Consider the following 140,526-nt stretch of genomic DNA (forward strand, 5'->3'; position numbering starts at 1 on the left):
AAAACTTAGCACGTGCTTTAATGTTCTGGTTAATAAGAAAAACTGTGTTAGCTGCATGAGGTTACTTTGGTGTGTCTGTCTGTGAGCACAGCCTCCCTTGTTTGCCTGTGGAAGCGCCTGGCTTTGGTGCTGCTTTTTTGGGTGCAGCTAGAAAGAAATTTGGACCTCTGACTGCTGATGTCTCGAAGCTCAGAAGCGTGATTTGGATTTAAAGTTGGCCACGTGTCCCCATTCTCACAGGCATCATAGTTCTTGTCGGTGACTTCTGTGCTACAGTTCTGGTATTGCCCACTTTCATTCAGTGTCTGAAAAGGATCATTGTTTGAGGGAGAGGTCTTTTTCAGCTCCAGCCTCTGCAGGGTGCTGCTCTGGTATGCAAACAACCCGAGTTTGGTTAAAGAGCCTGGTCAGACTGAGCAGGCTGGGGGCTCGTGCCGCAGAGCCAGCGGGACATGACTTGAGTGGGTCCGTGGCTCTGGTCTGGCTGCTGCAGGTCCAGCAAAGCTGGACAGAGGTGGCCACTTCTTGTGTGCAAAGGAAGACTTTTGATTTGATTTTTGGACTGAATGTATTTGCAGATGCCAGGATGTGCCTCAGAAACGCTGCTTCTCTGTGGTGCTTGTAGGTGAAGGTGGTGAGTCCTTGTATGGCCATGGGAAAGGTATGAGAAACTGCCCTTCTCTGTCATCCTGTGTTCTGGTGTTGAACTATGGCAGCTGCCACCCACACCCAAGCCCAGAGAGGGCTCTTGACTTTCACACTCGGTCACAGGTTGACCCAGAGGGTCTGGAGGACAGCGTGCAGTGAATTCCCTCCGCGGTAACTTGAAGGATATAGAAAATAGCTGCAGCGGTGGCCCTATGTATGTGGTATGTGGGCACTCAGGGGCAGGGTCTTTGTGCTGGGGAGAAGACTGGAAACAGACCTCTGGATCTTAAATTCCCAGATGCTGGTAAAGCTTAGGAGGATTTCCAAAGATTAGGACTGGAGTACCCCTGTGAAGTGGCCTGGCTGACCCTCCAGAGCAGGTTGGAGAGGTTTTAACGTTGAAGGGTTTGTAAAGGCGATAAATTTCTAGGAAGAATAGTCACAGACTCACAGAATGGCAGGGGCTGGCAGGGCCCTCGGGAGCTCACCCCATCCCACCCCTGCTGGAGCAGGCACCCCCAGAGCAGGGGGCACAGGGCCGCGTCCAGGCGGGGGGTGAATGTCTCCAGGGAAGGGACCCCACAGCCTCCCTGGGCAGCCTGTGCCCCTGCTCTGGCACCCGCACAGGGAAGGGGTTTGTCCTCATGTTCAGGGGGAGCTTCCCGTGTTCCAGCTTGTGCCCATCACCCCTTGGCCTGGCGTTGGGCACCACTGAAAAGTCTGAGTCACAGGTATAAAATCAGCATCTTTGTAAAGCACGTACTGTATATACATGTCTTGAACCTAAGGCTGTCCTCAGATAAACTCCACTTGACATTAAGATGAAAGTCTGGCCAGGTATGAAGTTGGGAAACTGCAATCTGATCTGAAGCTGCATTTGCCTTGCAAGCCCTAACAGGTTAACCCTACCTGTTGTAGGGGGCGGCAGGGCTTTACTCGCCTGGAATAGATGGCGTGCTGCTTGGCCCCCATCCTACAGGCAGCTGGCTGCTCGGCACGGAGACCCTCGTGCTGCATAGCTGGTCGCAGGCTGCTGCCGCCTGCCAGGTGGGTGGGCGCTGCTGGAGGGTTGCCCATTGCTCAGGAGAGTTAAGTCAGTCTCCTGAATTATTCTGTTCGGATACTGTTCCGTTGATGACAGATTAAAAAAAAAATAATAATTTTGATCAATGCTGCTTTTGTGGATGGGGCTTTCAAAAATGCTCACTCCCACTGAAGTCAATGGGGGATTTCTGGGTTGGATGAGTTTTATTTCAGGAGGAAAAAGTTAAGCTAACACAGGGTATTTTTACAGTCCTGTTCTAGGTATTACATCCTTCAAGGCCCTCTTTTGAAAGCTGCCAGGTGGGAGATTTTTTCTTGATCTTATATTCCAGGGCTGGCACTTTCAGCAAAGGCGCATGAAGTTCAACAGTGCAAAACTGAATTTTTCAGAAATGTCCGTGTGCTGCGCGGGCCTGGCTCTCATTCCGGTGCTCTCAGCTCTCCCAAAGGAAAGGCAATACTAAGCTGGCTTTATAGTTGCAGCTGGGCAGGTGAGGTGCCCCGATGGCCTTGGTCTCATAATTGTTGTTTTTAGCCATTTTCTGATCTTGCTACTTCAGCCAGGTTCTGTCTTTGTATTTGGCTGCTTATCCTAGGGAAGGGAATAAGTGAGTTCAGGCACGTACCGAGTTTGAGACCCAAAAACAGCACAGGATGGGATGTGGATGGAGACCCTCACACACCTTGGTCGCTGCTTCTCACAGTGCACGTTCTGCCAAGGATGGACAGCAAGAGCAGATGGTGAGGAGCACGAGGCGGGAGCAGAGGTGGGAGTGTCTGGTTTTGGTGGGGGGCAGGCCTGGCACTCGTGGCTGCGGGGAGCAGCCGGGCTGGTGGCTGTACTTTCCATGAGGAACCGTGATTTCCAGTGGTTAGTCTGGAGGTGGCCATGCAGCTGGGCTGATGGCTTGTGACAACGGAGCGGGAAGACGCGTGCTTTGTCTCGGCCGCATCGGGTGGTGCGTGGCAGGCCAGACCTGACGCTGAGCTGGTCTCTGCTCTCGGGGTACGCTGTGTTAGGGACAGATTTGTTACTGGAAACCACAGTCTGGAGGGCATGTGAAAATCCCACTCTGGTGCTCCTTGATGCGTGCCGCTGAGATCCCGAGCTGGCGTCAGGGTGGGAGAGGAGTGGGTTGGAGGACTTGCTATTGGAGCCGTTTGTGAGCAGATATCGCTGTGTGGACGGCTTCAGATAAACCCTCGGCAGGGTTTGCAGAGGTAAGGGCAGGCAGTAATCCTGTCACGGCAGTGGGAGGGAAGTAGACCCCGTTCTGCTCTGGAAAGCCTTCACCAGGACGATCCTGGAGACAGGTTTCGCTAGCACGTGCTTATGAAGCAAGGGAGCCGATAAGGCTAGAGGATTCCCAGGGGGGTTGCAGAGCCTTTTCTCCCTGGGCTCTGAAATCACTCCCAGGCCAGTAGCCAAGCACAAGCTGTAAATAACAAATGGTGGCTGATGATGCCATCTCATTTTGCTCTGAGATGTTGTCAGCTCCAGGCTTTCCCTTGGCATCTTCTCTCCAGTGCTTTGCATTCCCATCTTCAGCTCCCGGTGCTGTCGTGGTGTCCGGCTGTCACGTTGTTGGTATGAACTTGGTGTGAAGGAATCACTTCTGTGGTGGCCTCCACAGGGACGTAATGCAGGAAAAGCTGACGGATCCAGGCTCTGTGGTCAGGGTGGTGTTTGTGTCTTCTCTCCCTGGGGCTTCCCTGGTCATTGCTGGTTTGGGAAGGGCTAGAGATAAGGTCAGAGGAGAAATGTCTGGGATTTGCATCAGCCTCTGTCTCAGTGCTCCAACATGGACAGCTTCAAAGGCAGCTCTTGTGGCCGTACCTGAGGTTTTTTGCACCCAAGCACCCAGAGCTACACAGGAAAATTCAGCTAGAGGGTATCCAAACTTTATCCTGTCAACAAACGTTCCCACCTCATCAAATATCCAAACTGGGGTTGCTGTCCATCACATGGCTTTTTTTTTTCCCCTCACCATTTAGGAAATTCTAACCCCTTTTATTACCCTGTGAGCTGATGCTGTAGCAATTAAGCAACACAGCTGAGCCCAAGGCCCTTCTGAAACCCCAGCCTACGTGAATATCACATAAGCAGCAGTATTTATCCAGGATCAAAATAATACTGTGCAAACACTGAAATATTAGGCGACACTCCTAGCGCATGCCTGTGTCCTCCTGCCCTGAACCCGCGAGCTTTAGCTAGCCTCTTCACACCAGAAATGCTTTGGGCTGGGACCATCTGGCTCGGTGCAGCAAAGGTAAATGTTCCAATGAAAACACCAGGCGTGCAAGGGAGAGGAGCGGGCTGGGGCCGTGTCTCAGCACAGTAACCCTTCTCCTTCCCGATTCCACCGCCTTGTTGTACTCGTTCCTTGCCTTCTCACTGCGCGTTGCAAATCAATTTGCACAATCAGTTGCGCAATTGTTTGGGCGAGGGACTCGCCTGGATCTTTTCGTTTACTCTGCAAAACATGCGGCACGTTTTCCGCATACAGGCATGAAACGAACGGCTCACCATCTCCCGGCGGCATGGTCCTCGCTCATGTTAAGCTCGCGTATGCTTTGCTGGGAGCTGGTGCTGCCGCTTTGGCCGCGGCCCTCGCTGTCACCTTCCCCGACCCCCCTGGCACCCATCTCGCAGTTGTTTGGGTCCGGCCTGGGAACGGACGGCGAGGTTTCGCTGCGCCTCTGGGGCGCATGCCGTTCTTTCCACGGGCTTTGTTACTGCTGGATTAAATCTACAGCTCAGCCCCGTGTGGTGGCTGGGTGCCCGGGTTTCACTCAGTGTGTTTATTCGTTTTACAAAGACCTGAGCTACAGCCTATGAAAGTGGGGAAAAGGGCTGCAGATCAGCTCTCTTTGTGCCTCATTAGTGTTTTTCGGTGCCTGATCTTGCTGTTTTATCCCCTGGGCCGCAGCCCTTTAGCCTGCACGTACGCGTGGTGGCTGTCGTGCCGCTGAGCCCCGCGCGGTCGCTGCTCAGAGCAGCTCCCGCCGAGCCGCTTCCTTCTGCTGAGGCCGGGGGTGCCACGCTGCCCACCCCGGCTGCTGGGGGACGGGCTCAGCCAGAATTCCCTAGTCATCAGGAACACTTGGAAAACAGTTGAATTGTCCTTTAACAGTTTGTTTTTTTTTTTAACCCTCTTGGAGTGGTTTTTGCTGCGCATTAGCCTGGCGAGCTAAATTGTAAAACAGTTCGGTAACAGGGGTTAAAAACTCCAAATCGTGAGTCAGAACAGGCGTTCGAAGAGACATGGACTATCTCAGCTTGTCAAAATAAACACTGTGTTTAAGCACAGAGCATGCCGCTGTCTGAAAGCTCGTGATTTAAAACAAGAAGCTTTTTCTTTTGGTTTGACTTTCCCGGGATCGTAAAGCCGAGCGGGTACGGCGTAGGTATGGAACGGCCTGACTCTACAGCAACGCGATCGCAGTGAAGCTTTTTTGGTATGGAAACTTTTTTTTTTTCCCCCCTCCTTTCTGAAAACATGTCGGGCTGTTTCTATTTATAAACTTCGGGAAGAGCCTGGGCTGGCTGTTGGCCGATCGTCCCCCTCCGCTGCTGCCCTGCCGCCAGGCCAGCGCTTCACGGGCTCGTCCTGGCTGCGCCTGCTGACGTCTCCCTCCCAGCGAGCACGGCCGGCTGTTTCTAGAGAGCACGGTTCACGCAGGGGAAGCGAGCAAAGCCCTGACGCCCGCCCTCGGGATGGGATGAAACCCAGTTATTGCGAGCGGGCGTTAGCCGGAGCGCCGAGGGGCCGGGCAGGGGGAGCGCGGGGAAGGCAGAGCTCCGCACCCGCCGCGCTCCTGCAGCGCGAGCAGCACCACGGCTTACGTAAAAGCAAATTCCTGATGCTTTGCATGCCCGGAGCCCGTCTGGCACCAGCCGCAGTGTGGACGGTGGCTGTGGGGCAGGTCCCTGGGCTTGAGAGCCTGTGGGATGCGGCTCGGTGCAGAAGCCGCTGCAAATACACTTTTCCTCCCCCCTCCTGTCCCTGCAACTTTAGGAGAAGATAATCTGAAGCAGCGTGTTTCTTTAAATGCTCTCATTTCTCTAAAACTCAAAGTCGGAGCTCTAAGCTTTTTGTTTTTAATTTCCACCAGGAGCTCGTGGTGGGACGTCGGGAGAAATACATGCGGCTCTGTCCCTGCACGTCCCCATCTCTGAACTCGCAGAGTTGGCACGCTTCTCTGATGAGGGCCCTGGGTATCGCAGCTGAATGGGAGAGCCCTAACAAACCCCGGCGTGTTTTTGTTCTGGGTGTTTCCCTGCTACGCATCAGAGCTTAGTCACAAAGAACTGACCCTCGGCAGGGCAGGGGAGGAGAAAAGAGGCAGAATTATTCCCAGTCTGAAAAAGAAAATAGTGCACAATGAGAGGTAAGGACTAGGCTTTCCACCTACACCTGGCTGATTTAGGAACAGGGAGGTGTTTGTGATGTGGGCAGGCTTGTAAATCCCACCTGAAGCAGCTTGGCTGAGCCTGGGGAGGGGTGACCAAGGGCTGCTGTGCCCTCCAGGGACATCTGGTGAACAGGGCTATGGAGGTGACAAGTATTTATTGGCATCTACTTTGTCACGTGTGAAATGGTTCATAAAGTATCTCAGGAATAAGATTTAGCATAATTTGATGGGACAGGCTTTCTACATCTGTAAACTAATTAGCCCTGCTCTTTAATAGGACCACGTTCCTTCTCTGCTGCCCTCCACAGCAGCCACTTCTTGTCCTTGTCCTGAGGGCAACTGCGTCACCCCACCTCCTCTCCTTAGGACTGCTGTGTCCACCATGCACAGGGGACTCTCAAACTCTAAATATGGATGCCTGGTTGCAGGATGGTTGCTCTGTCTCCGTTCTTCCTTCCCTTCTTGCCTGCAGGCTGCCATTCAGAGCTTGCTGCAGACCAGATTTAAATATGCCGCAGCATGAAAGTTTGTCCCTTTGACAGCGAAGGGCCTTTAGGGGGGAGCCTCCATCAGCAGGGCTGTCCTACCATCTTGTCCTAGCTGTTCATGCTAAGCAAGATTGTGTTTTACTACTTCGACTATCTAGTCATAGTTACGTTAACTGTTATACAAGGCAAAGGTAGTGAAAAGCAAAATGCCTGAGCCAGAAAACTCTGCTTTTATGCTAGATAACTCTTAAAGGACTAATGACATCTAAGTGAAAACCAGCTGTTTTTATTGAAAAGCCTTGTATCTAAACCTAACACTAATTCTTCCCACGATCTGTTTGAATGCATCTTCCTTTTCTGCATGACTTTTTTCTTGAAATTTCTGCCTTGAAGTTTCCCTTGGACAGACATCTTCCCAAGTAGGTTCAGTCTAACCCCTCCAGCCATTTCTACCAACCTTGTGGCTTTGTTTGAGGTGCAAGACAGACTTGAGCGAGGAATGGGTTTTGAGTGGAATGATGAGACTGGAAAGATCTTCAGTGCGAACTTGTCCTGCTGTGTGCTATCTTGGCCATTGGTCAGTGCTGCAGAAATGAGAAATGCTGATTTCAGCCCCTGGCCCTGTTCCCCCTCTCCATGTGATATGGACCTTCTGCAGCTCCTCCTTGGTCAGTGCAATCACATCCTGTGCTCAAGTATAGAAATAAAGGCACAAAGGCTAGAAATGATGGACATAATCTGTATTTCTTGCATGGGTTATTTGAATCTTGATGTGGAGTAGCTTCCTGGCATGGCACTGCTGTCCCTTAGTGCTGCCTGGCCCCCCATGGCCATAGCAAAGCCGTCACTGGTCCCAGCCATGGCCTTTGGCTCCAAAGAGCATCCTTGGTGTCTCCAACGGCATCCATCTTTCTTAACCCTTCCCAGAGAGGGAAGAAGCCAGGGGGTAACCGGCTGCCCTCTCATGGTGTCTGTTTCTTGGGTTCCAGAGCACGCCCTGCCCTCGGCCACCATTGGTCTGCCCGGCCACCTCACCGGGTGCCACCGCCCGCGGCCTGCCTACACCACTCACACGGCCCCCGTGGTCAAGATGCTCGTTGAGCAGGGTGAGCGGAGAAAGGCTGCATCCAACCGCCCAGCAGAGCCAGAGCCAGACAGCGAGCCTCAAGAAGCTGCTTTTGAGGAGGAAACCCAAGTGCTGTCAAAGCTGAGCAGAGGTAGCAGCACCCCCAGGACTGGGAAGGACTCTGAAGGAATGTCCGTGGCTGAGAGCAGCTCGCCATCGCCAAGTGTTTGCAATAGGGTTATTTTCGCAAGAAAACCTCCCTTACGTGTCCTACCATGTAGTTCCCTGGCACGTTCCAGCAAGAAGAAATGATCTGTCTGCAGCTAGAAGCAAAGCAAAGCAAAAGATGCTCTCAAGTGTTTTCCAGAGTGCATTAAACTACAAATGCTACAGCATTTAACTTGTTGACTCTTTTCCTAAAAGCCCCCTTTGAATGAAAGCAGACAAGCACAAAAGGTGTTCTGTTTTGTCCTTATCTGCTCTCAGGTCTGGGGAAAACCATAACCTCTTCCTAGTGAACGTGCTTCACAGGCATCGCTAGCTGTTTGCTGCTTTGCTTCTTGCGAATGCCCCACCGAGGGAGCAGCGCAGAGGCACGGTGTGGAGATGCGGGTGCCTGCACGCCCGCGCAGCCCGGCACACGCACCGGGCCCAGTCCTCGGCTCTCCTGCGTCTTGCGACCCCGCTGGCATCGGTGCTGAGCGCCAGCAGCCGTCGCAGGGATCTGGCTGAGGGCGATGGCCTCCGGGGACTCTCTGTGCCTCTGCGACTACTCGAGATGTTGGGTGACTGGAGGAAAAGTGCACCGAGAATCAGCGTCCCCTCTCCTTGAAGCCCCGTGTTGCTGAAGGAGCGTGGGCGGGCAGGGAAAGGAGTTCACAAGCAGATGCTCACTGTACTTTTATGCCTTTCCCCCCGGCCTGTCTGTCCGTAGGGTGTGAGGTCTGTTCAAGTGGCATTTACTGGACTCTGTGTACGGAGATATATATATAGAATCATAGAACCACAGAGTGGTTTGTGTTGTGAGGGACCTTTAGAGCCTGTCCAGTCCAACCCCCTGCAGCGAGCAGGGACATCCCCAACTCGATCAGGTCGCTCAGAGCCCCGTCCAGCCTGGCCCTGGATGTCTCTAGGGCTGGGGCATCGACCACCTCGCTGGGCAACCTGGGCCAGGGTTTCACCAACATCATCATAACAATTTTTTTCCTTATATCCAGTCTATACCCTTATATCCAGCATATATCTATGCATGTGACACTTCCATGCGCACAAGTCAACTGAAAGCAGTGCAGCACCAAAGCTGAACAGTCAGCTGGTGGATGAGCTGCTACTCCTTTCTCACTTTTACAGAAGCTAAGGTCACAATTGTTGAGGGAGATACAATTTTTTTTTTTCTTTTCTTCTTTGCAAGTCCTTATGTGACACTGGAAAGCATATACTTAGGGTCTCCAGCTGCTGGTGCATGCCAGCTCAGACCCTAGGTGCTGAGGAATATTGCCAGGTTTTATTAAAACCATTTGCAAAGGCATCACCTTGTTCTTTGGCTACAGAGGTAGAATCCAGCTTTCTAGGACCGCCTTCCTTCATCCAGACCTTCCAACTGGTGCAGTGGAGCCTGCAGGCGCCTCTGACAGCGTGTCCGTCTGTACAGAAGGTCCATCCTGTGCATTGAGCAAGGCAGCGTGCCAACTGGGCAAAATGCTGAGCGACTGCTCATTTAAGGGCTCCCCCAGCCTGCCTGCCTGAGAGGTGGCTCCTCCATCACGGGCGCTGGCATGGAGAGCATCTGCAAGGGAGCAGGAGGCTCTGGAGAGGTGGGTCGGAGGGTGCCCAGTTTAGCCGGGTGTGCTGGTACCGGCAGCATGCTCACCTGCCGGCAGGGCGCTGCTGGGGGCGACACGTTTCTCTGGGGTTTCTAACTCTGGCAAATACAGCTGGGAGGTTTTTCTTTTGTCATGAAGACGGGAGATCACCTTCCTGTGGGGGTCATCTCCTCTAAGTTCAGATTCTACTTCTGCAGGGACTGAACTGGTGTTAGATCATTTCAACATTTAATTCATTTGTATTACCCTGTGTTTACCTCATGATGGTGGGAAAAAAATAATTTTTTTTCCATCAAAATTAAATTTGCTTGAGGAAGCCATTTGCCCTGGGAGACTTTGCTGAAGTTATAAACAACTTATATCAGGAGTATTTGCTGCTGTGTCCAGTGCGCTGTTCCCAACTGCTGCTGTCAGCTCATGGGATTTTGGCCGAGACGGGGCCAGCGCCACTTGTCAGCTGAATGCTTTGGGAAACAGTATTGGGCCTCTGCAGGAAAAAAAAAAAAAACAAACACATGGAAAGAATTAGAAAATGCAACAAAAAAGAGGAATTAACGCTTTCTATGGATGTATAAATAAGTTTGTACCCTGCCCTATTTTGAGTCGCGGGTTACTCGCGTCCCTCGTGCCTGCGAACGCACAGCCGCGGCACGTCACGAGCCCCGTGTTTAGCAGCGTGTCTCGCCTGCCAACCCGCAGCTTTGGTCACGAGCCACGGAACTGGGAAGAAATAAATAAGCCTTAGTTTCCAGATCTTCCCTCGGACTTTTCTGTTTGTTGTTGAGGGATCCTGGAAAAGGGAGGCGGTGATGTCATGTCCTTGCTTCCCTCCCTTGCTGACGCAGTGACTACAGAAATAGTTGGGACCCCCACTGGGGCTGAGTGTTTCCTGACGGTGGCTGGGGGGGCACCGTCCTCCTGCACCCCCCTTGGCATCCAGCCTCCTGTGCGGGGGGCTGCGGGGGCCACCATCCATAGGGGGAGTTGATATTTAATAGCCTCGATGTAGGTGGTTGACATTAGGATGGCGTCGCGTGGAAGCAAGTGGAAGAGGTGTCAGATGTGCTGCGAACCACTGTTCAAAGCTTCTCGGGGCTACTGGTTTGCTCTGCAATCGCGTTCCCAGCGAAGGGGCAGGGTAAGGCACTGATTTCTCTCTAGGTCCGCTGTAGGCTAGCTCTGCCTGTGCCAGAGGATGCTGAAGCAGGCGTGAATTGTATGTGCTTGCACAGCCTGGGGATGGTGAGAAGGAAAACACCCACCTACTTCTGGCTGCGCAGGCCTTTACCAGGGCTGGGCTCTTGTTCATACCTCTGTGTTAAACCATTTTCGCTATTACACCTCCTCCCTTGGGGAATGGCCTTCTCTTTCTGCAAGTGAAAGACCGGAGTTATTTATAGGTGGTTCTGCGGTGAGAAATGCTATAGGAAAAGGTTGAAATCATCCCTAGAGGGCCAGAAACGGTAGCTGAGGTGACGGAGAGAACATTTTTGTTTTTCTTTTGTATGTGCAAGTATTTGCATGTGTGCTCAAACGCGTTAAAGCGTTCAGTGTGGGAAGGTGTCCCAGGGCATCCTTGCAACAGCGTCTTTCCAGGGGGGGAACCCTGTCCCACGGTCAGGTCGAGGACTGGCGGAGGCGTTGTGGGCTGCTCTTTGCTCTCCTGTTTTCCTCACTAGATACATGAGCTGTTCTGGCTTTTTTTTTGGTCTCAGTTTCTCTCTCTCTGCAGTGGGGACGGTAATATGTAGTGGGATTGAGTTGTGCATTGGAGTTCAGGTGAGTTAAAGGTGCCTTGAAAATGTTCTGGCAGTACAGCTTTCTGTGGCAAAATGGCCAGAGGTGTAAATATTTCAAGGAATTCAATGATTTTATTAAAAATGGTTGAAAGCACATCATGTGTTGAAGTGCTGCTTCTCCATAACGAATTAGCCTAAAATGGAAACAGGCAAAACCAAGTGCTGTAAAAAGCACTTATAGGAAAAAAAGAGGGGGGGATGACCCAAAAGAAAAGAAAACAAAAAAAAACCCCAGCCAAAGAACCCCCAAGCATGCTGGCATTTGGAATTCTTAAAATGTGTTTTTCAGTAACTCCATTTTATGGGAAATATTGACTTTTCTGTTGTTGTCACTGAGGACAAAAGGGACATCTCCAGAGCTGCAAATTCACAGAACGGTAATTCTATGGTTCAGCTTGTACTGCCCACTGGCATCAATAAAATACTTCAAGGGCCCTGTTGGGCTCCAGCTGCCATCCACCGCTACGACTGCGGAGCCCCAAGGCGCGGCGCCGGCGAGCCCAGGGCTGCCGTGGAGAGGGTGTAGGTGGCACTGGGGGTACCGCGAGGGCTCCTCGCGTTGGTGAGCTCTCTTCTCCAGACATGCATCTGGCGAGGCTGAAACCCAGAAAGCAGTGGTGTCCTGGGCCCTGCCCTTGGTCCGTGGCCTGGCGCCGGAGAGCCGGGTAGGAAGAAGCCTGCTGCGTGGCGCAGGCGCAGCGGCGGGGATCCCTGCCCACGTGCAGAGTGCTAGAGCAGGGCAGCGGCGTAACGTCGGATGTGGCACAGGGAACATCGGCGGTCTGAGGATGGGAGGAGACGTAGGGTGTCTCTTGCTGCGGTGGGGTGGAATTGACCCCCCTGCTTTTGTCAGCAGATGTAGCAGCACCTACTTCGTTATTATAACGTACGACTGGGGGCCTAGAGCTAATTGCAGCTCTAAATGACTTTTATTATGCTGTGGTTGCTCGTTGCCTGCTGCATTGAAACCAGATGGTCAGGTCATTAAATAGATATAAGCCAGGTGCTGACTGCCTTATTTAAGCAAAATATGAACTGATTTCCTGCAGGAGTGAGTGTGCTCATATATATGCCAGCACCCAAGAGCGGGACGAGAAGGCTGGCGAGAATGGTGGCCATTGTGGCCTGGGGACCCGTGGTGAGGCTTTTAGTGTTGCTTTGGGACTCAGCTGATGGATTGACTGGGTGCAAAGCTGCTGAGGGCCCGGGGGTAGCTGCTGTGCTCCAGAGCTGTTCCCCTGGCTGTGTGACAAGAGTGTTGCTATAGGTTTAGAAAAGCGTCTCTGGATGAGCCACCTGCCTTGCTGAAAGGCCAGCGTGGCACAAAGGTGACAAACCCTCAGCAGCATGTGATGCTGATTCTGGGAGGATACTGTGGTCTAGTCCCTAGATGAGGCCTGTGGGGTGTCTCTGTGCCTCTAGCCCAGTATTTTAACCTCAGAAGCAGAGCTTTTTGTTGGAGAATTTATCACCGGGAACCTTTCATCTGAGTGCTTTATCACTACCTGCTCTACCAGCAGGTAGAAATTAGAGTTGGCCATGAACAGAGCTGGGAGTTGCCCAGCTAACACCAAGGTGTTCCCGAAACAGTGTTTCTCAACAATTTTGTGTCTGCATTCACCACTTGACTCATCTGTCATCCCGCAGCAGCCTGTGCCAGCACAGCTCCAGGCGGGGAAGTGCTTGCTGCTGTTACCCTCCGCAAGTGCTCATGGTTGAGCCCTGGGGGGACTGAGCTGCTGCCAGCAACTGCACTTAGTAGTTCCTGGCTTGTGCCAAGCGCTGCCAGCAGTGCTCGACCTGTCTTCGCCATCCTGCGCAGGTCGAGGGGGGATGCTGCAGCCACCAAGGTGATGAAGCTGCCGGTGCCCGCTCCTCTCCAATCTTTTTGCAGCTCTTCGTGAAGCCTGTGGCAAGCGCCACGGGTGTCACAGCCTGCTCCAAACTGCCTTATTCTCTCAGAGATGTGGATTTTTTTTTCCCTTAGAGGCAGCTTGGGGTGGCTTTTGTGGGGTTATATGAAACTGAGGGGGAGATTGGAGAGAACTACTTGCTATTTGGCTGGCAACGTTGCACCTGGGTACCTGGAAGCCTCTTGCAGTAGTATCAGACCTCAGGTGAGCCTAGGGCAAAGCCGTGACAGCCTGGACTCGGGCTTTGCTCAGTCATGCTTATTGGAATCAAAGAGCAGTGGAAAACCTGCCATTTTCATGCAAGAATTCCCCCTCCCTAAGCGCTGCTCTGTCTGTTCTCCCAGGCTACAAAGATGCTTTTTTTTTTTCCTTTCCCCAGCATTTATGCTGGGTGCAGTTGTGCTGCTCGGGGTCTCGGGAATGACTCTGTCTCAGTAGGAGCTTGGTATGATGTCAATGTTTCAAGTGGGTGAAGCAGAGGAGGCAAAAATAGACATTTAGACATTTTTCCAGTTATGCGTTTTTGAAAAGGAATATTTATAGCTTGGTGCATAAACACAAGCTCTCTTTGTGAATCCACTACCAACTGCAACGCAGTGCTCAGCCAGCACATTACCCCCCGGACCCTCACGCTGTCAGGCTCAGGACTGATCTAGGCAGCTTTGGCCCCCTCGCAGCAGGCAGCCTCCGTCTCCCCATTCCACAACGCAGCGCTGGAACCGTTTTCCAGTCTAGGCATGAAGCACCTGCGAGGACCTCGGGGTGCCAGGGGCCTGGCTCCCTTGCAGCAAGCTGTCCTGGCTCATCTCCAGAGTGTGTGTGCCGCACACGGGAGTCTGAGCCGCAATTTGGTGATGAACTCTGAAAGCATAACGAGGCCTGTGATCGGGATCATTTCATCAGGTCATTCATGGGTGGGTGCCGAAGGTTCAAATCACTGCATTTCACTTTACCTCTGTTTCCCCTTCTATGGGATTTGGATAATGGCCTTTAACACACAGTTTAAAGTGCTTTCAGACTTTTTCACAGCAATGCTACCAGAACCACCTCTCAGGGTCTGATCTTCCTTGCAAGGAGTTTTGGGTCTCGGTTCACGTCACGTGGTGTTAAAGCTTGCTAAGTACTATTTTCTCCACTATTTCAGCAAGAATGGAAGGTCACATGTATGTGGCAGCTGGAGAGGTGTTCAGAGTCCGGTGCTGGCTCTTCAAAAACTGTATTTTTCAAGAAGGCTGTCCTGCTGCCACTCTGCAAGAAGTGCTGGCTATTTTTGGCAACGCTCCTCATTGCGCTCTGCAGTCTGAACCGCAGAGAGATGGTGCCCTGAAGGGCTTCATCGTGTGTTCCTCGCCAGAGTGGCTGGGGTTTACTTGTTGGCATCTGTGGACCTGTTGTGATACTTTGAGTAGCAGCTTGGTGGAAGATAACACTGACTTCTGTGGGAGTAAAACCCCCAGGTCTTTGTGATATGAAAAAGATGCGTGGGCAGAAAGGTGGGGTTCGTAATACCTAGATGCTCTGGGAGTCTCTGCAGGTGGATGGTATTCAGTGCCTTGCAGGATCAGGCTCCTACGGTCCGGGGGGAGGTTTAACTTTTCCACCTTAGAGCCTTAAAGGCAGGAAAAATAACCCTGATGAGCAACAGGCTGAAAGCTTGGCACGCTCTGTCGCGCTCTCCATGGCACACAGCTCCGAGGGTGTGCCTCCGAAACATTGCCAGAGATCTTGATCTCGCCTCAAACCTTTTCATCAGTCCTTGGTCCCATCTCTGGCCTGCTCGCCAAGCTGCTTGAGTGGAACAATAAACCCCATTCCTATGGCTTGTCTCACACTGCCTAGTTATGTGCCAGCTCATCAGGTTCCCCACGCGGTGCCCGCGGGCTTGTTGCAAGCTCTGCGGTGGGCGCTGCCTTCCTCGCTCGTGCATCCCTGCCCCAGCAGCGAGCGCCTCTGCTGCATCAGCAATGGCATTTTCATTCCTCCCCTGCAAGTCTGCAAAGGTTTAGTACACCAGCCCTCTTTGGATCTCCCAAACTGCTCAGGCCTGAGTCCTCCATCAAGCTGTAAGCTCTGCGTGCAGGGAGACTGTCTGGGTGGGTCACAGATGTTTATTTGCAGTCCGTGGGTGCCAAGGGGTAGCTTGGAAATGCAGTTCCGCTCCCAAAACCCGTCTGCTCTGGTGAAACCAACACTTCTATGGGGATTTTGCTGCATTCCTGCTTGTATTCAGGTTCAAAGCTCATCTGGATATTGTAGCTTGGATGGGGATCATGCGAAGGAGAGCCCAGACACTGTAATTCCAGTCTTTCCACGCTGATCATTCCTCCGTTTCTTCTCTCCCCCTGGTCTCCCTATCTCCATCTTTCAGCCAAGCTGCTTGTTAATGCAGCAAGGGCAGAAGCAAAGCTTAAAGGCTGGAGGAGATTTCCCTGGCTCAGATGTAAGGGTGAATCTCTACACCTCGTTCTCCCAAAACTCTGAGGGTAGCCACTTTAGTCCCTGTCTTCAGTGGGTGGCATCTGCTTCTTCGAGTCCAACCTTGCTCCTGCAATGGGAACTCTGGGTGTGTAATTTGGGTTGAACATGGGATTTTTCCACTTTTCTTGTAACGGAAATTTCTTACTAGTGAAATGAAACTGTTAGATGCTTTTTTTGAAGTTTTCTTAATGCACAGTAGATGCTTTCTTAGAGGTGTTACAGCTTCTTGTTAGAAATCTGAAAACCACAAACTGATTTTGGTTTGGTTTTGACCACAGATTTTCAGTTTTTAAATAGATAAATATTTTTTATCGGGGAAGAACTCTCCCCAAGGAGCCTGGGGGAGGAGAGCTAGACTTTCCTCTAGATCTTTAGCTGTCTGGTGTGAGACCCTGCATTACCCATTTAGGAAGAAAAGCATTGAAAGTAAGTAACGCTGCCTCTAGAAAATGCAGATCATCTGTTGAGCCGAAGGAGCACAGGCTGTGAGCCTGTTCCAGAACGGCAGTCCTTGCTCAGGGGAAAGCTCCCCCTCCAGTACTATTGCCTTTTTTTTTCTTTTTTAATTAAATAGTGATGATGAGGGTAATGTGTGAGCAGGTTCAGCTGAAGATTTGTGGCAAGCCTTGTTTGGAGGAGTGCACATATGGCTGTCCAGGGCAGAGCTGCAGAAGGGTCTGCCTGCCCCACAGCCCTCTCCTTTACAGCAGATGTAACACTTGCTCTGCTGGAGCAGGGGAGATGGGTTCTGCTCTCGTGGCAAAGCTAGGGATGAAGAGGCTGGTTTGGTACAACGCAGTAGCATCCTCCGAGATGGGGTGTGCTGGTGGGACCAGTCCCTTGCTCCCTGCAGTGTGCAGCAGTGGGGAGCTGCTGCAGTGGGGCCGGAGCTTAAACCACTGATGGGTTTTGGAGCTTAAAAACACCAGTGGGGAGAGGGAGGAGGCCATCAGGTCACTCAGTCCTTGTCTGCAGAGGTGGGACCAGCTGCCCTCCTTGGGAACTGCAGCCCCTCCTCTCCCCATCCACCTCTACGCTCTCTGCTTGACTGCACTGACTGCATGGCTGGGGCTAGTGGGGGCTGCACGTGCATGAAGAAGAGTGGTGGCAGATATATTTCAGCCCATGGTCCTCTCCATATATGACAGATTACTCTTTACCGTCATCAGGAGCCAGAATCAGTCCTGTTGCTCTCCAAACACATCTCCCTAAATGCCAGTGAGATACCAAAGCTGTGACAGAGGATGGCACAAAAGGCAGCAGCTGAGAAGTGTCTTTTGATTTGCAGTCAGGGTTGATAATTCTTGCAGGACTCCTACTCTGGGCAGGGGGAATGGTTGTGCCTGGACCTCACACGAGGACCCGCCAGCCTCTTGGTAGGGTGTATGGAAGGTCACTCTGCTGAAGCTCTTCTGTGGTCAAAAGATTCCCCCCTTGCCGCTGGCATCCTGGGCTCCCTTTGAGCAGCCTCAGTAAGTAGATGGCATTCCAGCCACGCACAGAAATTGTCGCTGAAGGCGGCCAGGAGACTAGGGACTTCGTCAAATAAGTCTGCCATTGCATCTTACACTTGGTGCTGCAGAGTCGAAAAGAGCTCATCATACATTACTTCTGTGCAAGATGCTTTGTCCCTTCGTGGCCTTCCCCTAAGGCTTCTCCTTGTTTGTTTGAATATGTCAAACATCCAAATGTTTATGAAATGCTTTTAAAAAGAGCAAATGGTGATCTTGCCTGCAAAATTCAACCGGGGTAGCAAGACATCCAGGTCCTTCTTAGAAGCTGCTGCCTGAAGGCGTGCCAGGGGGTTTAAAGGCAACAAACCCTGCCACTCTCAATCTACAGCCCTGTCCTGCGAGCTCAGTAAATTCATCAAAACATGGTATAAACTCTGCTGGGGAGCTGCCAGCCCCGTGTAGGTGGCTGCGGTAGCAGAGCTTCTGTGCACCGGGGTCTCTGCATCCGCACGCCAAGGCGAAGCGTGTGGGTCCGCGCTGCTGCCGGCACCCTCGGGCAGCAGCAACCGCTGCTAGCAATGACCCGGACTGAGACTTTCTTCCCTTAAAGGGGTCGTACCTGAATTTAGGGTGCTTTATAGCAGAGTGACAGCCAAGGCAAGCCCTGCTCTGATGCTCACCATGTCACTCTCTGTTTTCCTTCCAGCTATGCACAGATCCATCAGCATATTTCCTGGAAGATGCTGTAGCAATTAAATTGCCATTGATCTCTCTGAGCTGGAAGCAGGCTCTGCTATTAGCTGAGGCTGTTAGCAGGGCCATGGGGAGCTCAGCATGTTAGAGCTGAAAAATATGCTCGGGGAACAGAAACTCTCTGTGGCTGCCCCAGCCGGTCTGGGCTGCTGGCCAGACTCCTTCGGGTGGATTAATGGCAAAGTACAATGATGATAACGAGAGCTATCCTTTCCAATGGAGAGCTAATCCACAGTGAGCGGGGCTCTAGACTTGCTGATTCACTCTCTAATGGATAAACAGGGATGCTTTGCACACACTCCAGTGTCGAGATGGAGCAGGGTGCGTAGGGAAAGGTGCTGCTGCGAAAAGCCGGGCAGTGTGTGGTGGGGCTAGGTGGCCGTGTGTCAGCACTGCCACTAGAAGCTCTCCTCCCTGAAGGATCTGACAGTGTAACGATGCAGAAATGATAGGGTGAGCGTCATATACCTGGATGATGTAGGAGTTAGAGGAGGCTTGTTGTAATGCTGGCCTTGAAACCAGATAACAGCAGTTGTGGTGTTTTGCCTGCCTGCACAATGCTGTGATTGGAAATCATAGAATCACAGAATGCCCTGAGCTGGGAGGGACCCACAAGGACCATCGAGTCCAGCTCCCGTCCCTGCACAGCACACCCCACATTCACACCATGTCTCTGAGGGCCTCATCCAAGGGCTTCTGGAACATCGCCAGGCTGGTGCCGTGATGCCTCCCTGGGGAGCCTGTGCCAGGGCTCCACCACTCTCTGGGGGAAGGACCTTCTCCTAATGCCCAGCCTAACCCTCCCCTGGCACATCTCCCTGCCGTTCCCTCGGGCCCTGGCGTTGGTCACCAGAGAGCAGAGACCAGCCCTGCCCCTCCTCCTCCCCTCGGGAGGGAGCTGCAGAGCGCCATGAGGGCTGCCCTCGGCCCCCTCTGCTCCAGCTGAACAACCCAAGGGACTCCAGCCGCTCCTTGTACGGTTTCCCCTCTAAACCCTTCCCCAACTCCGGCCTCCTCGGGAGGGTGGCACTTCTCTCAAAGTGCCATCCACTTGGGAAGCGGGAGCGAGCAGGGGTCTCGGCGCTCCCTGGGGAGCAGAGGTTATTGCTTGCTTTGACCGTTATGGGAAAGGCTTGCTGAATCCAGTGTATGATGCTCCGTTTTGCAGAGGCCTTTGGCTGTAGCTTGGCACGGAGCAGCGCATCCTGCTTGCACAGGCTGGTCTGAGTGGACCCCTGAAGAGCCTCTAGTCACCGGGATAGGGAGGTTTTGTAGCGAGTTTGGTGCTTGCAGCCATGCAAACTCTGTTTTCCCCATAATGATGCAGTAGGGCAGATGAAGATCCATGCTTTCCCCTGTCTTTTAAAACTGATTTCCACCTCTGAAAGAGCTTTTGTGGGGAAGGCAGGCAGCTGAGGAATCTGAGTCTGTTCCTGCCCCTGCAACAGAGCCAGCTCTTGGATCTGGTGTGAGCGTAGCTGGGCTGAGATGAACCCACCCTTGTGGAGGTGGGTGGCATTTTGGCCTGTCCCTGGTGCAAGAGTCTTTGCTGGGCCGTGAGCAGACGCAGCGGTTTGGTGCCTCCTGGGAAAATGGTCAGGCCCGAACTGAGGGAAGGACCATTGCTCTGGGGCTCGGTGTGAAACCACAAGGTACCCCAAAGCCTGAGACACATCCTGGGTGTCGCTCCTAACTCCTCGTCTCTATGGTATTTGGAGTGATATTGGTACAGGAGCGTAACATCTAACAAAATGCAATTTTTAACCTAAATACCTGTTTTATGGGGCAAAACCAAACCAGTTGTAATTAAAGCTGAAGCTCAGTGGGACACTCCTCGCCGCAGATGGCCATTACTCCTCTAGTGACGTTCCTGGTGTGGTCGCGCTCGGCTTGGCCGTGCAGAACAGCTCTAGGTCTCGCTTGCCTTTGTGCTGACTTTACCCTTAAACAGCCCCTTCCACCCCGCTTGGCCTGCAGGCGGGCGGGCAGGGCTGGCAGGCAGACAGGGCAGCATTTTCTCCAGCCGGGGATTGAGAGGTAGGTTTTGAAGTAGGTGGAGGGTGAGTTTTGATGCAGAAGTGAACTTCGCTCCAAAATTTGGCCAGACTCTTTGCTTCCAGCACCGCAAACGAGGCAGATCAATTATTCTGAAACAGAAGGTAAAAATTATGGGTTTGATCCTTTCAGTATAGCTCCCCTGGCTTTGTTCCAGCCTCTCGGTTTGCACTGCAGCTGATGCACTCCATGCCGCGGACTCCCTCCGGGATTAAAAGCATCCTGCTGTAGAGCAAGGGGGTTGTGGCTGACGTGTCTGTTTTGGTGTCAGACCCCCTTGGGCCTGACCCTGCAGCCTGGCTCACGTGAAGGCTGAGCTCCCCCAGCTCCGTGGGTTGGGCTGGGGTCTGCTTGTTTGGCTCACATGGAGAACTAGGGATGTCCCAGGCTGGGGAAATCAAGGTTGCTGCATGTTAATGCTCTTAAGATGTTGGCTATAGAGTCAGTAAACCCTAGCTGTAGCCTTTTGAAACTGAGAAAAGAGCAGAGGTGGGTGGAGGAAGAACCAGAGCCTGTGGTTAAGGACAGGACAGAAGAGGAAAACCTGTGTTTAACCCTTCCTTGGCTGCATTTGTCTTGTGAAAGCAGCTCGGTTGCTCCCCGCTCTTACGCTGACATAAATGAACCTTGTTAAAGAAAGCAAAGGGATACTGAGGGCTGAGAATTATTTAATAAAAGATGAAAGCGCAAAGACAAACCGCATCTCCACAAGGGAAATGCCTCAATTTCTTGAGGCCGCCAGCACCTCTCGGGGCTCAGGGCAGCAGCAGGCGAGGGCTGGGGTGGAAGGTGAGCGAGGACGTGGAACTTGCCGTTTCCGAGCCTGAGACCTGCAGACGCAGGGACGGAAGGAGGCACTTGCAGCATTGGTCTTTCGTGGCCTCGAGTACTGGCGTGATCTGGGTCGTGACCCACGCGGTGGAGGTTGGTGTGGGGCTGAGCCCCAGGCCAGCTCAGCAGTCAGCCTCTGCCTGTGTACCTGGGATCAACAGGGGGCCAGGCAACAGGTAGAATTTAAGATATCTATATTTAATTTTTAATTTTCTTTTATTACTTCCCCCCGGCCCAGAGAAACTCCTTTACGTGGTGCGTCTTAGGCCAAGATGCGCAGACCGTGCTATCGAACAGACGCCTGGTGGGAGCTACGCAAAGTTTCCTTTCGATGCCCCAAGACACACCAAGTTAATGCATGTGGGAAATGCTCATTTCTGACGGTCACAGCAGCCCTTGGTGCCTCTCCTACCTGTTTTTCTGCCAGCATTTACACTGCATTTGTAGCTGTGGGGATTTCTTTTTTGAAGTTGTGGAAGTAGGCCCATGTCGTGCAGGGTGCAGCTCCCCAGCAGTGGGATGGGGCTCCGGGACTGCTGGATCCGGCCTTGCTGAGATGGGTGGTGTGAAGCAGGAGCTGTCATGCCTCTCTCTTCCCGCTCTTTCCTGTGGCCAACGCTGCTCAACAGCAGTGCCAGCACGAGAGTTGGGAAGTGAGGAGCATCTGGGAATCAAACCTTATATCCCTTCAGAGCAATACCTGTAAAGTTTGTGATTCATAAAGCTGATACTAAATTCATTGCAACAGCTCAGCTACTCCTACAAGCCTCAGTTGCTCCCACGTGTGCCCCTATTGCCACAGGCAGGAGTCCTGGGCTCTCCAGGAGAGCCCCTAACACTGCTGTCCCTCTCCGGCCTGGACGCGTCCCTGAGTTCTTTTCTCTCCTGCAGTTCCCTGCTGCTCTCCCAGACGGTCTTTCGCTCTTTCTCTTTTGTTTTCATACTGATCCCTCCATCCCAACGCCCTCAGCCTTGCCCCCAAGCCTGTGCTCGTGCTCCCACAGCTCTGCAGGTGCTGGTGGTGCTCCTGGGAGCAACTCGGTCACAGATCTGAGTGCTAAGGTGCCCGGTGCACTGTGGTCCCCAGGCTCTGCACCCCAGGACAGGGACTAGGGCTACGTAGGAAGAGATTTTTTCCCAACTACTGTATTTCCTGACAACTCAGTTTCTTTTCCTGCAGCAGGAAGGGCTGAGACTGGTCCAAGTTTTTCTGATGAAGAAGCAAAGCCAAGAAGTAGAGAGGGAGCCCTGGCTGGGAGGGACAGTCCTACAGTGAACTTCTGCCCCCGATTCCACTGCAGGGAGGAGAAACCTTTCTTCAAAGTTATGTCAGAAGAGGACGTGCTGAGAAGTTTCACTTCTTCAAACAGCCAGGTTTTGGATAACTTCCAAATGAGTTCTGGTGATGAATAAGCGCTTTTGCCCTGGAAAACTCTTCCTCCCCCTCCCTGTAGCAGCACAGTCCTCCAAGACTAATGGCCGCATTGCCGGGATTCCAGGCGAGCCACCTCGCCTTCCCTCCCCATCCCTTCCGTGCACCGTTGCCCGGGGCTGACGCAGCTTTTCTTTGGGACAGAGGTTTACCGGGGGCTATGGGTACCTCACCCCGGGCAGGAGGATGCTCTGCAAGCTCCCAGCCAAAAGCCGCTGCATGTTTTCTAACATCTCTCTTGGTGGGGCTGCACCTCTGGTCTTGTGGCTGGTGACCAGCTGGGGTCATGCTGAGTGCAGCTGCTTTTATAATTTGACTGAGGTCATCTTAGATGGGGTTGTGTTGCCTGATCCTTTCCTTTGTGGCAAACCAGGGGTTTCCCGTTGATGTTGGCGAGAGTGTGGGTATCCCAACAGCATCAAGACCGGTAATGCCTGCCCAGGGCTCTTCCATGACCCTCCAGGATGACTGAATGTCTCTCCCATAAGCAAACTCTGGCCATTAAGGAGGCATTTCAAAGGAGGCTCTCAGCCTCCCATTTGCAGCGTCCCGCTCTGCTGTTGCCCAGGCATGACACCAATGTACTTGCAGAAACTTTGCTAGTACTGGCTGATTTTTATGGTTGTTGGTGTTTCCTGGGCCTTTTGGGCTCCAGCTCTCTGCCTTTCCTCTCATCTCCTTCACTTTTGCCTCTTTATTTTTATATTTTTTTTGCATCTGAGGTCTAAAAGGGTGACTCCCAGCTGAAGGAAGTGTCCAAGGACATAATCCTGGCCTTTAGAAAAAGCAGTCTTTAAACGTCTACGTGCAACTTCCCCTAAAAGATGTAATGGGCATTGCATTAAGAGGCAGGGTAAAGCAGAATATCCATAGAGCAATATAGCTCTAATCATACAGAGGCTAAAAATGGGCAGGAAAACACTCCCAGGGAGTCGGTCCCGCCACAAGTCCCAGCAGATAATTGGTTTTTTGTGGCATGCCTTGAGCATTAATGTTAAGGGATATTTTGGACTGAGAACTGGGAACAGATCCCAGCGTGCCGTAGCCTTCATGAGAACTCCTGGCAAGCGCTCGCTGCTCTTGAACACAAAATATTTGCAAGTCCTGCTGAGCTGCCTTCCTGCGGGGAGGATGCCGGGCTGCGTGCGTGGATGTGTCCCTCTCTGCCGGGCTGGACGGGGCTCGACGAGCACCCAGCCCACGCGGTTCATTCACTGTAGGGTCGTGGAGCCGAATGCCGGAGGTTTTGTCTCTGAAATGCAATCTCCTTATGAAACAGGGTTTGTGTGGTGGGGGATCGGTTTTCCTGCTGCGACCTGCTAAATGGCGGGGTTTGATCTATGCGGTGGGCTGGGGAGCGGGCTGTGAGTGAGAAAAGGGGCACATGGCATGGACTTAGCAAGTGCCTCCTCTGTCCTCGCCCTGGTTGAGGTTCTGCTTTGGTGAAGAGATTTCTGCACTAAAGACACTGGACTCACGCTTTGTATGAATTTGAAAGAAAAATGTGTGTCTAAATCCTAAGAACAGGCTCCTTGGTGCCTAAACCCCTTCTGAAAGTGGGTCTGGGGTTCTTCTGTCATTGCTGAGGTGACTTCTTTCCCTTTCCTTTGGCTGTCCGCAAGTCTTTGGTGGCTCCGCAGAGAGGGAGAGCAGGTGCCTCTTCTCTGAGACAGGAAAAAATGACTCATCTTCAGGAGGGGTTGGAGCTGGGGAGGAATGCCCCACTTGGATGTTGGGAATTTTTTAAACCTGATCGGACACAAGGAACCCAGTTTTGGCCAGCGGTTGGATCCAAACAGAGGCTCTGTCTCAGGAACTGTCCCCGAGAGCATCCCTGGTTTTGCTCAGTGGAAAATTCATTAGAAACATGGTTGATGAATGAGGCTCTGTTACAACACAAACGTTCCAGAAAGCCCCAAAGCCCCGTTGGCTTATGTAGGTTATGCAGGATTTCATGATGCTACATGAACACCCAAGAGGGCGAGGGAGCAGGCTGGTGGGTGGTGCTGCCGGCGCGTAGCTGCCGAGTGCGGCTCTGTGCAGCCTTTGCTGTTTTTCCTGTTACCCTTTTAGACTTCCTGAAGCGCTCGTTGCTGTGGCAGCAAGGGCAGTTCGGGCTGCAGGGCTTGCGAATGGGCACTTGGGTAAGGAACGGGAGGGCGGGCGAGCCTGGGCGGGCTGCGCACACGTAGCGCAGGCAGGTGTTGTGCTGCCTCCACCGCGGCCTCCGGCCGTGGCCTCCCTGCTCTTCCCATCCCAGGCTGCTCCCAGCAGCTCCTCCGACGCGCGGGGTGGGGGATCCATCCACTTTGTTTCTCACTTTGGGCTTTGACCTTATGCCTCCACAGTTTTGCTTTCAGATTCCAACCAACTTGGATACATTTTTTTTTTCCAGGCTTTTTTTTCCCCCAAAGTTCCCTCATGTTAAGGGGAACAGAGTCTGGAGTATGAATTCTTTGCTTTCCCAAACTATTAGCTTCATATTGACTTAAGTGCAAATATGCTCTCTGCAATCCAATGTAAAGCTCTGCGGAGCCAACAGCTCCTTCAAAACACTTTGCGGTGTTAAAATGAAGGGCCGGACCCTCGACGCTCGTGAGCAGCTACTCAAGCGCACGATCCCGGAGCTGCTGAACGCAAGCCCCGTGTCGGAATAGGTCATCAGGGCTGCTTGTGTAGTTGCACTCACCAGCTGAGCGAGGCTGACGCATCAACTGGAACAGAGCATGAGACGTGAAGCCCCTTTTCCTCGAGGCGGTGGGCTCTGCGTCGCGCCGGGGGCTGCCTGGGGCCGTGTCAGCCTGGTTTGCTGATGGCAGGTTTGGGTTTCTGCGCTTGGCTGCTCTCGGCAGCGTCTGCCTCTGGCCCCGGCAGCGCTGAGCACGCTGGTCACATTACCCCAACCTTCTCACGTTACAGGGCTTTTTTTCACTGGAAGCTATAAAAAGCCTGTAGTGAAATTAAAACCACAACGTAGCTCCTGACTTTGCCGGAGGGATGTTTCTTTTCCTTTATAAATGGAGCGGAGGATGAGGAGAAGGGTTGTGTGCGGCGGTGCACAGAGTCCGTGTGTGTGCATAGGAAGGCTGCTGGGGCTGTGTCTGTCCATGTCTGACTCCCGCTTTCTCACCACCAACTCCCCAGGGAACCACATCTCCTTGCTTAGCAAAGTGCCAAAAGTTAGGCGAGACAAATCTGGACCACCGAGTCATTTAGGACCAAACTTCAAGTGGCACATAAACAGAGACCCTCAGAGGGACTCCTGGGTGGATATTCCCCAGCCGTGATTCCCTGGGCATGAGGCACTGCTGGTCCAGATTTGCCTGCATCTGCAGGATATTTATGGGCAGAAGGGACCCCTGCCTTTGTGGCACGGTTTGTCACAACTTCTGTAGCTTCTGATGCCTCCCTCTTTCCCCTCCCCTCTGCTCATGTTTGTCCATCGCAGAGGTAAGCGCAGATGCACGTGTTCGTGTGGAAGGCGACGCAGAGCCCTCGGGACTCCCCAGCCCCTGGCTGTGAGAGCCCCCTGCCATGGTGAGCTGGGCTGGGGACGGCAGGCACGCTATTAATAAGGCAGAGCATGTAAGGAAGAGGGAGGATGTGGAGTGAGGTTCGTTATTGGAAATAGCAATGGAGAATATAGGAATATACGTCACGTCTGCCAAAGAGTGGTGCGATGCCTTGCTGAGTCCCATGAATTCCCGCGTCTTTAAATTAGTGGCATCTCTTGGAAATGAGCCAAGAAAACCTGTGAAGTTGAATTGTTGGAAAAGTTTACTAGGATTTTTTTTTTTTACACCTTTGGAAAATGTCAATTTCTTGAAATCTCTGTGACGTGGAAACATTTTTGTCCAGGTTTCTGAGTTTGAGTAGACTGTCAGAGAGGGAGGCATGGACCCCCAGTCTGGCCCTGGGACAGGAGCTGCGCCCAGGCATACACAGCTCTGTGTCCTTTGAGCTGAGGTCTGCCCTGCCCATCCTCGCGAGGTGTCCACGCTGCCGTTAGCTGTTCCTGGGAGAAGGTGTGAAAAGGATGAAAGATGTCCCAGATTTCACCAAAAAAAGCCCTGGAACAAAACCAACCCTGGGAACCTCAATTTGTTCCCACAAATTACTGTTTCTTAAGCTGTAAGAGCTGCAACACCATGAGATGCCCAGGCTCTTTAGAGAAAGACTCCTGGTCTACACTGCTGGGGAAAGATGGGGATTGCCCAAGTAGGAGAGTCTCCTGGACCAGCCTGGCTGGCTCATGGGTAACGCCCTGCCCCAAGGGGTGCTGCAGCATCCTCTCATCTTCTCGTTGTCTTGGCTCCTGCGTCTCTGTGGGCTGGCAGGACATGGAGGGGCTATGGCGGCACGTTTTTCTCACTTCTCCTTTGCAGACCCTCTTCGGTACCTCCTTTGCCCAGCTGTGACCTGTCGGTGGTGGCATGTATCGCTCCGCTCACCCGCTGCCCGGAGCACGCTGTACTTTGCTCGCACCTGTTGTTCCAGCTGTGTCCTGCCAGCACCACCCAAGGCACAGCGTTGTGAATCACCACCCGGCCCGTTGCGTGGAATGAATTTAACCGTCGCCATCCATCGCGGGGAGAGGTGACCTTTGAGGAGGCTTTGTGGGTGCCCTGCGGGGAATGGCATGCCCTGCTGACACGCCGGCACGCGCTGTGCCTTCTGGCTTCAAACCCCTGGACACCTCCGGGAGCTCTTGCTGCCCCCGGCCTCTCCGTTCCCGTTGCTGCAAGCGTGGCAGAGGGAAATCTTGTGTCTGGTAGCGCAGAATTTATCTGTGCATCCTGCATGGGGCCAGGGCCAGCTGGGGCGAGAGATTATGGTGCAAGCTGTCTGCTGGGAAATGCAGAACGCTGTGCATCTTGTGCGTTTCTGCACAGGCTTTTCACTCAGAAACAATTCCCAGCCTTGCTAAGCCATGTGTCTCTTTTCCACAGAAAGCTAGAAGTCTGCAGCAGAGATCTTGTGACAGTAATTTGCCTCCAGCTTGGCCGTGGTTACATCTTCTGACCACCACCAGCTGTAGTGCCATTGCTTGCTCCTGCATGAACCTGCCTTCAGGCCTGTCTCCTCTGTTAGCAAACACCACCACAGGCTGGAGGCCATTGGTCTGAAACTGGTCCCTAAACCAGAGGGAATGTGGGAAATTCAGGTGACAATCAGATGGAAATGACAGCAACCAAATGTTGAAGAAATGTGGGTATCACTTGGTACAGCTGGGTTGTGCAGCAACGTGCTGCGTAGGACTGGCTGGGCTTTCCAGATGGAAAACCTGGGTAATGCATGGGATGCAATAATTTATTTAGACAATAAAAACTGGTTCTTCAAGATGGACACGGGGAATAGGGTAGGTGCTGCCCACCTTTTTCTCCTTTTCTCTTGAAGCCAAAGGCTTCAAAGGCTGCTTCCACACAAGCTGAGCCCCTGGTTTGCAATAATGGCAGTTACAGCTCTTATAAAATACGGTATACCTGCACTCACATTCACGTATTTGATTTTTCTACTTCTAAAGAGGGGACGAGAAGTGAATAACACGCACTATGAAAGCTCTTGTTTCTTGGTGAGTTTGGAGAGACTGGAAGACGTAACATGAATGCAAACGTGTGGCTTTTGATCGTAGGGCCAATCGGTGTGGATGCAGCCCTCGGAAGAGTCTGGGGTGGAAGTGTAAGGTACTCTCTTAATTTAAATACCAGTGCTTTTCAGTTGCAATTTAGAGTTTGGAAAGAGTCTCTATTTTCAGTAGTCTGAAGGTGAGGACATTGTTGTCTCCAGGGTTGTGGGACTTCCAGTGGGCAGGTTGTGCTTCTGGGGCCGTTCTTGGTGCTGGAGTGATCCAACCTTCTCTGAGTTGCGTTTTTTCTTTCCATCCCATCGCTTTCAGGCTCCGTTTTTTGCTTAGGACTTGGCTGATCTGGGGAAGGGGTGTAGAGATGGGCAGAGAGGAGCTGAAGGACAGGGTCAGAGCCTCAGAAGGTGAGACCCACCTTCTTATTAGTGTCTTTTCACTTGTGGCACCCAAGGGCTTGTTGTCCCACTACGTTCCACAAAACTTTTCCATCTGGTTTCTCTTTCTTTTTTCCTATAAAAAGTTTTGAGGAGGTTGGCTGGAAATATCCCAGCATGGTATGGGGGGTCTGGAGAAGCCCCCAGATGCTTCCGGGGAGCTCCAAGTTGCAGGTGTTTGGAGAGCCATTACTGAACCAGTTCCTCAGCATGGAGCTAGGGGGAGGTACCGGCTTTCAGATGAGATAATATCAAACTCCTTGTGACCCTTAAAAATTCTAAGATGCTTTTTGCAAGAATAGAGGTGTTAAGACCATTTTTATGGCTAAATGCTTGTACACCTTCCTAGTAATTTTGGTCCCAGCTATCGGCGTCCTGTTGCATTATAACGTTTGCCACTTCTTCCCCAGAGATGTCTGTGCTTTCTTTAGCATTGTGTGGTTGTTGCAGGAGAGATACTATATTCAGTACCTTTCAAGCAATTCAGGAGCCTTTGGGATGAGAGGCATTAATTATGTAAATGGCAGCGGTGGGGGATTTTCATGGACAGGAGCAAGTGATTCACTGAGGAGTTCCCTTCTGTATCTCCCACACGTGCTGCTCTGGTTCCTGCTCTGGCTTCCTTATGTCAAGTGAAAGGGTTGGTCTGACAGCAAAGAGGTTTGAAAAAAGAGCCGTCTTGGCGGGAACTCCCGCACTGGTGCAGGATGGAGGAGCCGTACCTGGCTCTGTGCTCTCTGCCCGGCCCGACTGGCAGGCAGGGAAGGCACGTCGTGGCAGCCAGAGATGCCTGTAGGCAACTCCTCCCAATCCTGTTGTGGCCCTCTGAGCAGATAAGGGCAAGCAGATGCAGAAGTGAGATGCTTTTCTTGCCCCAAAACATGCTGTAAGTCCAGGATTCCCTCTAGAAATGCAAAATCTTTTGCTTTTGCCCCAGTGCAGCTTTGTTTTCATCTCTGCAGGAGAACAAGTGTTTAAAACCATTAGCACAAAGCATTTAGAAGATATCGCCATGAACTATAGAACTGACGCTTAATACGTTAGTTCCATCATCCCTCTGTTGAAACGAAAGCATCTCCAAACTGGTGTTGTACTGCTGTTATAACATTTGAGCCCCAGCTGCTCTGACCACCTTGCTCCTGCAGACAGCTAGTTTTGATGAGTGAGTGTTTCTCTGCAAGCGCTGGGATGCGAGGAAGTCACTCGAGTGTGCTGGCAGCGCGAAATGGACCACGAGCTCCCACGGGGGCTGCGCGGGTGTGGGATGCGCCGGGCTGGAGCACCGATGCCGGGGGAGGAGCTGCTGTAAGCGGGTGCGATGGGAGAGGTGGCCACAGCACGCTTGGCTGAGCGGGGGGGGCAGCCCTGAAGACCACGACTCAATGTGCAGTCACCCTGGGACTCCCCCACCCTGGTATATTTTTGTTGTTATTTCCTCTTTCCCCTGGTAAAACTCATTTTCCTCCAGCAACTGGCATTTCACCACGCATGTGTTTCTAATCACATGCATGCGACGAAGAAGAAAACCAGAGGTGTTATGTGTGACTGCCTAATTCATGGGCCCTTTTTTTTTTTTTTCCTGTGGGGCTGCTGCTCCACACCTAAGGCTTCTTGGCTTTAATTTCTGTCTTTCATGAATCAGGTCTCAGGGGAGGAAACTGTTGGATAATACAACCATTTGTTTTGGCAGTAGCCTGCGGGTGCCGGCCCTCCAGCCTTCCTGAATATGTACTCAGATGTGCACTGCTCAGCCCAAAGGGTCGGCAAGGCCTTGATCTTTAACCTTAATAAAAAGCCGGTCAAAATAACAATAAGCAAAGGAACAAGCTCGCTGGTGTTCACTGCGCTCTGCCAGCTCTGAAAAGCAGACAGGGACCAGCACCCAACTGCCTCCCCCAAGGGAGACCTTGTCTCCAAAGTTGGGGTTCCTCATGCCTCGAGGTCTACCACTGCCTAACCCCACAGCCAGGACGTGGTGTTTGGCCTCTGCTCAGGAGGGACCCTGTGCCCACGGGCTGCCTGCACCGCCTTGCGATGCCCGGAGAGGTGGGGGAGTCACCATCCCTGGGGGGGTTCAAAGAACATGTAGACGTGGCACTTCAGGGCATGGTTTAGGAGGCCTGGGGGGGTTGGGTTGGTGGTTGGACTTGATGATCCCAGAGGGCTTTCCCAACCTTAATGATTCTGTGATTCTATGCTGATCATTTCTTGGTAGCAAACAGAAAACACTGTAATTTGTCATGACCCCCAGTTCATTACAAAGCTGGGTCCTGTCTGTGTGGATAGGATCAAATCCTTTTGTAAACAGTTGTTGCTGTTATTGATCTAAGTGCTGTTATCACAGTATCTGACAGCAGAAGCCTATAACAGGGTCCTTTCCCCAACCCCTGTCATTGTACGAGGCTGCCCCGTGACTTTGGGATGCCCAAGGACAACGAGCTGTAAGAGGAAAGTATTTCACCTACCCAACAATCTGAGAACGGAAATCTCCTCCAGAGAAACCCCACCTCCCCTAGCTTCCTCTGCCCTGCACACTGCAAAAATAACACACCGGAGCTTTATTAAAGACATTCAGGGTCCCCATCCTTAATCTTCTTGTAGCCCTTTGTGGGGTGGATGCGGCATCTCCCGCGCTCCTACCCTGCAGCACCAGCGGTGGGGGTCACAGGGACAACTCCCACTTGTTTCAAGAAGCAGAGCTCTGTCAGTACGAGCTGGGAGTCTCCCCGAGATGCTGCATGACTAGGGCTTTTATAACACTGCTCACACCTCAAGACAGTGTTTTAGGGCTAATGAACTAAAGGTAAAATATTTAGGCGCTTCCTTCCCAGGCAGGGTGCCTGCAGGGAGCGCCAAGGCCCTGCGCTGCCCTGGCGCACGGGCGGCTCTGCGTGGGCTCATCCTCGCCGGGAGCGGCGGGTTGTGGCACGGGTCATGGTGCAGGAGAGCTCCCCCGGGAGCGCCAGCGCCTTTGGTGCACGCCGTGCCCTCCCCTCGGCGTGCGCCGGCAGCGTCGCCGCGCTGGCTGCGCTGCGCTGGCGACGCGCGGGAGGGGCTGGCGTTGGTGCTCGGGCTCTGCCTCAGTGTCCCAGTAAATCAATTTACAAGGCTGTTACCCATAGATAAGGTTGCAATTATTTCCCCTCCCAAACCATTCGATCTGGGAGGTTTCCGTCGGGTTTGGGGTACCAAACCCATGGACGGCACGCGTGCTATTATTGCGCTGCTTTTGTACGGAGATGAAAATCGTTTGATTCAGCCCTTCCAAATAACGTTATTAGCTACAGAAAAGTCAGAGTTAGTTAAATGTAAATATTATTCCATTAGAAAACATTTTAATCAAAAATTATTTGGCGTGGATGGAGGGAAGCTGAAGAGATGTAAGGTTTAAGCCAGAAGGAAGCTCACAGTTTCTTTCTTCTTCCTTTGTGGTTTTTTTTTTCCTGGTTTATTTATCTGTGAAGTTTTTTTAAAGGTGTTTTCACTGTGTTGTTTAAGATGCCTCCAGAAAGCCCTGGTGCGGTGCAGTTAGCTGAAAAAGCCTAGTATTCACTCTGAAGGTGTAAGGTTAAGCCCAAGGCAACTCTTCCAATTCTTATTAGATCCTTTTCTCCTCCCTGAGACCCAGACTGATGCTCACTGACAACCTCGGAGCTGAACGCAATTTTGACAGAAACCATTGGTGCAAAATATGCAGAGTTCAGCAAGCTGCTTCTGAATCTGCGGCAGCTTTGGGACTGGGTTCCTCTTACTTCTGGACTTGTCTCTGCCCCCGTTTGCATTTTGGTCAGCTGGAAAGGGCTTGCACAAAAATCTACTTGCTGGCAGCGCAACGCCCACGGGCAGCTTCGGATAACATTGATTCAGATACTAATTGCAGGCGGCCTGCTGCAATTGCAGCCCTGTGATGGACGGCAAAGTAGGGTGTAAGTGAATTAGGGAAAGCAAGAACGTAATTAAATAAAGTCGATGGCACGACGAGATCCGATCTGCATGAGTGGAGTTCTGGATGCCAGCCTGCAGCCCGAGGCTGTGCTTTGGGTGCTGATCCCCGCCTTGTGAGCACACAAGAACCTACCTGAAAAACAAGGGTGCAAAAAGAAGCGTGCGTGTGTGTGCTATGGCCGTCACAGGCCATTTTCCTATAAGGGTAGTTTAATTCTTCCCCTAAACTGGGAAATCCCATTGCTGCATGACTGACTAGCTCCAGGCATGGATCGCCAGCCTTACCTTTAGATGCCACCCACCGTGTCAACACCTGCGACATGCCTACGGGGACGGAGTCATTCTTCTGCTTCCCGTACATCAGCAGTAGAAAAAATTCCCTCCTTGACAACCATTTTAAGGTCAATGAGCTGCTTATGCCACACATGGGATTCAGTCGTGAGCCATAGCCACGACCCCAGGCAGCAGTGGGTGCTCAGGACCTGTTAAGGTCCCAAAGCCTGGGAAGGTCCAAACCCCTTCAAAATAACCTTCAGGTTCCTGGTGGTGATGGTGTTTGTTAAGCTTTGGGGCAGCGAAGGCTTTAAAGGCAGGTTAGAGACCACGGTGCTAAAGTGATGGTCTTATGTAGCTGGTCGAAATGCAGGTGATGTCTCTACAACTCTCTGCAACTGCCTGAAAGGGGCTGGAGTGAGGGGGGCTTGGTCTCTTCTCCCAGGTAACAAGCGATAGGACAAGGGGAAAAGGTCTCAAGCTGCGACAGGGGAGGTTTAGGTTGGATATGAGGAAAAATGTCTTCACTGCCAGAGCGGTCAGGCTTTGGAACAGGCTGCCCAGAGAGAGGGGGGAGTCACCGTCCCTGGGGGTGTTCAAAAAATGCGTAGACATGGCACTTCAGGGCATGGTTTAGGAGACATGGTAGTGTTGGGTTGATGGTTGGACTTGATCCTAGAGGTCTTTTCCACCCTTAATGATTCTATGATTCTGTTTCAGTGCCGCAGCTGTGCCAGCAGGAGAAGGCTTTCCCTGCGTCAGAGGTGTGCTGGGCAGCATGCAGGGACTGCTTTCATTCTTCCAACCAAAGACCAGTGTTGGGGACTGCTTGACACAGCCCAGGTGATGCCCTCAGACATCCAGGTTGACCTCAGTGTCACCTTGCGTTGGCAGAGACCTTTCAGCCTATCTTTGTGCCATGAAGGGGCACATGAGTCACACAGGGACAGCCAGGGTGCGTGTCTGTGAGCATTCCTGAGGGCCCTGCCCTTGCCAACACCCTCCAGCTTTGTCTTACTTTGCCTGTGACACACTACAGTCATCCCTGGAAGAGGTCGTGGCTGGAAGCCAGGGTGACATCGGGCATTGCATGGGACGGCTGGGGAGGAGCTGTGAGCCCTGCACCCTGTGCTCTGGCCCTGCCGACATCGTACGTCTGAGCACCTTGAAGATGTGCCTTTCAATGCACAACATGTCTGTGTTTGCTCTGGAGAGAGAGATCTCTCTCTGGATAAAGCGGGACTCGTGCTGCTGATCTGCTGGAGGGCTGCTGCTGAGAAGGACGGGTGAAGAGCGACACTGAGCTTACCAGTGTCTGCATTTTCGGCTGGGTTGAGGGGGTGGATGCATACTTGTCTGTGTGTGCATCAGAGGGGAGAGCGGCACAGGGGTTGCACCTCATGGTGGAAAAAAACCCCTTTTTTAGTAATACTCCAGGTAACTAGAAGCCAAATATGTGTCTTTTTAACCAGAGCCTCTTTAGTTATATTAGGAGTTTGGGCTTTATATTATTTTCCACTCTGAAGTGCATTTCTATGTGCTTTCCACTGGGGATTCCTAAATGTGCTCCAGACGACCTCTCTCCAGCCTCCTGAGGCAGGGCACTGCATCAGCAGCTCAGAAACCCCCTGGTCCTTTGCCTCATCTCACCTCTGCGAGCAGCTCTGCTTACACCAGAGGCTGGTTCTGCTGGGCACAGTGGGAGTCCCGCTGTGTTTGTCATCGAGTAGTGCACGGCAGGACTGGGACGTGCTACACCCATCAGATACAGCAGCGCGCTCTGCCCGTGGGAAGATGCTGCCTTATATGATCGTAGGATCATAGAATCATTAAGGTTGGACAAGGCTTCTCAGATCATCAAGTCCAACCGCCAACCCAACACCCCCAGGCCTCCTAAACCATGTCCTGAAGTGCCATGTCTACATGTTCTTTGAACACCCCCAGGGACGGTGACCTTAAATGCATAGATAGAAGAATTATTTCTCATTTAGCCACCACAGAGATGGATGCCTCATCCACGTTACCCTTCTGGACTAACTTTATAGTCACTAGAAGGAGACTGGTACCTCTATCCATTTCTTAGACACCTACCAGGTGTCTCCTGGTGGACACTACCAGAGTGGGAGAGGCTGGGGACTGGGCCTCCAACTGACACATGAGGCTTCACTGCAGGTGGCCCAAGGTAGGAGAGAGGAGCTCCGGTCTCCCAGCAGGGCTGGCTAGGCAGGGCCCCATCCCTGTGGAGCTCCGTGCCATCCCTCCCTCCCCGCACGGCTGTGGATGCTCCCCCGTGCCTTGCCGCCACGTCCTCCTTGCATTCCCAGAGTTGTTTCTCTGGCAGAGGCAGCACCCCAAGCCTCCTTTCGGGATGCCATCCGTCACCCCGCCACTGGCCTGGGTGTCTCAGCAGGAGCGTGGGGCTGGAGGCTGGGACAAGGGATGCCTCTTCTTCTCTCGGGCCATGGGGCTCTGCAGGAATGCGCTAATTGCCGCTGGAACAAAAGCCGCTTCTGTGCGGCGCTGTGCACGGCTCTGCCGATCCTTCCCAGGCCCCGCGCGAACGCTCCCAGCGGTTTCTGCCCTGTGCTCTGCACACACTCCTAGCATATTTGAAAAGGACTCAGATTTATCTTTTCTTGTGCTGTTCTACTTAAAAAGCATATTTGAGGCATGCCAAGAGCTCGCCTGGAAAAAACATTTCCTCCTCCTCCTCTTCTTTTCAAATACAGAGAACTCAAATCACTCAAATCTACCGTGAATAATGCTACCTGAAATTTTTATGAGGTTTTCTTAATAAGTACACGATACTCCCCAGCTATTTACTGCTGTCATGTTTGCTAGGCTCCCTGGTGTCTGATGATTCCTTTGTGTTTTTTTTTTTAACCTGCATTTTATTGCTGAGGCGCAGTTATTTCCCTTATCTCTGTGCCAGCACGTTTGGGCGCGTCGCTGTGCCTCTCCTCCCTGCTCGTGGCCTGGTGGAGATCGGACGCAGCAGGTATGGCTGTGGGTGCCCTGAGTAATGGCACAAGCCCCCCACAGCCCTGTGCTGTGATTTCCCCAGGACCGTGGAGCACTTCAGCAGCCTCTTTTAATCCCCCAACACCACTGCTCAGGGATGCAGAGAGCACTTTAGTAGCAGCTTTCTGGAAATAAAGGATGCAAAAAGAGAGGTCAGGGCAATGCAAGGGCTTTTCCCAGGGAAAAAGAGCACAATTGTGTGTGGGCTGTGGCAAGGAGGACAGTTTAAGTCACCCTGGGAAGTTTGTGCCAAGCACGTTGGATGTGGGTCCCTTTGCAAACACTCGGATTTTTGCACTGTGGTTCAAAAAGTAGAAGGCTTTGGTTGTAGAAAGCCACATAAATGGAAATAAAGTGAGTGCGTGCAGGAACCGGAGAGCTGCCCGTGGGTACGTGGTCTGGGGGTTCGGCTGGTGCACCCAGGCCTGCAGGGCTGCTGAGAGGGGCCGTGGTGTGCAGGCAGGGGGGCCTCTGGGGAGGGGGCTGGGCTCAGGCAGCAGGGGAAATCTTCGTGATATGGGCGAGCCCTCTCTGTGCCCGACCCACCATCCTGGGGCTCTCAGAGTCCCTTAGGTGCTACTTCAGCTACTAAGAACCGCCTCTGCGCAGATATGGGCCGCTGAGGTTTGAATGCGGGAGTCTGGCGTAAATCTCTCACGGGGGTCCACGTCACCGGGATGTGTGTCCTTGCGGCAGGGAGGGGGGAGGGACCGGGTGATGCGCTCTTGTTTCTATGTTTAAAAATCCACCAAGGCAGGGGCCAGGCAGCTGCGGCGTGGGGAGAGCTCTGCTGGAAATGTTCGTGTGCCGTTCCTGCGGAGCAGGTGGGGAGCTCAGCTGGGGTGAAAATCCTCTCTGCACAAGAGGCAAAAGTGACATTGGCTCTGGCATTGCTGCCAAGCCCTCACGGTGTGTTCTGTGCGGACGCCGGCACTTTATGAGCCCTCAGAATAAGCTGTCTCCAGTCCCAAGATTAGGCTTTATTGCAGGTGGGGCTCATAGCAACGCCTCTGGCTGTGTTTGCCTAACAATGTCCATCATGTTTTTATTTGATTATAATCTTACCGAAGTGTGGCCATTAGCTTTTACATTTTTCATGCTCTGTGTCAGCTCCCTTTTCTCTTTATGGAAGCTTTCCAGGGAAGGGTTTCCCCGTTGGGAAGAGCAGGGCCAGGGCACTGCCCCTCGTACACCCGACCACATCGCCTTTCAGCAAGCTCCCTGGCACCACAGTGTGCGGCCCTGACTGTGTCCGGTTGAAGCTCTGTGCCAATGTTTCTGTTTTCATAGGTCGCTTACAAAAACCCCTGGGCATTGCTCCCCTCACCCGGCTAAGAGCCGTGCCTGAGTTTGCAGTGCCACCGCCTCGGCATTGCAGCCCCGCTGGGGCCGCGCTCCTGGTTGCGGTGGGGGACGCAGGCACCTTTCTGCGTGTGGAAAGGCAGAGGCTGCTTTTATCCTGCCTTTGCTGCAAAATGTGATTTTCCTAGAGGCAGTGCAGGATGGGGCCTTGCCTCGTACTCCATCCTTGTCTCCATTTTCGGGCTGGCTGGTCAGCAAGCTAACCTATGCGGGCAACGTGTCCCTTTGAGCTGGCACAGTGCTGCCGCATTTGGGCTAAACCCAAATTAACCCAACCTTGGAGAGCGGCTCCTGGTTCTCTTTTCCCTAGGATTAACACAGGAATGTCTGTCAGCAGCTGGAATAAGCTACAGAAAACCAAACTCATTCTTAGTTACTGAAAAAGCTGAAGATTTAGCTGCAGACTGAGAAGGAAAATCTCCCACGGCTGGGGAAGGGGCAGCGCAGCCACACCGGTGGGATGGATGACTGGGTTGTATGGCAGGGCTGTTCCTGGAAGGCACCAGCCTGGCCTGGCTTCACTCAACGTGACCCTGGCACATGCAGCCTGATGTAATATATTTTTTTCTTTTTAAAGTGGAATGTTGGATTTCGCTATCAGGGAGCTTTACAAACAGCCGAGGCTGACAGAGGGACACCAGGAGAGCGTGTAGCCTGTGGGCTGGTGAGAGGGTCCCAATGCGGTGTTTCTGCTGAGCTCTGCACTGCTGCTGTCTGGCTGGTTCGGTGATGCTCGGCACGGGGCTCAGGGGCCTGGCATCCTCCGGCAAAATGCCCCCGGCATAGCTCAGGGGAGGGTGCGGAGCTGCCTGTGGCTTTCCCCATCCCGCGCACCGGCTGTCGTACGGGTGCTTTTGGAAACGTCATCCTTGGTTTTTATGGGAAGTTGGTCTTCTCGTTGCGGATCAGTCCCATGTTGTGGTCATGGGCAATGGGCTGCCAGGGGTGACATACCCTTGAAAGGCAGCTTGTTTTGGAGGTGGTGAAAAAAGGTAGCTCTCTGAGTGCCAAATATCAATAGCTGTGGGAGGAAAAGAGCATTTTTGTTGTTGCAAAATGGCCTGAAATGCGTAGGTTGCTGCGGGGTGTTAGGGCCCTCATGGGGAGAGGGCAGGGGCAGAAAGACCCGCACTGCCCTGCAGAAACGAGCCCCAAGGGCCCACCTGAGCCCTGGAGAAAAACCAAGATACTAGTACCCCCGAAAGATTTGCCTTTCCCTCCATGGGAAACACCATGGGGTGTTTCCACCAAAACAGGGGTTGCTACTGGAAACACTTAGAAGATAGAGAGACCACCGAGCACCGGGTGCTGTAGAGCAAACAAAAGTGGCATTTTCAGTCACTGCAACTGATTAGTCACAGCCCTGCTCCGTTCAGAGGTGGCTTTCATCATCTTCTGTATCCTCAGGATCCCAACGTGCAGCACATCCCCTCACTGACCGCACGCTTTCTGCACTCCCTTGTTTTTTTCCCTTGTCTCCGTGTTAAATCAAAGTATTCAAAAGACCCTGTGGTGTGTATATCTGCCTGTATATCTACAGATCCATATTTCTCATCACATTCCAACACACTCAAGGCCTGTTGCCTGGTTTGTAGAGATTTTGCCCGTCAAACCTAGCAGAAATTAGTTATTCAATCCAAAGTAGCCCATGGAGAAGTGAACAGGGATGAAATTGCTCTGAGCCTCTCAGCAGTCTTTTTGTGCCAACTTTCAGGATTGGAGTATTGGGTTGGAAAAATGTGGTCTCAGCTTCTGTCTTTGTTGCTTATCTGTTGGCACAGCGTGTTAGCATCAGCAAATAAAAGGTGGGTGCGAGTGTTTTGGGGATGAGTAGGATGGGAGTATCTCAGTTATTAAAGCCACTGAAAAATTATTCTCAGTATAACTTTCCATATGAAAAAAGCAGGTTAATTGAACTTGAACCATGTAGTAGAAATGTGCTGATTCCAACAACATTTCCCAGCAGCAAAAAAGTTGTTGAAATGTTTTGTTTGGACAGCATCAGAAGTCCAGCAGAAGCAGAACGTGTCTGTTCTGTCACTTAATCTCATGCAATATAGGCTGTGAGTTTCAATATAATATTGTCTTCATAGATCGTGTAATTCTATGTGCATGTAGTGCATAATTTAAGAAACGCATAGGAATGCAAGGAATAATGAAAAGAGTCAGTGAAGTGAAACATTGTAATGGCCCTAAATTGATTGCTGGGAGGAAACGTTGTTTCTTGGCAAACACAAGAATTCTAGCTTTTTATGTGGAATCAGAATCAATCTCTCCCTTAATGTCAGGATTTCCCAGTAATGGAAATTGCAGCTCCCAGCCAGCTCTGCTCAGGATGTAGTCTGTGTTAATTCTTCACTGGAGTCAGATACAATAGGAGATAACTTAGAGGAAATCTGGGATAACACCACTGCTTTAAAGTCACGCCACATCCCCAGGCTGGCTGGGGCCACGGAGCGAAGGAGGATGCCCGGCTCGCAGTGCCTGGGGATGGAGAGGCTCCTCCGACGGCCGGCCGTGGTCTGCGGGTGGAGGGGGCGGCGGGTGCCTCGGGTGCTGCGGGGCTGGAGGCCGCCGTAGCTCGGTGTGTGTCCGCAGAGACCCAGTCTGAATGCTACCAAACCCTGGCGTGGGCCGAAGAGCCCAGCTCTCGTCGTGGCTCTTGGCTCTGCCTTGCAAAGGTCCAGCCGGCAGCTGCTAAAGCAATAACGGGGCGGCTGCTGCCAGAAGCCAGAATCAGCTTTTGTTTGCTTTGTTTAGCAAAACACTGAAATCCTTAGAGAGTGCGCGCGCGTACGAGCGAGGTAGCAGCGGTCTGTGCTGGTGTGCACGGGGAACCCCCAGGGAAGATGTGCGTGGTGGTTCCTCTCCTCAGCTGCACGCTGTCCAGTGATGGGGAGCACGCAGGGGGCACCCACAGCATCAGGGTCACTGGGTGTCTCCAGCACCTGATGAGAAAGGGGCAGTGGCAAGAATTTATTTTCAAGGTTTCCAGAAAAATTGCTGCATTGGCATTGCTGTTGGAAAGGGAAAACGTGGGAGAGGGTAGAAGTGTGAGCCTGGGGCCGCCCTGGTACTGCACAGTGCCAGGAAGCCCCCGCTGCCGCGTTACGGGGGATCGGAGGAGGCTTCTGCGGAGGAAACACGGCAGCTCGATACAGCCTCTGTGCAAACAGAGCTGCTTCCTTGGTCCAAAACTTGCTGCCTTCGAGCTCCTACCATGTAATTTTATCTGGCCGTTTGGAAGGAAGGTTTTGCTACCAGTTAATTTGACTTTATGGTGAGCGCTGAGATGTTTGGGTTTGTTCCTTTCAAGCCCCCAGATCCTGGAGTCTTGTGGCTACGTCAGCTTCTCAGCTGCTGTATAAAACCAGCAACCTTTCCAGGTCCTTGGGAAAACAGACTTGAAAGGCAAGGTGAATGCATATTGTTGTATACAGTTTTCCAGAAATCTTACTGCATTGTTACCTGTGAAAAGCCACATCTATTTTGGCATTTAAGACACATTTGAACACCTCCCATCCAGCCCTGGGGCAACCTGTAGCCCTGGGGGAGACCTGCATAAGGGAGGAAATGTGCATTTCGTCCTCGGTTTGAGCTTTGTGTGTTGTTATGTAGAAGGAACAGAATTGCCTTATTGCCCCAGGATGGGGTAGGAGAACCCGGAGGCGGCGGTGCCTGAGCCTGGGACAGCATCGTCCGGCCTGGAGGCAAAAGCAGTCGGTGGGACTCTTTCCTCCAGCCTCCTGCCTGATCTCTGCAGGGGGCAGGGGACCCGTGCTGGAGCAGCAAACACTGCCCTAAAGCCAAGAGATGTCCCCAGGGTCTGCTCCCAGCTCCGCCTTGGAGCTGCGGCTGTCAGATTCACCCACTCACAAGGAATTCCTGGTCCAGGAGTGATAACTGCACAAGAACTTTTCTGCTAATTCCGTAACAAACTTGTATTCACCTTGAAAAAGATAGCATCTTTTGCATCAGCGGTACCTTCCCAAAGATATTTCAAGGGGGAAAACAACTTCGGGTTTCTAATAAAGGTCTTCAACATCAGCGGAGCAGGTTGTATTTTAATTTTTCTTCTCCACAAAAGTTTCCATTGTGTCCAAAAGCCTTCTTCTGTCAAAAAAGGTTTTGTTGGAAAATATTTGACTAAATCTACTCGAAGCTGATACAAAGTGCTGCCAAGAAAGAGGGAATGAAAAAACCCCGTGGCAGCTACTCGGCACATTAAAGGAAATATCGCCTGACTTCCCAGAACCTCAGGAGGTGGTTGGGTGGTGCCCGCGGCTCCTGGTACATCACAGCCCCCAGTAAATGTTAAGCTAACAAATCTGCCTCACTCAGCAGCCAGAATATAGCCTTCAAACTGGGGTGAAGCTTTCTAAATATCTTTTGACGTGTTTTCTTTAAAGGAAGGAAGGATCTTAATTCCAGCATTCCAACCCAAAATAGATGTCTCTAAGAATAGTCCTTCTCCGTCACAGGGCAGGATGCCGTCAGGAGGAAAAAGGGTTGGGGGAGATGAGAAGTGCTTTCCCTAAATAACCGAAGCGATGGGTTTCAACTCTGAGTGTGGGTGATCGCCCCCGGAGCATCGAAGCCCATTGAGGCGGCTCAGAGCTGCCGACGGCCCCTTGGACCGAGGGCCAGCGTGGCTCGCTGGCTCCCTGGGTCGACGGAGCCGTTTCCTTAGAGACCTGCTGGCCATCCTGCAGCGGGCGCGCGTCGGCGTCCTCCACGCCGCTGCCGTCGGAGCCCCCTGCACGGCTGGGGAGGGTGCGCACCCGCAGGGCTGCAGCCTGGAGCAAGGCGAGGATGCCTCAGCTGAGCTCGGTGTGTCCCAGCAGAGAGGAGCAAAGGCGTCCCGTGGGAAAAATGAGGTCGGGTGGCTTGACCTACTGAAGTCTCTTCCACCGTGAGTTATCCTATGATGAAGTGTTACCAAGCTGGAAGGCTTCTGTGCGTGGCTGTGCATGGCTGGGGTAGGGAGGACTCTTGTTCCCATCTCTTTCGGTTTAAAAAGTGTGATGCTGGAGTACCCCAGGTCCCATGAAGTTCTACCAGAGATTGGATGGGTGGAGTCTGTAGTCCCACTCCCTTTCCTCTAGAAAGTATAGATTTGCACCATTCGAACAGTTCTAATACTCCCCTTTTGGGGTCACATTTTCTATGCAAATATGAGGTCTAGGGAGGAATCTCGGAGCAAGAGATGAGTTTCTCATATAGCCTTACGACCCCAGGAATTGTCGCTGTAAGAAAAGTACTAATTTTCATGGAACTCATGATGAAACAATAAAAACTGACAGCACAGGCAGGTCCTTCCACCCTCATTTCCTTCCTTCCTTCCAGTGCTGGCAGCAGAATTTAAATCTCACAAGTTATAAACACCCTCAGACGCTGAGAGCTTGACATCTCCTGGAGGTACAAGCTACATCTTCCCAGTTCCTATATACGGTAGCCGTTCCTGGTACATCCCTCCCGGAGCCATGCTTGAAGCTTTTCTCTGTGCGACATCGGTGTTGCGTTTGGATTGAGCTTTTCCCCAGAAGTCAATAACCAGACTCAGGTGATACTCAACACTAGCATCATCCCATGTTTTTCAGTACGTATCAGACCTTAAATATCATGATATCGGCTTTACAGAATTGTATCTTTAGTTTAAAACCAACATTTCAGAGGCTGCCATGTGCCTGGCGGAGGGCGTTGTTTGCCCTAGTTCAGGTCTACAGGGCGAGTGTCTCCATGCGAGCCGGTTGTGCAGGCTGCCTTGGCGCTCAGTGGACAGAACCAGGTGATTTTGGGGCAGAATCCCTCCCTGCTGTGACGGTATTAAGTCTATAAGAAAGTGAATGAACTGCCTCTGCTTTTATAGTCCAGCTTTACAACTGAGATGATTTATGTATTCAGGTGGGTTGAAAAATGCTGGCCTAAAACCAGGCAAAACCCGCTGGGTTTGGCCAATTACTCACTTTGTATTTTGGGCCCTTCTGAAATAAAACTCAAGGTGGGTGTAACGAAACCACAAAAACCCAAATCTGAAAGATAGCTTGCCCAAAACCATGAAAAGTCCCCAGGAGCTGAACCTCATACTCCGGAAGGAGGGAAAAATAATAAGATGGAAAAATGGGAGCTCCACCAGGCTGCAAACCTGAAACCCTTCAGCACTCGGTTGCAAAAAATCAAGCCAAGGAGCCGAGCTCCTGCCAAAATTTCTGCTGCGGGAAGGGCTGGTCCAGCCCGAGCTGCCTCCTTCCTGCTGCTCGCGCACACCGAGGAATAAACCCTCCGCAGAGATGAGGAGAGACCACTTCCACTGAGGTACGGCTTCAGACACACCTCCGCGAGTCCACGCTGCGTGCCGGCCAGCGGAGGAGGTCCCCCCTCACCCGAGGGTCCTGGGGCTGCAGCTCCCCCCTCCACGAGGATGCAACGGTCTCATTTTAGTGACACCAATGGCCTTTTGGGGCATCTTTGTTCAGGGTGCCGGTGACGAGCTGACGCAAGCTGGGGTTTGCTGTGCCAAAGGAATATGGACTAGTCTTGAAGCAGCCAAAGGGTTTTGATCCACGTGATGCTCCTGCCCTTGTTTTCAGACCCAGCTGCTGAAGTGTGTTTGGGAAAACAAGGACGTGGTCCTTATTTCCTTTGATATCCCCCCCCTTCTTTTCTGGTTGTTTTTTTTTTTAATTATCTCCAGGAGATCCATCAGTTTTACCTCCTTACGTCTCCCTTGCAGATCACCCAGAAGATAAAAAACCCAAGGCTGGTGCCTGTGGTCAGAGGGAGCAGAGCTGCATGGCACCAGGGTGGCCATGGCACATACGCCCAATTCTCACTGTCACCAAGCCATCCACCATTTACTTTGCCCCTGCTCTGAGCCCAGGTTTATTTCACCAAAGCCTCTGTTGTACTCAGGAATCTCTGTGCTTTCCTGAGCTCCTGAAAAGCATCCCTCCTTGCCCCCAGGTGGGATAATGCGGTGCTCATGGTCTGCAGCCTCGCACAAGCTCATCTGCAGGCAGAGCTGTAGCCTGCAGAGCAAGAGAGAAATTATTTATTTCCCAGTATGTTCACCTTTCCTCCTTATATTTTGTCCCTGAAAGCAGGCGTGAAGGGCTTCTCCACAGCAAATCACATGGCCCCGCACTCCTGCGCTGGGTTTTTATAGCTACTTGGCTCAGGATAAACATTTTTTTTGCCCTAGCCTGGAAGTCTCTTTTTAAGGAGCTGCTGCCTGTAGCTCCAGCCCCGGCAGATACTGCTGCTAGGTCGGCATCGCTGAGAAACCCCCGCTGGTCTCGCTGCGCTCAGACGAGCAGTGGCCCCACTGAAAGCCCTGGGTTTTGTTGCTGGTTTCACAAGCGTGGCTGGTCTTTGTAGGTGCGTTGGCGTCTGTAGCTGCTCGTGGTTGCAGACAGTCAGGGCAAGCACGTCACAAAGTCGTTTCTCAGCAAAGGGTGGGAAAACGCAAATTTCCTGGCATACTTTTCTGGCTTTCATGATTTATTGCAAATCTCTTCTGGTTATTATTTGCTTCTTTATCTGGTTTTATCAATTTTCATTGTTCTAAGGTGAAAAAAGGGTGTTGTGTGTTGATTTATATAGCTGACGGGCGAAGGTAGATCGTGTCCTGCCTCGGGCTTACCACCACCAGGGCTCCTCCTGCCCACCCTCAGGTTCATTTGTGTGATGAGTTTCTGGGTGCACGACATCTCTGTCCAACTCTTTCCTTCTGATGGCTGTTGGTGACACTGGGGAAGCCCAGCCTGGTGCTCCGGTCACAGGAAAAGCTGGTGTGGAGTGGGTGCGACACAGCATGCAAGAGGCTGCAGGAGGCTCTTCTTAACGTCAGTTATCCATGTCTTGCTACTCGGAGAGACTTGTATCTCTGTTAGTGTTGCAGAAAGCACTAAGAAAGCATGAACTAAATGCTTTCAGGCAGAAAGCTTTTATGTGCCTTTTGTTTAAATACAGGTTAAGAAAGAACATATGGTTGAAGAGCAGAATGGGTGATGTTGACCACACAGCCAGTATGTGTTGGGTGGGGGATGAGTTCCCGCTTGCAAGTGCCTGTTTAGTTGAGCAGCGAGCGCTGAAGGACCTGTGCATCAGGTACACTGCTGAGCCTCCAGAACCAGAATCGGGGCCTGTCCCCATGAGGATACCCTCACGATTCTACCATGGAGTGAGATACCTGGGCACAGCTTCCCCCGTCGTCCTTGGGGAGGTACCTGGAGGAAGGGGCTTTGGGGTCGCTGTAGGTCTTTTCATGCACCAGCCAGTTGTCCAAAGGAATTTACCCAGGGGCAACCCCCTGGGGGCGGGCTGTGCAGAGCCCTCTGCAGCTGCAGCGGGACAAATCATACCGTGCACCCCCAGACCGACAGAGCGGTGGCTTTGGGGAATTTGTGGCGATAAGGAGTCGCGTCCTCGGGTTGGCGGTACCTGTGTGCAAAGCACGTGGGGAGGCTGCTCATTCCCCGACTGCTCTTCGCCCCCTCCGCGTCCCAGGACTAATGCAAAGCGTTTGTGCCTTGTATTAGAATTGTGTAAGGCAAGATGCAGGAAGAAGCCATGGGATTGGGAGAAAAACTGAGGGGCTGGTACATCCCTTTTGGGGATGCAGGTGAAAATCCCAGCTGTCGAATCAAACCCGAAACCAAAATGGCCTGTAGGTACCTTTTGGAGCAAACCCTTATGAGGGTTCAGCGTGCAGAGACCTCAGCGACTTTCATCCTCTTACCTGTTAGCCTGAGCAACATTCACCTCTCCAAAACGTGCCAGAATTAACCGTTTTCTGAAGGCTGCTCAGGGTACAAAGAAAAAACCTTTTGCTTAAACTCCTTGAAAATATTTGCCACTTGCAGGGGAAGAAACCCATCGATTCAACCCTGCTTTTCCATTTCCTTTAGCAGGCACCGCGTACTCCATCTGGCAAAGTGGGCCACAGTGTTCCAAGGATAAAAATTACATGTAATATGAGATAAAGTACCAGGCAAAATATTTATGTAATGAAATCTTAATGATGGTTCTAAAGGTCTGCGGCGGGGCATGGCAGAAAAGAAATGCTCCTCTCGTGGGCTTGTCACAGCGGGGACAGATGCACAATGAACGACACTTGCAGGGGTAGGAAAAAGGGGGTTTTTATTAGGAAATTTGATCTGCCCTTTCTAGCAAAAAAAAAAAAACAACCTACCAAGGGGTATCAAGTAATTGACAGGATCTAATCTGATCGCAGCTGTCTTAATTATTTGTCAGCTTTACATGGAAATGGTTTCCCTTTGTTTTGAAGTAGTAAACATCCTCCGTAATCCTCAAAGCCCAGCGGCTGCTGATGTATGGAAACCAGAGAGCGATGCTGACCTAAACCACGGCCGGCCCTGCGCGTCACAGGCTGCAGCTGGGAGTGCATCCAAATTCATCCCATACTTCGCTGGCGGATCCATCTCTGGCATCCTGGCTTGGGCTGGGACAGCTATAAGGGCCACTCACAAACCTGGTAAGAAAGCCAAATTTTCTGAAAGGAAAAGACGGTTCAGATTCAGGCTCCAATTCCAGCCTAACATTTAACCAAGTGAGGTTCGCTGCTTGGTTGTCCTTATCCAGCAACTAGACGTAGTTGGAGATTTTCATATCGCATATCGAAATGGCTCTTAAATACTTTATGCTTATCAGAGCTCTCAGCGGCCACAGCTGATAAAAGGAAGTTTAGTCTGGAGTTAGACAGTCCCTTGAGTGATCCTGAATAATAAGTGTCATTGAACTGTGGAATTATCACAGAATCCCACAGAATCCCAGAATCCCAGGCTGGAAGGGACCTCAGGGATCGTCTAGCCCAACCTTTCTAGGCAGAGCACAGCCTAGACAAGACGGCCCAGCACCCTGTCCAGGCGACTCTTGAAGGTGCCCAACGTGGCCGAGCCAACCCCTTCCCTGGGGAGATTATTCCAGTGGTGACTGTCCTCACTGTGAAAAATGTCCCTCTCGTGTCCAACCGGAATCTCCCCAAGAGCAACTTGTGTCCATCCCCCGTGTCCTCTCCATGGGACTCCGTGTAAAAAGGGAGTCTCCGTCTTCTGTGTAGCTGCCCTTTAAGTGCAGGTACGTGGTGATGAGATCCCCTCTGAGCCTCCTTTTCTCAAGGCTGAACAAACCCAGCTCTCCCAGCCCATCCTCATACGGCAGCTTCCCAGTCCTTGGATCATCCTGGTGGCCCTTCTCTGGGCCCCTTCCAGCCTGTCCCATCCTTTTTGTACAGCAGGGACCAGAACTGCACACAGCACTCCAGGGGTGGCCTGACCAGCGCTGAGTAGAGCAGGATGATGACTTCTTTCTCTCTGCTGGCGATGCCTCATTCTTAGCAGAAGTAACTGTAGATGTTCTCTTTGCAGAAGTTTTAAAATTGGTCAGGCACAGTCTGGGTGGTGTTCCGAAATGAACTGCAGTCACACGCACGCAGCGTGTTTTGTGTGTGCGTTAGGGTCAGACCAGCCGAGGCCGCCTGCATTTTGGAAAGTTCAAGCAAAAGCAACTGGTATGTAAACTGCCGTGTTTTGGCTGCGGCCTTCTGAGGTCCCCATGGCAGAGGTATGGGGCTGGAGCAGAGCAGGTGAAGAGCAATTCAGAGCCTGAACAGCTGGTTGTATCCTAAGCCCAATGAGGGAGAGGGCACGGGAGAAAGGATGGGGTGAGACTGGGCACCTTCTCCTCCTGGCCTGGGGGGAGTCAGCTCGCTGCACACCCATGTCTCACCTTGTTTAGTGGGAGTATTTTTCCCCTGAGCGGGCTGTATTTTTCCCGACCTGGCTGTACTGCGTGCATCACAGCAGAGCCTGGCCCACGGCTGCTGCTGCTGAAACAGAACAGATGCGCTCCGGGAGCTGAAAGGCTGCGTCAGGTGGTTCCCCGACACTGCCCAGCAGGTTTGCTGCAACCATTGCTGCAAGGAGCATTAATGCAAGGTGCGTTGAAAGGCGTGTGGCCAGCAGGGCGAGGGAGGTTCTCCTCCCCCCCCGCTCTGCCCCAGTGAGGCCACATCTGGGGGGCTGCATCCAGGTCTGGGCCCCCCAGTTCAAGAAGGGCAGGGAGCTGCTGAAGAGAGGCCAGTGCAGAGCTACGAAGGTGATGAGGGGCTGGAGCATCTCCCTGGTGAGGAAAGGCTGAGAGACCTGGGTTTATTCAGCCTGGAGAAAAGACTGAGGGGGGATCTCATCAGTGCTTATAAATACCTGAAGGGCGGGTGTCAGGAGGATGGGGCTGGGCTCTTTTCAGCGGTGCCCAACGCCAGGCCAAGGGGCCACGGGCACAAGCTGGAACACGGGAAGTTCCCCCTGAACATGAGGACAAACCCCTTCCCTGTGCGGGTGCCAGAGCAGGGGCACAGGCTGCCCAGGGAGGCTGTGGGGTCCCTTCCCTGGAGACATTCACACCCCGCCTGGACGTGGTCCTGTGCCCCTGCTCTGGGGGTGCCTGCTCAAGCAGGGGGTGGGATGGGGTGAGCTCCAGAGGGCCCTGCCAACCCCTGCCATTCTGGGATTCTGTGATTTGCTGAGTATTTACTGAGGTAACTGCAGTGGGAGATGTTTCTCTTCCCCCGAGCTGGACAAGTGCGACAGCAGCGGGGAAGGGTACCGCAGAGCTCTCCAGCACCTTGCCAGCACTGCCCGGCACTGATGCAAGTGCTGCATGGACATTTCTCTTCTGGAGCTGCAGCAGTCTCAGGGGTAGCTGGTCTGTTGGGATTAACTGGTATTATTTCCCAATGTAGGCAAGCCCTACAGCCCAGGAATCAGGGGCTTTTCTGCAGCAAAGGCTCCTCTCCAGTCATGTCCTTCTGAGCGGCAGCAAAAGATGAGCAAAGGCTTGTGCCACGGGACGGTGCAGAGGCACATCCCTCCTTTGTGAAAGTTTATTGCCACAGGGGAGAGTGTTTATATGGCCATGGAAAGAGCACCCTGGCAGTGCTACGAGGAGAGCTGAAAAGTAAGGAGAGATATATATATTTTTTTTCCTTTCTTTTTTAAAAGCAATTCCATGAAGGCTTTTTTTTTCCCCCCCCAGAGAAGCCTTCCGGACTCTTCCTCAGCAGGACTGCATTCAGCCCTCGTTATTTCCCGAGGAGGCAGAAGCTGAGGTCGTTCCTATCAGCTCTGCAGAATTTGTGATCTTTTTGCTGTCTGTGAAATAGTAGCCTGAATACGATGACAGAGGAAAAAAAATACAGTAACTCTCCCCTCCCCTTCCCAACACAAGCCCTTGCCAAAGCAATAAAAACTTTAAACAATAGCCAGTCATGACATAAACCAGCCCTTGAGCAGCCTGCCAAAATTCACCTCAAGAAAGTAGGTCCAAAAATAAACACTAACCTATAAAAAGCCCCACAGACTTAAAGATAGTCTTCCCGTTGTGCTAATTGCTTTCACATCTGGCTCAAAAATGAGGAGTGTGTACGAGCACGGAGAGGCCACCAATAACTCACTTCAGCTAAGCAGAAAAGCATGTGCGTGGCATCAGTCATGCGAGCATCTATTTCTCCTCAGCAGATCTCAGATGCTGGGGCTCAGTTTTAAGTTTGTGTTTAAATTGCACTGAAATAATGGGGCTGGTCATGATGTTAATAAACAGCACATGGTTAAATGCTTTCTCGGGTGGGACATTTCAAGGCGAATAGCGAGAAAATGGTTTCATTTCCCTTCTTCCCCCTCCATCAGTTATCGGACCGCAGCACTGTCAGCTCGGAAGAGTTTTTGCCTGGCCTCCTCCTTGGAAATAAGTCAGCCCCCAGGGTGGCTGGAAAATTGCACCTTTGATAAATCAAGGGCTACAGCAAGATGGGTCATATAAAGGAAAACTCGCTGGGGACAGTTTTGTAAGGTCTTTTCTGTGCGCCAAGGGAGCGACCCTAAAACGTGGCCTTGTGTGAACTTGGTTGGAAGAACAAAACTCGCATCAGGCTCCTGGCAGGTCCCAGGGAGCCAGAGATGCGGTGTGATGCTCTGCGTCCTCTGCTCCGGGCATGCGTTCATCTTCTTTCATGCCGATGTCTAGACCTTTTCTATGACTGTGATTCAGTGGGTGTGCACAGGTCTGTCTCCTTCTTGCCCATATGCCTATTTGTTTGTGTAGCTGGTTGGATTTTGTGGTGTGAGCAACCCCCTTGCTTGTTGGATGCAATTTAAAGCACACCTTCCCCACAGCCTTGGACTTTGCAGTGAGGCCAATATAGGGAGCAAAATCCAGGATTCCCCACACAAGCCCACAGCCTGTTGAAGTGGCTACAGGGAGGTTCTTCCCCAATCACTGGTTTTTATTTCTGATAGTTCCCTGGGGGCAGCTGAGAATATGAGCAGTAAATTATTACATTTTCTGAGCTCACGATTGCTGTGTTTACATGAGTTATCTGTGTCTTAACCTTGCAGATGCACAGAGCAGCCTGCCCTGAGCATCTGTGGTTTGGTGTTTGTGACTCATCACGAGAGCTCAAGAAGGGATTTGTAATGATTTATTCATGCCACATTTATTGTTTGGAAAGCTCAATCAAATGCTACTATGGTTAGACTGAATAATTCATCTGCCAGTCTACTTTTTGATCTCTTTATTGGTTTTTCTCATCGTTAAGAGCCTTATGTTTGGAGGTGAAGATCACCTTAGTCTAGGGGCAATTTTCCATGCTTGATATCTTTGGAAGCCAAAGCTTCAAGGGTAGATTTTCAGTGGGTCTGGCTTTGCTGAAGGACTACAGGTGTTTTTGAGTCTAGGTTCATCTGCCCTGGGGACGTCCTGGGTTGGACATCCAAGTCTGGGTATCGCTCTGTGCATCTCCTATGGGACACAGAAGAAATGTACCTTCCCTTGCACCATTTGCCTAATCCTTAAAAAAAACATCTAAGATAGTTCATAATGGCTTCTGGAGGGGTCTTTCTTCCCACTGACTGTAAAGGAAAAGTTTTTAGGTTGCAATGTCTGAACTTAGGTGAGGTGTCTCCCATTCAGCACGTGTCCCATGGGCCAACTGGGGCGAGTGGGCTGCTATTACACGTCTCGTGTAGCTCCTGAGCATCCTGAGCTCCAGGGCAATTTTGTGTGAGGACAGAGGTGTGTCAACGTAAAATGGCATTTGCGTCTCCACACAGTGGATCTCGCTGGTTTAACTCCATCATTTTCCCAGTGCCTTTGAGAAATTTGGTGAAACGTTTTCCTGTAGACGAGAGCCGATCCCTGAGCTCTGAGGCAGGGCTGGAGGTGGGATGTGCTCACTCCACCAGGAGGAGGGTACGAGGTGGGTGGGAATGGCCTTTGCACCAGGGAAATGAGAGGGTGGTGGGCAGGGCAGAGCAGAGGCTTTGATTCCCCTCCCCTCGCTGCAGCCTGCCCTTGTCCGCTTGTGGTTGGCTCAAACACATCCCTTGAGTTTATTGATAAAAAATCAGGGTGGAAAAGGAGACGTGAGCTTTGGCAGAAAACGCAGGGACTGGGAAAACAATCACTAACCCCCTCAAGAATGTTAAAAAGAAATGCACGTGAAACACATTCATAAGGAATGATTCACTCAGGTACCTGTCACTGATTTGTGCAAAGAATTTGGAATGTGGCTCGTGCCTCTTTTAGGGCAACAGGATACGTACAGCACGTTTCCACCTCAGAGAAAGGAAAGGTTTCACAACACGCATTTTTAACAGTTTTTCTATCAATAGCTCCTGTGTCAGACCTGGGCGCGGGACGGCACTGCACGTACCGGTGTGCTGACAGCGCGAGGCCGCTTCTCAAGCCTTCGCCGACACGTGCAGACAGTCCCGGCTGCGTTGCAGCATTAACTGTGGGCTGATTCTTCCCTACCTTACGCTCTATTCACTCCAGTACAGGCTCATGCACATTGCAGAGGTCACCTCACCTTAAACCAGGGCAAGGGGGGAGAGTCAGGTCCTGCTGGGGCAACCTGCAGAGGGACTGCATTTTTGTAGCCATTTAAGGATAGCAAGTAAGTGACCCAAATGAGTTGGAATTAACCACAGATTTGAATTTGGCACTTATGTGTGGGTATTTGCCCTGCTGGGGCTCAGCTGCCTCCCTGCAGAGCATGGAGAGGTGCCTGCCAGCAGGCTGGCAAGCTGGGTTTTCAAAGTGGTCCAACCAGCAGGATGGTGGCACTTGCAGGTGCTGCACAAACACTTGAGCTTCTCCAACCATGGAGAAAGGACACAAGCTCTGCGAGGGGCTGTTGGCAGAGGAAGGGAGAGCCCCAGATGATCTCCAGTGGCTGCACGTGTCCAAAGCTGGCTTTTTCTCCTTGCCAACCCACTCAGCCTCCTCTCCTTCTCCTCCAGGTTTGGCGTCCAACCCGCCAGCCCTCCTCCTGCCAGTCGCAGCCTCTGGTGTGGCAGCGAGGGGCTCTGTGATGGCCATAACCATCTTTTTCCACTGGCCACATGCAGAGATCAATGCAGCCCAGGCCTCACCTGGAGAGTCCTTGGCCCTCCATGTTTTATGGCCAACTCATAATTTTCACCAGAATGTGGGAAACCCAGTAAAAACCCTGGAAAGTCTCTCGCATTTCCCGGGCAGCTGGAGCCTGCTGCAGGACCATGCCAGCAGCTGCAGCTGTGCCTGCAGCTCGTCCCTAAAAGCCAGCCTTGGTTTCATAAATAGAGAAAATCTTGAAGCCTGTCTGAATCCCTAAAGTAGCCCTGGGCCAGGCGGGAGCATGTGCTGCCTGTGAGCATCCTTGCCCTTTGGTGTGACAGCACGGGATGTACCACGCTCAGTTTAAATTTTTTTTTAATTCTCCATTAATTAAGGTGACTTTTGAAAATTATTCTGCTATTGAATGGACAATAGGTCCCTTTCAGGCAGGTACAGTGTTTATAGGAGACAGAGGAATATTCAAAAGTGGTGTAAAGCTGTGAGACTGGGCACTGTTATGGGTACATGTAGACTCAGACGGATGCTATAAAAGATCTGGATCTGGGTATTTTCAGAAGGGTAGCTTATGATCCAGCGTAATGCTATATTAATAGACAGCGAGAATGTAGAGTTGCGACAGACAGATTGACAGCTTTTGGCAGTAGATTTTGTACTTAGGTATCTAAATGTATCCCTCGAAATTCCAACAGGCGAACCTGGGCTGATGTGCAGAAAAGTGGCACCGCCGCTTAACATCAGCCTCACGTTTTCACCCTTGTTTTTCTTGTTTGATTCTGAGCTAAAATGGTCAAGGCTTTGGGACAAACTGTGTTCTTACATCACCATCAAAACTGGATAAGCCCTGCCAGAGCTGGGAGTGATAGTTTTGGGATTTTAGTGAATTTACTGCTGTTGGAGTTATACTCATGATTAAGGGACATGGTTTAATTACTTGAGTAAGTGATGTGAATAGTCCACCTAATTTGGTGTGGTACCCAGAGCACGAGGGATCTGGGGACCATTTACTGCATATAATTGATAACTTCTTGCTGAGGAGTAACATAGCTTGTTTTATCTGGGCCAGTTTTCCATTTCTTTGCAGCTCTTAGGTACACCATTAGCCCTTCACTTGAGAAGCCACTCCAGACGCTACGGTGGGACCAAAGCTTCACTGACTTTGAAGTCCCTTGCTGTCCCTCTGCGTTGCGGTGCTCATGGGTGCTCCCCCAGAAAGTCCCTGGTCTGTGTGCTTTGCAGAGCATCCCTGGGCCATTTACAATATTATCTACTTACTATTGCTTAATTTAGCAAATACTTCAAAAACGGTGTTGTCGTCGCGCAGTGATTCATCTGGACAAAATCAGCTCCGGGCAGGGAGTGCGAGCGGGCGCAGAGGGAGGCTGAGGGTGCAAGAACCAGAGAGCAGGGCGGGTGCGAGGGCGTACACATGTCCAGCTGAGGGGCAGAGGTTGGCTTGCTTTAGTTGAAATTATTTTATCTGGTTTAGCTATAGAAAAGCAACTTGTGTGCTGAACTTTTTATTTCAGTTTGATTAAGTTGACTCTTCACAGGGCTAAAGTAAGACGTGTGTTTAAAGTGAAATCAAAGTGTGCTAGGCTTTGTATACATGAAACAGTTTGAGTTATCTTTTATGTCAGATCTTTGGCAGCAGAGGCATGGCTTTCTCATGGAGGCCAGCTCCGTGTCTGTGCGCAGAAAGCCGGAGTGGTGGGGCAGGGTGTCACTGTACTCATGAGAAGCTGTGAAACATTTTGGTACAGTCTCAGTTTACAGCTGCAATAGCTGGGAAAACAAGAAGAAACTGAAAAAGGCTATGATAATGCAGATGTATTGGCCTGAATATTAGATGAACCATCCATTGCTCCATTGACTGGAGCATCTCCCTTGTGAGGAAAGGCTGAGAGACCTGGGCTTGTTCAGCCTGGAGAAGAGAAGCCTGAGGGGGATCTCATCAGTGCTTATAAATATCTGAAGGGCGGGTGTCAGGGGGATGGGGCCGGGCTCTTTCCAGCGGTGCCCAACGCCAGGCCAAGGGGCAACGGGCACAAGCTGGAACATGGGAAGTTCCCCCTGAACATGAGGACAAACCCCTTCCCTGTGCGGGTGCCAGAGCAGGGGCACAGGCTGCCCAGGGAGGCTGTGGGGTCCCTTCCCTGGAGACATTCACCCCCCGCCTGGACGCGGCCCTGTGCCCCTGCTCTGGGGGTGCCTGCTCATGCAGGGGTGGGATGGGATGAGCTCCAGAGGGCCCTTCCAACCCCTGCCATTCTGGGATTCTGTGAATCCACATTGCTCCACATTGCTGATGGTTAATCCAACGTGGTAAAATGAAGTGAATGAAAATGTTTCCTCTGGATAAAGTGGGACACAGAGGTCCTCACAGCAGACCTGATGGGCATTTTCAAAAGTTGGAGAAAAACCTTCTTGCATTAGCCAGAGCGCTGTGCTAACCACCGGCACTACCGGGCTCCTCCTGCTTCGGTGCCTTTTCTTAGTTTAAAGCCTGAAATAACTGGGAAAGAGCCCTTTCCCAGGAAACATTCCCAACGTCACTGGGTGAATGGTGCACGATGCCTTAGTGCTGCATGAGGCTGTACCATGGTGGGACTCCTGGGAACACTGTGCATCACACCCAGTGAGCCATAGGCTGGCCCAGGGGCACTAGTTATGGCACTGGGTTGTGCAGTAAAGACACTGGTTTGCCCACGGGTAGCACTTGGTTGCCCAGGGGTGGCACTAGGATGCCCAAGGGCCATACTGGGTTGCCCACTGAGGGCACCAGGGGTTGTTCAGGGACAGAATCAAGTCGCCCAGCAAAGGCATTACGTTACGCAGAGTCTGCACTGAGTCACCCACCAAGAGCATTGGGTTGCCCACAGAAGACACTGGGTTCACAGGGTCACTGAAGATCTCAAGTTGGAAGGGACCTATAAGTCCATCAAGTCCGACTCCCTGCTCCCTGCAGGGCTACCAAACACTAAATCATGTGACTGAGGGCGTTGTCCAGCCGCTCAACAGTTGCCCAACAGCTACACCTGGTTGCCCAGAGGTTGCCCAGAGTTGCCCAGTGAGGGCAGTAGGTTGTCCAGGGCAGGAAGTAGGATGCCATGCGTGGGTATTTTCTTGCCATGGGGTGGCCCCGCGTTGCCCATCGGCAGCGCCGTGCTGCCGATGGGCTGCATCAGGTTGCCATAGCGGCTGCAGGGAGTGGCCCGGGCAGAACCCTGCCCATGGCAACGCTCCCCTGGTCCTGTGTCACCGCCGCACTGGCGATGCTGCAGCACCTCGCGGTGCTGCCACCGAGCCCGACAGCACTGTGGTGAGTAGGAGCCCCCCGGGCACCCCCAACCCCCAGAGCGTACCCCATACCCTGGCACCTAAGGGGGAGTATGTGCTTTAACTGGGAGGGGAGGACTAAGAAAGCAGGTATTTCGCCTAATCCCCCCAATACCTCTTGTATCATCCAAATGTACCCAAACTAGGTAGTCTGGGGCTTGTGTCATATATTCATGTCCAGAGGTGGCAGAAAGCGTCACCCTTGGGTGGCTTATCCCAAGGAGGATTCAGGGGTATTTATTTCAGCTGGAAATGCAGGGAGCTGTAACCCCAGTCCATTCCCAAGGGTTTTTTTCTCTCTTTCCTAAACATGTGTCTGAAAGGTAATAATTTATGTGCAGGGGTGGGAGCCAGGAAAGCCATCTCCCGCTCTCTGAATGATGTTTCTCAGGTATAAATAAGTGGCACAGAGCTAGGGAAAGTGCAGTCATTTATCCCTAGCAGGGACAAAAGGGCTGAAGGGACTGCTTTGTGGGAACCGGCACACACAGTGGTTTTTGTTGGACCTGAGCACAGACATTTCGTCCTCGGTTCTGCCAAACTGGCTCAGAGGCTCATGTTTGTGAAAGTGTTTTTGCTAAATTTGAGGGTGTGATTTTCCCGCTGCCTATCCCACAGCCTCTTTGGTGAGGCTGGATCCTGGGACAAGACTTGGTGCCCGCAGCTCTGCTGCTCTCGAGTCAGGTACTGGGGCAGCCTTTGCCAGCATGGCCAAAATTGGGCAAGGCTTGAAAACGCAGTCCTCAAAGTTCAGTGATTTCCCAGCTGCAGGCTGTGCACTTTTCCCCTCTGACTCATCCCTATTTTTCTCTGATTTGCCCTAGCTAAAGGACCTGTTATTCTCCTGCATCTGTCATTCATTTATTTAATAGTTGCATTTTGAGACACTGTTTGTCTGAATGCATTGAACTGTTACAGGCACGGGTGACACAAAGTGTCTCTTAGGTCGCCTGTCCCCGTCTCTAGATGTTGGAAAACATGCAGTTTGATGAGTTGTGTTGTCTGCTCATCACCTGGTGTAAACGGGCATGGCTCCAAGAGCATCAACGGGCTGTGAGCATCTGGCATTGAAGAGGGATACCTCCAGAGTACAGTGAGAGCGGCTCACAGGCAGAGCCTGCCTGTCTCTGTGTGCCTCCCGTCTTATCGCCTTTTAAGCTTTTCAGTAGGAAACCATGACTCGTTGGTCCTTTCCTTGTGTGGAGAGAGGCATTTCTTGTTGCAGAGGTGACTAAAATGAAAGAAACTCTCTTTCCCAAGGGTTTTACGGTTTTAAAAATAAGTCAGCCTCTCTCAACTCGCCTACACATGCAAATTGATCAGGGTAGCCCAGGAGGAGCGATTAAACCTCGAGTCATGTGATTGCTTGTGTGGATGCTTTGTTCTAGAATAAAAGCAAGTTTATTTTCATACAAACATGCCATTTTTAAAGGAATAAAGTTGATTTAATGCTGTCATAAATGAGATTTAGCACATGCTTCGCGTCAAACCCCACTCCCATCCAGGGATCTTGCAGCGTGCTGGTGTCCTAACCTTTCACTGGGGCTCCAAGCCAGGCTGGGAGCAGCGGGGACAGGACGGCGTTAGGGGAAGGACACATCCTTGCAACACCGCAGCTGGCCACAGCAGCCATAGGGACTTATTCCTGCCAGCAAGTGACACTCGTAACCTTACAAGTGCTTCATACTGAACACCACACACCCTCCTGAGTGTTTGTCCTCAGATTAGGTGTCTTAGGTACATTTGATGGCCCTCTGCGTTGTATTTGTGATAACCATTGACTGACAACCTCGATCTGAAAAAAGCAATAGGATCCACAGTGCCGTATGCAGTGACTGGTAGCAAAATCTTCCTGTGTGGCCATTCCTCCCAGGGTTACAGCAAGGCTGGCGTTTACGAGCCGCTGTGAAAAGACACTGTGGGATATCTCCTTTCCAAGCGCATTTATTTTACACCACATGAGTCACAGACATTCTTCTTCCTTTGCAAGTCAAGAGATGCCTGTTCTTTTTAGGTTGAGAGAGATGGGGTTTTTTTCACATTTGTGGGTAGTCCTGCAGAGCTCAGCTCACCTGCAGACTCCTCACTTGAGCATTTAATGCAAGTGAAGATAGAGATGATGAGAATGGAGTCCCTCGCCCACAAATTGCGCCGGGTTGGTAGCAGCTGTGTGTCCAAAGCTATCGGGGCTGGTAATGGAACTTCTAATGAGAAAATAACATCTGGAGTACTATAAGATTAGCAAATACACCGACCAAAAGAAACAAATGAACAGCAGAGAATCAGCAACTACAGTTTCACTGGATTGAGAGATTTAAGGAAAATGAAGGCATAATATCTGTCATTCCCCTTAGCAGCCGTGAATTGTTTCTCTCCACATTTCAAGACTTGACGCTAGATACTAACAACAAAGTCAAATCCGTATATACACAAATGCTTGAGATGCTGTCAGAAGGGATTTGCTTTCAAGAGTTTTAGGCCTGCGCAGGCGACGTGTGGGTGCTGTGTGCATCGCTGTTGGTCTTATAAGTTGCATGTGTTGCTGCAAGAAGTAACGCGCGTGCAGGAGCTTACTGAGTGACGTTGTCATCTTCTGTCTCCTCTGTGCAGGACACGCACCTGAATAGCACTGTTCAAGAATGGAGCTGGTTGGCTCTCCCTTAACGACAACGTGTGCCCACCCAAGATCAACACCTACCAAGTTTCTGCCTGCCATCAGCACCCTGGCTTCAAGCTATAAGAACCGTTTTCCTTACTATCCTTTGCCTCAGAGCTTCAGCCTCCCCTGGATGCCCAGGGCCTACTACAAAACAGCTGCCATCAACCCAACTTTGGCTCCCCTTTCCAAAAGCTCCCAGGGGTTAGCCCCCAGCAAGATGCTTCCTTTGATTTCCAACAGAACAACCCTTTTCACCCGGTACACCCCTGACGACTGGTACAGGTCCAGCCTGACCAACTACAAAGAGTCGGAGACTTCCCGGCACAATGCGGAGCGTTTGAGAGCTGATACGTCCCGCATGATTCTGGATAAATATCAGCAGACAAAGAGAGCACAAGTACAAAGCACCCAAACCCTGGGAGAACGTGTCAATGATATTGAATTTTGGAAATCGGAGCTCTGCCATGAGCTGGATGAGATGATCGGGGAGACCAACGCCCTCACAGACACGAAGAAACGGCTGGAGAGAGCCTTGGCCGAGACGGAGGCCCCTCTCCAGGTAAGCACCGTGTCCGGTGGGCTGCAAGCTGTAGCCTGTCGCTGAAACATCTGCAGCCATTCAAATGTCTAATTAAGTTTCATTGCAGCTCCGTAACGTCTCCAAAGTTTTTATTAAGAGACCATTAGTTAAGTCAGTAATAAACAAATCCCTTTGCCATCTGCTGCATCCCCTATCAGCACATGCTGAGCACATCAGAACAGTATTTGCTTAACCAAATATTTTTATAAGCGGTATATCCAAAATCCTGGTTTGGGAGACAAAAGCCCATGTCTTACTACGAGGCTCTGGCAAGGTCAGCATCAAGCCTGACAGGTCCCTGCATTCAGCTGTTGTTGCACCAGGGACACGTGTGCTCCCTCGTGTTGATTTAATGCTGATGTTGCAGCTTGGCTGCTCGTTGTCAGCTAAACCAGCTGCCCTGGGCACATTTTTCCCCTGCTGCCATCTCTATGCCCACCTATATTTTCTTACATTACTTGAGATGGGGACCATCCCTATAGGGAACCCTGCCACGGAGCTGGCAGCGATGGCATGTCCCCAACAGGTCACTCAGGAGTGCTTGCTTCACCGGGAGAAGAGGATGGGCATCGACCTAGTCCATGACGACGTGGAGAAACAGCTCTTCACAGTAAGTTTGGCATCTCAGATCATGTGTTAAAGCTATTTTTACCTAAACTGCCCTAAAGAGGTTTTGCAGCCTTGTTCCCTAAACGGCTCCTTAGCGCTGGTGAGGTGCTAAACTCTTCCAACCCCCGAAACCTGCTGCCCAGGGGACGGCATTCCCTCACGGACCAGCATGCCCACGCGGGGTGGGTAAGGCTTACCCTCACAGCAGAAGGAAGAGCTGAAAGTCAGCTGTGCACTTGTGTAGCATATCAGGGTCCTCTGTCCCCCTTCAAGCAGTTTGCAAGACTGTCCTACCTTTCAGAGCCCTGCTGGGACAGGACCTATATGTGTCTATATCACATACATACGATGTAGCTATATATCCCTATCACATACATACATCTATCTATATATACATCACATGCAGATATGGAGAAGGCAGATTGTGCCCAACAGCTTGTCTGGTTTTCCCAACTATATCAGCTGGTCTAATAAAAGATGTTACATCTACCCCCAGCTTTGCTTTGCTCAGAGCAGCGTGGCCGCAGTAGGACTGCCGCTGTGGGTGCTTAGGGAATGGATTTTATAGAAGTCATAAAACCGTGTACTCCTGCCTGCCTTTATATAGTCTGCTTTAAATTATGAATAAAAAGCAAACATGATGAGAGCTGGCACAGAAGATGGGATCCTGATGCAGGACGCAGTGACATACAATCACGGCAAAGGCATTGTGAAACCAGGAAGGGAACTGCAGCCTCCGGGACTGTGATGCCACTGCTCTGTTAGAAGATTTTTTCATATGAGTCAGGCCCTAAAAAATTAGAAGATTAATTTAAAGGTCATGAGATTTTAGGAAAATAATCAGAGCTGGTATCTCCGTAATGGTATTTTGGATTTTAAGTGTTTAGGATATGTTTAGGCTGTGGTTTTCAGTTGGTTCCTGCAGACAGGAGCCCTTAAAAATGACTGGATCTGGAGCACTAATCACCTGCCTCCAGCAGTCAGGGCTTCACAAATGCAATAGATTTGTGCTGAAGTCAAGTGAGCTGAGAGCAACACATGCCTTTCTCCAGTGGGGCTGAACGTTTCTTAGAAATGACTGGGGATTTACACCAAAGTAATGTTCATCTCCTCTTGTCCCGTATGGATGGGATTTCTCCTGGGGAGGAGAACATTTTGGGAGCAAAAAGGGAAGATGTTGGTTTGAGGATGGGGGTGTGCAGGGAACCACTATGCCTGTTCCTACCAGGTCAGGATCTGTCCCTGTCCGTGCAGTGGAACGAATCAGCGCTTGACACTGATGTCAGGATGAAAAAATACTTCTCAACCCACCCTGAAAGTGGATGCAAAGGCCATAGCTGCAGCCACAGCACCCTCAGGTCCCCTCCCAGTTGCTGCGTGCAGGCTCAGCTGCCCGAGCGAGTGCGCTGGGCTTGGGGGGGGCACTTTCTCTGCTCCCTGCCTGATTGCTTTGGGCAGAAAGCCAAGCGTGCAAGTTCTTGCTGTGTTCAGGGTTGGGGAGGTCTGAGGGGACGAGCGTGACCAGGACAATCGAGTGTGGACACTGATGGGGTCTTGTTCTTGCCTTTGCCCAGGAAGTCGACATCATCAGGTCGTGCCAGGAGAGGTTGCAGCAGTACCTGGATAAGGCGAAAGCCCAGCTCGCGTAAGGAGGAGCTCCTTATCTCATGCCGTAGGGCTGATGTGCATTTGCAGTTGTGATGTGATGCCCCAGCAGACCCCCACCCCTACCCACACCCCACAGGTGTAAAACCCATGCAGCTCCAGGGGAAGCGGGCAGTGATGCTCGTGGGAGGAGCTGCAGGGAAGCGGGATGGGGAGGAAGCCGTTCCACCCACACGTCCCCCCCCGGTGGCTGTTGCTTGTGTGTTAAAGGTCCAACAGGGCGGCCCAGCATGAGCTGGAGATAGACCTGGTCAACAAGCAGGCGGCCCACCGCATCGATGACAAGTGCCACCACCTGAGGAACACCTCTGACGGCATCAGCTACTACCGAGGGGTGGAGCGGATCGATGCCACGTGAGTGCACACCGGGCAGCAGTGAGCACCGAGCCGTCCTGGGGTGTGCGGTGCCTCTCCCTGGCAGGGAGCTGGTTGCCCCCAGCCCACTCTGAAGGCATGTGTCTCTGCATGGCACATCCATCCTGCCCAGAGTCACCCGCCTCAGAGGGGCCATTTCTCTCCGCTCGCCAAAAAGGGAGCGTCCAGAGGGTGAAAGCAAGTCCTACCTAATTAAACATTATATCGGAGTTCAGAGATCAGCCTGAAAATGAATTCGGTTCAGCACTTCTGCACAGCTCGTTAAGTTTATGCATATTTTCAAAGATGTGTCAGTGCTTGCCTGAGTGCTCTTCATTGATGTAAAGTCTGGGGAGCTCACCCCAGCATGGAGAGGGCCTGGCAGGGAGCCGAAATGACACAGAAGATAAAGAAATAGAGAGCATGGTCCTGGGATAGAGTTCAGCTGCTTTTGAGTGCCAGGAATTTGGCTTTGGCTCTGCGGTAAATGAATGGTGACCCACACCAGCACTCGCAGAGAAATACCCTAAGTGGCAAAGGGCTGAGGGGACAAACCTGCTGCTCACGCAGACACATGCAGTTTATGGGGGGACATCGATTGATTCAATTTTTCTAGTGTTTGAGTAATTATTCACAGTAGAGCTCAGACATATTTAGACAGGCAAATGAATTGCAAAGGATTGATGCTAAAAATTCAGAGGGAGGTAAAATGTGCCGAGGATCAGCATGTTTTAAATGGAGCTTATGTGGTATTTAAGTCTTTTGTTGACCTTGTTCTGGACTACTGCACAGGCGTGACCTTCATCCTGAATGCACACACAGGGAATCAAATGTTGTCTCATGCTCGTTCAGTTTAGTATGAAACTGAGATAAGTTATGAGCAAAATGAATTGACTGCAACCTGTGCGTTGTCGTGAAGCTGTGAATCACTTGGCACTTAAATGCCTCGAACGTGTAAATATGGGGTCTGGTTAAAATATCTGGTTTTTTCTGGGGAAATCTTTTGTTTGTCTGAGCTTTCATAAGTATCACAGTTGTCTTCATGAACATGTCATCATTTGATAAGCGTTACTGAACAAATGGTGTCCAGATGTTTCACTTCCATGTGGTCAAGTTAAGAGCGTAGATTCCCATTAAGGCTGTGCTTAATCCACGCTGTTACCTGGCAGGGTCTATGCCTGCCCACGTCCAGCTCCAGCAGCACGGGCTTACCGGGGGCCTCTCCTTTCCCTCCCCCAGGATCTCTGTGCCGGAGTCATGGGCCAAGTTCACGGACAACAACATCCTCCGCTCCCAGAGCGAGCGGGTGGCCTCTGCCAAGATGCGGGACAACATCGAAAACCTGCTGACGGTGACGGCCAACGAGATGTGGTGCCAATTCAACAGGGTGAACGTCGCCTTCACCAACCGCATCGCCGAGACAGCCGATGCCAAGAGCAAGATTCAGAGCCACCTGGCCAAGGTAGCCCGAACCCCTCCCTTTCGGTGTGACACTGTCACTCCCCAGCGACACCTCCAAGGCGGGACCCTCCACACGGACCCGGCCCAAGCAGAGGAACAGCCGCCCCAAGGAGCTGGCTATCATATAATATTCTGTTTGAAACTCAAAGTTCTGGGGACTTCCTTCTTGCAGCAGGATGAGTTGGCACTGTAATTTCATCTCAAGGGATACTGTATTTTGCTGGTGCATCGTAGCTGACAGCCTGGCAGCACGGGGATTTCCAGCGGAAAACGCCAATGCTGGTTGCACCTCCGGGTAGTTACTTCAGAAGCTCTGGCTGCCCTGCAGAAAGTCTTTGCCAGGCCTCCGTTGGGTGCCTGCCGGGGAGTCTGTGGGCTTGCTTCTCCTCCAAGGACGGTGTTTGCTGCACTCTGCCAAGCAGAGTAAGTGGAGATGAGCGATGGGCACCCGGCTCGGACCGGTGGGTCTTACGGAAAGCTTCCTGAAATGTGCTCAACACAGTATTGATTAACTGAGCAGGGACTGGGCTCACAGCACTGCGGGCTGATGCCGTGTCCTTAAATGAGGATCCATTAAAAACCTTCCCTCTATTAGTTGCTATTGATGGATGATCAGTTCCTGCAAGCAGTAATTTTGGGAAGCTGGTAATTCAATAGATCCATCACTGCTCCAAAACCTCCTCTGATATGACAGCAACAGCAAAGAGAGGCTTTTCCCTGAAGAGATACCGCTGCTGAGTCTGTGTCTCAATATGTGGCAGCGTGACAGTGCTCTCAGCCCAGGGTCTGCTTATTGAACTGGTTTTCTTTCTGCAGACGGACAGGAGAAAAGGGAAATTATGTGGTCACTTGAGAATATGTTTTTTTCATTTGTGCATGTGTTTCTTTTTCATACCAGACATTGCAGGAAATCTTCCAGGTCGAGATGAACATAGAAACCATCCGAAAAGCCATTAGGGACAAAGGGCCTCCATTAAAAGTGGCTCAGACCCGGCTGGACGAGCGGACGCGAAGACCAAACATGGAGCTGTGCCGGGACCCTGCCCAGCTCCGGTAAGGCAGGAGCGCAGGGCTGGCGGGGTCCTTGAGGAGCCACTGGTGGGAGCACTCAGGAGCATCCCTGGGTGGCAAAATTAATCAGGGTTTTTTTTATTAAATAGTCCTTCCATAAGTGCACTGATAAAATCCAAAGCAACGAGCAGGTATTCCAGCCTTTGGGTGCCGGGAGAGCTCTGCACCACGAAGGGGGCTGTACCCCATGGCTGGGTGCAGCCTGAGGCCACCCCATGAGGGGCTGGATTTTTCCCTTTTGGGTAAACCTCATCTCCTCTGCCTGCTTCCCGGCGGTTGGACGCGCTCAGTTTTGAAGGATAAGCCCTTTACTCTCCAACAGGCTCGCATTGCGAGCGCTTAGCTCCTTCCTTTTGGGTAAAACTGCAAGAAAGGGTACACCAGTTGGAGAAGCAGTGAGGGCTGTCTTCCCCTCCTCTGGGAACACTGGAAGTCCTCTCAAGGACATAGCGAGCTCTTTGGGATTGCACCCAAGGGGCTGCGGAGGAGCGGGCTGCCCTGAGCACCCAGCAGCACCCCCTGTGAGGCGCCCCGAACCTCGCACCTCCTCCTGGGAGCATGACTCGGTGTGAAGCCTTTTAAAAGCAATTTAAACCCACCCCCAAGCCTGTTAACATCTCGCACGCCATTGATTTTTTCCACCCTCCACTTGTTTCACATTCACTTTTAGCCACTCCCGGCCGTCCTGTTTGGCTGCATGTGCATCCGTGGGTGTGGGGAGGACCCCTGCACAGGGAGATCCAGGAGGGTGAACCAACAAACCCTCAAAACCAAACAGGAACAGGAAACCACAGCTGCCCATCCCTCTTCTCGGTGGCATGAGCTGCTCTGGGAGATGTGGCTGCGCATTGCCAAAGCCTTAGAGCAGGCTTAACCATGCCTCCCTGCTGAGGTCCGGGGAGCTCTGCCCTCAGCTTTCCCATGCATCTGCCAGAAACGGGGGGTCCAAGTTACTCTGAGCACGTTGGAGGGGGAAATCCTGTGCCCAAGGGGCCCGTCAGCAATGTCATGCTACAAACCACCCCCGCGATGGGACTGTTAACGGGGGTTTCTTGCTGTTTTCCAGCCTTGTCAATGAAGTCCACGAGATCGATGAGACGATCCAGAGCCTTCAGCAGCGGCTGAGGGACGCCGAGGACACGCTGCAAATGCTGGTTCGTGCCAAGTCGGCCTTGGAGCATGACCTGGCTGTCAAAGCCAACTCACTCTTCATCGACCAGGAGAAGTGCATGGGGATGCGCAAGACCTTTCCCAGCACCGTGCGGCTGGTGGGTTATGTTTAGGCTGGGCTCAGCCGAACTCCTGATACCTCTTGCAGGATGTATTCCCAGTTTTGCTAAGATGCTTTGAAAATACAGAAGACTGTCACTTCCTGATGAAAGCCTTGAGTAGAAATTAAACGATCGCTTTGTGTGTTACATGGTCTACCAGGATTTTTTTCTTCCCCCTTGTTTTTACTCTTTCCACTGCTCTTTCACAGTGTGCCAGAGAGTAGCTGAAAATACCTCATATACGACCAAGAGTAAATCCAACCAAGGGGATTCATTCCTACCCTTTTAATCTGTGATTTTAGGAGAAAAACTGTTGTGTCTTCCTCCTTTTGAGTCTGTCTGATGTGGAAAAGCACATGGGGAAGTAAAGTTAGTTGTCAGAGTAATTAGCTGTTGACGTCCAGAATGTATTTTTAATGGTGCAGCAGGAGGAACACAAACTGTCCCGTAAACCGTTGCAGTATGTTCTGTTCCTAAATAGAAAAACTTGCATTTTAAGCTGATTTCTAATGATAACTTTCTTGCTTTTGAAAAAAAATTTAAATGTCATCTAAAATGTCAGTGCTGGGGTCTTAAAATAAGGAAGTACTTTCGACTAGCTAATTAAAGAAAGTGCTGTGGTTTCAATTTTTGTGAGTATGGATTGGTTCCTAATTTAACCTTTTGCATGCAGTTTGTTGGTGGAAGCACCAAAGTACTTTGAAGAGAAAGAAACGGATCCGTCCTCAGATCAGCCACCCTGACTGCCACGGTACCTGCTCTCTTGCTGTAAACCAGACCTATTTTACCAAATATTTAAGTTTGCAGAGGGATAGGTCTTCAATCAATCTGAGGTTCAGTGTGAAAGTCAGTTTGCAGATTGTCTCCTTAGACTCACGTGTCACTTAGACACTCCCGAATCTTTTAAGCTAAGCAGAGTTGAGCTCGGCCTAAAGCCTGTGGGCATCCCAAAGGAGCAGAAGCCCAAGCCCTTTCTCCTCCCTCAGAATCCAGGGCATGGACCTCCCGGCCCAGCGTGGGGGCTCTCGGGAGCCGAGAGCGTCTTTTCCCATCTCGCCTCCCCAGATGACTCCGTCTCACAGCACGGGTCCAGACAGACCTGCCTGCCCTCCCGCGCTGCCAGGGGCTGCCCCGAGAGCTGTAACCTGCGCCGAGGTCCTGCCCCGGCCTCAGCATCTTGGCAGGATCTCTCTTCACATCAGCAGCCCTAAACAGGAAGAAATTCTTTTTAACATTTTTTTTTTTACTAGCACTTTTGTCTCATGGAGACTAAAAATAGGTTTCCTTTACTTTGTGTGTATCTTGGAGCCAGAGTCCGTCGGAGAGAGCAGCCACCCTTTCTAAAGAGACGATACAACTGTAAGCAGGAAAACCTGTCCAGCTCATCACACCTTCCCTTCCCCCACGTATCTCCCCCCCCCAAACAAGCTGACGGCACGCTGAACTCACTGGGGCTTCCAGTATTTGTTAGCATCCTCGCTGGCCTCCGTGCTGCTTTGTGCTGTTACTCTCCCATGCTCCTTCACTGAAGACTTTCACAAACCCTGGGGATTTTGGCTGCTCTGCTGTTGCAAAGCCCCGCTCCAGATGGCTGGTTTTCAGGCCGAGCCGCCTGTTTTCTTTTTTGAGAAATGTGCCCCATGGATTTGTCCCCAGCTGAGCACGGGGAAGTGGAGGCACCCAGAGTCCTTTCTGAAAGACTCGTGCTTCTAAGTAACTTAGTGAAGCCCTGGCATCAGCGGCAGCTTCACATTCATTTCACTTCCACTTTCATTTTTGAGTCACATAAAAAAATACCTGTGCTGTGTTTTACTCTGAGGGCACACCGATAACAGCCAGCACCCCAAGTCTCCTGTTTTCTCCGATTTTGCTTTCAGAGCACCCCTAACACTCATCTTTCCCACTAGCCCAACCCTTAGGCTTTCTCCTAATTGACAGCATTGATGTGGTGTCAAAAGTATCCAACTCTAAAATTTGTCTGGCCGTCCGGCCCTCTCGATGCTTCTTTACGCAATATTGGCAATGCATTTCTTTCCTCCATTTGAGCCACGACCAGAGGAATTTCAGTTGCAGCTTCTCTGATTCCTTTCACAAATACTTTCTGCTTTCCTGCAGCAGATTTCCCAGACATTAGAGAATTCCCAGGTCCCTCTGGGGTTTCATTCTCTCCACGCCAGTTTTCCACAAGTTGACAATATCGATGCTACTTTTTCTGGCAGCTGATACTCTAAAATCCTCCCCCACCCAAGCACTTTAATAATATAATCCTGTGTGTGCTTCAGTTCGAGTCTCTGTTTCCCCTCTCACAGCGTGCCCTATGCACATCCCATGACGGGAGCCAGCCCTGCCACAAAACTCCTGTAAAATGGGTCTCTAGGGAGAGGATTTGGGATGAAATTCCAAAAGACACGTGGCTTGTGGCAGGGTCTCCTCCGCAGGGGTGGATTTGCCTCCCATGACCGAGCTGCTGGTGAGTAAAGCTGCTCGGTTCAGTCCCCACGGGGCTGTTTCGGGGTTGCAGCCGAGCAGTCTCTCTCTTTGCTGTGCACCAGGTGCATTAAACAACCACCCTGCCTTCCCGCTGCTGATGTGCCAGATGCCTTTGCTTTCATACCATTAAACGATTTGCTTTCATAGATCACTTCTAAATAGTACCCCCGTCTGCCTCGTCTGCCTTTCTGCACTGATGTGATGTTTCCTTCCCTTAACTGCCTTCAGTCTGAAGGACGACGTGCCTGCCGTTATTGCTGTTTATTGCAGTTTATTGCTGCCTTTATCAGCCAAGTTGCTGAGAAATTCTGTGTAAATTCCTTTGCATCCCACAGCCGTATTCCCACCCTCCTGCACCATTCCAATAAACCCTGCAGAGCTGGGTTTGTAAACTAATTGTTTACTGACTGGAGGAAAGAAAATAAATTAATAAAACCAGGACAGCGTTGCGTCATGCAAGGCAAACTTCGTGTCAGTCCAGGATCCAGCGGAACAGTCGAGGCCAGGCTTTCAAGAAGCTCCTTGGAAAGGAGGCTTGGGCGTTTTCGTTGTCTAAGAAACTACAAATCATTGAATGTCCTGGAGGAGTCTGATATGAATTTGGGTGAAATGAAAGCTTGCCAAAAACCATGGTAATGGTATATTGTGTAACTAATGCAGCTTATTTTGCTTGAGGGAGAGAGAATTCCCAAAAGAGCATCAGGAGTCAGAAAAAAAACCCAAACTCATTCTATTATGAAAGAAAAAAAAACCCACCAAACAAACAAACAAAAAAAACAAGCAAAAAAAAAAAAAAACCAAACAAGAAAAAGAAGAGAACTTTGGCAAAATGCTACGGAAAATCTGGGCAGTGTAGGGTCACAGGAATGGCTGTGCTGGCTCAGACCGAAGTGCAGTGAGCCCCAGATTCAGCCTCTGGCAGAGCCAACAGGAGATGCTTAGATAAAAGCACCAGGAGAAGGCAAGCACCCTGTGATACTTCCCCACTCTACTTTCCCAGCTTCCAGCAATTAGTATCTCAAGGACTTCCTGAGCCGACGGGGTTGTCCTTGAATTTAATATCCCCCAATGGATTTGTTTCGCATGATCTTGTTCCAGTTGTTCTTCGAGCCCGTGCGGACTCGCAGCATCCGCTGCGTCCCTCAGCAGGGAGCTGCAGGGCACAGAGCATCGCCACGCTCAGAGCATTGGTGGCCCCTCTTGGAAACCCTGGAGGAGCCTGAAAAAGGGGCCAACCTGGGACTGCTGAAGCCAAACGTCTAAAACTTGATAGCTTGGGCGAAAGGTAGCTCAAAGCTCGTTTAGACCTGCATCTTCTGCAGGTTCAACACTGGAGCTTGCAGAGGGTTGGCTCCTTTTACATGCTGTCAGCATGCGGGAGATGAGCAGGAATTGCAATTTCTGAAAGTATCTGAGCGTGTCCTGACCCAGAGTCATGCCCCAGCTGGGAACCTTGGTTGGGTTTTTTGGCTTTTGGAATCACTGTGTAAATTTTGGTTTCATTGAAGCCAATGGGATTTTCTCCAATGATTTCAGCCTGACTCTATCCGTGATGACAACTGGCTTGGAGTTGAAAGTAAAAAGTTGGATGAAGTTGGGTTTTGGGCATGAATGCACACAGGGCTAAAATATTTTATAAATTCTTCTTGGCTTGGTGGAAAACAAACGTCAGGAAAAGTAAGTAAATGTCTCCAAGATGTATTAGACCTTTTGTTTTAGAAGTCTGCTGAATTTAAAGGTCTCCCTTTCCATTTTTTTTCTGCTTGGAATGGCTCTTCAGATAGCCGTTCCACCACTTTTATCAGAAAAAGTAAAACCCACTCTCTCAGTGCATTTTGATCCAAACAGCATTTTACACCAGCGAAAAGGCCCGTTCCCCCTGCAGCCCTGCCGTGGGGAAGCCACGCGGCTCAGGGACCCCCAGCGGCATCCCTTCCCGGGGCACGGCACCCGCCTCCCCCCAGCCGCCTGCCGGGCCCCAGCCGCGCTCGGCGCACGGCTCCGTCTGCTGGGGAAAGGGCAGGATCCTGGCAGCGCTCTGAGCCCCGCTCTCGCTGCCAGCTGGGGACGTGCTCCCAAGGTGCTGAGCCTCCCCCCGGCCCTTCAGCTGGGAATACTTACTTAGATAGTTATTTCTCTCTGGGTACGTGTAATTTTATATATATCTGCATGTGTGTTCATTGGGGGAGGGCTAAAGGTTCTTCATAAAATGTGAGTCAAACCATATATTGCTCTCCTCTTTCCCTAGTTGCAGAGTTGTTTGAAGACAGGACTTTTTCCCCCGTTGTTCCGTTCCCAGCCCTATGAGAGCCGCGGGCTCACTGATGGCACTGCGGATTTCCTCCCCTTCCCTTTTTACATTTCAAATCCTCCGTTGCCGATGGTCTTAATCACCAGGGTAGGGAACAGGAAGCGAGTCCCTAAAATTGTGATGACAGAGCAAAGTCTTGGGGTTAAACAAGTTCATCCACAAGAAGATGTGCAGAGAAAATCTTGTCTTTTTGTGTAGTTTGAAAATGTTTGTTTTAAGAGTGTTTTCATTCACCTGGCCTGGGGAAGGGGATGGCGTACGTGTGCGCTGGATGGATGGCAGCTGAGCCTGTGATGTGCTGGTCCAGGAGATGCTGCAGGCACAGTCAAATGAGGCTTAGACCCAGCAAAGTCCTTCGTCTGTCACTGCCTTGTCAGATTAGCATCTGGGCCCCTTAAAGTGACATAAAACCCACTTTCCCTCCTAAATTCTCATTATTTTATTCTAGAAATTCAAGCTAAAGCATTGTAAGAATTTTAAGTGATCCCATGGAATAGATTCCGAGTGAGAAATCCACATTTTCTTACCCAGTGTTTATACAACCCATCAATCTTACGGGATTCCCAGCACAGCCAGTGGCAAATCTTGTTTGTACACAAAACATTTTTCAAATTTATTGTGGCACCTGCTCATGTTTAGCCGGTGACCAATGCTAGCCACACTCACAGAATCCCAGAATCCCAGGTGGGAAGGGACCTCAGGGATCATCTAGCCCAACCTTTCTGGGAAGAGCCCAGCCTAGACAAGACGGCCCAGCACCCTGTCCAGACAGCTCTTGAAGGTGCCCAACGTGGCCGAGCCAACCACTTCCCTGGGGAGATTATTCCAATGGTGACTGTCCTCACTGTGAAAAATGTCCCTCTCGTGTCCAACCGGAATCTCCCCAAGAGCAACTTGTGTCCATCCCCTGCGTTGTCTCCATGGGACTCCGTGTAAAAAGGGAGTCTCCATCTTCTTTGTAGCTGCCCCTTAAGTGCTGGTACATGGGGATGAGATCCCCTCTGAGCCTCCTTTTCTCAAGGCTGAACAAACCCAGCTCTCCCAGCCCAACCTCATACGGCAGCTTCCCAGTCCTTGGATCATCCTGGTGGCCCTTCTCTGGGCCCCTTCCAGCCTGTCCCATCCTTTTTGTACAGCGGGGACCAGAACTGCACACAGCACTCCAGGGGTGGCCTGACCAGCGCTGAGTAGAGCGGGATGATGACTTATCTCTGCTGGCGATGCCCTTTTTGATGCAGCCCAGCACCCTGTTGGCCTTCTTGGCCGCAGCAGCCACTGTTCGCTCCTGTTGAGCTTCCTGCCCACCAGGACCCCCAGGTCCCTTTCCACAGAGCTGCTCTCCTGCCAGGTGGATCCCAGTCTGGGCTGCACTCCTGGATCATGTTTTCCCAGGCGCATGACCTTACACTTCTCCTTGTTGAAGTTCATAAGGTTCTTGTTGGCCCACTCTTCCAGCCTATCCAGATCTCCCTGCAGAGCAGCTCTCCCTTCTGGAGTGTCTGCTTCCCCACTCAACTCGTACGGAGACTGAGCCGGGGAAGCCAGGCAGCTTTCGAGCCCCTTGATGGGAAGCACGGTGCAATTTTCCAGCCTGTGCCGGGTCGGGTGCTGATGCCACCTCTCCAGCAAAACCCCAGGGGCTCTGCTGGGAACACCCTCACCTTCGTGCCTCCCCTCGTCCTGGCCCAGACAGCCACCTCCAGCACCTCCGGTGGGTGGAAGGTGCAAAGAGGAGCTTTGCCACCAGCGCTTCCACGTGAACTCGCCGTGCTCCCTGGGGCAGTGTGGGCCCCCAGCACCAGAGCTGCCCTGAGAGCACGTGCGCCGCAGATGTTTTCCCAAAGCCCTGCTCCATTTGGCTGCTGCACCTTTCCAAGAAGCGTCTGAGGAGCACGGGAGTGATGTGCTCGTCTCTCTGGGCTTCCTCCACAGCTTCTAATCCACAGTTCTCAGCCAAAACAGGCTTCATTACCCGCAGGCTACTCTTTTTTCCTGATTCAAGTTTCAGATATTTTGCCGGTGCTTAAAAAGCTGCTCTTGGCACCGGTTTCAGAACTGGAGCCGAGGTGGTCTTTCTCTCCCAGGATCACGGAGGAGCTCGGGTGCAGTACGTGACCCCCACCCCTCCCCGCTGCCTTTCAACGCTGTGCATCTCCCTGCTCTGCTTTTGAGGAACGGGGCAGAGGATTTATCCGGAGGCACAGCAGCCGAGATCTCACACCTACAAACCCGAATCAGAAGATCATCTCTAACGGCAGCTTAGATCGCGGTCCTTGGGGACAAGACCCTTCTCCCTCCGTGTTTGCGCCGCCCTGAGCGCAGTGGTTCCCTCTGCTCCGAAAGCAGCGCAGACGTTCAAGCCACAGAGGCAAGACAGCCCGAAATAGGCTCATTAGTGAGGAATGTACTTATGGCGGCCCAGATGTTCTGGTCCTCCGGGGTTTGCAGTCGGGGATGGCACTGGCTCCGGAGGGTGCGTGCAGCAGCCTGCTACGGCAGGCAGCAGCGGCGCAGGGGGCAGGGGGGTGGCAGCAGCGGAGAAATGGGTGGGTATTTTTCGGAGGGAAGGGTAAATTGCATCCTTTGAAACCAGGCTGGGCAAACCAGCCCAAGGCAGAGCCAGCGCTGCCGGGGCACGGTTTGGCTCAGCGGCATCGTGGCCGGGAGTACAGGCATGTACTGAAACAGGGGCTTGAGCACGGTGTGAGGCTGAGGGCCTTGCTTCAGCTGCTGGCCCATCTCCTCTCTCCCCCCTCCCCAAGTGCTCTGAACTCCCACTTGCCGGCTAACGCATGTGATGGGACCACTCGCACGAGTGCGGCGGAGCCAGAGCCCGTGCTGCAGGGAACACGCCTGTGCTTGCCAAGAGGAAGGAGCCAAGCACGCTTCTCTCTCTCTTCTCCCAAGATTTACAGTTTTGGTGGCTGGATGCCGAATTCCCTCGTCTCAGCAACAAAGCAGGACTAGTTTGGAGCTGGTGTGTGGAGAGGGGAGAGGTGATGGGGAGGTAGGTGCTAGCGCTCAGGACTCCCAGGGGTGCGCAGGTCTCTTGCAGGGGCTGTTGGGGGTGTGTGTGCGTGTGAGGTTTAGTTCAACAGATTAGCTGCTGTTGAGGAATAAGTGAAGGCTGCCGTACCGGAGTGCAGCCACCCCTTTCCTAAGCCCTCCAGTGTTTTGGAAAATCTCACCCTCCATTTAGTGAGAGGTTGCTCAGTCCCACAGGATTTGGTTTTCAAGTGCTAAAAACACTCCAGCCCGAGAGCCAGAATCACATTGCCATCTCAGGACCAAATTGCAAGGGTGTCACTCTCCCGGACACAAGCCGTGCTGTGGAAATCAGGCATTCCCCTCGACTTCAGTACAGCCAGATGCTCGTTCCCCAAATCCTGTCCCACGGATCCCTGCCCGGGGCTCCACAAAGTGCCCCGCCTGGGGCTCGGGAGCCACCCGAAGCAGCAGAGCTCTCCGTCCTCTCCGTGTCACCTCGTCGCTGACGACGGCCCCCTCCCCGTGCGGCCCTGGGAGAGGAAAAGCTCCCTGCCAGCCCTCCCCACGAGTCACTCCTCTGCTCGGGACCCCCCCGCCCCCGGCTGCCAGCGCCGCGGCCACCGGCCGGATCCTGCCCGGGGCGCGCCCCGGCTCCCTGCAGCCCCGCACGGCGCCGGCTCACAGCGGCTGCGGGACACGCAGGGACCCACGCACGGCCACGCCGGGAGGCTCCGGAAAGCGGAGCGGGACACCGCCGCCTCCCAGCACCCCCCGCACCCCCCTCCGCCCCTTCCTCCGGGAGGGGGCGGCGCCGGCATCGGGGGCTGCCCACGCCCCGGCGGGCCTCGCTGGGGGTCCGCCGTGGGGAAGCAAGGGGCGGGGGGGGGGGGGGGAGGGCAGCCCGGTCGACGACACCCCCATCCCCCAAAAAATCTCCCCGCTGCCTGGCGGGAGCGGCCGCGCGCGTCCCGGGAATGGGGACGATGGGGATTGGGAATATGGGATGGGGGTTGGGGGGGGATGATGGGGGATGATGGGGATGAGGCAGCGAGCGGCTCCGGGCCGGGGGCTCGGGGGGAGGCGGGCCGGGGCCGGGGCGCTGCCGCGTTTATAGGAGGAGCGGCCGGGCGCGCCGAGGGCCCTCCCCGTCCCGCAGACGCAAGCGGGGCGGTGGCCCCGGTTAAAGGGGAAACTTGACAGCGCCGCCGCCCGCTCCCGCCGCCCGCTCCGCTCCGCGCCCAGCGCCCCTCGGCTCCGCCGCGACGTGAGTACGGCCCGGGCCGCTCCCGGCGCCGGAGAGACCCTGCGGGGTCCTCCGGGGAGAGGGACTTGGGGGGCGCCCCCCCCCTCCGGGGGCTCTCTAGGGAGAGGGGTGAGGGTAGCCCCCCTTCCCTCTTCTCTGAGGGTGCCGAGTGGAGATGGGGTGGGGGAAGTTAGCCCCCCACACTCCCTGGGGGAGAGGGGGACCAAGAGAGCCCCTGCTGGGGGTGCCGAGGGGAGATGGGCCGAGGAGACCCCCCACACACACACCCAGAGAAGAGGAGCCTAGGTGGGCGCCCCCCCGCTCCTCCCTCCCCGGGGATCCCCAGGGGAGATGGGCCGGGGAAAGCCTCCCCTGGGGAGAGGGGCCGACAGAGCCACCCCCGGTGGTCCCATGGGGAGGTGGGCAGAAGAACCCCCCCTCCCGGCGGAGAGGGGCCGGGGTAGCCCCTGGGGTGAGACGCGCCGAGGTAGACCCTCCCCCCCCGGGGGTGCCTCGGAGCGCACTCCCCTCGGGGAGGGGGATCGGAACCCCCCTCGGAGGAGGGGTGCTAGGGGGTACCTCGGGGAAGCCCCCCCAGGGGAGGGGGGACGGGGAAACTTCCTCGGTGAGAAGCCTTGGGGGAGCAGGCTCGGGGGGAAAGGCTCGGAGGACCCCCCGGGGCATCCGGGAGTGGGTCCGGGCAGAGGGCTCGGGCCGCCGCCCCCCCCCCCCCCCCTCCCCCCCGATCGGCGGGGCCCGAGGGAAGGAGCCGGGCGCTGCCCGAGCATCCCCCGGCGCCGGGCGGGCTCCTGCCGCCGGCGGAGCGCCTCCTGCTGCCCCCGGGGCCGGGCTCCACCGCTCGCACACCCAGCAGCATCCCTCTCCCCCTCCAGTTCTGCCCTCCACCACCGCCGAGATGCTGCTTTTGCTGCTGGGGATCATCGTGCTCCATGTCACCGTGCTGGTGCTCCTCTTCGTCTCCACCATCGTGAGCGTAAGTACGGGCTTTCCTCCGGCACCGGGGCACCGGCGAGGCAGGGAGCGGCCGGTGGAGGGGTTACGGCATGGCAAGACCAGAAGGTGCTATTTTTATTTGTGGTTTATTTTCCAGCCTGGCTTTTAGCAGGAAACCTTTACTTGCCGATTGCTGGTCTTAAGAACAGTGGGATTTTTGGAGCATTTTGCACAGAAAGCTCTTTCCGTATCAGGCGCGTCGCTCGGTTGGGTGCCGCAGTGGGTGCTCGGGGCACCCCTGCCAGTACAGAGGAGAGCGCTGTTGAAGCCCGTCTCCTCATCTTCCCCAAGCTGCTTTGCATCACGGAGCAGCCTCAGAGCCCCCAAACTACCCTCTGTGGGCCTGAAACCCCACTCTCCTTTCATAAAGGAGCTCCACCTGCTAACGGGCTTCAGGCCACAGGACCAGTACAGCCAGCCTGAGCAAAACCCCTTGAAATGGGACTGGTTTGGGCACTGGCTCCTCAGCACCAGCAGTTTTGCTCTCCAGCTCTGCTGCTTTGAGGTTGTGAATTAGGCACAGCCTCTCTCCTAACTCAAATGGGCACCGTCTGGTGATTTTCAAGGCTTAAGCTTTGCAAGCAGTGGGAAGATTGAGGGTTGGATGCTGCACAGAGCGTTCCTAGCACCGTTCTCGGTCCAGAGCCCAGTTAACACATCATCTACTTAGGAAGAAGTTTGACTTGGTTTTAAGGCAGTAGTTTTGTGGAGCTGGTGAGTTCCAGGCTTGCTTCACCACGTTTTCCTTTCCCTTACATTTTTTTCTTTTTTTTTTTTTTGGGGGGTGGTAGTAGTAGTAGAAGACTTTACAAAAATCTTCCGAGTTGTTAGAAATCACGTGGAAGCATTCAAATAGCCCGGCCAGGCACCAGGCGAGGACGGCAGAGGGGAGGGAAGTGCACATCTCCCACGGGACTTGGTCCATGTTTAAAAAGAATAAAGAGCTTCTGTTTTTCTGCCGTTGAGGTGAAAGCAGCTAAAAGCAAATATCAGTATTTACTTTCCAAGCCCCTTTCTAAAGAAAAGCATGTGCCTGGGAGCGCCTGGCCGGGCACACGCGTGCCGGTACACACTGGGGCTGCTCGGTGCCGAAGCCTTGGCAGGGGCGCGCGGCTGCCCGCTGCCTCCCTCCTCACGGGGCTGCGTCTCTCTTGCAGCAATGGCTGGTGAATGGCGGGCACACGGCGGACCTCTGGCAGAACTGCACCTCCGGTAGCGTCTTCCACTGCCTGACATCGTCCACGAACGGTGAGTGCTCCCAGCGATCGGGGCTGTTGCTGCCTGTTGCTTTTATTGTCCTCCCTGGACTTATGAAATCAAGGGGGATTTGCCGGCGCAGGTTATCCGTGATTCCCTCTTGCTTTTCCCTGCGCCCCCCCCGAAGTTGTTCCCTCCCACCTCTTCCCCTTGCCTCCTCTGCTCTGTCCCCAGATGGAGGGGCAGGGCTCCCCCGTGTTCCTGGTGCCCTGGTGAGGGGGACACAGGGCTGGCCCAGCAGCGGGGACATTGCTCAGGTTCCTTCAGGGACCTCATCAGTCCCAGAGGTTGCGGTGGGGCTTAGCACAGGCACCAGACCCAACGCCCATCGCTCTGCCCTGCTGCCCTCGAGCTGTGGGGGCTGCTCCTGGCAGCACCGTGGCAGAGTGTTTGGCGGAGGTGACCGGCGCGAGTGCTTTTTGGTGGTCTCCTGTTATTATTAGCCCATTTCGGTTACGCTTGGATGTGTAAACACAAGGCAGTCGCTGGAGCAGGGCTCGCTGGGTGCCCATCACCCTGCTGGGAGTGGGGGGGGGCTGTTTTTTGCACACCTCGCTCTTGCTGTGGTTGTGAGGGTGTTTTAAAGATGCACGTGGTGCCCCGAGGACAGCCTGCCTCTGGAGGACAACCTCTCCCCTATCTAGAAAGCTGCCCTGCTTTCTGCTGCCGGGACAGGCTGAGCTTTTGGGCACGCGCCTCGCCCTGTGGTTCACTACCGAGCACCGCGCGTGCGATGTGCCCACCTGCACATCTCGGGGGGCTGAAGAGCCACCTCTGGACTAAGCTGGGTGAAGGCTGATGTCACGTTGGGTGACATCACGCAGTGAGCTGTTTGCTGAGATCAGCAGGGGAGGAGTGCTTGCTCTGATGCCGTGATGCAGCGTTTCCAGGGCACCTAGTGGTACCAATAGCATGAAATCTGTGCTCAGGGAGTCAGCCTGTGCCCCAGTTTCCCCAGAAGGCAGGGCTAATGCCAGTGGTGCTGTGTCCAGCATTTTTTTTTTCCAGTTAGCCTGGTTTTTGCTTTTCTGTGGAAACAGATTCTCCCAGTGTAACCCCTCAGTGAAACCAGTTGTGAATCATCACCAATGTCACTAGGAGCACAGTCATGCCATGCCGGAAACATGGTCCTGGCACAGGAGCAAACCAATGCCACGTGGTCCTGGCAAGGAGGGGACCGTTGCAGTGGAGATGCTTTCAGAGGATCTTGTGGCGATGGGATACAGTCAGAGGGTTCTGGAGATTCAGGTCACCCTAATCCCCAGCCTGCTGGGAGCAAGACCCTTGTGTGTACCCCGCGTGGGGTGGTGGATGCTGATGCTCACTCCCCCTCTTATCCTCCCTGCGCTGAAAGCAGCAGCGCGTTTCCCTGCTTGGGCCCAGGCTCTGCTTTCGGTGGGAGCGAAGCCACCGCTGCGGGTCTCTGCTGACGCCTGGTGGTGTCCGGGCCGGCCGGGAAGCGGCTGGACCCTGTCCCAGCCGAGGAGCCTTCTGGAGCCATGTCCTTCATCAGCAGTTGGCTGGTGCTGGCTATCTGCAGCGTAGGCAGGCTGCTTCACAGCCATCCATGCGTGCTCCAAAACTGCTGACCTTGCGCTTTGAAATAAAAGGCAGCGATTGCCCCCCAGAGTCCCAGAGCTGAGGGCAGTAAAGCCTCCCCAAATCTTTTGCTTTTCAAACCTGCACCGCTTTCTCTGTGTGTTTTCAAGATGCTGCGTGATGGGGAGTTGTCAGTGTTGAGAGGGGCTTGCCCAAAATGTGTTTGGGATGGTTTCCTCCACGCCTGCCTGTCCTGCTGGGTGTTGTGAGTCTGTATTGCCCTATTGCCAGAAGCTGCTCAAAGAGAGGCTTCTCTCAGGATCCTTTCAGTGATGTATTTGTATCACTAAAGGGGTTATATTCAAGATGACCCCACTAAAAATGTGCTCAAGCAGCTGATTTGGTTGATAACCAAGCCTGATCTAGTTGAAGATGTCCCTGCTCACTGCAGGGGGTTGGACTAGATGGCCTCTAGAAGTCCCTTCCGACCCCAGCCATTCTACGATTCTATAAGGTGCCCCAGTGGGCTGCTGGTGTAGAGGTGCCTTGTGCTCAGGTCCTAAAGAGCGTTCTGACAGCTCCTATTTATATGAAGGCTCCACTCTGACATCAGGAAAAGGGGGTTTTGCTTGGGCAAAACCTTCTGCCCGCTCCACCCTGAAGCAGGGGTGTGGGAGCAGTGCTGCTGAGGACCAGTCGTCATCTGGTACGACCCTGGATGCAGGATCCGGAGCTCACCAGTGCTGTAGGAACACAAAATCAGAAGACATTTCCTAGGCTTATGCAAGGCTTTTATAATCTGCTTGTGAAAACAGAACAAAACTACCACACAGCATCCTCTCCAGGGGGTCCCTGCGCCCTAGCCCCCACGCCGTGGTCCCACCACCCCTGTGCTGCGGTTGGCCACTTATCGGAGTGACAGCGGGGACGTGGGGCAAGGGTGCTGTGGCTGAGCCACTTCTGAGGCTCCTGATCATCCCATGCCTGGTCCTTGTTATGCTTCTCATACTCTTCTTGCTAGGAATATGCTTACTTTCAAAAATATGAAAGATCCTATACCAAATACCGCAAACCGTTCTCACTTAAATCTCTCTCAAAACACAGGCTGTGCATGCTACCCTGGGTTGTAAAAAGCCGTAAGAATTTGTTTCTCTGTGCCTCTGCCAAGGACGGTGCTTAACGGTTAATCGCAGAGTGCCAAGGTCTGCTATGGGCTAAGAGCAAGAAATCCTCGTTTGGGAGTTTTGGCAGAACTTGGTCTTTACGTAGAGGCAGTTTTTCCTCTGGCCGTCACAGTGGCCGCTGTAGTGCAGTTATTTCTGCCTCCCTTTTTGAAAAGGGGTGGTACTCAGCACTCGGAATATGTGGAATTCGGTAGGGCTGGGTCTCGTGTTTTCAGCACCGATGGGGGCTTTGGCGGGGTTTGTTGTGCTGTGATGCTCCCCTTGGTCTCAGCACGGTGAGGACGGGCGAAGCCTCCTCTCGCCTGCTGCACTGCTGCACAGGGACCCTTTTGGTTAGGTGGCCGTTATTTGGATGCCCAACGAGAAGCCAAACTTGCTAAAATTGGGTGCCAGCAAGATTTGCCTGTGTTTAACACCGGGGCCGGTTCGGGACCGTGCTCCTACCCTGCTAGATTATCCTGTGGGGACTGAATAAGCAGCAAAACAACCCAGGGGTTAACAGCAGGAGACAGACCGTGGCTCCCCGGGACGTCAGCAGGCCTTGGGTGCAGGATGGAGTCGGTCTCAGTGGAGCCTGAGCTCCCACCTCCCACATTCCTCTCGTCAGGGCTTGAACCCCCTGCCTATGCGAGGGCTGAGCGGTCCCCATGGGAGCGAGCACAGGGAGGGAGGAGGAAACGCTGGGTCGGGGGCAGATGCCCATTTCTTCACCTTTTACAACCGCCTGCTTGTTGCTTTGATTTCTGCATTTGCTTGTTAGATAATGACTTTTTTTTTTTCAAGAGGCTGAGAACTATGGAAAAAATGTTGCAATCTTTGCTTCGTTTGCGCTGTCAGACATTCCTGGAAAAGACTTATCTCAAGAATTCAGCTCTGAATCCCAGAATTGTGCGTCGGCACGGCTGCGCGCCAGCCCCCAGCTGTGCGATGCCGCTGCAGACACGGGGCATGCGGCTGGACCTGAGCTGCTCAAGTGCTCATAAGTAGATTCCACCCCAAATTTCCAGACAGTGATATATTTTTTTTTTTCTCCAAAAATGGACTTTTCTTTCAGAAACTGAATTTTTTATGCAGGCAAGAAGAATTTTTTCTGCTACTTTCTACTGCTCTTTCTCTGATTTTGGTGGGAATGCTGAATGTGGGGAGGCAATAGGAACCTCCGCGGAGATCCCTGCATCCCCCTGTAGTGTCAGGAGACATTTTTCCTGTTGTCTTCTTACAGTTTCCCCTGTTGCCACTCTGTGGCTTCCGCATTACCGGCTTGTTCACACGCAGGCTGGTGTTTTTTGGCTTTTTTTAAAGGGAAAAGAAAACCCCAAACCTTGGGAAATACACAGGCTGCCAATCCACATGATTAATGAGTACCGTAGGCCGTATGATGCACCTGCTAATTTGCTGATAGGATGGCCACAAGCAAAGCCCAGGCGGGTCGCCCAGAGCAGAGCTCTGCCCCGGACCGCCTGGGTGGGCAGGGATGCGCTTCCCATCGGTGGGGCAGGCACATCCATGCACCGGGGTATTGCCCTGCTCTTCTGCATGCTGACCTTCCTTGTCCAGAGCCCCTTTTCCCTGGCAGGCGGGACCCCAAGCAGCTCTGCTGGTGCTTCAATTCCACGTTCTCCGTGTTGGAGGCGTCAGGAAAGATCTTTGTCCTGGGCATGAGGCAGGAGCGTCTGTGCCCTGACCCACCAGCTGTTTTCAGGAAGAATTGCGCTGCTTCTCTTCCACTTTAAAATGCATAACAGAACCATCTGACCACATTGCCTTTGCTCTTTCAGCCCCCCCCAGGGTGGCTTTGCTGCCCTTATTCTTTCAAACTCTTTCTTCCAGCAATGCTGGACTCACATGACATAGAAAAGGTGTGGAGAGATGATGGATAACTTGCTGTAATCCTTTTTGTGGCTTCATTGAACCCTTACGCCTAGGTAAATTATTTCTCAATGTCTAATTCCGTTATTGAGAGTGAGTATAAAATATCTCTACAAAAAGAGGTGGGGGCAAATTCCCCTCCACCCACTGGGAGAGCCAAGACTGCACCAACTGGGTCAAGACTTGGAGAACTGGTCACTGATGAGGAGACAGTTCCTAGAGCAGGAGGGTGAGATGGAGGCGATAGTCCCGTCACCCCTGCAAATTAGAAGTTCAAACTCTACTCCCTCTGCTCTGCCCCAGTGAGGCCACACCTGCAGGGCTGCGTCCAGGTCTGGGCCCCCCAGTTCAAGAAGGGCAGGGAGCTGCTGGAGCAAGGCCAGCGCAGAGCTGCCAAGGGGATCAGGGGCTGGAGCATCTCCCTTGTGAGGAAAGGCTGAGAGACCTGGGCTTGTTCAGCCTGGAGAAGAGAAGGCTGAGGGGGGATCTCATCAGTGCTTGTAAATATCTGAAGGGCGGGTGTCAGGGGGATGGGGCCGGGCTCTTTTCAGCGGTGCCCAACGCCAGGCCAAGGGGCCACGGGCACAAGCTGGAACACGGGAAGTTCCACCTGAACATGAGGACAAACCCCTTCCCTGAGCGGGTGCCAGAGCAGGGGCACAGGCTGCCCAGGGAGGCTGTGGGGTCCCTTCCCTGGAGACATTCACCCCCCGCCTGGACGCGGCCCTGTGCCCCTGCTCTGGGGGTGCCTGCTCACGCAGGGGTGGGATGGGGTGAGCTCCAGAGGGCCCTGCCAGCCCCCACCACTCTGTGATTTAAAGATTCAAGTATTTTTAAAATGGTTTCAGGTATTTACTGAATGCTAAAGTAACCTGCCCTTATGCTAGGCTGTCTTGCTGAGTCTGTGGGCACAGCGCTGTCGCAGCCTTCTGCTTTATTTCTGCTGGGCAGCTGCGAACTAGCAAAAAGTTACCCATATTTAGGGATGCTGAGTCTGTTATAATGAAGCCCTGCAGTAAGTACCGGATAGCCTGTATGTCTGTTAACACACAACCTTCATACTTTAAGTTCTAGCCATCAACTGGCTCCATTCAGCTTATGGACCACATGGGCAGATACCTTGATTTGGGGACATCTCTGGTCCTTCAGGGTCTCTGCAGTTTGCGGAAGAGTAGCAAAGAGCCAGCTTTTAATCTCAGCAGTTTGTGGACCTGGAGCATCTGCTTTGCCATTAATGATAGATAACATTGGCCTAACTCGGGCAGGGTTGAACCCCTCTCTGCCAGCTTGTGGGTGACTGTACCTTGCCCCTTAGTTGTTTAAAATAAACTGTGGGGTGTTCCAGGAGAATATGTTGTATTTTGGATCGGTTTCTGCCATAACCATGTTGCCCGCACTATGAAAGGGTTTTCCTCTGCTTAAAACCTGTTTTTTATTGTTGCTTGTTCCTCTCACAAAGAGCGTTGGATAAGGAGAGATAAGGAATGAGTGCTGTCTTTTTTTTCTCAGTGGCTCCAGAGCTCTTTGGCTCCCCTATTTCTGTGTAAGGTGTGTGAGTGGGGGTCACCTGGCCTTCCCTGCTGGGTGGGAGGCTTTGGCCCATGAAAGAGGAGCAAAGGGGAGGAAGAAGGCAACATGTGGGGAAACGATGACTGCAGAACCAGAAGAATGTCTGGGGGAGTACACTGCAGAGTGCAGTGCTGTGAAAACCCTTAACCCAACATTTTTTTGGCTTTGATAAGACTCTTGGGTGTCCCTGTGGCCACTGGCTGAGTGTACCCAGCGTGCCTGTGGGTCAGGGCACCATGGCTTACCATCCCTGCTCCTGGTGCCTGGCCTTGAAATCAGTGGGAGTTGGTACCTAAGCCCGTTGGAGGACCTGAAATGATGTATCTACCACCTCAGCTCGCTCCTACACACAAACCAAGAGGAGGTCAGAGCCACCACACTGAGGGTCTTGGAGAGGAGCTGGCTCAGGCATCGTGGAGCTGTTGGAAGGTGTTCTTCACGGTGCCAGCAGCTTTCTGCTGCCTCAGCAGCATCAGAGGTTGCCTCTGCGGGATGTGAGCTTCAGTGGTCAATGGGATGGCTGCTGTGGCCTCATGGCTGAACCACAGAGTTGCGGAGGACAGACCATGCTCCATAAACCGCTCACGTTTGAATGTGGCAGCTCTGGAGAGCTGTGGACCTCCTGGCCTCGGGGACTTCTTGGATGGAGCTTCAAGGAGAAGGCGAAAGGGAGGATAGCTGAGAAGAAAAGAGGGCAAGAGAAGAAAAGAGGGCTTTGAGGGTTTAATCGCCTTCTGAAGGGAACTACAGAATAGGACCAGGAAGTCTTGGGTAGGAATTGCAGCACTGTGTTCATTCACTGCCTCCCCACAGCCCCAGTGGGGCTACCTGCTCAACCCTACCTGCTCATCCCCTGGCCCATACAAATACCTTGGGAGCTCTTTAAAAATCCCCCTTTGCTGGTGGGATTTCCAGGAATACCTCGATCCAGCACCCTGTGGTCCTCTCCAGGGAATGAACATAGAAGGATAGGAACTGTTGGGTGAAAAACCTGTTTTTCCCAGCTTGAGCATCCAGCAGCCCAGAGCGCGCTGGGGAAGGTTTGACCTCGTGCTGGCGGGAGGTCTGGGACTGAAGCAGAAGAAAGTTGCAATGTCATGGAGCTGTTTTTTCCCTAGGAGAGCTCAGCAGCTCTGCTGGATGTGGCTGATGAACCACGATGCTGTTCACCTCAGCAGGAGAGATGTTCGCTTTGAGTGGTGGGGCTGTGGGTGGTGGCGGAGGGTCTGTGCTGCTCAGGAATAGCACTGCGGGTAACTGAGATTTTTTGCCTTTCTGGAGAGCTACAGCGAGATGCCAAGGGGCAACTCTGAAGTTCAGCCCCAGAAGAATGATGCAATTGAGCTGGTATTTCTGCATCTTCAGTTAAACCTTTTTCAACCCTCTTAAGGGGGTGTTTGAATATCAAGGTTTAAAACCATTGCAAGCCCCAGCACTTGTGATGTGACCTGTCCGCTTCATAGGTGAGGATGCAAGCTGGGTTCAGGTTCTTGAAGCCTGAGAGTCTGCTTTGGAAAAACTCTGCTCAGAAAACACGTCTTTTCCTGGCAGAGCTGGGCTGGTACCTTTGTGCCAGTAGATGCAGGTGCTGTTCCTGACCCTGCTGATATTTAGTGTGCAGCATTGAGGGAGCAGGTTTTACCATACAGATGTGGTCATGAATTTCCCCTCCCTCTAGTTTTGTGTATATTATGTGCTATGGTTACCTCCTTAATGGATGTTTTCTTCCTGAGAAGTGGTTGCTTTTTAAGTGTACAGTGCATAGGCAGCTTGCAGAGGGAAAGCTGTATGTGCAAAACGTTACCACCAGCTGCAGGTCACAGCACACAGGTGTTTTTAATGCATAGCGCTGATTTGGTGATGTCTTGCAGCGAGTGCATAAGCTGATTGCTCAAGCAAGTTTCTTTTCAGTTTACACTTTATTCTTTCTCCTTGGCTGGGTCAAAAGAGGATAGATGTGTCTATGACAGAGCGGAGAATTAAACCCTGGGAAGCCAATGCCTGTCCTTTAAGGCCCTCTGCTCCTGGCCAAGGGCATGTTTCTGCCTGCCATGTCGATCCTGCTCAGCTGCACCCCTTGTCAGGGTATAAAACCTCCCTGCAAGTAGGGCTGGGGCTTTGCTGGAAGGGGCTGGGTTAACTACTTTCTGGGGGGGTTCAGCTGCAGTTCCCACTCTAGGTTTCAATTTCTGCTCTAAGTTTCAATTTCTGCTCTGGGTTTCTGTCTTTCATGTAAGACTTTAGGGCAGTGAAATGTCTTCAGCATCCCAGGGGTGAAGTCTTTTCCCTGCTGTTATAAGTGGTGGCACGAACACATCAGGGCTTGCAGAGCATAGGGAAATTTTCAAATTTGTTCCGTAAAAACTTCTCACTTCAATTCTGACTGCCTGAAAGGGCTCTTAAAAACGCTCCTGATGGGTCCTTTCCGGAAGCAGCGTGCAGGGTGTTATCTGTCCTTTCCACTCTGTTTCCCTTTCTTCCTCCTGCTGAAGAACAAAGATATAAACATGGAGCTGAGGAGATGCAGGAGAAAAATGGAATAACCGACTTGTTGCCCAAGGGAAACCACAAATAACAGCCTGGGAGTAAACAGTGCTGACAGACCCAGAGTACAACTCACACGGCCCAGGCCTCCCTGCAGGAAGCTTGCTTTATTTTTGAAAGCCTATAGGTAGGACACAGGGCTGATAGCAAAGAAATTAAAAGCATATGGAGTTGAGGAAGTGGCAATCCTGTCTGCAGCTATAGTGGTGTTTTCAAGTGAATTAAAGGCAATTAGCTAGCCTAATGCAGCTGAAGTCTTCGGGCAGCTGGGCTTGGATTTAATGGGAGCAGAGCAGCTTGCACTCGTGGGTCCCTGAGTCATGAGCAAAGGGCTGGATGCGAGCAGGCTCAGAGCTCTGGGATCATCTCTTGATTTCCCTGCTCACAAGCTAGTGACTGCTGCTCTCTGGCTGCAGCAGAGCAGCACGGCTGGCTGCCGAAACCCTTCTCCTAGTGCCTGCCTTTATATTCCTCTGACGTGGCTCTTTATTACAATGGGATTTTGAAAAGCCCGTATAAATCATTCACATTCAGAACCAAAAAAGAGGCACAGGGAGGCGGATGCAATTAAAAGGGCAGCTCGGCTCAGCTTTCCGTCTAGACAGCCTTCTCCTAAAATAACTGGCACTTGGAGCGTCCACCTCCGAGCAGAAAGGGCTCCTCTCCGGGCCGGATCCCATGGCCTTTGAAATCACAAAAGGCTTGGCTTGCTGGGTCCTGGACCAAAGTGCAGGGCTTGAGGCTGGGCAGCCTTTGGCTCCACTGGTGCACAGAGCTGGACCCAGCTTTAGGGCTCGGGAGAGGCTCAGTCAAGAGCTCAACTTCCCAGGCCTGGGATAGGAGCCCTGCCTGTGCTGAAGCGTGGAAGGAGGTTGCAGGTCAGCAGTTGGGCACCCTCTAACCGTACTTCTCTGACTCCATCTGAGCAATGATTTATGATTTCATTTTTAGCCGCGCTTGATCTGCTTCATCCCCTCTGTTGCCCACTGGTTTAGCATGGCCAGAGCTGACGGGTCAGGTGTGGTCGAGGCAGGGGGGTTTCCCAGCCTGGCCAGCTGAAACAGATGAAGTATATGGGATATTTTGTGTGCCACGCTGGGATTTCCTGGAAGTGACAGCAACGATAACTGGTGGCATTGAAATAAGTGACGTGCAGCAGCTCTTTAGTAGGGCCCGTTAATGCTGCAGGGGAGTCTGGCGCGGGAAGCATGGAGAGGAGAGGAAGGAAAAAGCTGTCTGTAATGAGCAGAGGCCGCTCTGGGTGGTTTCAGTCTGCTTTGGTGCGCAGGGCCTGAATTTGCTCCGTTGCATGAGTGTCAGGAGGCAAGATGCAAAGACAAGGGGTGGAATTGATGATCCAAAGCCAAACACACCAGGCGTTACTAAATGGCGCGGGATGTTCCCTGCAGGCATGGATTTGCTGGAAGGGCTCAGGCGTGCATCATCATCCTCGTCCCCGTTGGAGGCTGTACCTTGTTCTCCTGCTCAAATTCCGCTCTCACCGTGAGTGCAGCTTGCGAGGATTTGGTGGGGAAGCGTGATGCTTCTCTGGGAGCAGACGCTGCTCTGGGCAGTCCCAAACAGCCTCGTTTGCTGCACCAAGTATTGAGGGTTGCTAAGCTGGAGCGTAGCTTTATTTGGAAGTTTTGCTCTGTTTCAGCTATTTGCTGCAGAAAGCTGTTTCTTGCATCCAGGGGAACGACGCTGGTGGACATAAAACTGTGGCAGGACCGTGGGACTGGAATTGAGACTTCAGTGCTGCCTAGTTCTCCTCTGCCTGAAGATCCAGCCCAAAGCATGATTTTTCTGCCTTTCACTGAGCGGTTTGTGCCTCAGTTTACCTGTACCAAGTCCTGCCTGGCTTTTGTGCCAAATTAATCAATGTTGCATCCTTAAAGACCTCTCGAGGAAGTCTACAAATGCTCATTTTGATCTCAAACTTATAAGGAAAGGGAAAGGCAGAGGTGTTTGTGAGCATGGCCCCAGCCCACTGCTGTGAGGCACTGCCTCTTTCTGTCGAGCTGCGGCAGCTCATGGGATGGAGCGGCGTTTTGCTTGTTTATTTATATTTTTTTTACACGGGGAGTTACACACCCACGGAGCCTGAAAATAGCTGGGCAGTGACTCACGCAGGGGCTGGTTTAACTGGTCTGCTTTGGGAGGCAGCTGCATTTGGCAGCTGGGGAAGGCTTTTTCTAAAAGGTTTGATTCCATAAGGGCAGAGGGTGTTTTCACTCGCTGTGTTTTTATTTTACCCCTGAGCTTGGCCAGCTCGGTGTCTCACTGCTTGTTGCACACAGGTTTTGTGTTTCTAGTACAGCTGAACTCCCAGGGCCTGACGTGAAGCTGGGGGAGAGGCTTCATCTTGATTTCTGCAGGACTAATATCTCTGCTCATATTTTATTACAAACACTCCCTGCGAAAGCGCGTGGCCCTGCAGTTCACTTTACCCCAGCGCGCTGGTCCATGCCCACGCATCCTAAATCCCGGGCAGCTTCGTGCCCATGCTGAGCACCTCACCAGCGGGTGCAGCACTGGATGTGACCACCTCCTCCAGCTGTTAAGAAACTTAATGGGAACCAGGGGTGGGATGTTGGCACGGGGGAGGATGCCGGGGGCACGGGGGAGGATGCCGGGGGCCCAGACTTGGTGGTGGGGGCTGGCTATCTGTGGTGCCCACACTGAGATTTCTGTCTGTCTTTCCCCAGAATGGCTGCAGTCTGTCCAAGCGATGATGATCCTCTCCATCATCTTCAGCGTCTTGTCCCTGTTCCTGTTCTTTTGCCAGCTGTTCACGCTCACCAAGGGTGGGCGGTTTTATGTTACTGGAATCTTCCAAATCCTTGCCGGTAAGTGGGGGCTGATCGATGCGGCTGCCGCCAGTGGGGAAAGGGCTTTCAAGCAGAGGTGAGGGTAATGGCAGAAATGAGCATGCTGTTGGGTACCGAAGCAGGAGGGCCACCAAACTGGGTCCTGCATGGCCCACTGAAGGGAAAGGGGGATGAACAATTTGGGTCTGTTGATGTCTTGCGTGCCCTGGGATGGGGTCTGGCTGTCAGAGCGCGTTATGCATCCAAGCTCTCCTGCCCTTGCATCATGGGAGGTGCAAGAGGGTTTCTGCCCCCTCCGGGGAGGTTTTGGAGGGGCAGGGTGCCAGACCCACCAAGCAGGAGGCAGAGCTGTGCCGGGCAGTGGGGCAGGCAGGGCGCAGGGGCTGCCGGACTGAGGGCTCTGCCTCTTCTGCCCGCAGCTCGGGGTGGGATGCTGACGGTCCTGGGTGGCTGCGCTGGCTCTGGGACCCACCTTCGCCGGGCTGGGCAAGGCTTCTGCAACTGCTGGCGGGGTGGGGGAGCAGTGACGATCCTCTTTTGGCAAAAGATAATCCGATGAGTATTTATAAACTTGCCATACGGGGGCCTGGTGCTTTCCACATCAGCAAAGAGCCGCTGGAGCGTGCAGGGTGAGCCAGCTGACTTTGAACTGTCAGCTACTATTTTTAACTCTTAAAGAACTCAGGGCTGGAAATGAGCCACGGTTCATGTCGTGTGTTGCAGTTCTCCAAATATAGATGCTGTAAAGCCACCGGCTCCGTTTATGTTTCCACGTATGAAACCGGTGGACCGGGTTTTCAAGCGTTCAGACTAGAAAAATTAAATTGTGTAACGAGGTTCTGGCTAAATTATGACCGACTGTTTGGGAAGGAGACTAATCATCTGCTAGGGCTTTAGATGTTAAACTAAAAGCCACCCTAGGTCCTGCCACTAAATCAGTGGAAAAACTTATCCACTGAGTTTAGGCAAAGTTTCTGAGCACCCTCAAGTGACTGGGCTTCACAAACCATGGAAAAGTTTAGAGCTAACCTTTATTCACAAGTGTGGCATGAAATCTATTACAAATGCTTGGCCATGATGCAGGTGATGGGTTCAGATCAGTTCACCATCTCTGGAAAGATAGATGTAGAGAAACCCATTACAGCCATGGAGACAAGGAGGGGAAATGGGCATTAATAATGCAATTTTCTGCCTGAGAGCTTGTCTAACAGGTCTGGGAGCAGAAGGTTTCTCTCCCCTGAGTGATTGCTGGTGAATCCTCATTCTCAGAGGAAGACAAAATGGGATTGCAGCCCTCCTGTCCAAGCTATGCTGGGTGTCCTAAGGGGTGCAGGGTCAGGTCACAGAACTACCGTGTCTTTACTTGTTGGGCCTGAGGCATGGGTCAAATCCATCCCCAGCCACTATAAAGGATAGGAGAAGCGTGACCTGATCCCTGCAAAGGTTTCCCATGGCCTGGGGGACCCGTAGGCAGAGGTCTGAGTCTGGATGGACCATGTAGAGGTGGGCACAGTTGGCCATCCTTGCTGTTCTCCCTGCCAGGACTGGAGGAGAGGGCTCGGGGCAGCTGTGGTCTTTGTGACCCTAAATTTCAGGGTTGTTGGTAGGAAACAGGACATGGCTGTGCCAGCGCTGCCAGGAGATCCCACCTGGAGGTATGGATGGCTCCGGTCAAAGGAGCTGAACCTGATGTGGTCTCCTTGCATCTTGCTGTGGAAGGCCACTGCTGTCTAAAGCCAACAGAAGAAATTCCTGTGGCCTTCAGGCTTTGCAGGTGTTCGTCCATGCCTTGCAAAGCCCTAGCACCACAAAGTTCTGCTGCAGGTCTGCCAGGGGCAGGGTCTTACCTGCTTGAGTGCTTTGTTCTCAGCTCCAGCAGAGATGGGGAGGACCTCCCTCCATCTGGGAGGGGATGGGCGAGCTCTTCCCATCACCCTGCACCTCCTCCCGGGGTGATGCAGCTTGGGAAAGCGGAGGGTCTCCAGTTTTGGAGCCTGACCAACAGCAATGCTGGACCTGAACCAGCGGGTGCTGGGGGCAGGACCGCTGGGTGCTGTTGGGTGGCAGAGCCAGCAGGGGTGCCCTGAAAGCCAGAGAGGAGGGCAGGGTGTCCACTACAACTTTGGCTGTGGCTCAGGGGAACTGGGGAGTAGAGGTAAGGGCAAGAAGAGATGCACAAGGTCAGCTGGGTCTGTTGTGCAGCGGCAGGGCAGGATGCATCCTCAGCACCTTCTCCACACTGCTTGGAAATGTGCCGTCTAGCTGAATTTGCCCTGATGGGATTTCACCCATCACAAAGGCATTAAAAGGCCCTCGAGAGCTCCCTGCCATCCTTGGTGGGTCCATCACACCTCATAGCTGTGTAAGCCCAGTATGGGAGAGACGTTTGTTTGGGCCTCTCAGGGTTTGACCCACCTTTTCCACCACTCTCTGCAGCCCCAGCATCACTTTTATCCCTTTTCTCTCCTCCCTCCCACCCTAGAACTGCTGTCCCCATGGCGTGGCGAGGGTAGGCTCAGCCTCGAGGGCTGTGCCTTCCACTTGTCCTGCAGCTTTTTGCAAAGCCCTGTGTTGAAGAGCTGACCACAAGCCCGCAGCAGCACCCATCCCAGCTTGTCTGCAGGGCTGGGGCAGAATGCACAGACCTGCAGGAACAGATTTTGGGTAGCATTTGCCTTCTGGCCTGTCAAAGCAAGACTAAAGGCTCTCAAGTGGTGACGCATGATCGCTTGCATTGGCGCAAGCAGCTGAATGCAGCCGTCCTTCACTTCCTGAGCATGTTCTCCAGGCCAAAATCAGTGCAGATGCTGCAGAAATCATCGCCTCCATTTTGCCAAATTCCTCACGCGGACAATTGCCGCTGTATTTTCTGCTTCTGTAGGTGACTGGCATGGCCACACGCCTGTTCTCTGTCCCCCACCAGCATCCGCAGACAATTGTTGTGCTCTCTTTGCATGGGCCGGGGCAGTGGGAGTTGGCTCTCATGCTTAGGGAATGGAAACTGCACCAGCGGCGCATTAATGAAACATATTCCCACTTCTGCACTTTCCCAGAACAAAGGAGCAGTGTCAAGTGGAATTACAGCTCAAATATCACGGTGGTTAAATGTAGGTGGTCCTGAGGTCCATGCAGGGGATTTGGAACTCGGCTCCAACAACAGCCCCACGACTGTATAATAGAACTGCTGGGATTGACTGAAAGAGCTTGTTTTCGGGCAGAAATAGAGGTGGCTTTGTGTTAGCTCTGGGCAGTCCCCAATGCTGATGGGTTGTTTTTGTAACAAAGCTAAAATGCTGCCTACCGGAGCTGGGCCTGGCCGGACAGCCCTCGGGGAGCTGTGCTGGCCCGTGGCTGGCGAGGGTGGATGCCAGGAGCTGGGGAAGAGGGACGAGCCGTGGGCGCAGCGGGGTTTGCAGTTGAGCTCCTTGCACAGCCCTGGAGGAGGACAGGGGATCGCAGGGCACAGACCCTGCCCGGCCAGAGCGTCCTTGGCCCCCAGCTGTGCTTGTCTGGGCAGGTGATAAAGAAGATAAGGAGATCAGGTTTGTGTCTGACCTCTGGTAGGGTGGTTCAGGCTACAGTTTGGGTTTTAAATAAGATACCCAAGGGAGTGGGGATGGTCCAGGGCAGCAGCCCAGAGCTGGGGGCTGCCCGATGCTTGCCTGAGGGATATGTGAGTCCCAGCGATGCTCCTGCTTTGCTCAGAGCCTGGCAGAGATATCCCCACTCACCTGCAGCCAGGGCAAAGCCCGCAGCATCACACCCTCCAGGTCATACCATAATTTTCCAGACGACAGGATACAAGGGGGCAATAACAAAAACAGTTTCCCGGGCTGGTGTTGGGTGTGTCCTCCCCAGCTCTGGGTTTCCAGCAGGGAAGTGCTCCAAGTGTGGCATCGCTAACTCCGTCCCATGTGCGCTTCCCCACAGGGCTCTGTGTGATGAGCGGCGCGGCCATCTTCACAGTGAGGCACACAGACTGGCACCAAGCCTCGGAAAACACCTCCTACGGCTTCGCCTATATCCTGGCATGGCTGGCCTTCCCCCTGGCCCTCGCCAGCGGCATCGTCTACGTCATCCTACGGAAGCGCGAGTGATGCCGCGGGAGGCGGCGTGGCGTGACAAGGGCACTCATGATGTCCACGGAGGAGACGGAGGCCGGGGAAAATAGACGAGAAAACGGAAAAGAAAATTAAAAAAAAAAAAAAAAAAAAAAAAAGAATAAACCCTCCCACCAAAACCAAACCCAACCGACCCCAAAAGGAAACACTCAAAGGGTTACTTGTTAATTGAAGATGTATATAGTATCTATGGTTTAAAAAACCTATTTATAACACTTTTTACATATATGTACATAGTATTGTTTGCTTTTGTTGACCATACGCTATGTTTTAAAGCCTAAAGCAAGTGCCTAAGGAACTATTACTCCTAACAGTGTAACAAGAGCGCGGTGACTTTTCTCTCATGCAAAATCCTCTTTGACCTGAACTCTCCTTCCCCGTCCCAGCCCTTGTTGAACCATCAGAAAACCCCAGCTCTGACTGGTTTTAGGCTGGCGTAAATCGGAGTTCCGCCTGTTTACGCCAGCCAGAGGGCTGGTCCCCGCTCCTGCCACATGCTGTGATCCTGGTAACTGAAGTGCACGTCCAGATCTGACGGGAGACGCTTCCGAAAGGTTTGAAGGATTTCGGAGCAAAGGCTTTGATTGCCCCAAGTGCCTAAATGACTTATGTGCCTAAGTCCCATTGCCTTGCCACCACACCCGCTGGGAATTTGGGCTTCTAAATCACTTAGGTTGAATTGCAGTCCAGCGCCGGCTCTGGGGGTGCCGCCGGTGCTTGTGCTGGCGGGGCTGGGGTGTGTGCTGTGCCGTGCCGAGCCGAGCCGCCGGGGCACTGATGCTCCCAACCGTGAAATGTGCTTTATCCTTGCCGTGGAGCTAAACTACCGATGAGAAAGAAGCAAACCCAGTATATCTATGAAATCGAATACCAGATATATGAAATGGTGCTATCTATTTACCATTCCTTATATTGCTAGCCATTTAACCTTATTCACTGGAAATTCAGTTAACAATCTTGAGGTAAACAACAAAGCTAGAGATGAGAAATAATTCTGTGTAATATAAATGAGCTATAACTGCTTTTGTACTTAGAGTTGCTCTTACTATTATTTTTAATAAAGCATTTATAACCGAGGTTCCTTTTTTCCCCGTCGTGGTCAAGAGGAACAGAAACAGCTCTGGGTGGAGCCCTGTCGGACCTCGCTGCCCGAGCGAGATGTCTGTCCTCTGTCTGTGCGTCAGCGATGTGTCTGGCCATGAATTGAACGGGCACCTGCGCAGACCCCAGGCTGCCTTCTGAGGACTCCAGGCACTGTGTTGCTGTTGTTGTTTTTGTTTCATTTTGGGGTTTCCTTTGTTTTTGGTTTTTTTTTTTTCTTTTTGCTTTGCTTTTCTGATTTTATACCGACTGTGTGGACTAAGAAGCAATGAAATAAAAGTCAGAATAACTCAGGTGCTTCTGCTTTTTGGCATTTTTGCAGGTTAGAGCCGGGCTGCGCTCTACCAGTCTGCTTGCATGGCCATCCCATGGAACGGCTCCATGATGCAGTGTAGCAGATTTGTGGGTTAATTCATGCTGCTGAGAGAGGCTCTGAGCTTGCTGGGCTGTCTGCGTGGCAGACGTACTTGTGCTGGAGGGGTAAGACTGCACCAGAGTTAGTGCCGGGGCTGGCAACAGAGCTCGTGGCCCTGTGCCGTGGTGCTGGTGTGTGCCCATCTTTCTGCCTCCGTCCTAAGATGCTCCTGTGATGTGTCCACCACCTCCCCAAAGAGAGCAGCCAGGCAGCAGCCGGCAGGGCCGCACTTATCCCCTCCCAGCCTCCCGAGCAGGGATGGTTCAGGTCAGCCCCAGCTGCCCGGAGGGATCCGGCCGGCTCTGCCACCCAGCAGAAGCCATTCAGTCCTGTGCACCAAAACACCCGGGGCCTGGAGGTGCAAGTACGGCAAGTACCGGGGGATTAGCACGTTGCGCACAGCCGTGGTGGCTGGCGTGGAACTATTCACGCTTCCGTTTGCCCATTCATTTGGCTGTTAAATATCCGAGCTGATGTAGCAACTGGTGCTGGCAGGACCACACCGGCTTTTGCAACTCTGTGTGTTGAGGCCAGTTATTAACATCAGGCCAGACCCCAAAGCCCTCAGCCCAGCCACATCCCGAAGGAAAGGAGCAGGAGCTGCCTCGCATCTCCTCGGCTGCTCAGTGCAGCGCCTGGGCGGCGCAGCGTGGCCACCCTGGCATCGCGCTTGTCGGCCAGGGCTCCTGGTCTTCCAGCTGGGAGTATTTCCCTGTGTGCTCATTTTGCTGAGCTCCATTCGACCGAGCCTGGGAGGGTAGCAGGGTATCTTGCTTGCTGAAGCAGCATTCAAGGCCCAACGAGCTGCAGAACTGGGCTGCTTGGTCATCCTGTGTCCTGCTGGGCTTGGCACCGGCAAAGGAGGCACTCATGTCCCTTCTGAGGAGGAGGTAGGAACACAGATGTGTTTTTCCCCCTCCTGTGGGGAAAATCAAAGATGCTTTTTCTCACTCTGGATCAATATCTTAGAAGGCACAAAAAACCCCTTCATTTTTGCCTCTCAGCGCGGTGCCCTCTGCCCGTTCAAGGCATAAGCAAGTGAGCGGCATCAGTTCGTAGCAACAGCTCAGTGTCGCAGAGTTGCTTCATCTTGGGGCTGCATTTTTGAAAGGATGCAGAGCAAGACGACTTTTGAAGTGGGATAGACGTGAAGGTTTGAACCCCTTTTGGAAAGGGCCCAAAGGGGAACAGCCACCGATTTGCACCAGGGTCGATGTCCCCACCTCCCTCCCCACCAGCCGCAAACCGTCTCGCGTGGCTCGGCCCCGTGGGGTTGGAAAACGCCGGATGCCGTTACCCTGGCTCTCAGCCACGGTCGCAAAGGTGCCCCACGCCTCGGCGGCCCGCGGGGGCGGGAGGTGCTGGGCAGGGGCCGGCGGCTGGGTCCGGTCCCTCCGCCGGGGGCCCTCCCGCAGCACCGCGCGGGCCTCGGACGGACCCTTTTGACCTTTTTCTTTTTTGGCCTTAAGTCAGACAAGCCGGGCCTCTGCGGTGCCGCGCCGCGGGGGGGAAGCGGGGGGACACCGGGGCGGGGGCTCCGGCCCCGATCGCGGTCCGCGCCCGCCGCCCGGTGGCTGCAAGTGGCACGGCGGGACCCGGCGGCACCCACGGAGGGGGGTCGGGGCAGGGACGGGGGGCACTGGGAAGACATAGGGGGACACGGGGGGCACGGGGCTGGGACGGCAGAACACGGGGAGGGACCGGGGGCAGGGGAGGCCATGGGTGGGGGGGGGGGAGAACACGACACACACGGGTACCCCCCTGCCGGGAAGCACCCCATCCTCCTCCTCCTCCTCCTCCACACCCGGACTGCTGGGCCACCACCTGCTCCCTTCCTGGTGGGGGCTGGGATTTTTAAGGTGCACGGTCAGGGTGTCCCACTGGGTACCGGTGGGGACACGGCTGAAGCGATGTCCCCTGAGGCAGGAGCATCGCCCGTCGCCGTGGCCAGCCGGCTGGACACGGCTCCCGGCCCTTCTCTGAGCAGTGCGGCGGGCTGTTCCCTCCCCCTGGCATCTCTTACTGCCTGCTGGAAATAGCTGGGCTAAAGTGCAAATAATTAATAATAAAACCGCTGGGAGCTCCAGAGCTCTCTAGTCCTCGCTCTTGCTTGAGGTGGGACCACCAGCAATGTAAGACTGGGCTGGGCTTTATTTAGCCAAGCCTCAAAAACCTCCAGGTGTGGGTAATCCCCAACACACCCGTCCTAGTGAAAAAGCCCTTCCTAATGACCAGCCTGACCATCCCAGGCCTCAGTCTGCTCCTCATTACATCAAATGGCCCTAGTGCTCATTCTCTAAACCCCAGCCCAGGAGCCCAGCTCCACAAGGGGTGTGGGCACCACCGGCACCTGGGCTGGAGGTACATCACCCACACTGGGTGCTCTGTTCCCCACACACGGCTCTTCCAGCTCACGAGGCGACAGAAGACGTTAAGGCAGGACCCAGCAGTTCTGCCCGATCAGCTGTAAGCACACTTTGAGCTAAATGAAACTCCAGAGTTTCACTGCACCCTGGGGTTACAGCCCAATTAAAATCAAGGCAGCCCATAAACCAGCTAGCCGAGCAAAACAGCAGCAGCACGGTATGAAGTGGCAGAGGGGTGAAAAAAATATTAGGGAAGTTTCTTTAATGTGTGTTGTGTCATAAAAGCAATTGTTTAAATGGCTTTTCTAGTGCTCTCAGCGGTAAATACTTCTGAAAAATGCGCTGAGCAAATCTCATCTTCCTCTTTCATTTACTGCCTTGTAAATTGAAAAATTATGGTAGGAATAAAACCCCTCGGTGCCTGGGAGCAGCTGTTTGGTTCGCAGCCCCCTTTCCCCGTGTGGCTCCCGGCTGCAGCCGGGCGGTGGCAGCTCGGAGCCGCGCTCCCGCAGCCCCCCCGGGCCTGGGGAGAGGACAGCGGGGACCCCAGCCACTTGCCCCTCGGAGGCGCAGGGGGAGGTGGTCCCTGTGCAGGACCTAGCGCTAAAACCCGTGCAGGCAGGAGCAGCAAAGCCTGGGAGGGAGTGGTTTGCGACGCGGCGGGGTTTGCCGGCAGCCCCGAGCAGACAGAGTGTGCTCGGGCTGGCCTTGGCCACACCGCAGATCCAGGTAAGAATGGCCGGGGTGTCAACCAGCTGTCCTTGACCAGGCTGTCAACCAGCTCTCCTTGACCGGGGGTGTCAGCCAGGTCTCCTTCCAAAGCTTGCGGCTCCCCTCCTGGGCTCCCCTCCTGGGCATGTTTGGCTGTTGCTGCTCTTTGGCTGCAGTCTGTAAGCCCTCTTTCTTCTGGCACCAACGTGGCCTTTGCACACACAGCTAAGGCAGGTGCTAGCATGCTCACCACACTTGGGAAATCCAGCTGCTACAGCCATCGCTAAGGGCCAGCTAATTAGTTAATTCTGGCTTGACTTCTTTGGTCAATGTTGCATTAATTCATGCAGGGAAGGTTTTCTTCAGACTATAGTGGCCGAGAAGTGGCAAGAGGCTTTAGCCTGACAGAACGAACAAGTCAGCTCATTCAAGAGTGACTCAGCCGGGGAGTGCTCCGACGTAGGCACAAGAAGATGACCTGAGCAGCAGCGAGCACAGTTCTTTGCAGAGCCCCAGGCTCTTGGGGTCATCTCAAAGTCAGCTAAAGATGCTCCAGTCCCCTCTCATCCTTGTGGCTGGAATCTGTTAATGAACAAGGAAGACACCTGAAGCATTTGTGACTGTAAGTCCATGTCAGGGGCCAATACCTTGCCGTGAGCGTCAGGCGTCCTCATGACAAACTCAAGTCAATCAGCAAAGTGGCAAAGTTTGTTAGCAACGTGCAATTAATTACCCTGCGCGGTCTGTGTGGAGGAAGCAGTACGGGGAGGCCACCCTGGCACTGTAAATTGAACAGCCGTGATACAAATAATTTTCATTTTGTTTTCTACCTTGGCTGCTTAGCCTGTTTCTATGAACTAAATAAGGTGAACCACATCCACGTTTATTTTATTGCTTCCATTCAGCAACTGAGGTGGGCGGCAATTTTTTTCCACCTTTTTTATGTGACATAAATAATGTCAGATAACCTGTCCTGGATGGGAGGGCTCCGAAGCTGCCCGCTTCAGCCCCGTTCAAGACTAGCAGACACCTGATCTGAGTGGGTTTTATTGCTACTTTGTAGTCAGGTTAATTAAAACAACTGTTATACCACCACCACCACCACTACAAATGGGCTTCGAATAAAACCATCCACTACAGATCTCCCCGCTAAACCCTCCCGAGCACTGGGGTGCTGAGGGCTGGATTTTCCCCACATGGGTTGGAGCTGGGATATGCCTGGTGAATGTATATTTAGATCCATTCAGGACTTGGCTGGAGCAGTCTCAGCCTGCTGTCAGAGTCTAACAACACTCTTTCTTTTGCATCCATTGCCCATCCCCTGAGCCCTCCCATCCCTCCGCCGCCCTCATCCTCCAGCCTGCCCTCAAACCTTTCCCTCCCATCTCTGCCCTCCGGCTCTGACCCCGCAAGCCCTCCTATCTCACTTGGTCAACTTTTTCCCCGTAATTATTTAACACGATTATTGATGCTTCCCTGAATGCAGCCTCTTTGTGCGGTGATTTATGGAGCGCTTCCTCTGCCACAGCTCCCCTCTCCCCTCGTGGGGACGGGCCGATGCGTGGTGGTGTTCAGGAGATGCTGCTTTACCCCAGGTGCTGAGCACTGAGTAAGTGTGTGCAGGCGCTGAAGTCTCCTGCCTTGAAGTTGGGAGGTGCCTGAGATGCTGCAGGGACACCCAGGAGTGTTTAGTGGGTCTAACCCTGATTTCAGCCAAGGCTGATCTATGCTGGGGCTGAAAGCGTACGGCTCTGGGGGTACTCCCGCAGGGGCTGTCCCTGCTGTGGTTCGCAGCCCTTAGCCCTCACTGTGTCTGGCATTGCCCCCACCCAAGGAGGTGCTGCCCCTTCTCTGGAGTGGGATGGAAAAAGGGCGGCTGAGATTGCTGAAAGCTGCAGAGAGATGCTCAGAGCTGGGCTGGAAGTCGGTGGAGCCGCTGGGCTCTGGCCTCTGCCCCATCCGCAGTGCAGGAGGGGGCACTCTGGGCCCCCCTTGTCTCGCTTTCCTCCCTCCCTGCCTGCCAAGGGGCCATCCTGCCCCGTGCCCCGTGTCTGTTCGCTTGGGTTTACGTTCTCCCTAAGCCTCCCAGCATTAACAAGCCACTTCTCCCCGGACTGATGAAAGGATAAAAGCACCTAGCTGTCCTTGGTTTATTTGCTTCCTGGGGGATAATTCAACATCTTTAACTTTCCCCAAAGGGCACGCTTTCCTGCGGGAATCTTCGATTAGGGCTTTGCAGGATGGTTTTATTGCCCCTCTGCAGGCACTGGGTGGGGAGAGGCTTTATTTTAAAGTGCTTTAACTGCTTCATTTTGGTCTTTGCCGGTTGTGTTTCCTTTCATATATACTTTTTTGGCTTTCATTTACCAAGGCTTCCTCTTATCTGCCTTTGGAGACAGCCCTTGTTTAAAAAAAACAAAATCAAACTCCAAAGCACTCTCCCTGGGATGCTTTAAAGAGAAAGGCCCCTGCCCCCTTTCAAACCTCTTTTGAGAAAAATAGCTCCTAACCCTGTGTACACCACAGCCTACAGGAAAGCCTTTGAAGTAAATTAAACCAAATTAGTGTCGATGATATAGATGAGCAGAGGAGCTCCCCGCTGTGTCGCTGGCCTGGCCCTTTGCGTAATCTTTAACCCCTCTCCCTTGCTCCACGCTTGCCTCTAATTGACCGTGAAGCACCTGGGGGTGGTTTGGAGGCGATCCCATCTGCCCTCGTGCAGGGCAGGGTTTCCTACCACCACACCAAGGGGATGGGGAGTATTTAATAGGCCTGGGAGTAAGCTGGGATAATGAATTACTTTCCACCTCCCCTTCCCTGTGTTCAGTGTCTATTTTTGTTTTTTCCTCTCTCTTGTTCCCCCTTAATGAGAGACCTCCTGAGCCCGGGGGCACCCTAGCATTGCCCCGGTGCCCCTGGCTGTGCTGGTGGAGGTGGAGCTGCACCTGACTCCTTTGGAGGCGAGGAGCAGGTGGAGCAGGAGGATCCCGGGCCCTGATGGTTGTTAAAGCTCTGCAGGGTGTGCTTTCCCAATGCCCTGCACAGCCCTTTGTGTGCCTGATATGGGACTTGAGGAACCAGCTGAATTTAGCCATGGACTGGGGTAAGGTATGCTGGTGTTTAACTCAAAAAAAGGTAGTGGTTTTTTTTTCCCCCTCTGTGTGTGAAGGGGGAAATGAATGTTGGGGGAATCTGAACCTCCTTTGGCCCCTGTGTCATGCCTGGAAAGCAGCACGTGGCCTCGCGGGCTGCAAGTTGGGCAGGCTCACAGCAAGGATGTTGAGAGATACCTGTGTCAAGAGATAATTGTGCAAATTATATGCATGCATATGCAAGAAAGCATTGCATATGCAGATGACCCATGTGTGGCAGGAGGTAACTGTATCTCTGATTATCCACCAGCAGCTGAAGAGGCCCCTGCTTTGGTGCTAGACCTGGGAGAGTTGTGGTGTGGGCTGGCTCCAGTCGCCATGGGGAGCCCTACCTGGCCTCTGGGTGCTGCTCCAGAAGTGCCCTGTCCTTCTGGGGGTCCTAAGTCCCATCCCCTAGCCCTGGCTGGATGTCTCAGGCACCAGCATGGGCCAATCAAGTCTGGACCAAGCCTTGGGTGTCTGCTGGGCATGGTCTGCTAGCTGCTTCTCCAGGTACATTCAGTGACCTTTGAAAGATGGCTGCGGGACTGGTCCCTCCCAGGAGAGAGCAGGGAGCGAATCCGGGGCCGAGCTCTGCCCGGGTGCTCCTGGCAGGTTTAGCTTGTGGTCCTTTAGGCAAACCTGTGCTGGGGGGAGCTTGCATTAGGTGCTTCCCACACCTGCCCCTACGGCTGGTTTGGATGCCCCTGACCCACCGGGGGGTCATTAGAGTGCTCCTTTAGAAACCTGCAGCAGGGCACCCACCCCTTTTCCTGAGAGGTCTCAGAGCAAACCCTGGGGACCCCTTTGGGACAGCTGTCATTGCGCTGAGACATCTTGCAGTGGCAATAGTCTCGGAAGAGCTTTGAGCTCAGATGGTGGCACCAGCTGCGTTTCTTCTGGCAGGGAGCGACCAGAAGTGTCTGGATGTGGCCAGTGAAGGGAACACAAGCATGGAGTTTTTTGTTAATACCAATGGGCTTCGTGGCTGAATGTCCTGCTCTAGGAGAGGATGCTCCACAGTCCTGCAGCAGCCTGGAAGCATTACCTCTGGGGCTGTTCTTGCCCAGCGGCGTAGGCAGCAATTATTTCAGTCCCTGAAAGCATTCATATGGACGGAGGTTTCAGAAGGGGCTGCATATTTCATAAGTGTGTCTATAAATAAATCACAGCCAAATTAAATCATGAAGCAAAAATAAAACCCCATGAAGCTGACAGGCAAACAAACAAAATCCCTGATCCCTGGAAATGTGCAGGAGAGGGCGGTAGGTTCCTACAGCGCTTGCAGGCACGGCTGCTGGGTTCAGGGTCCTAGGGAGCTCCTGTGTTGACGCAACTCATTTTGGAGCGGAGCTGAGCATCCACGTGCTCTTGTGAATTGGTTTGACAAAGTCAACCTGAAAAACGTGCTGTGCAATGCATTTCCGTGGGCAAGCCGGTGCTGCCTCGGTTTCCCCACCTGCAAAGCACAGGTAGGAGCAGGGTGTACCTGTCAGCCTTTGTTGCACAGTGGGAGGCTGGGCTAGACCCCTGGGATCCCTTCATGGGGGAGGCAAAAGGCATCATGAGGCTGGCCCAGGCTCCTGCGCAATGCAGAGGCACTGTTGTGGCAGCTTTGAGCCATCACTGCACCAAACAAGCACCCATAGCATCCTCCTCCTCCTCCGGGCTGGCTGAATAAAGCCAAACCCAAGCATTTGGTTTTACTTATTATGTACAAAGAGTCACAGGCAGGAGCAATTTTACTTTAAAACATCAATTTTCCGGCTCTAGGCTGTGGATTCACTTCGACGCAGACCAGCTCAGACTGACGCTTAGCGGTCAGCATGGTGTGTGGGATCGTTTTTGTGGATGTGGAATTAGTCCAGCTACAGAGTGGATTTGTGCCCTCCAGAAGCCTGGTGCTCAGCCCTTGCTGGGGCTCTGTGGGGGACTTGCACAGATGATTTCCTCCAGTCCTGAGCTTTTCTGACTAATGCCTGGAAAAATCGTCCCACAACAGGGCTTAATTCAAGGCACAAGGAAGAGCCAATAAATCTCTATGAATGTTAACGATGTCATCTTTAAATAAAGCTGTGCAGTAGGTGAAGCTGTTATGGGGGGGGCAGGCGGCTTCATGCTGTAAGGTCAGGCTGGGTTATCTGATGCCCTCTGGGGCTGGGGAGCAGCCTGAGAAAGTTAATATCCCTTGCCCTTTCCCACCAGCCTTGTAACGTCAGGCATGGCACGAGACCTCCCCTGCATGGAAAACGTGAGTTGGTACCTAGGAAAATGCGAGGAGAGGCTTTTTAGCTGTGAATCAGAGCAACAAAAAGGAAATTCTTGTTGCTGGGGGCGGTAGGAGGAATTATTCACTGTTATGTTTTAAGTGGTCTTACTGAATGCTTCAAGTGCTCAGAGGAAAAAAAGAGATGCAGGGAGAAAGCAAAGGACAGGAATAAGAAAGACTGGCATTTTCATGTGGCTTTGAAGGGTTTCCTGATGCGCCAGGGTGACCAGTTATTCATGCTATGTTCTCAAGCTTCATGCGAGGATGGGCACTGCTGTGGGTGGCTGAGCATCCTGCTTGCATTTTCAAAGCACTCCCTGTGCTTTCTGCACCTCCTCAGCCTGTCTCTTCCAACCCAAACCAGTCTCAAACCTACCTCTTACCACCGAGACAAGTCGATTCAACTCTTTCAGTCGATCAGTAACTGTGATGAGCAACCAGAGCCCACCTAGCACAGGTCCAGGAGTTCAGCTAGAGCTTCATCCCACCAGGATATCAGGATTCCTCTGTCATGGTTTTGGCTGGGATAGAGTTAATTATGCATCTCAAATGGGAGGTATCATATATGCATTTACCTGATTTCATATAGCCATGGTTGTTCTCTGAAAAGAGTAGCACAGACTCAGTATTTCCCACCCCGCCTCCTGAGAAGCCAGACTCTGGCATTACTCGACTGCTGGAGGCTGTGCCAGCAGCACAAGGGAGCTGGACTGGCCCGAGGGCAGCGCTGCCTCAACCTCTGCCCTCCTTTCCCGTGCAGTGCACGTGTGCTGGGATTTGGAGACTCTGGGGCTGTGGCTGGGTTGTCAGAGCGCGCCCTGCCCCTGGGCCAGCAAAAGCGTCAGGTATGGCTCTCACTGCAAAAAGCAGAGCGACAGCAGTTGCTGCAGAGCTGGTCTTCCCCAGGGCAGCCTGTGCATTTGGATCCTGATGCTGCCCTCTCCTAAGAGCCCCCAGGTGCTTTGCCTTTGGCCCTGGGGCTGTGGTACCACCCAGGTGAGCTGGGTAGTTGGGCACCACAATTGCAGGTGGGGATTTAGGAGGTCCAGGCTGGGGTCCCAGCCTTGTGTCTGCTCTACCTTGTGGTACCACCAGTGCTGCCTGGGCAGGCAGGGCTGTCTCTGGCTCTGCATGGTCCCACCGAAACGCTGTGGCTCTGGCCAGGGACCTGGTGGCAGGGCAGAGCATCTGGCAAGCAGATACCATGGTGTGGAAATCAGGTGAGGAAACATGTTGGTGATGATGGAAAACTACAGCAGAGCGGGGAATTCAGTGGGATTGACCCTTTCCCTTGTTCTTTGTTTTATGGGCTAGTCTTATTATAAATAATAGATGGGGTGGGCAGGGGGTGAGGCGAGAGGACAAATGAGTTGTTCAGGGTGGCACTGGTTCCCAGTTAAACAACTGTTTGGAGCACCCTGGTGCCCTCAGTCAGCATCCCAGGGACCCGGGCGGTGCATCCCCCGCTGCCTCCTGGGGGTGGCTGGATCCCAGCAGCACCCTCCCAAACCTGAAAAGGGATGCTGAGCAGTGGGGAGAAAGGCCGAGGAAGGGTGAGGAACCCCGAGTGCTTAAATATTCTAATCACTCTATCTTCTGGGAGATAATACTTTTAATTTTCGTCACACAAAGAACATGTCCTGAACCAGAAGGGGTTTGCCTAATTCATCATGCTTGCTTTCTGCACAATACCAGGGCTGACAAGCATAACATTTTAAAGTGAGAGAAGTGGACATAATTAATGCTCATGAATTGCAAACACTTCTTTATTAAAGGGCTTTCGCTTGCCCCTGGACCATCTGCTTCATATCACTGTGCTGGGGTCCTGAGGCTATAATAACTTGCAGCTTTAATAATTTTACCTCTTAATTAAAGCTATTCTCAAAGTGCAGGAGCACAGACATGTTCCCAGCCCAGATTTGATTTTAACAGAGGAAACCTTGAGGGATGGGTAATAGAATTTGCATCCTTTCCTTTGAAGCATCTCTCTGACAAGTCCGAGTGAACCTACTGCCTGGGGAGGGCCACGGGGCTGGCGTCCACCAAGATGTGGCTTTCTAGGGGCCGGAGGCCTGAGCTCTGGCCCTTTGCTCCTCCTGTGATGGCCACAGACCCAGCGCATGGGGAGCAGAGCAAAGGGCTGGCTGCTGTTCCCCTGCCCCTCAGAGCTGGGAAGCCCTGGGTGGTGGGGCTGGTGTGGGGTGGGAGACCTCCGAGGAGCAGCCCTGGGTCCTGCAGGGCTTCAGAGAGGCCAGGCCGAGGCATCAGGCAAGCTCCTGCCTAAGGAGTAGGAGGGATGATGGCATTTTTGCCCTCCAAGGGGATCCCAAACCCATATGCTCTAGTGTTGGATTAAATAAAGCCCAGGACTGTGCAGGGGGAGATGGTCACGGGCTTCGCCTGGTGCCACTGGAGCCTCGGGGTGCCCCATGCAGTGGACCCCGAACCCTTCCAAGGGCTGCAGTAAAGCTGCCACCACCCGCATCTGCTCTCCCCACAGATTTGGGTGACCTTTTGGGGACCTGCGCTCTGTTTAGATGGGATGAGTTGACAGCGCATGAAATACGGTGGATTAATTCCCACTTCATTGTTGCTAGGCATGAGGCCGCAGGTCGAGGTCCATTAAGAAAACTAGGTATGAATTAATGCCCTGTAATTCACACATCACAGGCCTTCTTACGGACAGAACATTTCATTCTAAAATGTGGTTTTAATTATTTATGTGTTAATTGATTGCTATAGAACTGGCTTCACCAGAGGTGCGTTAATGAGGAAAAGTTTGGGTTTTGAATGACACTTTGTTTTTCCAAACTGAAAAATCAATAAATAACCTAAGATCCAGAGAGACGTCTTGATTTTTTTTTTTTTAATTGTTTTTCCCTTTTCCTAGCGGCTGAAATGCTCCGAGTGAGCCGGAGCCAAGTCTATCAGAGTGATCTGCTTAACTCCCTCAGCCTTGGAAAGACAGAGCCATGTTGGAGGTGGGGGAGGTGGAAACACTGGTCCAGGTAACTGAGAAAATGCGAAGCGACTGCCAGCGTCTCCTGCGTAGCCTCTTCCCCAGCGTGTCTCCACCAGCGGTGCCCGACCACAGCCGGGCTTGGGGCTCCAGAGGTCCCTCCTCACCCAGCAGCAACACACATGCTCCCCGTACACGTAGCCTGGAAGGGCTTCAGGTCTAATACCTGCAGGAGGCAATTATTGTCCCGACGTGGGTTTGATCCCTGAGAGCCTGGGCACGGGGTTTTCTTTTTCCTAACGGAGAGCAGTTACCCCATCCTGCTGAAAGCACAGCGCTCCCGGCGCAGGAAAGGGCTGCGGAGGTCTGTGGCGCTGCAGGCAGCAAATACTCATGGTCTGCAGCAGTGTCGAGCGACTTGAATGCCAACTGCAATCGAGTCATGCCTTTTCTTTATAATCTTGGAAGTTCAGAGAAAAACATTTATTTTAGTTGTTGCAACAGTTTCCTTTTGTTTTGGCTTTACTGACCAAAGCAGCTGGTTTTCAAAAACTTTTCCAGGACCAGTCTTCTGGTTTTGGTTACAGAAAACAAAACAAACAGCTGCTTTTCTGTACCCAGCGTTTACTTTAAGGAAAATTCTTGCTTTTAATGAAAACTCAGGAGGAATGATTAATCACGGGGTTTTTTTCTTTATTTTCCTGCAAAAATGTTTTCTAGTTTCTAGCCAGCAATCGGGCGGTGTCTGGGCTCAGTCTGCGACGCTGCAGGTTGCCGCGCTCAGCGGGGCGCAGGCCATCACGCAAGGGAGAGCCCGTGCCTGCTTGCTCCAGTGAAGAACGCCTGCCCGGGAGCGCGGCTCGCTGGGGAAAGCACAGGCGGCGCAGCGCTGAACCAGGCTGCGGTTCAGAAATCCATTTGTTTATTCTAATTATTATTTTTTTTTTTGCCCCTCAAAGGGAATCCCCCTTGAAAGGGGACGGACAAAAGACCTGTTTCCTTCCCCTGCTTGGATCACTTGCTTCCTTCGCCGGCGGCACAGGAGCAGGGATTCACAGCAGCTGACTTCTGGGCGCCTCGTGGGCTTTTGAAGCCTCATGCATTTTGGATGGGGCTGGGTGGGAAGGGCTGTCCCCCACAAGCTGTAAATAAGCTCTGATGTGGCCCTGTGTCTGTGTGTATCCCTGAAACCTTAAATCAGGAGAAACTTTCCCGTTGCATGTATTTATGCTTTTTATCGCCTGTGATTGTTTGAGACCTTTTGATTGCTGTTGGGCAGAAACCCTCAGGAAACAGCGGGGTGACAGTCCTTCCTCCTGCCCTGGCAGGGGCAAAAGGGGAACGTATCAGTGGCGAAGGGCAGTGGGACAGAGGAGCAATCGCCCTGTGGGGATTTATTTATATATATTTATTTACTAACCCTGGAGGCCTTCAGGGCTGACATTTTGCATCCTCCCTTTTCTCTCCCCCTGTGACCTTGGGCATGTCCTGCCGTCCCCAGGACAGGGACAATGCAGCAAGCCCAGGAGCCACGGGGGGGGGGCTGGCTCCGTCACCTCTGCACAGGCAAGCGACAGTTATCCAAGCTGTGTTTGGGAGCCACCTTTTGGGTTGTGTTTTCCAATAACTGGGAGAGCTAAAAATGAGTTGTGTGCATTTCTGGAGGTTCTCGAGGAGTTACCTGTTTCTGGAAGCTGAAGAAAACACTTATTTTAAGACCTGTGATAAGCCCACAGGGTCGGGTCTAGGAGAAGCGGGAGAAGGCTGGGAATGGGCTAAAGGCTCTGTAGGGAGGAACAGCTGCACTGGAATTAGGAGGAAGGGGGTAGATGCAAATACATACTGTACCGTTTATTACCCAAATGATTCTGCAGGCTGATCCAGAATCAAATCCTGAACTCTACAGAAATAAGGCACCCCCAGCCCTTCAGGTAACATACCTCCAGTTCAGCAGCTCCCCCAAAGGACCGTGCAGCCCCGACGAGCTCTTCCCAGCAGCTGCAGGAAGCCTTTCCTATTGCTGCAAAGGGTCTGGGGGCTGTGGGGACATGGGGAGGGTGGGTGGGAGAGATGCAGCAGGTCTGTCCCATGCTGTGCTGCCTTTGTGCACGTGGAGCATCAAGGAGAGACCTAAGCCTGTGCAAAAGCAGAGCCTGGACTCTTCCAAGGTTAAACTGCTGCCACGAGAGGGTGTGTGTGTCCTTATAGTTGAGCTCACAGGGCGCTTAAAAAGCCTTCAAAGGAATTAGTGCCAGGTCCTGGGGAACAGTGTGCAGCCAGGGTCTGTGTGCCCTGAGGAGCTGGGGGGAAATCAAAGCCCCCAACCAGCTCGGTTGTCTCCTAGCGCTCTGAGGAGTTGGTCAGTTAATGTGCAAAAAAAAAAAACCAAACCACCCCAAAATTGGTGCCAAGCATCGTTTTCAGCCTGGTTTAACCCACCAAGCTGTAGTGAAACCAAAGGAAAATTCCTTTCACCCCAGTGCCCGACCTGAGTGGTTTGTACAGAGCAGCTCGGGGAGGGGTGTCTCAGTGCGGATATTTTATTCCACCAAAAAAGCGTGTGTTAATGGGGTGACTGGCACCCGCTGCTAAATGATGCAAACGCTGAATAAACAAGAATGCTGGAGCAGAAAGTCCTGCCACGTTCTGGAGGGGCAGTTTTGTCCATCCTGCATAACACTGCCGTCCGTGTCCGCCCAGTGCTGTGGGACACCGCCTGAGCACGGCAAACTCGCGGCATGTGCCGGTGCTCGGAGGGGCTCGGCTTCTCTGTGCACACCTTGGGCATCGCTAAAGGACTTTGCAAACGCTCCTGTGCCCACTTCTGCTACAGCCCAGCTCAACATCATGGCCTTAAAAATAGCCTTTGCTGGTTCTAGCAGCCCCACGCTGCAGAGGAGGCAGCGGTTTGTGTGATTCCTGCTCACTCTGACAACTCTGGCATCAAGTGTGTGCTGCAATGGTCCCAGCATGTGCTGACCCTCAGTTCTGGAGGCTGCTAAAACCTGGAAGCTAGTCTACAGTTCAGGTGTAATCTTAGTAATTCAGGGGACAAGGAGGACTAATTGGCTTTATATAACGGCTCTGCTTAAATGTAGAGAGAAGGGACATTTTTAGCAATAGGCGGGCTGCTGCAGGCCTCGAAGATGCCCTGCCCTGTAGTCATTCATGGCTACAAGCTGCAAGGGCTCTTCTAAGCAGCAAGCAGCACTTTCCCTGATTGTTCAACTTTTCTTTTAAAATGCAGCCTGGAAAGCAAGGGAAATTTAGGAAGAAGAAAGGAGGAAAAAAAAAAAAAAAAAAAGAAAAGAAGCATTTGGCTTTTAAAACAATCTCCACAGTGTTTCCCCTGAAAAGTGGTTTGCATTTTTTCCATCACACAGACTCCAAGGGCCTCCTCCTGCACAGCCTCACCGGCCTGAAGATGTCTGGGAACAGACATGACCGTGCTGCGTTCCTGATCGCAAGCTGACGAGAGATGCCTCCTGCAGACTTGGTGGCCTGATTTCCGTGCCAGGCTGCCTTGTTTGTTCTCGTAGTAGCAGGCAAATGGACTCTCAAGCCTCTGTGAAAGAAAAGGTAAAGAAGTGATGCTGGGAGGATGTGGGAGACCCTCTGTGAATGGATACCAGCCCAAGGAGCCTCACATATGAGATGAAAATGAGTAGGAGGAGGGTCCCCCCAAGCAAGACACCCCTTTGTGCTTTCAGCTGCCCAACAAATGCAGCCCGGTGCTGCAGGGAAGCAATCCTCACGCCAGGGGCTCAGACAGAGCCCCCGCTGTCGGAAATGAGTGATTCCAGGGCGAAGGCTGAGGGTTTTGGTGGGGTCCGTATTGTGGTTGCAGTGCCAGGGAGTGTGGAACAAGGCTAAAAACGGTCCGTGCAGGACAGGCAGCACGGACAGGAGGTACTTTGTACAAAATTAGGGAGGGAGGGAGCGAAAAGTTTCACCATCATATATTTTCTAAAGAAAAACTTGCAGATTAAAACCAAAACCCCATAATATCATCAAAGGCGGCGTATTGCCCATGGAGACACCTCTCATAAAGGGTGGAAAACGGCACCTATCAAAGGAGCTTTTCAGTGAAGCGCCTTCACCCAGCCCATGCTGATGCCCTGTGGTTCCCCCATGGGGGCACGCCTTGGCAAGGGGGGTTATTTATCCAGGTAGGACACAGATCCTAAACCTTTATGTCTGGGCCTGGTTGTTCACCCCAGGTGTTTTTGGGTGACTGAAGAATTACACCGCGCAGGGGGTGGATGCCCTCAGAGAGATGGAAAGCAGATGCTTTGAGCATGGTCTTGAGTTTAAGATGGGTGATATGGGTTCTACTGTTTTGTTGTGTCAAAGGGACCTGGCTCAGACATTAAGAGACGGAGCTGGAAGGACATCGAACAGAGGATGGGAAGCACAGAGGAATTACAGAAGGTAAATGAATCTTCCCATTTCTCTCCAAATGAGTTATTAATCATCTCTCATTTACATATTCATTAGCCATAATACACACCATATTTTTATTAATGTGGCAAAGAAACAATTATAGGTGAAAAATGGGTTGTCTGTTTATTTTATACATGGATCTTGTTTCTCATTTGCATGATTTAAAAAATGATGTTGTTTCTTGCCACACAAAAAAGAAACTGGCTGCTCGGGACACGTTCCAGCCTGAGACTATGGAAAGGGTTGTTTGAATGAACAGCTGGGAAACAAGAAGTTGCACGCACCCACCAGCAACTGGCATCGGGGGATATTTTTTTTGCCAGGAACAGGTTATACTAAGCCAATCTTGGGCTGGGACAAGGGAGAAAAGACTGGTTCAGTCTGGTGGTCCTTGGCTACCTCCTGGTCGTAGGGTTTCAGGAGGTGCTTTGTGAAGGGATTGCAAATCAACACAGAAGTCCTCTCTATGCATTTCCATTCAGGCAAGAGAAATGTGGTGAGCAGAAATAACAAATGAATATTCAAAGCCTAATTCTGAATTTATTATAAAGGGGAGCCATCAAATGGCCAATAGTTTCTGTTATTCTCATGGAAGTAACATGAACCTTAGGTTTAAAATGCTTGAGGAACGATATCCCCAAGTTCCTTCCCACTTCCTTCCCTGCAGTTTTATGATGAATATTACGGGATTTCAGCACATTTTTTGGTAGGCCAGACATGAGCCACTAGTTTAAAGGGGAAGATTTGCTTTTGCCACTGCCGTTTCTTTGGTCAAGACGATTAAGCTAGGGTTACGCAAAACGATGTTGCGGAGAAAAAAAATACATTGTCAATTGAAATCTCATACTGTGAGTTACTGTGGGTGAGCAGTGCGGTTGGGAACGTTGTCTGGATGCTTGCTGAAACCAGACGTCAAATCTGGCTTTGGGAAGGGTCTTTCCCATCCCCGTCCCCCTCTCCCTGCACACATTGGCAAGCAAAGTAAGAGCCGTTTGCCTCTCTGTCGCAAGGGGAACAATCCACTTTCTTGGGTTCTTCCTATGCAGGGGCTGAGGCTCAGAAACAGCCTCCAGCTCAGCAAATTCCCATCCTGGTAACAACTGGGAGCCCAGGGCTGCCCAGGAGAGGCAGGGCTGTACTCTTGGCTTGCTTCCTATAAACCTTCCCTAGGTGTTGGCACTGCTGGACACCACATACAGGGCAGGACGGGCCCCGGCTGCACGTGAGGTGACTTGTCTGCCCTGCATGCTTTATTCTCATCAGCTGGAAAAAAATAAGGTCTTTGAAACTGTCTCTGCTCTGGGAAATGCTGTTTACAGATAAAGAGCGTTTTACCACGACACTCGAAGATGTGGCTGACATTGGGAATGAAGTGGTGTTAATGTGTCCCCTTGCAGCTCCGGGAGGGATGCTTACAACTGTCAGTTTTGTTTGTGAGAGCAGAGACCTTCCTGCAAAAATTCCTCCCTATATCAGGAGAAAAATCATGTTTTGAGTCTGCCTGGGCAAAGGGAATCCAGGCAGTCAGCTGGTCGAGGGACGTGCAGTTCTGTCTGTCCTCGTGCCCCTTCTCGCGCTCGAACGCACTGCCTGATTTCAACTGCTTTTGACAGGAAGGTAAATATCTAAATAACAAATTTGTGTACCTATATGGGAAATTGGCTGCTGGGGGCGGGAGGGAACCCAAACCCCACTGAGGTTTGGACAGCCTCAAGTTTGCTCTAATCGCTTTGGCCCGCTTCCCACAGCCGAGCACGGCAGCTGACCTGTCGCAGCCAACTTCTCCTGCAAGGGGAGTTGTAAAATGAACAAGAGAGGAATTTTATAGGCATGGGCAGAGATGACAGAAATCTTAGCCTAATTCAGTTATAAAATCAGTTGAGGGAGAGACAAGCATCCGTAGGAAAACAGAGTACGGTCACTCACTGCTCGCAGGACTGCTGGTCTCCTGTCTATGGGTGGGAGCTGAAAACACCTTTTTGTTCTCAGCAAGAACGTTGTATTTATTTCTTATTTGTATATTTTTTTTTAAAGCGCCTGTTTGGGAAGGGGAAGTTTCTTTCAGAGCCCATCTGTGAAGTGGGTGAAGTTTGGTCCATTCCCATAGAAGTCCAAGTCTGCCAGCAAAGGGAGAACTGGCAAAGTTTAATGATGAATGAGGAATTATAAACATTTGTCAAAAGCACCTGGCTCTGGGCATAAGCCTTCTTTCAGTGCACTCCGGTGGTTTCACGCTGTCCTGCTCCCCTTGATGGCATGTAGAAATTCGTAATGCCTTCCATTTATTGTGAGCAGGCAGAGTGCCCTGCAGTGTCTGTGGTTTTCCATGAATTTGAAAGAGGCTGTTCAGTGTATTTGTTCTCCTTTATTGATGATATTTTTGATAAAATTCTCTTTCTCCATTTTCTGGCTTGTATTTCTCTCCTTTTTATTTAATGATTATTACTACTTGGAATGCTTTCCCGCCTTTGGTGTTAATGTGTCCTGGAACTGCACTAGAAGTAGGCTGCACAGTCCCAATGTCTCTTCCCCAGTGTCACGCAACGTACAAAAACTGAACGATCAAAGGTTTTGAAAAAGACTTCTATAATAAGTAAATCAAAAGAAATCACGCCAAGGGTGCTTGGTTTAAAATTTGGGGAGTGCTGGAGATCGAAAGCATCACATGGCTTGCTCTAAGGTCCCCTGCACAGTTGAGAGCTCCTGGAAGATCAGCAAAGCTATATCCCATGAACATCAGTTCCACTTTCAAAAGAGAGTGCCTATATCTTATATAGCTATATCAAAGCTATACTTGATCACAAGGTTTTGCTTTCATTCATTATAACATAGCTATTTTCCTGGAGTTTGAACCAGCACATGCCAATATTGCACTGCCGATAAAACCACATTAATATGACACAGTGCTTTTCGGTATCTGCTAAAAATTGGTGGGTATTGCTAGCCTCATTTTCTAAATGGGAAACTGAGGCATGGGGAAGACTTTGCCTCACCTGGGAGGGTAAGCGTGCTCCTCTCCCACCTCGTTTCTGTCTTGACGGCACAAACTGGCTGGGGCAGCATGGGTCTTGGTGTGTCTGCAAAGGACCCAGCATGGCTGCGCCTTACCTTAGCTGAACCAAACTGGTCTCCTCATAAACAAGGTGGTTAGCGTGACTGTAACCCCGAGGGTTTTGCAGGACTTGTTTACTCTGCTTTTATTCCAGTCAATCCATTAATACTGGGAGGGGGAACCATTTTATCTTCTTTTTAATATTTCAGCAGCTGCTGCCATCGGTCTTTGCACCACGGGGCTACCTGAGCTCCAAACCTGCCCCCAAGCCTCCCACCCATCTCTCATTTTCACTTTAATATTCTGCATCTGGATCTGTACCAGAAAACCCCGACCCGCATCCCCCTTGGAGCGGTCACAGGCTCACAGCTCGGCACAGGGATCTCTTTGGGCAGGATCAGGCCCCATCTTCTCAGAGCCTTCAGAGCGCACTTTGTAGAAACAACGCCTTTAAAATAAAGCTATAAGGAACCTGCCTCTGTCAGATTTGCTGCCTGAGTCGTTCATTGCGAAGCACAGAGGTTTATCAGCAGTGAAGTCGGGGGAGCTGGTTTTCAGCAACTCCATTTCTGCATCACGGTCAGCCCTGTGCTTTTCTTCTTGCCCAAGCCCTTAAACAACCTTGACTGCAATGAGTTGGTCAGCAGAAAACCCCATCCGTTCAAAGGGAAAATATTGATGCTTCTGTGTCATTTCATAACACATCTGGGGTCCCATGGGTGCACATACCATCGCTGCCCAGCACGCCAGGCCAAGGCATGAGGAAGAAAAATAAATGGGATGACAGTTGCGCTCTTGCAAATGAGTCTTGGTCTGAAACAAGCCAGGAAAGAATAAGCATCTTGCACGGACTCACAGAGCGGAGCTAGCGACGGGGAAGGAGGGAACATGCAATGTTCACACTGTCAGGGCAAAGGTCTGCAACATGAGCTTGCACCACTAATATAGGCAGATTTCCTGACTAATAATGCTAAAGGAAATATCTGGGCACTGGCTGATCAGCCAAGTTACAATGCCTGCGTGCGAACCGAGAGAGACTGGGCTGCTGGGGGTGGCAGGGGGCTGCTTCAGCAGAAGCTCCTCCAGCCCCAGCTTTCCAGGCATGGCTCTTGCCCGTGCATGTGTTCAAGCTTTGGCAACTCGACAGGCGTACCTTAGGTCTCCCTTGTTTTTTAGCCAACGTGCTTCAGCTTGAGCTGCCTTGGCATAAAATCCATCCTGGCCAGGTGCACAGATATGTGCCTTGAGTCTGTGCTTGCGTTCAGTGAGCTGCTTCTAGGGTGACTAAAATTTGCTGTTCACAGAGGCTTAAATTCACTGTTCAGGGGCTCAGGGTTAAAGGACAGGCTCCTCCTGAAGGCAGGAGAAGTCTGAGTCCATCTCTTTTGCAATGAATTGTTAACTTGAGTCTGAACAACACATTCTGGGTTTTATTGTCCCTCGATACCCCCATGCAATTCCTTGGGCTGCTTTTTCCGGCCTTTTTAGTTATTCACGTTCCTCTCCCTTCCTGCACACCACGAGTCTCTGGGTGGTTTATCCACACTTGGCTGCAGCTCAGTTCCCTGTGGTCCTCCCCATTCCTCAGCCTTGGGGCTCCAGCATATGCACTGGGTTCTGTTTAACTTGAGTTCCACCAGCAACGTGGAAACCGTCTCCAGCAATGTCAGAAATCTCCAGCAGTTGATATTTATTAAGGCTTTTGCTGCCTGCATGAAATGTGAAAGCCAATCCAAGTGATTGATAGGCCCGATCTGCATCGCCCCGTGTTTTCTCAGCCAGGTTGAGAATTGGCCTGAATGTATGAAATCTGGAATTCTCTTTGAGCAGCAGCACTGCTGGCTGCAGCTTCTGGCTGGGTTGTAAGCAGAGACAAAATAAAGGCATAGCAGGACCAGGCATGTGAGAGGCAGGTAGACATCTGCCATCTGAGTCCGTGCCTGTCTCGCTTGCACAGCAGTGGCCTGCAGGGACTGCTGGCCCTTCCCTTCCCAACGTGGGTCAGCTAAAGCCATGGTCAGCAACAGCAATGAGTTATTTAGGGTTGAGTTCTGGCACCATCTGCATCTAGAGATACATCTGCCCCGGCTTGTTTGGGAACAAGCCATAACTCATGCCTTCAAAGCAAACCCAAACTGCCAAGTTTCGGTGCAGTTCCTTGTGTCCACTAAGTCTGGAGAAGGTTCTATGAGTCCTGCTATACCCCCTCCAAATCCTTTTGATCGCAGCTGCTCTTCCCACAAATCTGCCACAGCAAACAAACGACCTCAGCCAACACGTAACTGGTGCCCCACGTTAATCCATAAAAGGGATTTTGTGAGATGTGTCAGAAAGCTCCCTGCAGCTCAGGACTTGCAGGGATGCATTGCCAAGGAGGTATCTTTCAAGCAAAAAAATTTGACACGTTTCTACTGCATGCAAACAGCCTGGGGTGAGGTGAAATGTGGGAGCAGAAGGCAACCTTGCATGACGGCAAACAGAGATGCTGAATCACAGGGCATCCCCTTTCAGCACTGGGGTGGGGTGGGGAGTTGCAGAGGCTTTGCTGGGTAGATGGCAGGCTATTGGCACACTGCAAAGCCTCGACGTGCTGGACTGTGTCTGGGCAGAAACCCTAGGTGGAAAACAAAGCTGCAGAACCTCTGGTTTTGAGGAGAGTTGGAGTCATGTAATTGAGAAGAAAAACTGTCTAACCATGTTTGCAAGGCTAATACTGTATAGCGCAGTAATTTGTAAGTGTTCATTTACTCAGTCATGGTTTGGACTGTTGTTCCTGTGCTCGCTCCTTAGGTAAATATATTTCCTTGCCTTTTTCTGCCTCAGATCAGATCTTCTCAGATGTGATTCTCCTGCTTGTATGCGAGAGTTTATAAAAAGGATGCAAGGATTGACCCTGAGGTGACTCATTGTTATTTCTCTGCTGCTCCAAGGCTGCAAGCTGGTGTTTTTGGGACAGCAAGTCCCAGATTTTATAGAGTGTAACTCAAGGGTGAGTTTCAGGTGACATCTCCATGTGTCTGCAGAAACAGCCTTGGAACAGACAATGACAACCAGCCGCATCTGCAAATAACAGTATTGAGGCATTATGCAGGGCAGGGCTGCAAAGTCTTTGTGGAGAAGCTTCTATTGCAACCAGGTGGGAAAATCAGGGCTTGGGTTAGGAAGCTCCTGGCTATAAATCACAGCAAACCCAGGTGAAGGTCTTTGCCTCTCTGTTCACCAGACCATGCTACTTCCTTGGTAGTCATCAGGGGCGGGTTTGGCTCCTGGGGAAGACTGAGAACTGTGATTTTAAAAGTCAGGAGCAGAGGGAAATGCTCACATTTTCCCACATGCTGGAGCCAAGGAGCTGTTAAGCCGTGAGTTCATGCACGCAAGGGGATGGTTGTCCCATGAGCTCACTCTCGGCTGGGTTGGCGAGGCTTGCGGCGGGTTTGTGACGGGCAGGTGGCTCTGTTCGACAGCAGTGACATGGATGGGCTGCAGGCTGTGCTCCTCCCCAGCCCAGGCTGAATCCTTCCCAGAGACCCAAGGAGGAGAACATCCCAGGTAGAAGGTAGTTGGAAAATTTTCACTAAAATCATACTTTTTTTTTTCAGATAGAAAATTAATTACCAGCTAAATGGGAAGCTTATGGTTGATATGGTTTGGGTATTTTTTTTAAAAAGAAATAAAATTCAAAACAGAAAATGGGAGTGTTTAAACAAAAACCTAAAAGCAAGACATAACTTGGAAGCCATGTTTAGATGAAATTAAACAAGCCTAATCATACCGCTCCATTACTTTTCGACAGGAAAGATAAATAGTTTCTCGTCATCTCAGTTGCAATGAGCCTGTTGAGTGGAGGCCGAACTCTGTATAACAACAATAATATAATAACAATTGCTCAGAACAATGAGATCACGTATCTGTCAGCACGGCCTCCGCATCCCGCTTCCGCACGCGCGCGTGTGTGCTGGCAGCCCCGTCCCCTACTTGGAGCCGCTTGCAGGCGCCTCTCCTGAAAGGCCATGCAGAATTGCGCATTGCAGGTAGATTTTGCTCTCAGACTACACAGTCATTGCTCACATGGTTGGAACCTGTACGTACAGATCTGGGAAACAGGCTTTGGACTGTTTTCAAGGTTTTCTACAGCTTAGTCCTAAATTTCAGGTTTTTATGCTTGCCTTGCGAGATATGCTCAGGAGTACTGTCACCCAACCCACACTCATTTTCGTTTGCACCAAAACCAAGGCAACTGGCAGCATCTGTTGCACGCTGTGACTTACATGTTCAGGGGAAATTGCAGGTCGTGCTGCCCCATGGCATGCACCTGAATATCAGTGGTAGAAACAAAAGAAAGGCCAACGCATCCCAATAATACACAAATTTCTAGAGGGGCTTGGTACTGCAAAGTGTAATTTCAGCAAAAGGACCTTCCTTTCTTGCCTCAGCAGCTGAGCAGAACATGGCAGTCGGATGTTTTCCTGTAGCGCCATGAGCACATAATAACAGCCAAATGCAAGGGGGCACTGGGTTGGCTATTTCTTTATTTGACGCGTGCTGTGATGCCTTGGGATTATTTCTCAGGCTGCAGATGATCAAGTGGCGACGTGTCAGGTTGCTCTTTGCAGCCTGCCCTGAGGACGTGGCTCAGGCCAGCTTCAGGCTTCCATCAAAATTTGGGTTAAATAGCTTTTTTCTCTGGGCTGGAGTATGACTGGGAGTGGGGCTGCGATGCAGGGTGTGGGCTCGGCTCCCCGCGGCCAGCTGCTGGTCATCCCTGGGGACAGCAGCGCGGTGCAATGGCTTCTGGCGGGCAAGCGTAACGTCTTGGGATCTGTTAAACAGAAGAATTTTAATTTGCATTGTTAAAATGTTTTGTACGACATCTAATGCTGGGGATGTAATTTGGTAAACAGCCTTGTAATTTATGCCCAAATATTTCTTGGCACATTGGTTTCTCCGTGACAAAAGGAACTGATGGGGATACAATGACATACCACCTTCTTGCTCCTCCCACCATCTGCTTGCAATATTCATGCACGAGCACATAAAAAACATTAATGTCCATAAGAACTGGCCCATCTCATCGAGCTAAATATGAACAATGTCAGAATGATTACAAGAGAACTGGGCAAAAATTGCTTAAACATATAGCACTCATCATTAATAGCTTGTTATTGGCACAACCGATGTGTATGACTATCACATACTGCGCTGATCCAGTACATAAATGTTTTCTTTAGCGTATTTTTAATGTTGCTAATTTATCTGTTACTGTCACACTGGGGCTGTTAGCTTTGAACAAATGGCTGTTATTAATCACTGGAGAGCTATTAGACACCACAGCCATGGTGTTAAATCAACTCAGGAGTGGCACTTGTAGGAATATTCAAGCAGAAATTTAAAATTGCCTGGGTACTAGCCGTGTGGTTAACGCCTCTGGGATCAGAGCCATCCAGTGCCTGCAGATACGGCTCCTATGTGTCGAACTCTCCCAGTGGAAATTCCTTTCTCTAAAGAGCAATTTAGGTTTAAGACTTGATTTATTATGAAGCTGCTTGGGGGCGGGTGGGTAAAAAAAGACTGTTGGAGCTCGGCAGTGTGGTGTTTACACCCTGGGCATGCTTTCCCCTCAGCAGGTTTGGGGCCCTCTGAGCATCAAAATGTTTGCTTTCCCTGAGCTGCCCTGCTAATCTGCTGATGCTAAGGGGGAGGGCAAGATCCACAAGACTGCCTGTCTCAGGGATGAGGAGAGGGTTAATTCTTCATGCTAAGCACCACTTTCTTGCCAGTCTCCACAGCCCTTCTGGGCACAGATGCCTCAGGGTTTGTGGGACCTGAAAACCAAAGGTCTTCAGGGCAGTGTAGGCTGCAGGAGAATGTGGCTGAAGTTTTTGCCGTTCTCAACTTTATTCCCATCAGGGGAAACTGAGCTAGAGGGACATCAACGTTATTTAGTGGCGCTGAACTAGTATCAAACCCAGGTTGTCCCTTTCAGTCCCCTGCTCTCACCAGTGTCCCGGGTGAGCAGGACACCGCTGTTTGGCCAGCCCCTCACGCGACAGGCTCTCCTTGGGATGATGGCAGCAAATAATAATGACCTAGGTTAGACCTACCCACTCAATAGCCTGGGAAGCATCACTCTGGTTCAGGCACTTCCCAGGGCTGGATGGAGATGAAAGAAAGATGGAGCTGAATGGAAGGAAAGAAACCTCAATGAGGGCTCTTTCCAAGGGGATATTTTTTAGACAAAACATTTATGGGCTTAATGAACTCATATTTTCCAGCAAGACTCCGATTCATGAGAAACCTTTGATTCATGAGACCTGCTGCACTCATAGATCCGTTAAATGTAAAGACTTGCTGGCTGCTGTAATGGAGCTGCCAAAAAGCAGCTGTGAGTGGGAGAGCTCTGGTGGTCACCTACGATGCTCCACAAATATTTCTTCAAAGGAAAACAAATGTAATTTGGAACAATTTTATTGCTATTCTGGAAGGGCTGCTGTAATTTGTATTTTCCTCTCTCATTTATGTAAGCTAAGTCACCACACATTTGAAAGTACAAATCTCAGTAGCAGAGCGGTCTCTTCATTAGCCTTGTGGCAGCCTTCAAAGAGAAAACTTTGGATGGATTGTTGGATCCCATGAAAATGTATTATCTCAGGTCTTGTGGATCGTCAGCACAAATCTGCTGTAACTTTACAGCTTTCTGTGGCTCTCTCTAATGACGGCCATTTCCATGTACCTTCTCAGAGCACTGCAAGGGAGTTGCCCAGAGAAATACCACAAAGGACCCTTAATTCATGGCAGTTGCATGTTTATAACTGCACCACAGTGCACCAGTCACGAGGGGCTGATGCTGAACTGACTGTGAAAAAGGGACTTTTCTGTTCTTTTTGCGCTTCCTACATACTTTCCATGGCCTGGGCAAACTGAGTTTGAGAAGGCGTGCAGCCAGCTGAACGGCGCTTGCTTTCAGAATGGTCAGACATTCTTACTGGCTTATCATTAATGCTGAGTAGTTAATTGAACAGCAATATAGGCCATGGCTTTATATTGCCACTAGCTCCTACACATCTGCCTTGTGTTTTTGTCACTGATTGGAAACCCTACAACTGGGTTCTCACGTTTAGAATAAACCTAATCGGGTGCCTTTTGCAATAACCCACCCTGCGAGGCCTGGGCGGACCCCGGGGACGGTCCAGCCTGACCTTCTGCATAATTCAGGTCTGAGATTCCCACAAATTATTTCTGTGTTAAGGTGCTCATGTGGGACTGAACACATGTGTAGAGACAGCCAAGGTTTCTGAATTTGCACTTATTCCTGGGCGGTTTTGTTTAACTTTTTGTGGAAGGCCACTAAACCTTGCTGCATCTTTGTCTCTTGGTTTTAGAGCCTTCCCTGGAGGTTTTCAATCAAGTAGCTTTTCCAGCCCTTTCTTGAATAAGCTTAGTAAACAGAACATCCTAAACCTTTCACTGTTGGTCTTTGCTGTCATCTCTGTTTCACATCACAAAGCTTCCCACACTGGACAGCTGCCTACCAGATCCTCATCCGGCCACGCAATTAGTGGAAGGTGGCAGAGGGTGTCATATTTTTTTTTCCTTAACATATAGTACCAATTTCTCCCCTTGAGAAATTAATTCTGTGTTGGTTCCAAATGGGTGGCCCCAAAGACTGCAACCCTCCACTAAACAAGGTCCCCTGGGGTTCCCCAGCCATCAAACCCTTTTCCAGGCTGCTAGACTGGCGTGCCGCAGTCTTGGCCTTACAGCAGGAAAGGCACAGGGACAGTCTCCCTCTGTGATCAGGCACTCCCTGCCAGTACTAACCTTGACTGGGCATCAGGAGAGGAGAGTGATGTACCTGTTCTTTAAAAAAAAACAAACCTCACAGAATTGGGTATCCGCTGAATTCACACTGAGATGCTCCCCCCAAAAAAGGAGAAAAACAAACCAAAAAGACATCAGGTGAGCTCACAGTCTCCGTGTGCTCCCCTGCGACCAGCCGCTCCCCAGCGCCACCGTATTTGGGACCAGCATCAATGTAATGATCTTTGCTAGTGACGGCTTCAGTTCTTTCTCTCTTTGGGGCCACATTTCTGGCAACTTGCACTGAAGATCCCAAATTGGTCTTTTCTAGCTGATGAGATGTGAAGTTGCAGGCAGGTAAAATACAGACAAAACAGATTAACTGCCTCGTTCCTTTAGGCTCAAGCTCTTTTCTGGCGTGTAATGGAAACCTAGAGCCTGACTTTCTCTTAACTCAGATCTAAACAGTAGCTGTATAAAGTATTAGGTTGGAATATGAACTCTGTATGAAAGATGAAGGGGGATGATGTATTTTAAAAAGGATCTTAGTGGGTCCTAACTTAAAAGCATCAGTATAAATTCATTGCAAGTAATACGCTCCTAATTATTAATTTTCCTTGGCACTGGTTAAAGAGCCAAGTAACGGCTTCTGTCTCTTTATATTTAGTCTATTATTGTTTGAAAAAGGCCAGAGGGAGGCCAGCACTGTGCAGAAATGATATTCCCCCTTATATATACACATACATATTACCAGCAGCCATAGTAAAGGGGAATATAATCACCAGCAGCTGAGAGACAATGACATTTTTATAGACCTCCTGGCAAATCTGCAGTGGGAGACAGCCTGACAACTCTTTGGCTTTCGACCACATTCCTCTGCAAGCTCTGCGCAGGGAGCTCGGGCGCGCTCCGAGGCGCTCCCCTCCCCGGGAGCCAGCTCGCGTCGGCCAAACAGCAGCTGCCTCGTCAGGCTGAACCGTCCCCTCTCCTGCTGGAGGGAAAGACGGGAGCAAAAAAGGGTAGCTTCAGATGGAGGAGAGGGTCTTGCTGCCACGACAAGATGCTCACATGGCCAAATTTTAGAAAGCTGGTTCAGGCAAAGCAAAAGCAGCGGGGCTGGCTGGCCATTGCAGAGCTTGTTTGGAGGAGGCACAAAGTCATCGTCTGCATTTTTACAGCAGACTACCCCAAGAGCCTCCACGGCGAGCAATCTGGCCTCGATGGTCTCCATCAGGCCAGCGTGGTCCTGCCCTTAGACAGGTGAAGGCTCCTGCTGACTGCAAAGGACCTGGGGGCAAGAGCACGGGCGTGCTTTGCTGAAGAGGCCCAGGATGGAGATTGCAAGCTTGCTTTTTCACTGAGGTGGAAACAGTAATGGGAATTTGGTTGGTCTTGAAAAACTTGAAAAGATTTTTCAAGCTCTTTTGCTCAGGTAGCAGAAGAGACCTCCCTGGGGCTGAACACGTGGGGCACCTTCTGGGGTCTGAGTGGGTAAACTCAGCTCTTGCCTTTGCTTGGTTTGGTCCGTGGGCTCGATCCTGGGTCTCTCAACACTGAATCAGTGCTGCAAAGGCTTGCCCCTATTTCTTACGCTCTGGTGGCGTTTCATGTGAGGTTGATAATTTGATCTCATTTGGGCCAGACAGCAGCAGGGTCAGTAATTTCATCTTTGCACTGAAAATCAGCAAACCCTCCTGATCTGTTCAGCCACCCTACCCAGGCTTCCAAGCACTGGCAGTGAGGGGGTCCTTGCTCCCAGTTTCCTGGACACAACCCCCCAAGCACATGCCCGTGGCTGGTGACCTGTCAGTGCAATTCACCTGAAAGAGCTGCTTTTATCCTGCTTTTTGCTATGAACAGGGTCACGTTGCACATACGCTTCTCTCTACTCGGGTGTAGCGGGGTGTGTGGGAAGGATCTGCTCCCTGCTAGCTGCTGTCCTCTGCAAATAATAAATACTAAAGCCTTTGCGGTCTCAGGCAGATGCAGTCATCCCCACTCAATTCAGAACAGATGAGACGAAGACAATTTCTGGGGGGAAAAAATGTTGATCAACTCTAAATAAAATTAGTTCAGTTTTGTCTAAATGCTAGAGACCAAATATTCCTGGGTTTTGGCAGCTGACAAGTTACACATTTCAAGCAGTTCTTTGGCAATTCAAATAGGAGAGAATTAGTTGCATGGTCTAAATAAATGGGTTTTACTGAGTTTTTCCTTTGATTGGTGGGCATATTTCTTTTTTCAACCGTTAAAGTCCTGAAAGATTTGTGCTTTCATAGAAAGCCCTCAGAACATCACCAGGATGAGCATTTCCATTGGGTCATATAAGTCTGGTTTAAAAATGTCTTGAATTGAAAGTTTTGACTAGCTCCAGCTGACGGACAGGGCACTGAGTTTCACATGATTGTTGCTTGAAATCCTGACTTCTCTCAGGTTTACTCAATCCCATGCCTTTTCCCTGAGAACAGCGTGTGTACCTCAGGCAGCTGAGGTTGTGTTTCAATCTGTCCTGAAAACGAGCAAGTTTTGCCAGTTTCAAGGGTGGTTTTTTCTGCTGGAGCCTCAAATGCAGCCCTCAGAGGCAGTGCCAAACAATTTAACACTGGCACTATTTTTCCCAGCCGGCATGTGGGAAGTCTGGGGCACTTAATATTCATACTTAATATTTAGTGTGAATAGAGACCTGGCGTCTGACAGCTCTGTTTACCCACTGCAAAATTCAAGGGGAGGTGTGAGAGCAACAGCTTTGGGCCACTGCACTGTGGTGCTTTGCAGAAAGACACCCAGGTATGGACAAGAGCGAGGTGCCCCCGGCCTTGCAGAGATGCCAACAGCAAAGGGCTGGTCACAGTTTCCTGCTGAATACGCTAATTAATGAAATGAGTTTTCCCAGAAGGCTGAGCCCAAAGACTTGCTCGCACATCATGCTCCCCGCACCTACCTCCATGCACGCCAGCCCCTGACCCCTCCGCATCCTTACACCCCTTCCTCCGTGGTTGTGCCTTATCTTCCTTATGTCCTCAGACTTTTGTCCTCTCCACACTGGAGGCTCTTGGCATCCTCCCTTTTTCTACCACACCATTATTTCCTGCTTCACCCCGTCATGCTTAGGGTCATGCTTCACCCTAGGGCTCCCCCACACACATGTCCGTGACATGGCAGCGAGTCTGATTAGCTGACGAAGGTGGAGGAGGTATCTGTATGGGCCTCTTTCCCCTTCCCTAGGTGTAGGGTCCCCCAGTTAACTCCCACCTTGGGTGACTTCTTATCCTGAACTACCCTTTTTTTTCCCTACTCTTTTGAGTTTTCTTCAGTGTCCTTTCTTTCCTGTTTGTATTTGCCCTGAAGTGGTCAGGCAGTTGGACTAGACGATCGTTGTAGGTCCCTTCCAACCGAAATTATTCTATTCTATTCTATTCTATTCTATTCTATTCTATTCTATTCTATTCTATTCTATTCTATTCTATTCTATTCTATTCTATTCTATTCTATTCTATTCTATTCTATTCTATTCATATGCAGGCTGCCTGCAGGGAGACCTGCCCATGGCACAGGAACAGAATTTCCTCAGCACATGATTGTTATAGCTTTACTGAGCAGAGGTCCAGGAACCCCTCTGACCCCCGTTTGCTTAAATTTTCCCCCAGTGTTCATAAAAATTAGTGAGCGCCTGTCCAAAGATGCCTAGATTCTTTGAAACATTGTAATTTTAGAAATATTTCTGCTCCATCTTTGGATAGAAATATTTGATGAATGCAAGAACAGTTTTTAGTTAATCAAAGACAGTTTTCTGCTGGAATTAGCCCTTTTTCAAAGTAGTAACAATAATTATTATTACAATTTCTCCCATATTATTTCCAGCTTTGATAATTACGAACTAGTTGGAATGAGATTCCTTTAGCACGGTGAAATTAAAAGCAAAATTAACTGTGCCCTCCCCTCTGGGAACTGCTTTTCCTCTGCTGTGCCCGCCAGGGCTTTAAGCATCAGAAGTCTGAGGAGCTGTAGCTTCACTGAAATGAGTAAGAGGATGACTTCTTCTTCAGAGTTTTGCTTATGAACTAAATTGTATTTATAATTTGTTTTATTCCTGCTCCAAACATGGGCCAAAACGGAGGAAACACTTGTTAATTCTGCAATTTGCGCAGAATTAGTTTAGGGCGGTGACTCTTGCTGTCACATTTTGATTTGCTGCTAGGAAACTCAAACATAAGTATTTCAGTTCAATCTTATTTCAGACGCTAAATCTTACCCAGCTGGCGTGCCGCGGCGCATCGCAGTAATTGCTGTAGCGCTGCGCGGGGAGCTCGTGCAGCTCCTGGCACCGGGAGCGCGCGGTGCCGCCCTGGCTGGCACGTGAGCCCCACGCTCACCTGCTCTTGCTCTGACAAAGCCCAGCTGCGCTAACGTGGTGTAAGAGGGGAACGCGATGTGGGAAATGGCTTTGTGAAGACATTTCTCCCTAGGAATGGCTGTTCAGACTGCTGAGTTTCCCACCGCGCTTAGTTAAGTTTTGATCTGGCTGTTAGGAAACCGCTGTAACAGATATCTGGAAAGATAGACCAAAAAAGCTGGAATCCTTTTCATCTCCTTACTTGCCATGTCATTCCCAAAGTCCTCCTAAGTTTTCCCCCTGGAAAAGGTGGGTGAGAGTCACCTTGAGGAGAAAACTGGTGATGATGGCTCTGAAATGTGAGGTTGGATGGAATCAAGGAAATTATCCTGGTGCAACACAGCTGTCACTGAGCCAGTCTTCAGCTGCGTGTGTCGGCATAGCTGGAGGCAGAGGGAGCCTGAGCAAAAAGGGGTGATAGCAGCATAACGGGGAAACCACTCAGATCCAGGGTAACGACGGGCTGTCTGGGCAGGGAAGCCGCGGTGCTTCCAGAGACGTGTTTTATTTTGCAAAAGTGGGATGGATTCCCATAGGTAACAGTGCAATAAAACCGAACCGGGATGAAAGGAATAGAGGCCAGCTGAAATGAGTGTAATACGGATCTGTAGAAACGAGCCTACGTATATATAATTTATAGGGAATAAATTCCTTTCTGTATCTGCATGGATTCTGAATACTATTTTATAGAATTCTCTAGCAAGGATGTAATTCTCTTTTTTCCCCCCGTTCTTTAGGATGTTCTGATTCTTGGGCTGGTGATTATTCCCTACAAGTTCTTTTTCAAAGAAGTCAGAAAATTTCTTTGGGCTTTTTTAATAAAGTGCCACTGGCATTTCATAACTCACAGTGTTCCATAAGGTATGAAATGAAAGCATTTAAGAAATTCACCATTAGTAAGGCCAGTATAAAAGTGAATTTTTATTTTAAGTACATTTGTAAATCCTCCCTATTTATCATTTATTCCTGGCTTTGGCATGCGGTACGGTCAGTGTCCTGCTTTTTCCCGTTCACAGTGCGGCTTTTATGCAGGAGTGGCAGGGCTCTGCTCTGCCTGGCGGGGTGGATAATGGCCATATTCACCGGTGCATTTTTCCAGCAGATCTGACAGCTAATCTAAAGAATGGCGTTGCAGTAAGACACCTCAGAGAAATGGAAAGAAAGAAAAAGAGAACGGGAAATCTCATCAAGCCCAAGGGAGCGTCCACTGCCTGGTTTTCTTCAGGAGGCACAAGGCCGATCGTGGCGTTAGTCATGAACACCGGCACGCTGGGAGGGAGCAAACAAAGCCTTGAGTTTATATGGTATGTGACGCCTGGTTACACCAGGTTATTTTCTTTTTAATCATTATAGCTGCAAGGGTTGGAGGTGTCTGTCTCAGTCACGGAGAGTTCAGTGGTTTGGAGCAACCTATCTAAGAGATGCTGGTGCACACAGAGTTGGGAGGGAGCATGGCCAAGGCGTAGCCGCGTCCCCAGGAGACCCCTCTGCAGTCACGGAGGAGCTGCTTGGTGGGAGAGCTGTAGTCCCCACCTTTCACCCCGTTGCTCTGTGCAAGACTGCCTGCCCAGATATGACCCGTGCGGACATCTAATAAGACAAAACAAAGCCTTCCCCAACACGGGAGGGTGAGTGAGGAAGCTGCATGGAGCAGATGTGATTCACTCCACTGAACTGATGGCTGGGAGGTGCTCAGCATCCTTAGTGGCGTGGGTGATAACCGATGTAACATGCAGGCATGATTCAACACTGGAGAGGAGTAAGACCTTACCATGGGCTCTCCACAACGGAAGGCAGTGCCTGCAGGTTTGTGTCTATGTGCAGGCCTGATCTGCGAGATGCCAAATGCTCCGTGTGAGTTACTGAGTCCACTCAGCCCCGGGATGCCTCCCTCGCTCCTTCCTCACTGCCTCCTCTGCTGCTCGCACAGCAAGGAACGGAGCTTCTGGAAAGGTGAGCCAGAGAAATCAGTTATATGAAGAGTATCTCAGTGTGGCAGCTCCCGGTGCTTCCCAGGGCGAGAATGAGAGCACCTTCAGAGGGAGCAGAGGGAATTCATGATGTCAGCCCATAAATCTCCTGTCTCTTTTCCATCTTCAGTTGAACACAGAGAATCAGTTTCCGATAACATCTCCAAATTGCTGGGAGCAATTTTGCAGCTTGTGTTAATTGCAATCTTCTGTTGAATGCCTCTGAGCTCTTAATAACTTTGTAATTAAAGTGCAATTAGCAAATTAACTTGTATATATCAAATGGAATGCTAATGTTGTTGTTAATGAGGAGATAATTGTCTGGTGTCATGGAGAGACTCATGGGGCATCTTCAAGATTCCGAACCCTTTTGGCTCACGTAGGAGGTTAATGGAGGTTGCTGTGAATGAATGAATTGTCCTTTGATGACATGCAGTGGAGCAGTCGAAGATAGCCAGGTAACCGATGACTCTGCAGCCAGAAAACACAGGTTTCTCATTCAGTCATTTTCTAGGCAGTTGGCCAGTGCTTTACAAAGGTTTTCTATAGCACAACTGGAATGCTCATTAAAATACACGGCCGGGCTTTGAGAAGGGCTTAACAGGTGATGAAACCACTCAGCACTGTCCAGGCCTGGAGGCCACATTCCCTTTCTAAAAAAGCCCCATGCAGCTTGTGCGTGTTTCACTCCAGTGTCACCAGATGAGGCGCAAGCCCCAGGACACCTCTGCCTGTCCCACCTCTGCAGGACACAGGTCCCCTCTCCAGCTGCCGGCACGCTTTGTGGCTGTACCGTGGCAGTCTGGCAAAAGTGTCCATATTAGTTATACGTGACTCCAGGAGTCTGTCTCAAATGGAAATTAGGTGTGGGCTGTTCCCTCATACACCTGGGAAAGCACAAAGAAGCTTTGGCAGAAAAGGGTGTGGAGTCAGAGGAAGGACAGAAATGTTCTGTCGGGGTTCCTAACTCACAAGTAAGAAATTTTGCCTGCTGTGGTGGTGGGTATCGGGTGAGGGGGAGCTCCAGGGGAACTGAGGGGCTATAACTGACAGGGGCACATATGAATCCCAGAATCCCAGGTGGGAAGGGACCTCAGGGACCGTCTAGCCCAACCTTTCTGGGAAGAGCCCAGCCTAGACAAGACGGCCCAGCACCCTGTCCAGGCGACTCTTGAAGGTGCCCAACGTGGCCGAGCCAACCCCTTCCCTGGGGAGATTATTCCAATGGTGACTGTCCTCACTGTGAAAAATTTCCCTCTCGTGTCCAATTGGAATCTCCCCAAGAGCAACTTGTGTCCATCCCCCCTTGTCCTCTCCATGGGACTCCATGTAAAAAGGGAGTCTCCGTCTTCTTTGAAGTCAGTGGATGAAGTGATAGGAGCCGAAGTTGCCCATGTAGTCCTTATGCCTGCCTGGGTGTAGCATGCTGCTTTTACAGCTTTTGATTTGTGTTCTTAAATTTGCTATTAGATACTGAATCCCAAGAGTCAGACCCATCAGGTCTAAACGCCTTCTCCATGGCTCCGGGTGAGGATGGAGGTCCAGACTGCAGGATATGATGTGGGTGGATCCTCCCAGTCAGATGGTCCTGGAAGTACTGGCAAAGAGAAGCAGGGCCCTGTAACTGGTTTTCTGGTGTTTCTGCACCTGCATTCCGACAGACCGCTGATCGGTGCTCCCCAGCCCTCGCACAGCACCACCATTAGCTGCAAAATGCGCTATTGAAGGGCTTTCCTGAAGACAAAGCACCGAGTTCTCCTGGCAGGCAGGAGCTGGGGCTCGAGGGAGTTGCCAGTGACGCAGCATCCCCGGGGGTGCTGCACGCAGCGCTGTGCACAGCCCCCTCCCCGCTCGTGCGCGGGCCCTGTTGACTTTCCGCATTAGGACCCCGCAGTGCGTGTGGGGCTGGGGATGCTGTGCTGGGCTGCACTGAAACGCCCTCCCTGCACGCCAGCTGTCCCAGTCCAGCTCTGCAGCCTGGATGTGGTCCGGGAGTGGGAGATCTCATTCTCAAGGAATTTGCTCCTGTTATTTGGCCTTAATTTTCCTTTGCTCAATTTCATCTCATTACCCACAGTTACACCCTGCCGGGCCATGTGGCAGCACTCTAACAGGTATTTAAAATGTTACAGAGTGAGCCAATTGGTGCATTTAAAATCCATTCCAGACCATGACATAATATATTTTCAATATGCTTAAATTTGTCAAGATACTTTGGGACTGAAAAGAGACCGGCCAATTGCGTGGGAATTCGCTTTTCACTGGCGGTCAGACGGATGCCGTACCCTGCACTACCTGCGTGTGTCCTGGGGCTGCAGGTCTGGTGGCTGGCCTCCTGCACGCTCTGCCAGTGCCCATCACCCAGAGCCACAGCTCCGGAGCTCGTCCGGCCGTCACCCATCTCTGCCAAAACACGTGAGCCTGGGTCTGCACCTGCTGCAACCGTTTGATTTCGGGGTCTTGTTTGCACAATTGCTGACACTGGGATGCACTGGGATAAACGCTTTTGATTTCATCCCAGGGTTAAAATTAAACCTACTTTCCATTTGGTAGTACTGCAAGCGCTGTCTTTTTCTATTTCCCATTTTCTTTTCCTATTTATTTATATGACAACAACTCCATGTTAGGAACTATCAGGAGGAAAACCACAGCTGACAAACGTAAGGAGAATTAGCAGGAGGTGGAGAGCAGCCCAAACTAGACCTTTTCCCCACAAAGCTGGACAAGGACCTGCTCTGCCACATGAAGAGAGGGGTGGAGGGTGTAAGGTGGAGGTAAGGCCGGAGGATGGTGACTGCTGTTCCTACTGAAGCACAGGCTGCAATTTCTGCCCTTGGGGCAGGCTCCAGGCCAGCAGAAGCATCACCCAGCCCTTGCCTGGCTCAGCAGCAGCCTGGCACCCCTGGGACCCAGGGACATCACCAGCAGCGTGGCCGGGCACTTCTCCCTTCATCTACCTCCCCAGGATCTTCTTACTTGTGATGAAATCTGCCCTGTAGGCAGTCAAACCACTTTCCAGTTTCACTGCAAATCAGAACTCCCTTCCCCGTGCCTCAAATGATGTGACCTGACTGAGAAAACCCTGCTGTTGCTGCAGGCAGAAGGTCCAGGAGGGAAGTTGTGTCAGTGCAGTGATGCTGCCCCTATAGTCGCGCTTGCAGCAGGGTGACTTTTAGGCATCTTTACATCACTTTTGTGTAAAAAACTAGGCCTGAATTCACATATCACACAGGCAAATAAGCAATTGCTGGAGAAGAAAGAAACTGCTTGTGATCTGAAGCCTCAGTTCAATCTCAATGACTTTAAATTAATTATGTGCCCCGTGCTTTCCTGAATAGCGATGCTTTCCTGAAACAGAGTCTTAGGTCAGCCATAATATCCTGCAGGTAAACATTTTCCCCACTCCTTGGATCTACAAAGAGAGGTAGCTTTGGACTATGTACTTACAGACAGACTTTGAGCTATAAATTGGACATTTCTGCCACACGCATTCCCTTAAGGGCCAGTAAGACTACACACATCAGCTGAGTAATATTTTACTGGGATTTTCTTTAATGACTTCAAGAGTGCTTATTCTTTCCCTCAACCAGCATTTCATGAATAACATAATTCTGCAATTAATCCTGAATTACTCATACAGTGGACTCCATTTTCCTTTGCGTTCAGGACAAGTTTTAAAAAGTTATTGCTTTCCCCCTCCTTTCTCTTTTTTTTTAAGACTTCTTTAATCAGACCAAATGGGGCTTAAAAGTACTGGAAATGTCTGGTTTTCTTTCGTTCTCAGCCTGTTCAAAATCAAGCTAACGACAAAGGACAAGAAAAGTGCCTTGCATTCACAAGCTGAGAAAAGGGACACGAGGGAGAGGGACTCCTTCACACGTTGCTGATGCTTGCTTGTGGACAGGAGTTTTTGAGCAACTGTGTTGGATCGCTGTGGTGACAGAGGGGGATTTCTTTCTATGTTAGGCCTATGTTTTGCGATTGCTCTCCACAAGAGTGAACATTTTAGGGCAAGTTTGAAATGCATTGAAGGCTGAGCGGATGCTTGAGGCCAGTCCTGAAAGGAGAATGAGACAGACTTGAGAAAATACAGCAACCCCAGACATGGTTAATGGTAAGGGCTCAAAACCAGCCTGGTGCTAACAAGTGCCAGCTCCCCCAAGACACCCAGCGTATGCAAAGCCAGGCAGGGGTAGCCCAAAGCTGGAGTTCCACCGTTCCAGACATTTCTGGTTTTCTTTTTTTCGTTCTGCAGTCTGGGTATTAAATGTTTGAGCTGTTAATTGCCAGGAAAGATGTGGAATACCTGAAATCTCCAAATATTGTCAGCTGCCAACATTTCTTATAGACAACTTTGCACTCTCTTCATCACTATACTAAGTGAAAACACCCGGATGGCTTAGGCTGCTGGGGAGCAGCTGCAGGCTATCTACCACCACGTGTGGTCACCTGTGGACCATGGAAACCTCGCTGAGGAGATCCTACTTTAGGCAGTCCTAGGGAAGGGTGTGGTTTGGCTGACAAGGATGGGATAAGAGTTGGTTAAACCTGTTAGAAAATGAGAGAACTGAACCTTGTTTCCTGCTGAGTAAGGTAATTTCTTTGCTTTCACCTTGTTTTTACAAGAATTTGAAGGATTCGCCTCTAGCTTGGCCCCTGAATCTACCTGGCTAGGGGGCTGGCTATGAAATAAAGAGGTAGCTTTGTATGCTACTGTTGAATTTGCTAAATACCTTTTTAAAGGCAAGAAAGTAGATGTGGCAACAAAAAGCTGATGGACTAAAAAAATCAAAACATTTTATTTTGAAAGTGCTGAAAAAAGATTCTTATTTTATTTATGGGATGCTGGGGAGGGGTGGGGGTGGTATTGAAACAATTTGGTGCAAAAAGTGCCGTCCAGGTTTATCCACAGCTGCCCCATGAGCTGTGCGATGGTGACTGCCTTTCCTTGCCTGGGTGGTGATGGGACGAGGGTGCGCACCCATGCACAGGGATGTTCCCAGCAGCCACGAAAGTAAGCCTGTGATCTCAGGAATATGTTCAAACGCCATCCCATGGGGAGTGTCTGGGTGGGGAAGCTGGCAGTGCTCTCTCCCCACATCGACGCTTTGCTGGCCAACGCCAGTTGTTTGCACTACACTCCATATATCTGCATTAGCTCAAACCTACCCGCGGTAGACTCAGTTAATCCTCTGGGAAGCGCGTAGGGCTAAACTCCTCCGTGTTTTTTTTCTGTTTAGTCTAGACTATTAGACTTAGTGGCGCAGCGACTTCATGGATTGGTGATAGATTTACTGGAGTTGGGATATGGCAAACAGTGGGTATTTATGCACATGTGCTGACGCACCCGCAGCCCCCAGTGAGCGTATTTCAGGCATGGCTGCTGAGCCCTGTGCAAACTGCTGCCTTACCTTTATTGCCTCTCTCCCTGCAAAGACATGAAACAGCTTTTTGTGGGGAGACTGAGGCATAGGACTTTTCTAGAGCAAATCTATTCTCCGCCATTTGGGAGCTGGTGAGAACTGGGAGCAGCTTTCTGGGTGTCCTTTCCGTGGCCCCTGCACTGTGCAGTGGTGGACTTGGAGAGGCCAAGGTCACCAGCTAGTCCCTTCCACTGCTAAAGTGCCTGTCTTTCTGCCTTCTCTAAGGAATATTTGCTGCTCCTTAAAGACCTGAGTTGTGGGGTCTGAGTGGGGCAAGGCTCAATTTCTCAGCTGATGCACTGCAATGCCAAAGAAATGGTACTTGAACTCTTGGGTTTTGTTTCCATCCCTGTCACCTGCTAAGGCGCTTAAGAGCCCAATCGCATTGCCACGGACAAATGGGATGTATCCAGCTGTGTTGTCTTTCCTCAGCAGAAAGTTGCAGGGAAGGTAACATTATGTGACTTTCAGCTGACTGAAAAAGCGGCATCAGGCTCCAATTGGAGGCATCTCAAGGAGGTCCCTAAATATCAAGGTGATATGGGAATTCTAACTTGAGCATCACTCTTGTAGCTCTTCTGAGCTACCCAGATCTTCTCTCCCTGTTGGTTTTTGTTGCTCCTCACTCGGCACCTTGCTCCCAAGTTGGCCTTGACCATAACTGGGCTTTCCTGCATGAGACGGATCTTCCCTTTCTCACGTGCCAGCGCGCAAGTCCCACGCATCGGTCGTGCGCTGTGCTGCATCCCCCGGGATCCAGGACGCCTTGCTCAGAGCGGTACATCAACCCCAGCCCTCAGAGCCAGTCACGGTGCCCTGGGGGTGGCACTGCGCTCCCTCTACAGCAGAGAGATGGGTGCTCACCACCCTATTTCGCGTGGGCCTAGAAGCTATCTGATCTGTGTGCCAGAATCACGATGAATAACATGGAGGTAAGAGATGATGTCTTTTATTACCCGGGTCCAAAAACTTCCAGTGACCTGGGGGATAAAGTTTATAATATGCAGTACTTACCTGAGTGTTCACCGCTCTGTGGAAAGGCCAGTGTGTGTCCCCACAGCTGCCACCAATCCATTACTTTAATCACAGCATTGTTTGTTGAAATGCACATGAAGGGAATAAATTTATATCTTGACAAGAATAACACACAGCATCCGCTGTTCTTCCTGAGCTACATCCAGATTGCACAGTGAGCATTTAGATGGACCAGTAATTATTCCTGCCTTGACTTAAAATAAATTTTTCTGTTCCCATAAATGACTTAGCAATACAAACATCTTCCCTCCCTAAGGCATTAGTGTTTCTTTGTCTTTTTTCTTTTTTTCACATCCAGTCTTTTCTCTGCTGAATTTCACATTTAGCACGTTATGTTCTGCAGCCACTTTGTTCTGCAGCGCCTTTGTTGTTCCCTGTTCTTCCTCCAGGCAATCTCCTGCTTTATTTACAGGGCATCTCCTGTACATTACACACCCACGCTGCTTCCTGCTTGCAGACACGTTCTGCAGAGGGACCTTATGAAGCACTGCAATTATTCTGTCATGCATAGCTCCCCTTTTGCCACCCTGGAGTTGTTACAGTCCCCCCCCGCCCCCCCCCCCAAAAAAAACCACAACCAAAAAACCACCCCCCAACAAAACCAACAGTAACTAGAAAGGAAAAGTCTGGAGTGTATATATAAAAAGAAAAAAATCACCATGGGAGATAAATGTGGAAACACATAATCCTTTCCCCCTGCCTCTGTTAATGGGAGCAGGAGAGGAAAGGACTAATCCAGAAACATCCGGGCAAGAAAGGGTAGGCACAACCTATTTTCTAAGTCCCCTTCATTGGCTTGAAGATGAAGATGCTCCTGGTTTTCCCCCTATGTAAGTAAGCGGAGGATCAGGCCTTTTAGCTATTATTTTCAGCCAGGTGGGAGGCCCTTGGGAAGGGCAGAACCTTGTTGTACCCATTGGCTCTAGAGTCATCTCACCCAAGGCCGCCCTTTGCTGTTCCACATCAGCACCTGTGTCTAGCCAGGACCCTTTTACGTCTCTGCACCAACACAGATTCCAATGGGACTTACCTGATTCATGGTGGTGCAAGAGGTTGGCTTGAATTTTTAAGTAAAGCCGTTTAATATGGTGCAACCATGGCGTTAATCCTGCCTCCTGTGTTCCCCAATGAATCCACTGATCTTTCAGAATGTATTTTAATTCAGATAATGCAGAAGCCTCTAGGGGCTCGGGCTGTTGCAGACACGAGCTGCCCCTTGCTTCATGGCTTTCTACCCATCCCAGGAATTTGGAGACCTTATTCTCACCCATCAGTTATGAGCCCACAGCACGCAGCCTCTATCACCCATGGAAAACCCCAGCCTGGGCTCCCACGTGGGAGCCAGCAGGTAGAGCAGTAGCGTGGTGGTGCTCCAGTGCTGCACCCAGACCTGCTCCCTGAGTTTCTACCTGTGGTGCTCTTTGCCAAGCCTGCTGCAGGTGCCCCGAAAGCACCAAGAGCAGCCACCCAACGTGCTTCCCACCCAGCGCCACGGGGGTGGTGGGGTGGGAATGGTCCAGAAGTGGGGCTTGCTGGTGCAGATGGGACTGGATACCCCACAACTTCTGAAAAGCAACTGGCAGCCCTGAAGCAAGAATGCAGCCAGGTACCTGCAGGAGCCATCTATCAGCAGCCTGGAAAAGACACGGTTCATCCTCTTGTCGAATTGCTGGGGTTTTTTCAGCTTGCCTGGAAAGCCGCTAGCTCCCAGTTGAATTCGGTCATTCTAGCACTTCCCTCCATGTGGGCAAACTTTGGCACAGGAGTGGCAACAGTGAGTAGAAATAAGTAGCAAAAATTAGTCTCTTTATAGCGGATTCACACTTTGTTTTTAAAGGAGCCTCAAAATTAGGTCTTTACAAACTTGTTCAGCTGAGTCTTAATTTAAGAACAACTGAGTAAGGTCCTATCAAACCCCCTGATTTTAGGAAAGACCTTAGGGAGAGCTGTGACCTGCCCTGGTAGGTGCTGGGCTCCTTGAGCGGTAGCTCTCTTAGTTCACCCATCTCACACACATCAGTGTATTGAGTCCTGTGTCACTATTAAATGATAATCGTACTTTAGATGAGGAACTCTTTAGGTGTCACCTGGTCAGCTGGAATTAGTTAAACACCATCCTTTTGTGCCTATTCAAGTTCATGAGGACAGATAGCCTTTGCAGGCTGTCTTCTATATACCATAGTTTAGCTCTGTGCAGGTTTTCAGGACCAGCCCTTTGTCCTCCAGCAAAAGCAGCACCCAGGCCCACCGGTTCCCTCCCAGCACCTTAGCAGCAGGTTCATACTACATCTCTCCTGAAGTTGCTGACTCCCCATCCCCCTTTTCCCTCCCCTCCCCCAGCTCCAGTTCTCACATCCTGAGTTCATCAGTTTAAATCTCATCTTGGTGTAAATTGATTTCATTCCAGCCTCTGCTTCCACCTCTGCCTTGCCTTTAAATTGTATCTAGTCTTAAATCAATCTTATTCCAGCCCTCAGCTGCTGTGCTCTTAATTCTTCCACTTCAATTGCAACTGTTCTTAAAGGGCCTGGCTCAGGGATATGTTTTTCTCTCTCAGTCTCTGCTGTTTTCTTGTTTCATTTAAATCACTCCCAATATTAAGCAGGGACATTTTCCCCCTTCTCCCAGCCCTCACATACTCCCTGTTTAACCAGTTAATATTTCCCCTTTGCAGCTCATCTGATTTTAAAACAATTGGATTTTTTTTTTTCATCTCCTCAATATTCTACATTATTCTTTACATTCTGTCCTCTTCTGAATTTCATCCTTCTTCCTCTACGTTTCGGTCCGTGGTGGCAGCAGTAAGCAATGATTTCAGAAATATGACGTGACAGTTGCCGGTTCTCAGCTTGCAGAGCAGGAGGACAAACCCTGTCTGCCCCAGCAGAGCTGATGGGGGCAAAGAAATGCTCTGGGACTGTAAGAGAGGAGAAAGGAAGAACCTCCTCCGATGTTCTCAGTCTCATTATAAAGTAGCTGGGAACAGATTTGGGAGGCCAATGACACCTTTTGGGATTTGCAAGAGTCTGACTTGAAAATGGCCTTAGGGTTTTCAACAGCTGTTTCACCCAAGCTGACCATGAAGGGACTGAGCATTGCTGATGTTCAGAGAGCTGGAAGCAAAAAGGTACCAAACTCCTGTTGGTTTTTCAGCGAGGCCTGAGATGACAGAATAGCCATGTGTTTTAAAGCAGGTCCCTGCAGGCTGCTAAGCAGGAAGCATTCACGGATGCTAGAGATGGCAATGTGCCCAAATCCTATAGTCTTTCAGCAGTAATCAGGTGTCTGCGTGGCACAGTTGCCTCTGGAAACCTCCTTCCAGTCATCTTTGTTTTGAAATTGCATTCAGGAACCTAAAGTTGCCCAAGCAGCTTCCTTAAAACTGCCAAGGACCTAAATCAGAGCGGGATCAGTATTTGTCAGCAGCCCTGACAGACCCTGACTTTGCTCATGTGTGGGTGTATACAGGCAAATTTTTAGGAAAGAAGGAAGTAAAAAACCCCTTTGTTCTTTTCTGTTCAACTTTCGTGAAGGTAAGGTCTGGCCACAGCCATTCTCCAGGTCCCCAGGGGCAGGGCCTGTTCGCTAAGATTGCAGCACTGGGTGTGAATGCGCTGGTCTCCACCACCAGAGTCATCCTTGAACATGGTCACCAGTGCAGCGATGGGCTAGAGAGGGGTCCCCATTCACCCCGTGCGTGGACACGGCTCCTGGTAATGGCATTCAGCAGCTCCTGGCCCAAGGCTTTGAAAGGTGACCTGGAAGGTCAGAGGTTTGGTGTTCTGTGTCCTGGAGGAGACGTTGACTCGTCTCCATGACATAATTTATTCTTTCCCTTAGAAGAACCCATTGTGTTTTGAGGCTGTCCCTTCCACTGGCTGTGGTAACCGAGTGGTGCCCTGAGCCATTACTGTCCTCTGACCCTTCCATCACAGCACGGGAGACACAAGCAAGGCCATGCCCTCATTTGCTGCCCACAGAAGAAACCTGCCAGTCTCAGAGTAATGGATGGAGTTTAGAAGTGGAAGCATCATGTATCAGATGTGTTTAGGGAAGCTGTTTGGGTGATCTGAGAGGTTATGCCTTGATTCACCTGTTGGTTGGTTGTAAAGTGCCTGAAACTTTCTTTTATGATGGAAAGTTGTGATTAAGAAACTAAGATTTTTCTTGGAAATTGATTGCAGCTTAGGCTTTTGGCTTTTATTTTTTCCTTTTATTTTCCCCCTTGTAAAAGATGACTGGAAGCAGAACAGCTAATAAGCAAAAGAAGCGTTGGCCTGCAATGTTTAGAGACCTAGTTTTTGGTAAATGTCGGCCAATGTTTTTTGTCTTGTTTTTGACTGTCAAAAATGAAAGCACATCTTTTGCGATAGGTTATATCTTTTAATTCTGAAGGATGTCTCTGTTCCTGCCAGCTCTAAGTAGCAGCGCTGTCCAGTGGGACATGTGCCGAGAGCGCTGCAGATGGATGGCACAGTGACGCTAACACAGGGCACTTGTGGAAAAGCGATTCAGCTTCTTCGTTATCATTAGATTGCAATTAATTTTGACTTTTCTTGGTAGATCCCATTTGTTAGTTGCTTTTTTAGCAGGAATAATATTGCTGGTTTAGCTTTGATGCTACCAGGCACTTCTGAAGAATATGGACTGTATTCCAGGTCCTCTGGGGTCTGTGTAGGTGTCCTGGGCTTTATGGCTGTCAGGAAAATTCATAGAGCTCATGGATAGTTCAGTCAATGTAAGATCTCTTTGGAAAGGAAAAAGTCCGAAGATGGAGGAAAAGGAAGGGCCGAACTTAGTCTTTCCAGCTTTAAGCCTCAGATAGTTAATGTAAAACCAGGTTAATGTGGACTATTGCCTTGGGACCTTGTGTCAACCCCTTGAAATCTCCAGAAAAATTCTCATTTCCTTCAGTGTGCTTTGGATCAGGTGCTCGCCGACCCACCCAGAGGAGCGGCGTAACTCAAATGCTCCAGGGTGAATGCAATTGGTTAGGATGTCCCTGTTCCCCGTGCTTTCTCCCTTAGGAAGGGAAAAGGTGCAGCTGCTGTGTTAACGAGCAGGACTGGTGAATTTTTTGGCATGAACAAGACAATTACAGTAGTCTGGCAGATCAGCAGTAAGTATTCCGAGACCCACAGAGGTGCTCTAATTGAATCTTCACTGAGTCCCTGCATCCCAAAGGATCTGGACGCGGTGATGCTGCACAGTGGGTCCATCCCTAAAGCACATCATTATTTAATAGAAAAATAATTCCCATCAGACATCTGGTGGAGAAGTTTTGGCCTCTTTATGCCTAAAATCAATGTATATATGATGATGCTGATGGCTTCTGAAGCCACAAAGACCTAATGGTAAATGTCTTTCATTTCTGCTGATAAAATCCCACCCTGGTAATTAAGGTTACCGGGGCGATCTCATCAATACTTATAAATATCTAAAGGATAGTTGTCAAGAGGATGGGGCCGGACTCTTTTCAGTGGTGTCCAACAGCAGGCCAAGGGGCAACAGGCACAAGTTGTTGCCAGAGCGGTGGCATGAGTTGCCCAGAGAGGCTGTGGAGTCCCTTCCCTGGAGACATTCAAACCCTGCCTGGATGCTAGAAGTGCTGCTGTGGGTCATGCAGAAAGGTGATGTCTCTGTCCATGTAGGATAAGGTTAGATAATAAGTGTTGTATCCATCGAACTGTCATGTTACTGGGGACGTTTGACCGTTCCCAGAAATGTGTAACACCAGGTGCAAACCTCGCAAGGCTGTGCTCTTTGGAAGGGCAGCATTCCTCCTGTTGTATCCTCAGTATCACTGTGATTGTTGGGCCCTGTCAAGTGGCATCGTGCACCTTAGAGCTAAAAGCAGACATTAAAGAGGTTGGGAAGATGTGCTGTTACCACTCCCATCTTCTGTGGCTTGGTACCAGGAAGGCTGGTAACGCGCATTCAGCAGTGAGGTATCCCCAGTCCTCCATGTGCAAGCTGGGTTGTGCTGGGAGGTAGTTTCTATTGTTTGTAGTTTATGGCTAGAATGTCATTCTTGTCTTAAGCTCAAGCCACAGAAGGCTGGGGAGACCTTCAGGGAGAGTGTTCCTGCCTGCTGCCCCGCCTCGGGCTGCTCACAGCAGACAGGGACATCACCATCTCTGGCAGGGAGCATGTGGCTACCTTGGGGACTCTCTGGGGTGCAAGCTCTGACCGAGAGGTGCTGGACAGGGACTCATCCTGCTTTCCCTCTTTCAGGTAACTTGGTCCATGGGGAAAACCAAAAGCCAAGTATAAAAAGTTGTAGCCAACGTGGCCAAGGTTTAGGATCAAATTAACATTATATGAGAACTGCAATTCTCATAATTCTTGGTTTGCATTTTGAACAAGCATGTCCCAGTGAATCCCTTAATCCACAAAGAATCAACACTTCTAAAGAGGGGCAAAGAGGGGGGAAGGAACATGTGAGACAAGGTAGGTGGGATTTTAGTGAAAGAAAACGCAGCCCAAAGGCAGGCTTTGAGCCAGTCACCCAAACTGTCAGGCCAAGCTGCAAAACCAAAACAAAGCAACAAAGGAGAATCCAAAGTTCAGAGAAGCAAGTTATAGCAAATAGGTTATTGTCATAGGCATTTTTTCTGGGATTTACACACGTGGTTAGCATCAGCTGGCTAGACACCACACAGTGCTCTCTCACTCAGGCTTTGATCTTGCAGTCAACTGCATGCACAACCCCCCACCTCCCCAGGGGCCCCCCTGCAGCAGCGAGGGATGAGCCCTGGGCTGGCACAGGGGATGCCGGGTCCAGCAAAGACCTGGCAATGTCCAGGGCTGAAGGTCTGGGCATAAATTTTCAGAAATCAGTGATACATAAGACAGTCACTGAGGCCCTTCTATTGTCCAAACGTTCATCAGCTTTCTATGAGGTATTTTTCTTCTCTGGAAATTTCAGGAAACCTCCTCCATTAGAGGTTGTCTGCACTCAATTTTCTTCTCTGTTGGGGTAGGACACTGTGGTATATCAGCTGCCATGGTGGTCATGGAGGTGTGAACCAGGATTCCAACGTACTGGATGCTTTTTTCCTCCGGTACCCATACAGAGTTAGCTGGGAATGGGAGAAGCTGCAAAGGGAGCTCATATCCATCACAGTGGTTTTCGGTACCTCTGGCTCTGCCATACCAGGCTGGAGGTGGTTTCCCTTTCCTCTCTCTGTTGATGGCCCGTTAGGAGAAGGCATCTCCTACAACCCTCTTCCCCAAATCCTCCACTTCAGGCTCAGAGA

General features: G+C 51.5%; 2 protein-coding genes across 3 annotated transcripts; both read left to right on the forward strand.

Annotated features, from left to right (window-relative positions):
• Positions 1-5,060: 5,060 nt before the first annotated feature.
• Positions 5,061-65,867, forward strand: TEKT3 (tektin 3). 2 transcript variants are annotated; one of them, XM_075111349.1, is made up of 9 exons: positions 41,311-42,521; positions 42,552-46,315; positions 58,183-58,790; positions 59,338-59,421; positions 60,995-61,065; positions 61,296-61,439; positions 62,679-62,901; positions 63,799-63,953; positions 65,038-65,867. In XM_075111349.1, the coding sequence occupies exons 3-9, from the start codon at positions 58,212-58,214 to the stop codon at positions 65,252-65,254; spliced, it is 1,473 nt and encodes a 490-aa protein (XP_074967450.1). In that variant the 5' UTR covers positions 41,311-42,521; positions 42,552-46,315; positions 58,183-58,211; the 3' UTR covers positions 65,255-65,867. The 2 variants fall into 2 exon arrangements, with proteins under 2 accessions (XP_074967451.1, XP_074967450.1); XM_075111350.1 differs by lacking the exons at positions 41,311-42,521; positions 42,552-46,315 and adding an exon at positions 5,061-5,151.
• Positions 65,868-74,141: 8,274 nt separating this feature from the next.
• Positions 74,142-93,596, forward strand: PMP22 (peripheral myelin protein 22). Its single transcript, XM_075111355.1, has 5 exons — positions 74,142-74,295; positions 75,168-75,268; positions 76,446-76,536; positions 87,959-88,099; positions 92,012-93,596. Exons 2-5 carry the CDS (start codon positions 75,191-75,193, stop codon positions 92,176-92,178), a joined length of 477 nt encoding a protein of 158 aa, XP_074967456.1. The 5' UTR covers positions 74,142-74,295; positions 75,168-75,190; the 3' UTR covers positions 92,179-93,596.
• Positions 93,597-140,526: the final 46,930 nt, after the last annotated feature.

This window comes from Phalacrocorax aristotelis, chromosome 16 (genome assembly GCF_949628215.1).
Source record: "Phalacrocorax aristotelis chromosome 16, bGulAri2.1, whole genome shotgun sequence".
In the NCBI taxonomy this organism is placed as follows: Eukaryota; Metazoa; Chordata; class Aves; order Suliformes; family Phalacrocoracidae; genus Phalacrocorax; species Phalacrocorax aristotelis.

Excerpts from the sequence above, each read along its gene's own strand:
- TEKT3 (XM_075111350.1), top strand. The coding sequence starts at position 58,212 with ATGGAGCTGGTTGGCTCTCCCTTAACGACAACGTGTGCCCACCCAAGA. Across the intron at positions 58,791-59,337 it reads AGACGGAGGCCCCTCTCCAG|GTCACTCAGGAGTGCTTGCT; the intron begins GTAAGCACCGTG and ends TGTCCCCAACAG. Across the intron at positions 63,954-65,037 it reads CGGGACCCTGCCCAGCTCCG|CCTTGTCAATGAAGTCCACG; the intron begins GTAAGGCAGGAG and ends GCTGTTTTCCAG.
- PMP22 (XM_075111355.1), top strand. The coding sequence starts at position 75,191 with ATGCTGCTTTTGCTGCTGGGGATCATCGTGCTCCATGTCACCGTGCTG. Across the intron at positions 75,269-76,445 it reads TCGTCTCCACCATCGTGAGC|CAATGGCTGGTGAATGGCGG; the intron begins GTAAGTACGGGC and ends TCTCTCTTGCAG. Across the intron at positions 76,537-87,958 it reads CCTGACATCGTCCACGAACG|AATGGCTGCAGTCTGTCCAA; the intron begins GTGAGTGCTCCC and ends GTCTTTCCCCAG.